This window comes from Gopherus evgoodei, chromosome 6 (genome assembly GCF_007399415.2).
Source record: "Gopherus evgoodei ecotype Sinaloan lineage chromosome 6, rGopEvg1_v1.p, whole genome shotgun sequence".
NCBI lineage: Eukaryota > Metazoa > Chordata > Testudines > Testudinidae > Gopherus > Gopherus evgoodei.
Window position 1 is genome coordinate 17,482,009 of NC_044327.1, and position 144,179 is coordinate 17,626,187.

General features: G+C 45.7%; 2 protein-coding genes across 5 annotated transcripts; one reads left to right on the top strand and one right to left on the bottom strand.

Moving 5' to 3' along the window:
* Positions 1 to 16,514: 16,514 nt before the first annotated feature.
* DDX58 (DExD/H-box helicase 58) lies at positions 16,515 to 55,698 on the top strand. 2 transcript variants are annotated; one of them, XM_030565763.1, is made up of 18 exons: positions 16,515 to 16,908; positions 19,911 to 20,045; positions 30,689 to 30,867; positions 33,584 to 33,734; positions 35,494 to 35,625; positions 36,626 to 36,733; positions 38,522 to 38,675; positions 39,470 to 39,728; positions 40,395 to 40,557; positions 42,678 to 42,779; positions 45,071 to 45,225; positions 46,475 to 46,610; positions 47,804 to 47,952; positions 48,114 to 48,204; positions 48,980 to 49,150; positions 51,061 to 51,212; positions 52,665 to 52,811; positions 54,798 to 55,698. In XM_030565763.1, exons 1-18 carry the CDS (start codon positions 16,803 to 16,805, stop codon positions 55,101 to 55,103), a joined length of 2,796 nt encoding a protein of 931 aa, XP_030421623.1. In that variant the 5' UTR covers positions 16,515 to 16,802; the 3' UTR covers positions 55,104 to 55,698. The 2 variants fall into 2 exon arrangements, with proteins under 2 accessions (XP_030421623.1, XP_030421624.1); XM_030565764.1 differs by lacking the exon at positions 54,798 to 55,698 and adding an exon at positions 53,771 to 54,791.
* ACO1 (aconitase 1) lies at positions 55,053 to 112,164 on the bottom strand. Of its 3 annotated transcripts, XM_030565767.1 has the most exons (22): positions 111,874 to 112,155; positions 110,479 to 110,615; positions 90,250 to 90,367; positions 89,494 to 89,662; positions 86,848 to 86,985; positions 84,422 to 84,491; positions 84,132 to 84,315; positions 82,134 to 82,273; positions 81,332 to 81,503; positions 80,572 to 80,672; positions 79,460 to 79,576; positions 78,040 to 78,199; positions 75,019 to 75,154; positions 74,267 to 74,351; positions 71,756 to 71,912; positions 71,089 to 71,213; positions 70,438 to 70,542; positions 69,846 to 69,988; positions 67,877 to 68,024; positions 66,537 to 66,659; positions 58,841 to 59,026; positions 57,010 to 57,784 (listed from the first exon to the last, which is right to left on the bottom strand). In XM_030565767.1, exons 3-22 carry the CDS (start codon positions 90,344 to 90,346, stop codon positions 57,671 to 57,673), a joined length of 2,670 nt encoding a protein of 889 aa, XP_030421627.1. In that variant the 5' UTR covers positions 90,347 to 90,367; positions 110,479 to 110,615; positions 111,874 to 112,155; the 3' UTR covers positions 57,010 to 57,670. The 3 variants fall into 3 exon arrangements, with proteins under 3 accessions (XP_030421628.1, XP_030421627.1, XP_030421625.1); XM_030565765.1 differs by lacking the exon at positions 110,479 to 110,615 and having other exon boundaries at positions 111,874 to 112,154; XM_030565768.1 differs by lacking the exons at positions 57,010 to 57,784; positions 58,841 to 59,026; positions 110,479 to 110,615 and adding an exon at positions 55,053 to 55,133 and having other exon boundaries at positions 66,527 to 66,659; positions 111,874 to 112,164.
* Between the last annotated feature and the right edge of the window lie 32,015 nt (positions 112,165 to 144,179).

Below are 144,179 nucleotides of genomic sequence, written 5' to 3' on the forward strand. Positions count from 1 at the left end.
CCATTATTCTGCCGTCACAAAAGAAAAAAACTGCTACACTAAGCTGTAGCCTGGAAAAAAAAAACAGTAAGGGAAGTAGACTTGTAAATTTACCTATCTCCCAACTGATGAGTTTCTAAATTCTATTATCCAGAAATTGCCTTTCAATGTTTGAAACAATCTGTGTATGAAAGTTCTTTGTAAATTCCTGTAGGTCAGACTTTTTTTGTGTTTCATGAAAAATGAACCAATTTCACTGTAGTGAAATTGCTCCATTCATGAGTTTTTTTTCAATTTTTAACCTGTTTTTCCTGATTATTGTATTTCTCCCTTGTTGCTTTGTGAAACACTCACATAAATGTGAGGGAATGACTGGCAGTACAGAAAGTGCCAGCAAATACACAAAGTAAACAGCTTTTTCTTTGAGTTATAGTAATTTAGGTGCTGCCTGTAACAAGAGGTACAGACATTTCAGATGTATATGTGATTAACACTTAAAAAAAAGTCAAACTATAATGCAATTTTACTATAAATTCATATTCTGATTACCCTCTTGCAGCATCTTTTTTTAAAAGTGACAGTAGTCTTAATGACTTAGATCTAAAGTGATAGAATAATTCTGATTTGTCAGAACCTCTGATTAAAAATGGTTTTAACTGCTTGTGATTGTAGCAGTGAAGGTTTTTAGCTAATAATTTGTCCTATCATGGCTCCTAGGTGCACTGTATATGCTAAAAAACTAATGAGTGCTGCTGACCTTCACCAGCTGTATTAAGCAAGTGAACTACTGCATTTTGCACTGACAGTGGTTCCAGTGATCTCATTAATCATTTAAAATACACACCTCTCATTGACATATAGAGAAGGTGCCCAGAGCTTAGGAGGGGAGTGCCTATATGTATTTTATACATCTGATTAAAAGATAGATTTATTTACTGCCATAAGTTACATAGGGCTTTAATAGGGAGTAAGATGCATTCCTCAGACAATGGAGTTTAGGATAGGAAAAAGCAAGACACAACAGTAGTAGTAAGGGAGGATTTTGAGAAGTCGGGGGGGGGGGGTTTGTTTGTTTAAATGGTGAAGTTTCCTAGAAGAAATGCTGACAGGAGGAGCCAAAGAAGTGTATGATAGAGAGCAAGAGCTAAACGTTTCTAAGGATAAGGGCAGTAAACTCAGCCAAAAGTAGGAGAGTAAGGGAAGGGGAGCAAGAAATAAGTATAGAGATGTAGGTGAGGATGTCAGGTTTTTGTGAGGATGAAGGGCTGGAGCTGGATGCAGTAGGAGAAGGAGGCTAATAAAGAGGGCAACAAGGAAGCGAGAAGGAATGAGATGTCTGCAGCAATGGCATTTCAGTAGAGGTTTGGAGTCAGAAGCAGACTGAAACATAGAGGCCTTGGCTACACTTGCATGTTATACCACAATAGAACCTCTCAGAGTTCTCTACTTTACTCCCTGTCCACACTGGTAAGGCCCGTAGAGTGCTCTGACTCCCTGGCTGGAGCGCTCCTGTTACTCCACGAGAGGATTAACAGCGGTTGTATTGGGTGGGACACTTCAGTGCCAGTGTAAACAAGAAGTAATGCTACAATGCTCTAATTGACCTCCGGAACCGTCCCGTAATCCCCTTAACTGAAGTGGCCTCTCTTGTCTTCGTTGTGAACTCAGGATGGAAGTTGTCGTGGTATAATTCCCCACTCTGAAACTTAGCGTCCAAAAGATGGGGTACCAGCATGAATTCCTCTAAACTCAGTTACAGCTTAGTACTTGTAGCGCTGCCACCAACCAGAAATTCCAGTGCCTGGTACACTCCAGTCCCCCCCCAAAACCTTGCCCAGGGATCCCCAAGACCCAGTCCCTCTGGATCTTAACACAAGGAAAGTAAACCCTTTCCCCCACCGTTGCCTCTCCCAGACTTCCCCTCCCTGGGTTACCCTGGAAGATCACTGTGATTCAAACTCCTTGAATCTTAAAACAGAGGAAAATCCACCTTCCCCCCTCCTTCTCTTTCCCCCTCCCAGACTCTCCCTGAGAGAGAAAGTAATCCTAACACAGAGAGAAAATTAACCTTTCTCTCCCCCTTCCCTCCTTTCTCCCCACCAATTCCCTGGTGGATCCAGACCCAGTCCCCTGGGATCTCACCGGAATTAAAAAAAAATCAGGTTCTTAAACAAGAAAAACTTTTAATTAAAGAAAGAAAACACAGTAAAAATTATCTTTGTAAATTTGAAAGTATCCTGTCCCCTGATTGGTCCTCTGGTCAGATGACAGCCAGGCTCACTGATCTTGTTAACCCTTTACAGGCAAAAGAGACATGAAGTACTTCTGTTCTATTAACCCTTAACTATCTGTTTATGACAGAAGTGCCCTTTCAATGCTCCCGTTTGGGAGTGCTGGCTGTTTATCTGGTCTGAGAAAAAAACAAACAGCTAATGTTTGCTTTGAGTGTATGAGAGAGGGCTCTGATTCTGAGTGCTGGCTGCTCGGAGGAAAAAAGCAGCTAATGTTTGCTTTGAGCGTGTGAGAGAGAGGCGGGGGGGAGGAGGGTCTGAACTTACAAGACAGCCTGCTGACACACTCAGCACCCCAAAACACACTCCATCCCCCACACTCCCTGTCACGCTCCACCCCCATTTGAAAAGCACGTTGCAGCCACTTGAACACTGGGATAGCTGTCTATAATGCGTCGCTCCTAATACAGGTGCAAGTGCTGCTAATGTGGCCACACCAATGCGCTTTCAGCTCTCACTGTGGACAGACTGCAGCGTTTTCCCTGGTGCGCTCTCCAAAGGTGGGTTTAACTTCAAGCGCTCTACAGCTGCAAGTGTAGCCAAGAGTAACTCGTTTGGTGCACAAGTGCTGAGATGCAGGGGGAATGCTTATTTTCTAAGAGGAAACTATTTAAACCCTGTCAATGCTATTAAGTTTTCAGTTTTATTAAGAGCTCTTATTGAGTGCTATCCATGTATGGAAAACAAATCAAGTGCATAAACTGGAACGTGAACCCTATTAATTTTTTTAATATTTGGTTGTGATGGGAAAATGAATTGAAAATATTTTTGCTTATGAACTTTCTAAATGAACATAATACAGATTTCAGATTTTTTTTTGAGTTAAGACTGAAATCTTGTATTTACAGCTCTGGAAATGCACACCCTCTTAGAAATGCACTTTTTGGGTTACCTGGTGGTATTATTACACAAGTGATCTTGTGGCTTACCTTGGTAATTATGTAAACAGAGACACAAAGCAGGTGAGGAAATCTCTCTTAGTGGACCAACTTCTGTTGGTGAGAGAGACGTGCTAGTCATTCTGAATTATCAGAACAAATTATCTATTTATAGGATGTCACAGAAGCCATGCTTCAAGATGAATAAAAGCAAGGATAAGACATCTTTTCTTTTAACACATGGTATTTAAAGTTAAGTTCCAAAATTCAGGTTGGGCATGTTTGAAGGAAAATGGCAAAACCGTAATAGAAACTTTTTAATAGTTTTTTCAAAGAAAAGCTCAGTGAGAACAGTTGATTGGATTTAAATACACCTCTACCTCGATATAACACTGTCCTTGGGAGCCAAAAAATCATATTGTGTTATAGGTGAAACTGTGTTATACTGAACTTGCTTTGATCCACCAGAGTGTGTGTGAACCCTCCCCCCCCCGAGATCACTGCTTTACGGCGTTATATTAAAAATTGTGTTATATCGGGTGGCATTATATCGAGGTAGCAGTGTATTTCAGTTGCCTGTTTAGGTTTCAGATATTCCACCATTTTGCCTGTGCATGAGAACTAGAAAATTAAAGGTGACAAGTCTAAGTGCATTTTCAGAGGCCCCTTGAAAATTCAACCTAGAGTGTAATTTACGAAATGTGTTTAATTTTTTTGCAGATTGACTCTTTACAGCTCAATACTACCTTTGGTGTAGGTCGTATTCCGAAAAAGAGACTGACTGCTCTTTACTGAACTTTGGCATTTGTATCTTCAGTATGCCTTCAATCTCCTTAATAGTTTCCAATAGGAGAGAGTTTAGGAAAATTATAATTGTATAAGTAGTTCTGGTGATTCTTTAGGTGGCACTCTACTCTGTGAATTGGTACTGAAACCAATGCACCATCGTGATTAGAGGCAATATGCTGCTGGAGAGAGCGCATCTCACATGAGACATCATCAAACTGATCACTAAAAACCTCATACCTCTTTTGGCAAGAGTGGGTATTATTCAGGGTTGAATTCTGGCACAGTATTTAATTTCTGCCTAAGGAGATGCTATCAAGACAAAAATAACAATTTCAGAGATATCTGTAGACCATCTCTCGTGCCCACTCCCATGTCTGAAGACATGACGACTCACAAAGCTGCATCGTTTGGAGCCACTAGTTCAAGTAGGGAATGTCATCCCGTCCTGTCTGTGGAACTTAAGTGATATCAAACACAAAGGAGTTCCACAGAACACAGTCGAGGTAATAATCTTGGTCTTCATTTTGGTGCCCTCCTTGAGACACCTAAGAGGGGCCTTATCTTCAGAGACCTCATCCCTTTCTGAAAATAAGGCTGCATGAAGGAATCTGCAGATGGGCACCTGAAGGTTTCAGCAACCAACAATTTTGGGTGCTGGAACGTTCATGTGAAAACTTAGGTCCCAATATTTGAAAGTGTGTGTGTGTATGTATGTATGTATGTATAATATATATAGATCCTTCCATTATAATATGATCTAAGACTATGTAAACTAGCAGATGAGGACTGACTGGCTTACTTATTTGGTGATGAGACTGGAAAGAGTCACTTGTAGGTTGATGGCTCACATTTTTGGCTAGGTCTGTAGTCTTTGGGTCTGGGGCCATCTCTCTTTTTGTGTTTGTATATCACTTAGCACATTGGTACAAATAATTCATAGTAGTTACAGGTTTAGAGTGACTGAAAGACTGTTGGCTGCTGTGAGCCTATATACAATTAGCTTGCTGGTCTGTTTTGTTCCATGAATATTTGTCCATGTCAGGACCACCACAGTTGGCCCCAAATAGAAGCCTTACTGCACATTCAGCAAAGATCAAGGACAGAATGGCCCGTAAAGACTGAAGTATCCTGTTGCCAGGCCACCATAGTAGGTGTGAATGATGGTGATGGAGTGCTGTGTGGGAGCCACTGTCTGTGTTTCACCCGTACTGTGGATAAATAGAGAATGGCAGTCTCCAGAGTTGTCAGTCTGTCAGAGTTCGGTGGGTAGATCTATATGACTGGATAAATGAAACCAGATGACTGATAAGTTTCCCTTTCTGTTTCCCAGACACAAGTACAATTGTTCAGTGGCGAGTTTCAAACACTGCGGCAGGATGTTTCACATACACCTTAAAATAAATACAATATTTTAAATCATGAAAATGTGCTCTTCAAATTTGGATGAGTAAAACCATGGTTCCCCACCTCAAGCTTAAAGTTTATACTTTAAAACTATGTAAACTACATATTTCAGAGTTCTGTAATCTTAATAAGAAAATACCGATGTACTACATTCATTGCTTGTGATTCCCATGCTGAAAGTAAATTAACCTAGGACACCAAGAGACTAATTGAATATAATGGTTATTACTTTGTCATTGGTCTTCATCACGCATGAGAGATTTACAGTACTTCTCCTTACTACAGTAGCTGGTGTAACGCTTAAGGAGTATGTCAGCACCAACCAGAGCTGCAGCTGCTGAGAGAACCAATCATTGTATCTTGTATTGGTTTCTGTCTGGTATGTATTGTACCGTATTCTGTTTTTTAGTTTTTAGAAATGTTTTTCTTCATTGTTGCAAAGTTCACTTTCAGTGCATTTTGAATTCCCCATCTATTCAGTAGCATATGATGAGTAAAAACAAATTAGACTTTAACATTTTGTGATAAATAAAAATCAGTGTTTGTAACTGTCATATCCCAAGTATAAGTTACATTGGCTAACCTGCTTTTTACAATGCATATGGATTGTGCAGTTAAGTGACAATTCTAAAGAACCGCAGATGGTGTCACTTTTTTATGATGTTGAACCATGAGCTTTAGTAGAATAAGGAAAGCAGTTTTATCCCTAAAGCTTCTGTCTCTCCTTCACTGTAAGGCTTCTCCGAACCTCTACCATCCCACTCCTGCCTGGCTTCCTACTAGCTTTAAAGAAACAGTGCAGGCCTCCTTATACTTGTGGTTTAGGTCATAGTGGTCTGCTATGTAACTGGAAGGGGATACAGCACTTCAAATGTATTTATTCAAGGCTTTTCTACACACAGTTTTCGTACTGCTTGAACAGCAGCAGAACCTCAGAGTTGCGAACTCCTCAGGAATGGAGGTTGTTCGTAACTCTGAACAAAATGTTGGGGTTTTTCTTTTGAAAGTTTACAGCTGAACAGTGACTTAATACAGCTTTGAAACTTTACTGTGGAGAAGAAAAAAGCTGCTTTCCCTTTATTTGTTAGTAGTTTACATGTAACACAGTACTGTACTGTATTTGCTCTGTTGCTGCCTCTTTGTATACGTCTTGTTCCAGATGAGGCATGTGGTTGACTGGTCAGTTCGTAATTGAGGTTCTGCTTTATTAGAAACTTTAACTCATTCCCCTTGTGCATTTGCACTATGATAGTCTTTAATTACATGACCACGTTATCTTTTTCCATAGAAGCCCTGCTTTATTATGGCACAGGATGGGTATACAAGAAAGCAGAATTAAAGTTGTGTGGGCAACCTGCCAAGTGCTTGATGATGCTTATGTGTATCCTTGTGTGCACCCTAGCCTCCAAAAGGCTTTTCTAGCAGGGCCTGACCACGTGCTTCTTGAAGAAGGATGGTACTGGAGTGTAGGACTGGAAGTTGGAACTCTTCGGTTCAATTCCCACCTTTGCAGGTTCCTAGTTTCAGGGCTGCCTGATTAAATACAAAGTTAGGAAAATATGCTCAGAACCTCTAATGCAGTGGTTCTCAAACTGTGGGTTAGAACCCCAAAATTATGCCCATCTTTTTTGTTTGAAAGTTTTTCCAGTTCACATTTGTTATTCTGATATACTGTGGTTAAGCAGCATGTTACAGTTCAGAGATGAGATTTGATGAGAGAAGAGTTGAACCACAGAAATATATAGCAAACACATAATGGCAACAATGTTTAAGGTCTAACCCTTTCATAATTTTGCTATAACTTTTTTGCATGGATATCCTTCATTTTGCAATTTAAACTTTGAGTAAATCAATAGAGTATTATCACATGAATTGTAATATGGGCAGTTGGAATTTCATTATGGAGTGAGTGTATTGCATAATACAAGGTCAAGCATTCTGCTGTGGGAAGGATTAGTAGAGAGGAGGGAATCCGCTACACGGTACAATTTCATCCAACTGTTTTAACCTCTGTAGTCACTGCATCCGCAGCTGGAATGAAATGAGATTTGGTTGAAACACAAAGGGAAGAATACATTTTCCACTGTATTAATGTCAATAAATTAAATGGAAATATCTTTTTATACCTCCTACTCTCACAAGTCTTACGCTACGTTCATATTTTTTTTATAAATGTCTCTAGGAAACTTCTCAAGCTTTGATATATGATGAGGACAGATGAATAAATAACAACCATGATCATAATAGAAACACTTCCTATGTAGAAGTCAGAGTGCTTTCGAGGTGGAGGGGAAGTATCATTTGATGATCAAAGTACTGGTGAGGTGGCTGAGGATTCCAGAAATATGTACGTTTTTGCATGGACTGCCAATTATGTAATGTATAACATCACCTGATATATGGGAGATTATGAAGAATCACAAACCTAAATAACACTAGTAACACAGAAAAATAAATCCATTTCCAGCACAGGACAGGAAGAGCCTAAAGCTGCTGCCATGGAAATCAGTTGCTATTTGGCCATTGACCCTGTAGAAGGATCAGGCTCTATATAAGCAGAGTTATAAAATATCTGCTATCTCTGTTCAGCTGTATAAATTACACTAACGTTAATTCATTTACTCCAGTTTTGTACTGTACCTTAGTTACTAAGCCTTCTAGTGAGTTTGTCAACCAGTAAAAAACATCTGGGTATTTCCATGCAAATGATCTCCCAGGCACAGGCTTTATTGCTTTTCTTTCAGGAAAGCATCCATCCTCTGAAAGTATTGTTTCACTCTCCGACTGGTGAGCTGCAGGTTCTCACTTTCTGGGTTGGTTAATTCCTTCTCCATCTGTGCTCTCAAACATGCCTCCAGCTGCTGAATTTGCTGCTAATGTCCACTTTGGAACTTGACTATGTAAATCCCATCCCAGGCACTTTGGGTGAGGTTTTTGCTAAAGATGTTGAAGATCTCTTGGAGGATCTCTTAGATTGCCACCTTGGCATTCTCCTTCTGGGACACTGGAAGTTAGACAACATCCTGGGTGAGCTTGAAAGAGCAGTACAAGGCAAACATGCAGCAAACACCTGGTGGCCATGATGCTGTCTATACAGTCCTTTTCTTTGTGTGAACCTTGATCCTAGTGTGCGTTGTTTTTCCATTATGTCTCTGAACAAGACGTACACCCAGGCTTTCCCAATCTTTCTGAATCAGTCTTTCATGTTTCAAAATTGTAAGTAATAGCCAGGCAAGGCGGATTAGTCTTATGTTTGTTTTCTTAACTTGTAAATGAGTCTTTTTCCTGGAAGGATTTTTACCTCTATTTGCTGTAACTTTGAATGTAAGGCGGTGGGGGGCGGTCCCTCTAGTCTATATGAATCTGAGTACCCTGTAAAGCATTTTCCATCCTGATTTTACAGAGATAATTTTTACCTTTTCTTTCTTTAATTAAAAGCTTTCTTTTTAAGAACCTGATTGATTTTTCCTTGTTTTAGAATCCAAGGAATTAAGTCTGAACTCACCAGGGATTGGTGGGGGGAAAGGAGGGGGAATGGTTAATTCCTCCATGTTTTAAGATCCAAGGAGTCTGGACTGGTGTGAAGCCTCTCAAGGCAACCCAGGGAGGGGAAAGTCTGGGGGGGGGGAAAGGAGGGGGATGGTTAATTTCTCCTTGTTTTAAGACCCAAGGGGTTTGGATTTGTGTTCCCCAGGGAAGGATTTTGGGGAACAGAAAGTGTGCCAGACACTATATTCTGGCTGATGGCAGCATTACCAGATCTAAGATAGGAATTAAGCTTAGAAGGGTTCATGCAGGTCCCCCACATTTGTACTCTAAAGTTCAAAGTGGGGGAAAAAACCTTGACAATACAGTCCTTTTCTTTGTGTGAACCTTGGTCCTAGTGTGTGTTATCTTTCCTTTATGTCTCTGAATTTAAGTATTTGGTTGGAGAATATTTCTTTGATCATTTTGAATTTACAAGGTTTTCATTCTTGGAGGTTTCAGAGATTTTCTGTCTGTTTTACCTGCTGTTTTCTAGTTCTTTTACCAAATTTCCCCCTCCCCATTTTTTTTTTGGGGGGGGGGTTTGAAAATGACCACCCATGATAATACAGAACCCTGTTAACTCATGTTGATTCCTCATAGATACTGGCTTTTTATCATACATTAATTTCTATAATTTAAGATCATCCACAATTCCAAAGCAGTATGGAAAAGACCTCCACTTTGTCAAACAACGCACTTCCCATTCATAACCTCCTTCATTGGAGAGACAGAAATATTTTAGGAATATTTCAAGTTTCGTAGGCATGGAGGAAGTAAATGTGGGAAGAAGGGGTTAGGCTTCCTAAAAATACTGGCAAATCTCAACTTTAACCATTTCCTCCAATTTAGAAGGCACATTTAAAATGTAGACAGCACAAACTATTGGTATTCTCTTTCTGTGAAACCGTGAGAGAGAGAGTGCTGTGAGAAAATGAAATCTTAACTTGTTCTTTATTTCCAGGTCTTTATATACATACTGTAACTGAGGAATAGATGCTGTTGGAAGGTGTGCATATGATATCCCGTTGATCACTCCAAGTAGCTGACCATAGTGGAAAAAAAAAAAAGACTAATTCATAAAACAGAATGAGCAATTAGTATAGTAACATGCTAGAGAGGTACCCACCTGGATGACTATGATTTACAATGTGGTCAGAAGGAGGTTGTGTAGAGAAATTACAGTATGTATTTTTTACCAAGTGTGTCCATGGGATGAAAGAATTCAAATAATTTTTTTAAAATCAAATTCAGTGTTCACCAGTTTTGCTGGTTCCTTCTCTTTTAACATTCGCCTTCCACTCGGTTTGGGCAGGGACATTCTTCTGGTTTGTTTAATTCTCTTCACTTCCTGTGGTGATGTTTCACTTTCTGGATCTCAAGCCCTAGCACACATTGTTGTGTTGGAGTTTCCATCATGGCAGGGAAATGTGTTTTAATTCAACAAGAAAACTATTTTCACTGAAATTAAAAAAGAAAAATCAGATGAAGAAACCATGAAAACATTTTTGTGCATGTTAATTTAGTTAGGGTCTCTGAAGTCTTCCTGCACTTTTAGAAGAAATTTGAGATTTTAGCTTCAAATTTTTGAAAGACGCTCTGCAAAGCAGAGAAAGCAGACTTACCAGAGTCCCCAGATTGTCATGGGCTATGCCCCCCATTTTCCCATGACTTTCCCGGGGTGTTGGGCATCTGTATTCCACACCAGAGTGAAATCCCAGGGGAAGATCTTGGTGAGGTATTGAAAGCAAATGAACAAAACTGCAGACCTAATATATGAACAAGACCATGTTTTGGTCACTTTTATTACTTGGAGCTTCCCACTCCCAGCACCTATTGTTTGAGCCTGGGGCAGCCCTGGCAGGGTGGCTATAATGGAACCACGCTGATAGGAACTGGAAGGAAGGTCTGACAATGTCCTAGAAGTGATGCAGACACTCAGGTGCTCTGTGGAAAGATTTTGTGTTCTGTGCAGAAGCCAGCAGGTCATCTATTTCTATGATGAAAGCTGGGGAAACTATTTCCTCCTGCCTGCTAGTGGAATGATAAAGGGGAGCTTAAGGGGGGATGTATTAGTGGTGTTTTCCTCCTGTTTTATCCACCTGTGGTTGGCTTTCCCTCAGGAAGACCTAAAGTCATAGATGATGGATAACATCAAATGGTTCTTAAGGACATTAAAAGAGTCTTCCATGTAGCACAGCTTAAAAATAATGTGGAATGGTTGTCAGGAGTTCTCTTCTCTATAGGGGTAAAGAAAAGTTAGACTTTTGAAGAAGAGTTTGTATGGCTCCCAGGTGCAATATGACCAAGTAAAGGCCCCTCTCCAGCCACTCCCCATAAGTGAGGTTCCATTTCAGCATGTAGCTGTGAATATTCTGGGTCCTTTCCCTAAGAAGACACCCAGAAGAAAGCTGTGCATACTGACTTGCTTAGCCACAAAGCCAATGCTGGCGCTGACTGTGGCCGCAAGTTTCATAGAGATATATTCAGCTCTTGAGGCTCTAATCCTCCCAGAAGAAATGTAACATTTTCATGGACTCTTATTGTGTATACTATTGGGTGAAAATATATCCCAACTCCATTGGTGAAATGCTGTTTAACTAATATGGAAGTATAATTAGTCCAAATAATAAAGGCTAAATTATGGTAATCTTTGCTTGTGGAGTACTTCACAGTAAGGCAAGGAGAGCTTGTATTTAACAAACTACTTTCATTTAAACATAGTGGAACTCAGTAACCAGGGCCTGCAGTTATGGTCTGCTGTTCAGCTCTCAAGATGCAGGATGACCTCTGTCTCTGCAGTTACACCCTCATCTTTATGTAATAATAGCAGTTCCACACAGCATGGGTATTTCTAGTGGTGAATGGAGTGAAAGGAACCTCTTCTCCATGGTTTCTGTAGAGGGAGAAGCCATAATATGTCTGCGTGCACTAACTGAGGCTTGGTCTACTCTAAAAATATAGGTCAACATAGCTATGGCACTGAGGTGTGAAAGAGCGATATCCCTGAGCACTGTAGCTATGTCAACTTAACCCCCCATGTAGCTGCTGCTAGGTCAATAGAAGAATGCTTCTGTCCACCTACCTACCATTGCTCAGAGATGGAGATCCTACAGCAATGGGTGTGTGGGGGGGAACCCTTCCATTGCTGTAGTCTGTCTGCACTACACCCTTACAGCAGCCTAGCTACAACACCATAACTATGCTGCTGTAGTGCCCATAGTGAGGAATGCACTGTTGGTATCCGTCAGCCCCACGAAGGGGTCATGTGTGGCCGGTAGGTGAAGAGTATGACCATAGACTTGGTGGCAGGTGCAGGGGGCTATGTAACCCTCCAGCCAAGTGTATGTAGGTCTGCACCAAAGAAAGCGTGTATTATTGTTGGTCTGTAGATGCCTCAATTGCCACTGTGAGAGGATGCTCCCAAGACTAGGAATGCCTTTAGCCTCCACCACTCAGGCAGTGCAGCTCCCCCACCCACTCATAGAGCCATAACTGAGTCCCACATGTATGTATTTGTTATAACATTGCATTAGCCAGGAAGCATCACTTTATATTGTACATGCTACATTGTGACTATAAAATCATATTTCCTTTAGTACAGATATAACCACCTTATGTAAAATTGAGCAAAATGCTTAAAACAGCTCAGGCACATTATGTGAGGAAAATATACACACTAAAAATGTGTTGCGGTTACAGAAGTATTTCTCAGGCCTATCTCCTTTAGTCCTGCATCTCAGGATACAAGATACACTAGACCTGCTATAAGCTGTACAAAGAGAGACTGTCTCTACCATATAAATAGGTGAAGTGGTCTAGAGGATGGATCCAGATTGTTCTCAGTGGTAGCAGATGACAGAACAAGGAGTAATGGTCTCAAGTTGCAGTGGGGGAGGTTTAGGTTGGATATTAGGAAAAACTTTTTCACTAGGAGGGTGATGACGCACTGGAATGGGTTACCTAGGGAGGTGGTGGAAACTCCTTCCTTAGAGGTTTTTAAGGTCAGGCTTGACAAAGCCCTGGCTGGGATGATGATGTTGTGGATTGGTCCTGCTTTGAGCAGGGGGTTGGACTAGATGACCTCCTGAGGTCCCTTCCAACCCTGATATTCTATGATTCTAAGACTTACTTGCTTTTCTTGGGCGAGACCTCATATGATCAGATGACATGTCCTTTGATTTTGCTCACTTTTGGTGTGTAAAAAAATGAAAGCCGGCACCTCCTAGAGTAGAAAACGTTCCGAACATATGAGAAACTAATCAGTCACTATATTAAGTCACACGTGTTGCCCTACCTTCTGTTTATATACAAGCAGAATAGTTGTACTGTGCTAAAGCAGGGTGTGTGCTGGGAAGTCTCTATGCCACTTGGACTCTGCTGTGCCTTTCTTTGCAACAGAATGGAGGGCTGCGGGTATAGCCACTAGACAGGTCTGTGCTGCAGTAGCTGACAACCAATGTATTAGGTGTATAGGAACCCCATTTGTCTCTACCACTAGAGCACCAGTGCAGCTATTCCATGCCAACCCAGAAGGCTAAGGGGCAAAATGTTCCACCCAAAGCCAGATTTTTGAGCTTTGATGAGAGGTGGCCCCATTTGGCCCCATGCGTTCTGTATTTCTTGCCTCGTTTTTTTGCTAAGGATAGTTGCACACCATAATCTTCCCTTTTCTGCAGCCTTGTAACTGGACCTGGAAGAAGCATGCCTGATTTTTGGATCTGTTGTCAATTCTTAACCATGGAGCAAATTCATATCCCAGCTGTCAAAAAACACAGAAACTGATATACATATTTTTCCTGTAGTGTTTTTTTTTTCCACAATTTTTAGTGTCTTTTTTCTTCATGTTCATCTCTGTATATTTATACAAGGCACTCAGTTTACTGTTCCGCCATCTCTGTTTTGGGGAGGATGTTTTCTCCATTCTACTAGACACCTATATTTTTTGTTCTTCCACCATCATAAAAACTGTTTCACAAAGCTAGAGGTTTTATAAAATGCCAAACACTGTTGGGCTGTCCAGTCCATAAATATCTTTTAGGAAACAACAGATCTTCCAACTAGGTCCAAATAATTATCTTCTATATTACCCTTACTCCTACTGCTTATCTAACAATTGTGGCACCATAACAAAATTCATGGCATATTTCCCACATCATTTCTCCTTTTCCTCTCTCAAGGTCTGTGTTAAGCTTGCCTGTACTTTTCCTTTTATGGACAGCTTCATCTCCTCATGAGACCAAAACTGTGCTAGATAACTAGTAAGGGCCATCAAATAAACCCCTTTAATCCTAATTTCCCTTCAAGGGCTTTCCAGCCTGGGCGAGCTTTTTGGCTAAAAGACAAGCTCATCTTGGCCTATATTCATCTGAACTTCTGACAATGTGCAACCCTTCAGCACAACGCCTTTCACAGAAGAACAATTTCATATCTAATGGCATGATTGTTTTCATTTACTTGACTGTGTATTCATGCTGGTGATGGTCAAATGTGCAGATAATTGCAGCATGTATGCAACTGACATTTGCAAAATAATAAAATGTTAAACTATATTCTATGTTGAAATGTTATGACTTTCAAAAACGTATACTAAATATACAAGTCAGAATGCATCAATTCTCCCCATGTATAAATCTATGTGATATAAATCTGCTCCTTGAACATCTGTCAGATACTTAGCATCATAGAATATCAGGGTGGGAGGGATCTCAGGAGGTCATCTAGTCCAACCCCCTGCTCAAAGCAGGACCAATCCCCAACTAAATCATCCCAGCCAGGGCTTTGTCAAGCCTGACCTTAAAAACCTCTAAGGAAGGAGATTCCACCACCTCCCTGGGTAACCCATTCCAGTGCTTCACCACTCTCCTAGTGAAAAAGTTTTTCCTAATATCCAACCTAGACCTCCTCCACTGCAACTTGAGACCTTGTTGGGAAGACTTACTCCTTGTTCTGTCATTTGTTACCTCTGAGAACAGTCTAGATCCATCCTCTTTGGAACCCCCTTTCAGGTAGTTGGAAGCAGCTATCAAATCCTCCCTCATTCTTCTCCTCTGCAGACTAAATAATCCCAGTTCCCTCAGCCTCTCCTCATAAGTCATGTGCTCCAGTCCCCTAATCATTTTTGTTGCCCTCTGCTGGACTCTTTTTCCAATTTTTCCACATCCTTTTTGTAGTGGGGGCCCAAGTCAGGGCACAGTACATAGCTTGGTGATTTGAGCATTAGCCTCTAAACCCGGGGTTGTGAGTTCAGCCCTTAAGGGGGCCACTTATGAATCTGGGGCAAAAATCAGTAGTTGGTCCTGCTAGTGAAAGCAGGGGGCTGGACTCAATGACCTTTTGGGGTCCCTTCCAGTTCTATGAGATAGATGAGGCCTGACCAATGCTGAACAGAGGGGAATGATCACGTCCTTCAATCTGCTGACAAGGCTCTTACTTATACAGCCCAGAGGGGGGCTGGCCCGCCAATGGCTGCAATTTTTCTGTAGCTCAATAATATTTCTGAAAATACCACTTGGCACTGAAAGGACGGGAGTAGGGAATCTAATGGGACCAGAGCTGAGATTGATGCTACAGATCAGAGTGTCTGTAGAGATCTTTGTGATTAGTGCAGAATCCACAGAATGTGCTGACTGTGGATTTGGAAGAACAGCCAGGTCCCTGAGAATGTCGATGGATTAACTTGCCTCTCCTTCCTCCTGCCGATGTGGGAGAATCTCAGAGGGAGATATGTATAAATTGTTCCTGTCTTTTAAGAAACTCAGCTGGGATTCCCCACAGGCATGTCTGGTCCTAGTACTTACCTATAAAGCTTTGAGAAGAAAGAGAGAGAAGCCTGAAAGTAAAATATTTTGTTTTGTCTGTAAAGTGTCCTGTGGGATAAATCCATCAATCTAACAAGTACTGTGTGTTACAATGGTCAGAGTTACCCAAAGGCACCATTACCACAGGACAGTAAGATCACTTAAGGCACAGTATGAGCTGGTTTATATAAACTCCCGTCTTAAAAATCTGTGTGTCATTGGGCGAGGGAGATGGGTGGTATGACACGCTTTGGTTCTAAGTTTTCTTGCTGGGTTGATTCTGCCTTTTGAATATGTAAATAGACTGTTTCCATTTAGTGGGAGGAACATGGAGGTGCTTAAAGGAGGTTGTGATCTTGTTGAATTTGAAGGATTTGCTGTGTCTTTAATGGATTTAGGAACATAAAAACACAGGAAGTGTCATACTAGACTGGACCCACTAGTCCAGTGTCCTGCTTTAGATGCACACATTGCAGTAGGCAGATGCGGATAATCTGCCCCCCACATGAGCTCTGATTCAAATCTCGAATAGTTTGAGATTGGTTTAAATCCCAAGGCATGAGATTTAATATCCCTCCCAAAACGTGTTCCCCTTACTTATAGGAGTGCTGGATAGTCTTGTCATACACGCCTGGCAGAGTGCGCGCGCCCCCTTTCGGAAGGGCAGGAACTGGTGGAAAGCAGCATCAGCCGCTATGCCTTGCTGCAGCTCCTGCTGCCATTCACCGCTGGTTATCCCCCTGGCAGCTGGATTGGCTGCCTCTCTGCACCTCCCCTCTGCCTGTGCTTGTGGGCTACGTTTCAGTTTCCCTTCTGCTTAGTTTCTTTTCTCCTCCCCCTACCCCGGTGGCTTGGGCGTTATCCTCTTCCCTCTGAGCCAGCCGCTGTTCAGTGAGTCTCCGTCAGTGGCGAGCTGCGAGCTTGCGCCGAGGCTGTTCCCCTCCTCTGTGAAAGGTCAGGGAGAACTTCCCTGCTGCAGTCCAGAGCTCGGGGCACCACCCCCCACCAGCTGCAGCTGCAGGGTGCTTTGCAGCGAAGGGATTTTCTCTCCTTTTCAAGCGTGAAGCCAGGGCACAGGGCAAAAAGAGAAGCTGGGAACTAGTTCTGCAGGGGTGCGCCAATAAACGGGAGCCCAGATGACTGCGGAGCAGAAGGAAAGCCTGCGGTGCTACAGGCAGTACATTGAGAAGACCCTGAATCCTGCCTATGTGCTGGGCAACATGAAGGAATGGCTCTCTGACGGTGAGATGCTGGCTGTGGGCTGGGCTTGCTCTGGGCAGGCTTTGGCCAGGGCACCCTTGGCCCGCCACCCCTACCCCTCTCATGAATGCTTCTCTCCTGGAGAGTAAGTGGTTGGTGACAATTTGCCACTTAGTGGGGTTTTCTGTTCTCTTCCCCCCTCTCACCACTTCTATCTGTTTGTTTTCCTCTCTTTGCTCATTCTCTTGTCTCCTCTTTAATTATATGCTGTCTAATGAAGATATTTCTATTGAGTGTTGGCTTCCTTTAAAAAAAAAATGTTTTTCAGCCAAGTACAGCTAGAGTTGACGGTGTCCCTTTAACCTGTAAAGACAATTTAACCTCAGTTGTACCCTGTGACTCCCTACACAGCTCCTAAACCTCTTGAATTACGAAATAGCTGTAGTTTTCCTCACTTAGTACCCACTACTGAAGTCAGGAGCTTTGCCACTGACCTGAATGGACACAGGGTCAAGTCTTTAATTCTTTCTGTGCCGTATTTGTCCATAGGTCTAGGGTTCCAATGGGAGAAAGGAAGCCAGAGATGGAGAGGATACCATTTCCCTTGTTAAACTGGTGGTAGCTTAATACATATGAGGACTGAAGGGAAGAGGCAGTTTCCGTTTTGAAATTTTGGGGCCTTGTATATGAAGTACTCTGTGTTGAGTCTTTATATTTAGTTGCTTGGGTGCTCTGTCTATATCTGGCACTGTATATCTGGGGAAATGAACATTCATTGCTGCCTGATGTATGAGTTCGAAGTGCCAGTTCCTGCTCTTAGGTGGGGACCACCTTGATGTTCTGTGTTTCTATAGCACCTTGCATAATGGGTCCATTACCGGTGCTCCAGCATGCTACTGAAATACAAACAAATAACGATGATGGAACATCCATGCATTAAGAAATGCTGCCGCATAGACTTTGGCAGATGACGGTGGCAAATGGGTTAATGTGGCACCCATCTCAACACCCAGCTTTGGGGTTAACAGAAAAGTATCAGTCTAATGCCCCAAAATATGGTAGTTGCCTTACAAAGCATATGAAATGTAAGGCTTGTGATTTTTCAAAGCGAGTTAGCAGATTTTAGCCACACAGCTCAGTGACAGAGAGACTGTTTGGCAAAGAGTCCCCTGTTCTTTGCAAACAACGCTCACCTCAGACCTGACAAACTCATTACACCAAAGGCATGTATTTATCTATAATGAGTAACAAGTAAGGTATCTACAGAAAGCTCTTAACTTGCAAAATAAATGGTCTTTATGTATATATGGGTCATATTTAAGAAATAATAATATATTTATATTGAATGTATGCTTTATGGACATGGAGTAGAAATTAGTCACCAGGGGATAGTGTGTGTCGGTGGTGGCCCATTCAGGCAAGAGAGGAAGTGTCACCCTGCACTGTTTAGCTAGTGAGGCAATGCAGGGCTCAGTTGTTTAGCCTTGTGCAATACTAAGGCCTGGTCTACACTAAAAAATTAGGTGGGCATAACTACGTCAGTCGGGAGTGTGAAAAGTCCACACCCCTGAGTGGCGTAGTTAAGTCGACCCAAATCTTTGTGTAGACAGCTTTAGGTCAATGGAACAATTCCACCAACTTAGCTCTGGCCTTTCAGGGAAATGGATTATCTTTGTTCATGGGAGAACCCCATCCCATTGGCATAGGTAGCGTCTACACTGAAGGGCTACAGCAGTGTACCTTCGGTGTTCGAAGTCTAGACAAGTCCGAAGATTTTGAATGGGAAACTGAGGCAAATGCAAACACTTGAAACCAGTTAAAGGGAATTTAACAACAAGACAGGTTCACTCTGTCTATGAAAAGAAAGATAAAGATGTTGTTATACTGATAACACGGAGGAGGGAGAAGCACTCTTTATCCACTCACTGAGGGAAAAACCTTTGTGGAGCACAGCAGTGCTTTCATGAACGTTTGGTTCCTGGTTTTTGAGAAACCAGCCAGTTTTGCAACAGACTGAACTTTGAAGAGTTGTGGAGAGGATACTTCCTTTATTAGATAGGAATGATACTCTTGATAGGTAGACTCAGGCTCGCATTTTATTATTTTGTTTTCTATCATAACCATAACTGAGAGTGACATGCATCTGAGGAAGTGGGTATTCACCCACGAAAGCTCATGCTCCAAAACGTCTGTTAGTCTATAAGGTGCCACAGGATTCTTTGCTGCTTTTACAGATCCAGACTAATACGGCTACCCTCTGATACATAACTGAGAGTGTTACCCTCACTCTCAGTTCTAGTGAAATCTTTACTCTTTCTTAAATAAACCCACTTTTGTTTTATTATAAGTGCTCACAAGTGCTATGTGGTTTGCAGGAGCAGCAGTTTGAGGTAAAACTGGTAAATTGGGGTATAGTGTACACTTGAGGGCAGAGGATCAGGGATATCTGGGAATAGCCAGCTGGATATCACATGGAAATGATTCAAAGGACCTCGGGGATTGGGTTGCAGCTATTGTTAACCTGCAAGCTGAAGTTAGGGTTGCATAACCTAGAGGAGAGGGCTTGGGTGGCTGAAAGGCTGATAGTACCAGGGAGCTGACACCCAGCTACCCCAGGACAGATTCCCTCTTGCTGGAGGCAAGGGGTAGGGTGACCAGATGTCTCAATTTTATAGTTCTGATTATTGGGTCTTTTTCTTATATAGGCTCCTATTACCCCCACCCCACCCCAGTCCCGATATTTCCACACTTGCTGTCTGGTCACCCTAGAAGGGCGTGTAACAGTGCCTCTCAGGCTTGGATTCCCTGAGAACTCTTAGACTATTTGGGTTTAATTTGTGCATCTCCAGAGATTGTTTCCCACTCATAAGGTGTATATGCTTCCTCTCCTTGCCTCTGGAAGTGCAGTATAAAGCAGATATCCATCATGTAAATATACAGTAAATATTTCAGCACCTGCAGCACTCTGCACCAGGTGCAGTCCCCACTGCTGCCCGCACACCAGATCTACAGTTTTGACTTATTCATATCTGATTTCACGCTAGATGCCAGAGACAGAATTCAGACTGAGGAACAGAAGAAGGGGCTGACTGCTGCGGCGGCTCTCTTTGTTGACTCTATACTGCAGCTCGAATCAGAAGGATGGTTTCGAGGATTTCTAGATGCACTGAATGAAGCAGGTTTGTTTTCGTTGGTAAAGTTGACAGTTGTCACTTTCCCTGCCTTTTCATGTTGTGTGTGAATTTATTGCTTGTAAAAGGTGCTGGACTGACCACCCTGGAAAGTGAACACCTTTTAGTTCCATAGGTCAAATCGTAGCAGTACGAGCTTCTCCACCAATTCATCTCGTAGCTCGATGGGCCAGGTAGAAGGTTGAGAGCAGAGGTTAATTGGGCTGGCTCATGGCAGCTTGAGGAGATAGGACATGTGCGTATGCATACACCTGCACCATTCTGTGTCCCAGAATCTCAGCTTTTGTTAACTCAGAAAAACCAGCCAACAAAAAATGAACTATTAAGTCTCTAGCCCTTAGGGTTGCAAAGAAAACCTGCAAAATGTGAACCATGTAACTGATACAGTGAGGTCTGCAGTCAGCCTGAAACAGTAACTCCGAGAGGTATGAACTGCACCAGTTCCTTGAAAGTCTAATTATGACAATATAAAACCAATATTGTTAATTTTCTATGCTGATCAAAGCAAGAAGTTATATTTTGAGGATATGGGCAACCTGCTTTTTTAGTGGCATCTTGTTTTAGTTAGCAGAAGCTGCCTTTTTTTTTTTAAATAAAATTTAAGAGAATACTCTAGAAAGAATGTGATTTTCATATCCCAGACTGTTTGCAAATATTGGCAGTAGGAAAAATTAAATCTTTTTACTTGAGAGTTGAGGAAATTTGATCCATGATTCAATGAGACTTAATAAATGGGGAACCCCAACATTATTAGGCATTTTTCAGAGTACAGACCACCCTCTAATGGTCAGGCACAAAAGAAATATACAGATGTTTCCCTTCTCCCTTTGATGGATTTACCTATAAAGAGTCATATTGTTTTAAAAAATCTAAAGTGACAATTTAAAGGTAAAACTCTTCTTTTAATTTATCAGGATTGTATTTTATTTCCATAGCTACCACTCTGAAACCTGTCTTAATATGATGTAACTCTTGATTAACTCATAAAAATACAATGTACTTTAGCTAGCTTGCATGGAACAGTCCTGTTTGATTTTGGAGATCAGTAACTCCACCTAGAATGTAATTGTTAAGCTGGCATGAAGCTAGTTTAATTATATCGGGGTAGGCAACCATGGCATGAGTGCCGACAGCGGCATGCGAGCTGATTTTCGGTGGCACTCACACTGCCCAGGTCCTGGCCACTGGTCCGCGGGGCTCTGCATTTTAATTTATTTTTAAATGAAGTTTCTTAAACATTTTAAAAATCTTATTTACTTTACATACAACAATAGTTTAGTTATATATTATAGACTTATAGAAAGAGACCTTCTAAAAACGTTAAAATGTATTACTGGCACACAGAACCTTAAATTAGAGTGAATAAATGAAGACTTGGCATACCCTTTCTGAAAGGTTGCCGACCCCTGAATTATATGCATAGGTATATATAATAATGCATATATAATTATGCCTTTTGTGACTTCTGTATGATGTGTACAGATAACCGCACACTGCACTTTCAGTTTTTGCAGGAGGACTCTTTTCATAGAAGTTAGAGATTGAAAAGGCCCTACTAGGTTTTCTTAAAGCAGGATTGTTGTATGTAAACATTCTGACGTAAGCAGTTCCAAGCATTGAGGCTTCTATCCTTTCCCTTGGGAGACTATTCCACAGCCCATCTGGGATTGAAAAATACTATTAAAAATCCTACATTGCCACTGGATAAGTCAATGGTATGTCTGTGTGTATAACGAAGTGTTCAGATCTTGTCTGATATTTTCAGAAATAGAAGGGGTTCAGAGACTGACAATGAAAGTGATTTGAGGACTGGGGAGACTTCCATAAGAGGAGAGAGTGGAAAGACTGGGGATATTTAGATTCAAGAGAAGATGAATGAGAGGATGTAATGAAGGTATGCAAAATAACGAAAGGCATAAAAAATTAAATTGGGCATTCCTAATTCTCATAAGGCCTGATTTAAAACCCATTCATATAAATGGGAGTCTTTCTGTTGACTTCAGTGGCATTCTGGTCAGACCCCTGTGCTGGGATTGTTGAAAGCACCTAAGGGAGTTAGGCACCCAAATCCTATTGAATTTTGATGGACGTTGTGTGCATGTGCCTCCTTTAAAAATCTCAGCCTTAATACAAGAATATGGGGACAGCCAGTGAAACTGGAAAGCTACAAGTGTATAATTGATTAAAGGAAACACTTTTTACAACATGTGTAATTAACCTGTGGAACCCACTGTCATGAGATAACTTCGAAGCCAAGGGCTTAATAGGATTCACAAAAGGATTAGTCATTTATGTGGATAGTGAGAATATCTATAGTTACTTAATATTAGGATAATATATGTATAAGGCATATGAAGCCTCATGCTTCAAAATGTAAGCCAGCTATTAATTGCCTAGGGACGGGAAGAAAGTTCTTCTTCGAGTGATTGCTCATATCCATTCCAGTTAGGTGTACGCGCCGCGCGTGCACATTCGTCGGAAAACTTTTACCCTAGCAACTCAGTGGGCCGGCAGGTCGCCCCCTAGAGTGGCGCCACCATGGCGCTCCATATATACTCCTGCCGGCCCACCCGCTCCTCAGTTCCTTCTTACCGCCCGTGTCGGTCGTTGGAACAGTGGAGCGCGGCTTAGCTGACCTCCACTTCCCTAGCTACTCGTTTTCTCGTATATAATTATGCAGTTATAACACTTTTATATATATATTTGTATGGTTAGTTTAGTTAGCGGGGTTCAGGAAGTAGCCCCTTCCATGAGCCCAGTGCCGGAGCCATGCATGGCTCACCGGGTTTTAAAAAGGGGCCCGGCTTGCCAGAAGCCGCGGCCGAAGAGAGATCTACATGACTCCTGTTGAAGTGCCTCAGGGAATCACACTTGACAGATAAGTGCCCCATTTGCAAGGCTTTTAAGCCGAGAACAAAAAGGTGCGGGACTTTCACTTGCCCCTCCACCTTGGGCGCGGAGCGATGTTCAAGCGGCGGGCAGAAGCGCCTCCTCGGCACCGGACCCCGCCGGTACCACCAAGGCCTTTCGGCACCGACCGTCGCCGGCACCGATGTCGACTCGGCACCGCTCCCTTCTTCCGAGGTCGAGAGAGTCTACGATTCCTGCTGGTGCCTGGCGGCTCCCCGGCACGCGCCGTGGTTGAGCCCCCTGCTCCCGCTACTTCCGTGCCACCTGCATCGCAGCCAGAGAGCTCGCCTAAGTTGCGTTATCCGGCACCGTCACCTGCAGAGGCACCGATGACTTCGGCTCCGTCGATTCCAGTCCCCCAGGACCAGGGAATCCGCTGCCTGGCAGCTCCCCGGCTCGCGCCGTGGTAGAGCTTACTGCTCCTGCTGCTTCTGTGCCAGCTGCACCACAGCTAGACAGCTCGTCTAAGATGGCTCGCCCGGCACCGACGACGTCGGCACCGTCGATCCCGGTCCCACGAGGGCCGTAGAATCCGGTGCCTGACGGATCCCCGGCACGCGCCGTGGTTGAGCGTATTGCTCCTGCTGCTTCCGTGCCAGCGGCACCGCAGCCAGAGAGCTCGTCTACTCGGATCGCCCGGCGCTGACACCTGCTACGACACCGATGACGTCGTCACCGTCGATCCCGGTCCCATAAGGGCCGTAGAATCCGGTGCCTGACGGCTCCCCGGCACGCGCCGTGGTTGAGCGTATTGCTCCTGCTGCTTCCGTGCCAGCGGCACCGCAGCCAGAGAGCTCGTCTAGTCGGATCGCCCGGCGCTGACACCTGCTACGGCACCGATGACGTCGTCACCGTCGATCCCGGTCCCACAAGGGCCGTAGAATCCGGTGCCTGACGGCTCCCCGGCACGCGCCGTGGTTGAGCGTATTGCTCCTGCTGCTTCCGTGCCAGCGGCACCGCAGCCAGAGGGCTCGTCTACGTCGGATCGCCCAGCACCGACACCTGCTGCGGCACCGATGGCGTCGGCACCGTCGATCCCGGTCCCACACGGGCCGTAGAATCCGGTGCCTGACGGCTCCCCGGCACGCGCCGTGGTTGAGCGTATTGCTCCTGCTGCTTCCGTGCCAGCGGCACCGCAGCCAGAGGGCTCGTCTACGTCGGATCGCCCGGCACCGACACCTGCTGCGGCACCGATGGCGTCGGCACCGTCGATCCCGGTCCCACACGGGCCGTAGAATCCGGTGCCTGACGGCTCCCCGGCACGCGCCGTGGTTGAGCGTATTGCTCCTGCTGCTTCCGTGCCAACGGCACCGCAGCCAGAGAGCTCGTCTACGTCGGATCGCCCGGCACCGACACCTGCTGCGGCACCGATGACGTCGGCACCGTCGATCCCGGTCCCGCAAGGGCCGTAGTATCCGGTGCCTGACGGCTCCCCGGCACGCGCCGTGGTCGAGCTAATGCTCCGGCTGCTTCCGTGCCAACGGCACCGCGGTCAGAGAGCTAGTCTAAGTCGGATCGCCCGGCACCGACACCTGCTGCGGCACCGATGACGTCGGCACCGTCGATCCCGGTCCCGCAAGGGCCGTAGAATCCGGTGCCTGACGGCTCCCAGGCACGCGCCGTGGTTGAGCTCCTGTTCCGGCTGCTTCTATCGGCACCGTCGATTCCAGTCCCACAAGGGCTATCGAATCCGGTGCCCGACGGCTCCCCGGCACGCGCCGTGGTTGAGCGTATTACTCCCGCTGCTTCAGTGCTGACGGCACCGCAGCCAGACAGCTTATCTAACTTGGTTCGCCCGGCACCGGCACCTACCGAAGCTCTAATGACCTCGGTACCGTGGATCCCGGCCCCACGAGGGCCGTCGAATCCGGTGCCTGACAGCTCCCCAGTACGCACTGTGGTTGAGCCTGCTGTTCCCTGCACGCCGGAGATGTTACCAACGGCGAGGGCTCTCAGTGCCATGACAGAGTCAGTGCTGCCTGACCCGGGCACCGCCGGTACGGGTAATACAGTCTCTTCAAGGGACTGTCCCCTGTCAGTACAGCAGAGCGGCACCGTCCATGATCACGGTCCCGCAGACACTCCAAGTCCTGTCGGCACGCCGGACACCACTGGCAGTCCCGGTACTGTTTTCCTCGGTACTGGTCACACTCGCTGCACCGGTCGGTATCCCGTTCGCCGACCCGCTATCGACACCGTTCCGACATCTGGCACCGGGGCAGGTACCTTGACTCCTGTAGCTCTTCTCCGAGCCTCGAGATCTCGGTCGACCTCCCGACACCGTTCTGGTTGCGGGTCTGGATCTCGTTCCAGGTACCGATACGCCTCCCGATGCCGGTCCCCGGTGCCGAGTTGGGCAAGGTCCGAGTGAGTCAGAGACTCGGCCCGTGCCTTCTTTTAGTACCTCCATGGCCATCCGGACACGCATCCGTGTCATCCCATATGCGCAGATTTTATGCTCAGGACCACGATCCTGATATCATGGCCAGCGGGCGCCAGCCCCGAAGCAGAAAGAGCCTTGGCGAATGCAAGGTGTACTCTGCAGGGGCCCTGCGCCTCTGGGTAGCAAAGCAACAAGCCTTGCTTAGCTGCGATAATTATAGCACCTGGGTGGAGGAGTTTCTCCCTCGAACCTCCCACCTAGAGTTCGCTGCCGTCTTGGAGGACGGGGGAAAGAATTTACCCTTTGTTGGTAAAGGCATCTTCGCGGCAGAGACAGCCCCAGACTGCGAAGCCTGCTGGACAATAGGGTCCTAATGCGTCTCAGCGTGTATACGCTTGCGACCAAACGCAGGCCTTTATGGCCCCAGCCGCCATACTCTGTGCCTAGCCAGAGGCAGAACTCTGGAAAACGGCAAGGCCAAGGTGGTCGCAGACAAACGTCAGGCCCCCTAAAAAGCCAGAGTCGAGGTCCCTCGCAATTACCACTGGGACCAAAGACGGACCTTCCAAGGTTCGTCGGAGGGCGGTGTACCAGTCGCAGGACGGGGTCCTGATCCCGCTTTCTCCTGGCATGGCCCCAGTTACTTTTAGATCGCTGGGTCCTGCGCACGATGGAGCATAGGTACCACCTTTAAATTGCTCCAGCCCTGTCCCCCTTCAGCGGACGAAAGGGGCTAGGGGTTTTACTCCCGTTATGCCCTAGTTCCCCACTCGAACACAGGTCTCAGACCTCCCTGGTCCTGCATGGACTCAACCGGTTTGGGATAAGGTTAAAGTTCTGCATGGTATCCCTGGGAACCATTATTCCATCCTTGCCTCCTGGGGGCTACTATGCCGCCCTGGATAGGAAGGACGCGTACTTTCGCAATGCCATCTTCCCTCCGCACGGGAGATGCCTCCGCTTTATAGCCAGCGGTGAATACTCCCGGTTTACGGCCATAGTCGCCGCCTACCGTAGCTATGTCGGATATGCGTTTTTCCGTATTGGGACGATCCGCTTATCCGAGGAGACTCTGACGCACAACCCACTCAGCCGTGGGCATCGTCACGGTCTTATTCACAGATCAAGGCCTGATGATTACTATAGAGCAATCCACTCTGGTTCCCACGCAGAGGTTGGGCTTCCTAGGGGCTATCTTGGTCTCCTACCTAGCCGGAGCCTGCTTATCGCAACTGCGGTTTTAGGCGATGGCATCAATCATCTGAGGTCTGAAGGCTTTCCCAACGACCTCAGCTCGTTCTTGTCTCAGTCTCCTGGGTCCATGGTTGCCCGCAAGTTTGTAACCAAGCACGCCAAGCTCCGCCTCCGTCCTCTCCAAGTCCGGCCCACCTCGGCGTACCGCTTGGACAGGGAGCCAATGGTCATGGTAGTCACCGTTCCCTCGAACGCCTTAGGCTCCCTAGAGTGGTGGCTAACCCCCTCCTTGGTGTGGACAGGATGCGGTTTCATCCGCCCCAGCCCTCACTGCCCCTGACGGCGGACGCATCATCTCTCTGCTCGAGTGCTCATGGTCACCTCCGAGCTTAAGGCCTTCGGTCTTCTAGGGAGCTGGCATTCCTCATTAATGCCCCAAAAATCAGAGTAGTCCGCCTGGCATGCCAGGGGTTCCAGCGGCAGCTGCGAGGCCGTTGTATCTCGGTGTTTACAGCCAACACAATGGCCAGGTGCTTCATAAGCATTCAGGGGGGACATAGTCCTCCCCCCTTTTTTGTCAGGAGGCCATCCATTTCCGGGTCTTTTGCATGGCCCGCTCGATGGAGCTGGCGACGTCCTTTCTCCCAGGCGTTCGGAACGTCTTATCTCTTTGACTCAGCAGGTCTTTCCTGTCTTACGAGTCATCACTCTGCCCCATGTGAGGCGTCCCGCTTTCCGGAGGTGGAAATGGTTCCTCACACAGACCTGTTCGCTCACCGCGAGTGCAGGAAATGCCAGGTGTTCTGCTCCTTCCAAGGTCTCTCCTCGGAATCGATCTTGGACGCATTCCTGATACCGTGGAACGGCCAACTGCATTATGCCTTCCCGCTGTTCCCACTGGTTCGTTACGTCCTGCTCAAATTCCGCAGGGGCGGAGCGTGCGTCATCATGATCACTCCAGAGTGGTCCAGGCAGCACTGACATACCACGTTGCTCGGCCTGTCAGCCCAGACCTCATCACTCAGGGCAATGACAGGCTTCGTCACTCGGACCTGCAGCCTCTTCGCCTCACGGTGGCTCCTGCGTACCTGAGTTGGGGTGACAGGCAGCCTTCCACCTGGTCAACGTACCGAGCCAGGTGGAAGCGTTTCCTTTACAGCTGCAGTACGCTCGATCTTGCTCCTGCTGAGGTCTCGATCCCCTCTATTTGGCCTGCCTCTGGCCTTCAGCGGCAGGATCTGGCGGTATCATCGCTGAGGATACTCTCAGCAGCCGTCCCTACCTTCCAGCAGGCTAAGATGGACGTTCAGTGTCCCACGCTCTATGGGTTCGAGGTCCCTCAAGGGCTTGGAGCGCTTGCACCCTCGGGTGCGCCGCCCAGCCCCGCCCTGGGGCCTCAACCTAGTCTTGGCCAGACGGGTCTCTGAGATCAGAGCTCTTACGAAGGTTCCACAAAGACAAGGTGCAGTTGTGACCGCACCCGGCTTTCCTCCCTAAGGTGTTTTGGCCTTTCATGTTACCCACAGCTCAACGCAATGGGCATAACCGTTGCACTCCTTGGACATCTGTGGAGTGCTCGCATTATGTTGTGCTGACAGAATCATTTCCTAAGGTGCCCCAGCTCTGCCCCGGTAGCGGGCCAAAGGGAGGGCTTGCTTGTTTTCCTCTCAGAGGATCTCATCTTGGGTGATGGCGGACATCCCCACTTGTTCTGATTTGGCTCATATTTCCCCAAGCCACATCACCGTGCATTCTACCAGGGCTCAGGCTTCATCTGCCGCCTTGCTGGCTCGTGTTTCTACCCACGAGACCTGTCACGAAGCTCCATTGGTCCTCGGTCCTTACCTTTGCTTCGCAGTATGCCCTGGTTCAGCAGTCAAGAGAGGCTGTAGCCTCTGGCTCGGCAGTTTTATTCTGCCACATTTCACTCCGACCCCACCGCCTTTGTAAGGCTTGGGATTCACCTAACTGGAATGGATATGAGCAATCACTCGAAGAAGAAAAGACGGTTACTCACCTTTGTAACTGTTGTTCTTCGAGATGTGTTGCTCATATCCATTCCGCACCCGCCCTCCTTCCCCACTGTCGGAGTAGCCGGCAAGAAGGAACTGAGGAGCGGGTGGGCCGGCAGGAGTATATATGGAGCGCCATGGTGGCGCCACTCTAGGGGGCGACCTGCCGGCCCACTGAGTTGCTAGGGTAAAAGTTTTCCGACGAATGTGCACGCGCGGCGCGTACACCTAACTGGAATGGATATGAGCAACACATCTCGAAGAACAACAGTTACAAAGGTGAGTAACCGTCTTTTCCCATATGGGCAGGTTATTAAATGATTGTCCATTATGGAGGTTTAGTGCAGCTTTCTCTGAAGCATCTGAGAGATTGCGATAATATAAGTATAGTACCTTCAGGGTGTGCCAGCTTTCTTCCACATTAATGGATTTTAACTCTTCCTCTCATTGGCACCCTTACTTACTAGGCTTCTTAACTTCTGAAAACTTACTTTCATGAAAGCTATTGTTGCATTCTTTGAGCTCATTTTTTATTATGCAATAGTGCAGTTCCTGGTCAATTGCTCCAAGCTTCCTTCTTACTCATACTTTTTATAAATTTCTTTTCAGTAAGTAGATCCAGTGTAGCTTCTCCTTGGGCTACAATCTCTAATTTCTGAATTATAAAGCTGTGTTCCATATAATTTAGGAACATTTTTGTCTATTTGGTTGTATCTGTTACCCAGCTAATATGAGAGTAGTTAACCCCCAGCCCCAATAAGCGCTTTCAGATAGTCTATATTGCAGGATAAACATTGGCCCAGGAGTTAATTCTCTCTGTTCCAGTGTTGGTCTGTAAAACATATTGATGGTCTCAAGTCTCAGACTAAAAATTTAGCATCTCCTCCCTGCTCAGTGGAGGGCTGAGCTAGATGACAGATTGGGTTAAAACATAATGTGATATCAACATTTCATTCCAGTCCTTCAGGAAAAATAGGGAGTTGCAGTGTAAACAGGAAAGCAGAACCCTATTTTCTCCTCCCACTTTTGTGTGCCTGCCTGAAGCAGATTTATTTGGGAAAGTTTCAGTTATTCTCAGAAACGGCTAAACTGTTTTGAGATTAGGAAACCATTCATTGTTTTGTCCTTATTTTTTTTTTATAACTTTTTAATTGAGAAGCTCTAGCTCCCCCATTCTTTGCAACAGGGACTTGATGTTTGGCAGGGACTTGACATCTGGTGTCAGCGATGAACCTTTTGCTGTTCCCAGGAAAAACCTTCCAGATTTGGACAAGTTTATAAACCTTTGAAAAATCTGTTTGCACGTGCCCAGTGGAGGCTTGTTGGAATTTGGCAGTCCAATTCTCTGAACATTCAGTCTGCACTGAGCATGTTCTATTCTCTCTCAGCTCCTGTGTGCCGACTAGAGTGTGCATGGTTCCTCCCCACAAAGCAACTGAGTATGCTTGTTCCCAGAGGTACAGGGATTGAAGACTTTCCCCATAACTGCTCATCCTTGCCACCAGGATCAGTTGTGGCACTGGGTACCAGAACTAAGAGCAGGGGTTCTCTCTCCTGTGCTCTGAGGGGAAAGAGGAAGCAGCTTGATGTGAATGCAGAGGAGTGAGGAATGTATGGGGAGAGAGAAGAGATGCAGGGAGGAAGGGCAGAAGATTGGAGGGAGTGGGAGGATAGAAACAGGGAGGAGAAAGGGGGCCGTAGCAGAAGCTGGATGGGAGGGGGCATGAGCCAGGGATGAGGAACGATAGGAGCTGTGGAGATGGCAGAGCATTCTGAGCGAAGTCCAGGTCCTGTGGGAAAAATAAGACTGCATCATAATGTATATATATGTACAAGGGGGTTGAGTTAAGGTTGCACAGGCAGTATTAATTTTGGTATTTCCTAATTTTTCTTGCTTGACTTTGCAGTCTTAAAACTTCTTTAACATAGGGTGCCTTTTCTGGGTTGTGTGGTGTGTGGGTTGTGTGTTTTTTTTTTTTAATGTAATGGAGCAGTAAAGGTAACCCAGCCCCCTTTTCAGAACATGTTTGTAGGTCACCCAGTAGCTCTTAGCCAGTAATGGGTCAAAATATCTGTTTTAATTAAAAGTGATGTTTGCTGGTGTAATTCGACCCACCCCTTTTGTTTTCAAGGTTACACTGGTCTGAGGGAAGCAATTGAAAACTCGGATTTCCAAAAACTTGAAAGCCTGGAGGTACATCGACAGCTGCTGAAACGTATAGAAGCTACAATGAGAGACATTGATGCAGAACAGATAATTCCTTACTTAAACACTTGTCTCATAGACCGAGAATGTGAAGAGATTCAGCAGGTATTATTTCAAAATCAAAATTGCAACTTGATTTGCAGAGTTTACAGTTCTATGATAATTGTGTAGCCCTGACTGTAGCTTCAGATATGTCGGTATAATATAGAAACTAGGAATGTCAAACAATTTAAAAAATTAAACACGAGATTATAAGACATGATTGATTGCAGTTTTAATTGCACTCTTGAACAATAATAGAATAAGTTTTATAATAAAATATTTTTGGATGTTTTCTACATTTTCAAATATATTGATTTCAATTACAACACAGAATGCAAAGTGTACAGTGCTCACTTTATATAATTTTTTATTATAAATGTTAGCACCATAAAGAAGTGGTGGCCAGCACATCCCTTGGCCCGCGCCGCTTCCTGCAGCTCCTATTGGCCTGGAGCAGCGAACTCCAGCCAGTGGGAGCCGCGATTGGCCGAATCTGTGGACGCGGCAAGTAAACTAACCGGCCCGGCCTGCCAGGGGGCTTATCCTGGTGGGCCGTGTGCCAAAGGTTGCCGATCCCTGGAGCAGAGAGTCACGAAGCTGATATAGACCTTTAGTGGGATACAAATTTGTGTTGTAGTAATTCTATTTAAGACAGAAAAATGAAGATCTTAAAGCAGATTAAATTAGATTATCACTTGCTAGACAATTCAAAATTACAGCTGCAATTGGGCCTGCTATGGTAATTATCGAAACTTGAAAAGCCTTTTGTTTTCCAGCAATGTTCATGCCTATTGTGACCGTGGTTGCTGAAGGAGCTATACTGAGAATGCTCAGTCGGCAAGCTGCAAAGAATAGGTCAGATGATACTCAAAACTGATGGTTTATTCTATAATTAGTTTTCACCAAGTCAGTAACAAAACAGCTTCTGTAATACCTTACTTTTTACCTAAAAGCAAAAATACAGCTACCTTTAAACAATCCAGCCTTTGGCTCCCACCCAGACAGCCAAGTCTAACATAGCTAGGGTTACTAAAAACCTTTTTCACCATATATAAATGTCTGCCAATCACATTACTCATCTATCAGGTCAATGAATATTTCAGATCTTACCAAATATGTGCTTACAACCAATCCTTATGGACTAAATTTATTAAAGAAAAGAAAGATAGTTATGAATAAAGTTCTTAGGTTAGTTTCATAGTAGAGATGGCGAGGTTGATGATTTCTAAAAATCCTTCTGAAATCAATTAAAAAGGGTATAGTCCAATTGGAAGTCCAGGTGCATAGTTTGTTGCAATTCTTCCATGAGAAATTGCAGGGATAATCCAGCGCAGACCTGGAGACCTCAGTCTTGCAATTTAGACTTTCCCTGACAAAGTTTAAGCACATCTGAGATATAACAGGATCGGGTCCAACTTCCTTTATAACTAAAGGTCGGTGGATAAGCCTCTTGTCAGCAAATGATCACAGCAGGCTTCCCTTGGATGAAGAATAGGTTAAGTACATTGTTGCTTTGAAGCTAATATGTTTCTTAGGCATACATGGGTATCTAGTTGCATTCATTAGCATAAATCAAGTAACCATTCAGACAGTTCACAGGAAGATTTACATTGTGGAGTCACAAATTTCAAAGAGAAATTAAGACGATAATGTCACTACACTACAAGTTCCATCTAAATTTTAATATCCCCTTTTGATCGCCAAATCAATAGCTTAACAATAATGAAACATAGACAGGAACAGAAATTTAGCATCTACAAACTACTTAGATCACATTATTAAACTCTAACAAGATATAGGTAAGCATAGATAAATACAGTTAGTATCTTCTACTTGGTTCTCTAACAATATAGACCTAAATTTTAAGGACTCTAGTTTATTTAACATGGCTTTGCTAACTATCTATAAGGAATGGCCCTGTTTGCCGTTTCAATACTCTTCTAATATGTCCTTAAAGGTTGTTTTCAAGTCACACAGCCTGCTGGTTGCTTAACTCTTGCTGGCTCAGCCTCACACCCATAAAGGCCCTTAAAAAGCAAAATGAAACTTCTAATCTGAAGCTTTTAAATCCACCAGTTAGATTCCCTCTTCTCAGTGAGAGAGTTAAAGTTATGTGCTGGATTTTACGTTTTTTGGCATGTTACAAACAATTAGTAAGAAGCAATGTTATTTATCTATTGTTAAAGCATCAGTATGCTTGACACATTACAAGGCAGCCAATAAGATGGTCTCCATCCCTGCTTTTACTGGCTTCCAGCCAACTGATAGGCCAAGAGGAACTTTCTAAGCTATTACAATATTTTTTTTCAGATTTAAAGCAGTGCATGATTTCTTTTGTATGTTTTGAAAAAATGCTTCACTTCAGCTAACTTAAAAATCTTTCATCTGGATTTATTAGAATACTTTGTACTTACAAGGGACTTTTCATCAAATGATCGCAAAGCACTTTACAAAGGTGGATAAGCATTAGTATCCCCTCTTTACAGATTGTGGAATTGAGGAACAGAAAGCTGTCATAGACCTCCATCCTGCAAACACTTAAACACATACAGTTGCAAGAAGTCCAGTGGAGTTCAGTGGGGCTGCTTGTGTGTGTAAAGCTATGCACGTGTTTAAGTGTTTACAGGATCAGAACAATTGTGGACTGTACAGTTATGTAGATACACAACAGAACTTTAAAGAGTTTTCCCCTGTAAAGGCTCGACAATGTTTTTCTTTTGAATGACACACTTTTTGATATTTTGGAAGCAGTCACAAACTTTGCTTGTGCATTATGCAGGTCAAAGAACTGAAAGGCAGAATGGCTGGTGCAGTAAAGCTCATTGAATGCCTTTCTAGGTCAGACAAGGAAAACTGGCCCAAAACCTTTCATCTGGCTCTAGAACGAGCAGGATATGACCCAGCAAGCAAACTGTGGAATATGAAAGAAGGTAATATGCAAATTATTTTTATCGTATTCTGTGCTTAAGGTTCTGCTGTTGTACCAGGCATGAATCATCTTCAGGAAGATGAGATTATCTTAAAGGGACACTGACAGTTTGATTCCTTTCTTTTTTTTAATTGACTCACTTTAAAAAAAAATGTGTTTTCTGGTAGTAAACAACCCTGAAATATAAAAATGTTCTAAAGCATTTTTTTGCTCCCCTATTGATGATTATAGGGTCTTTTTTAGCAAAGGAGAAATTAACTATACAAGATGAATGAGGAAACTGACTGCACAAAGTGAACAAACTGGAAAAATTTGTTCCACACCAACAACTGTATTCATTTACCATTATTTTATGTGATGTTTGTAATTGAAAGGCACAACATTTTCAGACAAAAATGTGATTTGTCAAGTTGTATGGTGTCTCTTATTGAAGTTGATAAGCCTTCCTTTGACTTGCCGTCTCTGTTGTAAAGTGATCAGTATGGGTTTCCACAATACCTAATGGACTGATCACCTTGTCCCTACACATCTGTGCACACAATAGAAGGGTAAAGACAGTGTTTTTCAGAGTTTGTTGAGTAGCATCTACTGGCACCCAGACTGAGCAACTTCTTCTGTTTTCTGCAAGTGCAGAATTTCCCATCAAGTCCACCCTCTGCCACTGAATTTACCATTTTTTTGTGTTTTTTGTTTCCCTACTTCTTTGAGATTATAAAAATACCCTCACAATTGAGCTTGCTTTTGAGTTATCAGGGAAATTCTTGAGTTGAAGATGGTAGGATTGGGCACTACATCCCTGAACCAAGTGATTGTTATGGATGAATCTAGATTCCATTTTTTTGTACTTGATTTGCTTTGACCTGGAACATAAGGAGTTTGTTTGAAATAGTTTTAATTAGCAAATGGGGGGAAAATATTTTTTGTAAATGTTTAGCTATTTTAAGTAACTTTTTTTTTTCATTTCTGTGGTTGGCTCTGATTTGGAGACAGCTTTATATTACAGTAACCCAGTCTGTGTCATTTTATGTATCTTTGGATCCCCCCCCCCATGCTCCCAAATCACCTGTATTTTATGGTCTTTTTTTTTTTAAATGCTTTTTGGGCCTCTTATGACATCTACCTTAATAAAACTAAAGTTTACCCAATTGGGGATGCTCTTGAATCATAATAGAAATTATCCATGTTGGAGATGTCACAACTCGAACAGTCAAAGAGAGCTGCTGACAGGAGTCATTGCTAACTAAAGCCTGCTCTTTGGAGCTTAATTTGTTGGCTAGCAGTGAAGAGAAGAAAGGTAGCTCTGATGTGCTTTTTGGTTTTGTATGTTTTTTATCACAGCTAAATTAATGATAGCTCTATGAGAAAATTGTTCCACAACACAAAATATAGGGAGAGCAAGGAATATTTAGCATATGCTCTCAGAACTAGTCAGAAATAAATCTTGGACTGGTACAAGGAACAAGAGGAGGTTGAATAGGCTGTGCTTTTATGAGCACGTGGCACTTCTAAAATCATAGGGGTCCACATAGTTGTTTGTCTACCTTAAGCCCAGCCTGGACAAGGCATTTTATTTTTACCTTCTAGATGTTAAGGCCAGAAGGGACCATCATGATCATCTAGTCTGACCTCCTCCACTGCCAGCAAACAACTTCTTTCCCAATAAGATTTGGCATTGTGGGAGAATCACTTTCCTGGCTTGTCAAACGTATGATATTTAAAGTGGAAAAGATGGCTAAGATGCTTACGTTGATGTTGTTTAGGTAACGATAAAGAGATGGATGTTGAAATGATGGAGGACCAGAATGGGAACAGTAGTGCCTTAGACATAAATGTACAGTATTCCGAAGAAGCCGAAGTTCACAATTTCAGTGAAAGTCCGTATTCTCCTTCAGGTAACATTCAGCAGCTTAACACTCTTGCAAACATTAGAACCGTGCACTCCTTTGCACTTTTAAAATGTGTGTGGTGTCCTTAAAATGGCTCAAAAGAAAATTGTAGAAAATAGAGTCTTCTGCATTTAATTTCCTACTTCCCGGTTCAATTTAACTTCACTGGTTGCTGCTAAAAATGCCCAATGCCTTGGGCATGACATGCATCATATGCTGCCCCTTGTTTCCCATACACTCACTCACTAGAAAGTTGGTGTTTCAGAGGAGCAGCCTCATGAAGGGGTTAAAATAGTGGAACTCAATCCATGGCTCTTCTCTGGTTTGAGTAAATCACCGCATGACTTAGTAACTGGTAATTTAGATAAACAACAGTATATTTGTCTGTGCCCTGGCTGAAACAAAGCTAAGGGAGCTCTAAAATACTGCTTGTTTTCTTAACTGTTTTGACAAATGTTAATTTGTGCTATCACTGTCTGTCAGTCACAAAACAATAACTAGTAACTCTGACAGAGCAGCTCTTTGGTTTTTAAAGGCTGGGCGCCCCTGGATTAAAGAAAACATTGAAAGGTGTAGGAGTCATTAGACCAGAAAGAGATTAAACTAAGACACATTCAAGCTGTACGTAGTGTTCATGCAGTCTGTTCTGGGGAGACACAGACAGACATTTTTCTCAGGTGCTATGCTTTCTCGCTTGAAAAGATTGGGTCAGGGTAAGGTCAGTGTTGACTCTGCCAGCAAAGAGTTTGAAAGGAGTTCATCTGAGGAAGAACAAACAGGTTTTACAAAATGCCAGCTCGTAACACACAAACAAACCACTTAAAGTTCCAGTCTGGTATATGGTCTGTTATAAAATCTTTTCCCTCAAGAGCTACTCATTAATTTTAGACCATAACTATATATGGGGGATAATGTATTCTAACTAAAGCATTACTGCATCCATTTTATATAATGGATCATGTTCTTCACCAGAGCATATGTTGAGCTTTGCTTATTTATGTTCTAGAAGTGTCTCAACAACCTACTTATGGACCAAAGAAGGCTAGAAGTTATCAGATTGAGCTTGCACGGCCTGCTGTCAGTGGGAAAAATACAATTATATGTGCCCCTACTGGTAAGAACATGTGTTTTCCCAGTGTTTACTTTTTTTTTTTTTGAGAAGTGCTCTTTATTTTGCTGTGTGGTATGAGAGGGGAGGGCTGGGCAAGGAAGGGGCTGGCAGGGGAAGGGGCTGGGGGAGAGGGAATGGACACCACAATTTTGTCTGTTTAGGACAAGGATTTGTCAAAGTCTCCCATCAACCTTTTATTTAAAAGCAAACTATCGATTAAGTTTAATCCAAATAATTGTAGAGGAGCCCCAAGGGGTCACTGGTTATGTCCTGCAGAGATAGTGGGTGAGGTTCTGTGGCCTGCAATGTGCAGGGAGTCAGACTACACTGACTACTTTCCTCTGATGCTGCCAGCCTGAATCACAGAGGCTTTGGGAAGAGGGGCTGTGGAGGGAGAAACTAAAGTGTGTGGGAAGGGTGAGCAGGACTGTGTGGGGGAAAACTTGCAGATGAAGGTACCGTGATAGCAGATAAGCACCAGTGACCTGATCCAAAGCTCATTAAAATCAATGGAAAGACTCACACTAACAAGCCACAGATCAACTTCTCCCTGTAGTGCGAGACTATCGGAGGTTCATAAGTCTGGCCGAGGGACTGAACCCCCCACCTCACATACACCCACAATCCTGAAGAATCATGATGTCCTTCCCCCATATCTCCACTCACTTAACTGTTTTAAAAAAAATGAATGCAATTGGGGAAGAAAGCTGTGGAAGGACAATGGAGGACCATGGAGAAATCCAGACTGTGCCCTGGGAGCAGTATAAGCGGGAGTGAGTGAGGGTCATATGGGGGAGGAGTGCAGCAGTATATGTCCCAAAGAGAAAAAGTGGGCTTTGGGGAGGATGGGGAATACACAATGCTGGGAATCTGTGTGGGGCACTTAACAGTTAATGCAGCATGGATAGGATAGCATAGAGGCCCTTGTGTCGAAGTATTTGTGTATACTTTGTGCACTAATTCCCATATATAGTTACACAGTTTATTTTACGAAACAAAAAATGTATGCAGCAATACACGAAGTAGTTACAAAAAGGTTGAAATTCTGGTTTAAGGGAAAAGTTGGAAAATGAGCAAAATTTAATGGACCTTAAACAGCTGTAATCTCATGAGGAACATCTCTGGATTCTACTTTTTTTTTTCTTTTCCCTTTTCTCTCTCTCTCTCTCTCTCTCTCTCTCTCTCTCTCTCTCTCTCTCTCCTTTTTTTATTTATTTAAATTTTTTTGTTTTGACACAAGTACTGCTCTAGAGAAACAAGCTTTTTATGCATTGGGGAGTTCCTGTGATTATGGGATATAACTGAAAACACCGTTGTGGGGGATAATTCTTAAGAAGATATCCGTAATGTTATTTAGAATGCTGCTGGTAAACAAGGAAGCAATCCTAGCAAAGCCATGAGAAATGGAAGTGAAATGAAATCAGGGTTTATGAAACAGAAGAGGACAAAACTGATAGGGAATTTGCATCCCTTTAAACAAATAAAGCCAGTACACTCTCAGTGAGAGCTCTCACTCCCCCCTTAATCCATTGCTTTATGTCAAAGGACTGTCATTCTATATGGTAGATAAGTCATCTTCTGTACTACTGAGTCTGTTTCAGTACCAAGATCACGAAATAGAGAGTGATGCTAAGTATCCTGGATCCCCCAACTCCATCCCTACAGTGAGCTTAATGTAAGAACATGGGTTTGCCCACAAGGAGTCTTAAATTGTTACAGCTGCACTTGCGGGGAGAGAATATTCCAGTTTTTCTTTACTAATTCTTTGTTTTCACGCTTGATGTTTAAAAGGATCTGGGAAAACCTTTGTGGCACTTCTGATTTGTGACAATCATCTTCAAAACATGCCCAAGGAACAGAAGGGGAAGATTGTCTTTCTAGCAACTAAAGTTCCAGTATATGAACAACAGAAAAAAGTCTTCACACAACACTTTGAAAGAACTAGGTAGGCACGAGTCCACACATATAGTCTTCAGGTTTCTTCACTTCCGAGTTCTAAACCATAGGATCTTTTACATCCTCATGATCCTACATTTTTTTGTTACCATTTCAGGACTGTCTTTCAATATAGTTCTGGTAAAAAGTGTGGCCCAAATTCAGAAGATGAAAATACATCCAATCAAAAAGTGACCAAACTGTCTTTGAGGTGTAATTGAAGGCTGTCTCTGAAAAGCAGCTACTTAGGTGCAGCAGTATAGAGCCCTTCTATGGACTTACAACTTTCATTTAGGTATAAAGGAGCTAATTGACATGCATCCGCATGTGAGCGTCTCAGTGCTAAGTTCTCTTTTCTTATAGCCCAGATCTTTGGCTTCCAGATACATAGGGGGTGGGACAGGTTTTCTGAATACAATCCATTTCATAAGCAAAGGATGACGGTTGAATGGATGATGCTGATAAAAAATCCACTGTTTTAAACCAAACATGTTTCATTTGGGGGAGTTGCAGGTGCTCAGTGCCTCTGAAAATGTGGTCACCTATTTAGAGGCCTGATCCAAAGCCCATAGGAATCAATAGACTCTCATTGACCTTAATGGGCTTTGTATCGGACCCTGGGGATCTAACTTAAGGCAGTCACAATTGAAGATTTTGGGCCTGGGTGCATCTATCTTATGAAATATCACTACCTTGCTTGATCCCCAGGAGATCTTGCCCTATTTTCTTGCTTTTCCTGCTCTGTGTGTGTACTAATGTGAACATACTCTGTATTAATGTCATGACACATCTTTTCTCTCCCAGGTACAAAGTTGCGGGGATTTCTGGGGAAACGGCTGGGGATGTCTCCTCAGCAAGTGTCATTGAAGGGAATGATATCATTGTCTTGACACCTCAGATCCTTGTGAATGGTCTCAAAGATGGAACCGTTCCTTCCCTTGCCATTTTCACGTTGATTATATTTGACGAGTGCCACAACACCACTGGGAATCACCCCTATAATGTGTTAATGACCAGCTACTTGAATCTTAAATTTGACTCAGCTGCGAAACAGCTGCCTCAGGTAAGGCACCACCTGGGGTGGGGGCATTTGAAAAACATGTTACAGTAGAACCAGGACCTCCTGCTGAGGTTTTGTTAGCTATGCCTTCCATCATTTTTTCCTGAAAACCCCACTTTGCTACCAATGCAACTTCAAATATTAACCCTTTGTTTCACTCGGAGGCTTCAGGCTCAGCCACTTTCTCAGCAGCAGTCTCCCTTTAGTCAGCAAGATGAGACCTAATCTTTTTAACTCAGACTGGATTCTGGTGAAGGGCTCGTGGGAGGAAAGCCTGGGTTACAAAATATAATCCTTGACTTGTTCCTTCCAGGACAGCAGCACAGGAGTTGGGGCCACAATATTTTATAGCCTCTAAAAGTTCATTAGGCTCTGTGTTGTCTTTAAGAAGCAAAATTGACCCTGAAGGAGCCAGAATCGAAGTCTCTCCTAGCACTGATGCAAGACTGGCGAGAACATCTGGATCTTGAAAAGAATCTTGGGGAGGGAGGAGAACAGAATGCAGTGGATCTTGTGAGCTTTTTATTCAGAATATCGATGCCAGTGTTCTTGATTTCTCCCCTCTCTTTACTAACGAGGAAGATCAGTCAGGGGACTGTCATGTTACTGGCTGCTTCTTTTTAATGACCTGAACGTAACTAATTATTTTGTACGTGAACATGTGCTCAGATTGTTGGCTTAACAGCCTCAGTTGGAGTGGGCAGTGCCAAGACCCTTGAGGAGACGGTAGAATACATCTGTACCCTCTGCGCCTGCCTCGACATACAAGTCATATCAACCATCAGAGAGAACACACAAGAACTGGAGGAGATTGTATACAGGCCCCAAAAATGTAAGTGTTTGAGTAGGAATGTATCACTGCTAAGGTCCTGGGTCAGTCTAGTGTCGGAGAACAGACTTAACTGCATCTCCATTCAGGACAGCACTTCAGTCAAATGCTCAAAATTAAGCAGCATATGCTTGATTCCTGTTAACGTCAATGACTTAAGCCCACACTTAAAAACAAAGGATGTTTTGAAGTGCTGTTCTGAAATAGGGATGTTTTCCTGAATCGGGGCTGAAGTTCTGGTAGGCCTGATGTTCCTCTCACATAAACTACTGTAAATTGGAAGTAGCCTCTTTTAGATTAGTGGAGTTGCACAAGTCCAAAACCTCTGTAAGGGCCTCATCCAGCAAAGCACTTGCCCACAGGCTTAATTTTAAGCACACTACTCACATGCTTGTGCTTTGCTGGATCAGGCCTGAAGTGAGAGTGAAACTAAACTTGATCTATCTTTTTGTTTCTTGTATATCTTCAGGGTTGGAAAACGTAGTGCCAAAACATAAATGTAATATGTAATCCTGTTTATGTCCCATTTTCTTGAGAAATTTTTCAGTCCGAGATCCACTCTCATCTGAGGTAACTTTGCAAAGATAAATGTTGGTGCGTGGTCATATTTGATATCTGAAGGGAGGGAAACAAATGTTAATCTGTCAGAAAATTCTAGTGCCTGTCTCAGAATTACTTAAAGATAAGCTCTAGCTGCAGAATTTAGATCCAAATCTTGAGCATTCCTGTTTGGATGCAGGTTTTGGTTTAGGGCTATTTCTATTAAATATGCATATGCTGTGTAAAAGATTAGAGTTTGGAGTATATGATTAAGTTGGACTATCTCCACGTCCCATTTAGTTTGTCTGCCTGTGAGGTGTATGGAGAAGGAATATGTACAGTGCTGCTTTTAGAATGTATGATTGTTTTAATAAAATAAATGGATTTCTGTGATCTTAGTGAAGAATTGAGTCAATTGTGAAATTTGAAAATAGGGGAGTTGGAACTTTTAACTGTGGAACCAGAGTTTTAAGTTCAGATTTTCTGTGTGTGTGTGTGTGTGTGTGTGTGTGTGTGTGTGTGTGTGTGTGTGTGTGTGTGTGTGTGTGTGTGTGTGAGAGAGAGAGAGAGAGAGAATTCATAGTGTTAACCAATATTGCCTGGGATAGCTCATTTGTACGGAAGCATGGCTGTTACATTCCAAGGTAAAATCCTGCCTGCCTCCTAGGTGGTCACTAAGAGTGGGCAGAAGGAGAGCACAAAAGGAGCCTTTCCCGGTGTACGTGGCCTGAGTAAGGGCTAGATAGAATGGCAGTCTGTGTGCTCCTCTAGTGCTGGGGCAGAGAAGTGTTACTCCCCAAGGGCACCCAAAGGCGGCTGGACTGTGGATCAGTGTCTGTCATAGACTTGAGCCATGGATCTGGCCAGCCAGATGCAAGGTAGTGATCTGTATTCCAGGGGTGCTCTGCGTCTGGATGCCCAAGCCTTTTAGGAAGTGTTGTGCTCTCCTGAGACAGAACGTCTCCCGATGCTCCCTGTAGGGCCGTGCGATTCCATTGTGCTCCCATCAAGCGCATCGTCAAGCCCCTAGGAAACGCTGCGCTGTGACTGTTGTGACCGAGCCTTTACTGAGAGTTGCATGAAAGGAAATAAAGGAAGAGGAATGGACTGAAACGCATTAGGTGGATGTTAGATGGGAATTTCCTAAAGCTGAAGGGCTCTGTTTCCCCTATCATTTCCTAGGTTTGCTTTTTGCAGGTGCATGTGCAGTATAGTATTGATCAAGTAACAGATAACATAATAGTACATCGTGAATAGTGAACCTGAAATGGTGAAAATCAATTCTTTCTGCACTGATCTTGCCCGTAGAATTTTGCCTGCGTAGAGCTCGGGATCCTCTCTTTCTGTGCATGTAACTCTGATGATAAAGGCATTTAGCTGGGCCAGACTTGGCCCTTCCAAGGACCAAAGACGCAGCCACAAAGGATGTTAGCAAAGAACAGCCAGGCCCAGTGTTCTTCGGTCCAGGCTCTATGTAACAGTTTGTCGTGTTGGTTGATAGAGGGCCTGGAAATGTTTTAGTTCATCAGCTTTGGTTTGTGATCTATTGCTGATCACTTTGTGGTTCCTTCTTGTGACTCTAGCTTTCAGACTAGTCGGGAAGCGCCCCAAAAACCACTTTATGGACATTATCTCAGTCCTGATGTCTGAAACTGAGGCCCTGGCAAGCAAGATTTACCCAATAGGTAAGATTACACTGAATGCAGACTGGGGGAGAGAACTGGGGATTCATTTTTAGACTATATCAGTAATGAACAACTCTTACTTTACTGCAGCAGCATTCATTCCTTCAGCTTCCTTTCCCCTTTTTATTTTACCTTTTCTTTTCCTTCCATTTTCTCTTTTCTAATATCTCAGATGAAATAGGTTGCACATGGAAAACAAGCTTTTTGCTTATCATTCAAGCTGTCTTAATTTGTAACATCACCAATAATTTGACATGCCATGAAACCATATTGCCTAGTCTGAGTGTATAGGTCGTGAAAGTGTCAAATAATTATAAGTAAAAATATTAGAGCTTTCTTTAGAATACATTTTTTTCTTTGTTGTTTTCCCTACAGAGAATGTTCTGGTGTGGTATTTCTGTAGATATTTCCTATAAAATGAGCCTACGCTAAAGGATCACATAATGAGGCCTTGGGCATATCTTACCTTGACTATGCAACAGCATCTTTTCCTGTCTCTGTGCTTCCCCCTTCTCCAGTCTATCTATCTAAAACTGCAGCTGAAACTTATCTTCCTCTCCTGCTACTCTGACACAGACATGGTCTCTTATGCTCCTCGTGTTCGGTCACTGGCTTCCTGTGTGAATTAAGTTTAGCCTCTTTATCCTTTGAGGTTCTATATGGCGCTGTCTTGCCTACATTTTACGTCATGTGTTGCGTCTCCCTACTGTTTCCTTGGACTCCTCTTCCCAATTACCTATTTTAGGTGTTTATATGCCCTTCCCTTACTGTCACATATGAGCACCTCATAATCTTCAGTGTATCATGATGACCCTTGTGAAGATAAATTTTACAGAGGGGGAACTATGACACAGAGAGACTGACAGAGAATGAGCCAGGGTTGTGTAGAAAAGGAGGCTGCTGTCTGTAGAACCTCCATCTCATTTGTTGCAGAATTTGGAAGGTGTGTGGTGAATAAGGCAGAGGATTGCAGGACTAGAGGGTGGATTCATGGCTGAGATAGTTGAATGCCACCCTAGAAATTGGATTCTATGCCTGTCTCTGCCAGAGTTCCTGGTTGGGCAAATAACTTAAATCAAACTTTTCATGCGGGGCCTTGAATTGTGTGATTGAGTCATTGGGGTTTGATTTATCATAGAATATCAGGGTTGGCAGGGACCTTAGGAGGTCATTTAGTCCAGCTCAAAGCAGGACCAATCCTCAGACAGTTTTTTATCCCAGTTCCTTAAACAAAGGATTCCCTCAAGGATTGAGCTCACAATGGTGGGTTTAGCAGGCCAATGCTCAAACCACTGAGCTATCCCTTCCCCCAGAAGTGCTGAGTGCTCACAGCAGCAAATGACATCGATGAGAGCTCTGTTTTGAATAACTAGTGCTACAAAATGCTAAGTATTCTGAAAAATCAGGTCCTAGGAGTCTTGGGCTATGTCTACACGCCACACCTGAAAAAGATGTGGCTGTGCCAGTGCTGCTGCAGTCATGCCATTGTAAGTTGTGCAGTGTAGTCGCTCTTTATCGTCGGGAGAGAGCTCTCCCAGAGACAAAATAAAGCCACCCGCAACGAAGGGCAGTAGGTTGGTCGGCAGGAGCATCACTCCTGCGCCAATGAAGCACAATCCACACCGGCGCGTTTCATCGTTAAAACTTTTGGCGTTGTTTTTTCATACTCCTGAGTGACACAAGTTTTAATGACGAAAGCACCAGTGTAGACATAGCCACTACTTCTGGTTACCCAATTCAAGGCTATTTGTGACTGTTATCTCTCTGTGACTCAGTTCCCCATATGTAAAATGGGGATAATACCTTCCCCCCCCACATCACAGCAAAGTTGTGAAGTTAAACCAAGTGTTTGCAAAGCACTTGGATACTATAGTGATGAGCTCAATTGAAAAACCCAGGAGGAAATCAAGGCTCAGTCTACATTAGCAACTTCTCTCGATATAACTGCGTTGCTCAGAGGTTTGGAAAATGCACCCTACGACATAGGCCACCCACTGAATAATGAGGATAGAATTAAATACTGACTAGCTGTTCCTTCAGTGAATGCTATCCATTGAATGAGGCAAGAGTCCTGTGGAGAAAATAGGATGTGATGATGTAATTAAAGCCAGTGACACAATGCATACACACAAATGTTACAAAGGGTTAATTCTGGCATTTCCTAACTTCTGAGCGCTTGTCTCTGCAACCTTTATGTTCTTTTAGTATTTCTGTACGGTGCTCTGTATCTTGTTCTGGCTGTTAGCTACTCAATAAGATGTAGTGATGCTTGCTGCCTCTTTCCGCACCAGATGCATTGTCCCACATTAAGAATAAATGTTTCGGAACGCAGTGCTATGAACAGTGGATTGTTGACACTCAGAAGAAGTGCAGCGTGTTGCAACTGCCGGATAAGGATGAAGAGAGGATTTGTAGAGCTCTCTTTATTTACACTGAACACTTACGGGTAAGTAAATGCCCTCTCCTATTGCATGTACAGAGGGATCAGTCATGTTCACAGCAGTGCAGATACCTCCAATTAGAAGCTGAATAGGACCCTACACAGTTCCCAGATTTCTGGGTGCTCTTATCTTTGTAGTAATTATGGGATGATGCAATGGGCCAGACTCTCAGCAGTACAGATGTCATAGTTCCACTGGCTTTAATGCAGAAGGAATGCAAAAGACCTTGAGCCAGATCCTCAGCAGTGTAAATTGTGGGTTTTAGCCCACGAAAGCTTATGCCCAAATAAATTGGTTAGTCTCTCAGGTGCCAGAAGGACTCCTCGTTGTTTTTATTAAAGCCAAGGAGCTATATCAATTTATACCTGCTATGGACTCGATTCAAGGTCTTGATTGAATTATTTGTGCTTCAGGGTAATGTGCAAAGGACTGGAGCGCACTGGGGAAACCTGTGGCTAATCGCCTGTGGCACTTGAGAACAGTGATTGTCGTCTTTCTTATAAAATGTTACACAAAATAAAAGTATTGTCTTTCATACAAAATAGTTTTCAGTGTTACTAAGCTCTATGGGTCAAATGGATGGAATGCATTCTAATAAAGGTAATGTGAAATGATCAAATAGTTTGTTTTCTTAAGGACTTTAGAATACTGCAGAAATAAAACACTGGGGGATAGAACTACAAACATTCTGAAAATAAACCTCCCGTAAGCCATAAAAATATAAATTACAGGGTGATTATAACAGTGGCATTATGTCAGTGCTGTGCTTTAAGCACCTCAGTGAGTGCATTGAACTCAACCTTGAAACGTGTGTAAATCCTGTAGGATCAGGGCCAGTACTTGTGGCTATATCAGGGCCCCGATTCCCATCTGGCTTACATTCAAACAGAGGTTTGAATAATCAGTTTGAGATTGGAATCAGGGTTCAGAAATTTACAGACTGAAAAATAAATTAGTGGATTTTTCTCAGTCTATTTTAGCGGAGAGTGCAAATGTATACTTGTTTGAAAGGAGCAAATGCAGTTTTAGCACCCCACATCTGAGCTGTGTCTTGGATGCTTACTAAAAACTATACTGTTCAGCGGATACTGCTTGCAATCACTGTTTTCTGTGCTACTGTAGAAGTAACAAGTATTTCAAATGCAGAAGCTTATCTTCGTAAAATTCACTGGGTTTCCCTCCCTCTCCCCATTACTGATAAGCATTTGGCTTGAGAAATGAGTGCTTAAAAAATATATTCATCTCTTTAAACAGAAATACAATGATGCCCTCATCATCAATGAAGATGCACGGACTCAGGATGCGTTGGCCTACTTGACTGAGTTTTTCAATGACATTAAAAGTGGAGGGTTTGATGAGATAGATCAACAGTTAACAGCGAACTTTGAAGGTACTTCCTGCAGCCCATCTGAGAGGTGCAAGCACTAGGCAGGGGGAGAGGAATTGTTTAAGGTGGTTCAACTTGCTTCTCTTATTTGTATCCATGTTTAGAGGCTGTAACAGTTGGGGTCCACACCTTCCAAGCCAGTTGTTTGCATGAAACCAGCTTTGAGTACCCATCTGTGTCCAGCCCAGGAAAAGACTTTAAAGTTAATGGAAAGTTAATGGAGACTTTCCCTGTCCTCCCAGTGGACAAATGTCCTGGCTTATCAGTGAGGGGGGCTGAACTTGGGACCTTCAGTGCTAAAACCATGAGCTTCTACCCCGTGAGCTAGAGAAGTAATAACCTGAGCTGTCAGCTGCTATAGACTCCTATTCTCTTATGTGGGTCAGTGGCTAGCGGATAAAGACTCTCACTTTCCTGCTGTGTTTTACGTGAGAACTGGGAGCCTGGCAGAGAGAGGAGGGAATGATGAGTGCTAGCAACTTCAGAGGGAAGAGCAGGGGTAGGACACACCTGGGGAAGGGGCACATGCTGCGCTCTGTGTTACTTGGGCTCATGCTATCCCCCGCACTTCTGCAAGTATTGCAGCAGTGCCTCAAGGGGCTGTGGTTTAATGCAACAGTGTAGCCCTGAATTTGAGAACAGCTGATTAAGAAATCAAGTACACTAAATTAGGCTCTGATCCTGCAACTGCCTGTACAGAGTAATTCCCATTGAGACCTGTGGGGATTCACATGGATGCAGGGTCTGCCTATACGGAGCCAATTGAAGGATCAAACTTCGGGGTTTGTCTGCATGGCAAGCTACTGCCTGGCAAGCTAGGGCACTGTAGACTCACAGCCTGGCTGGCCACACACTAAGCCCTCAGTCAGTCAAGAGCCAGTAGAATCAATATTTGTCTTTAAAATAGATGGGGGGGGGGGAGGGTTAAAGCAATGTTCTGGTTTAGATGCCTGCTCAGGGACTATGCTGCTGTGATTTCAGCTTTAAAATGCAAGTGATTCAGAAATAGCTCCCTAGGGACGTGGTTAGACACAAATTTTTTTTTTCTTTTTGGTTTTTAAGAGAACAGTTGAGAATTTTTAAAGAAGTGCAAGGGAAAGTCACTTCATCTTTGGCTGCTAGATGTGGGCCAGCTTGCTGTTTGCTGGAATGGATGATGCTAACTGCAAACTGAGGAGGTCAATGTTTTCTTCCAGCTAAACAACAGGAACTGAGAGAGGCCTCAGTAGATGAACTGAATGAGAATCCCAAACTGGAGGAGCTCACCTTCATCCTGAATGAAGAATACCGTCTAAAGCCAGAGACCCGCACCCTTCTCTTTGTTACCAGAAGAGCTCTAGTGTCTGTAAGACCTTCTCTCTCCAACACTACTAAAAAGGGGCAACTAGAAAATAAATATAGGGTAGCTTAGTAGCCTGCTTGGGCTGCACAGGCCAGGGGCTCCTTGCATCCCTTTCTGCGACCAAGAGTTTGGAAACGGTTACTAATGGGTATCTTGCTTTGTAGGCTTTGAAGAAATGGATTGATGAAAATCCTACACTCAGCTACCTAAAACCGGATGCGTTGATGGGGCGTAGCAAAAGAAACCAGCAGACAGGTATGGGAGTTTGCACTAAGGGAAGTAAGTTGTTATACCATGTGTTCCCAGACCACTTAAAGTATTGCATTATCTCTGTAGTCAATCTCCATGTTCCAGGACAGGAGGACAAGCAAATGCCCAAGCCAATCCTACAATTCCTTCATCAATATTAGGGAGGGATATGAAATGTACAGGAGATTTTACCACATCTAAACAGACTCCTGCTTTTCCTGCCAAAACCTCTGGTTAAAACTCTAGGTGCATTAGCAACAATGCTCTGCTATGCAATTCTGCTAGATAATTTTAAAAAAGTCCCTCATCCTCTTTACTCAGAGCGATGCAGTGGGTGTTCCCTGCCTCATTTGTGGCTTACTGAGTTTCCCTGTGGCAGGAGGTAAACACGTTTAAAAACTTGATTGCACCAAACAGAGGAAATCTGACTTATTTTGAGAATATCTTAGTGGTTTAAATTAGCCAGAGAACAGAATCTCATTAAAACAAACCAGTTTTTAAAAGGACAGCTTCAAACACACTGGAGGAAGTGTAAAATGTTGCTTGCCAAAGTGATTCACAGTGTGACATCTTAACAAGAGTCCCTCTTTGTTAGATATTGTGCAGCTTTCTAGTCCTCAAGGAGTCAGCTGTGTATCCTGATGTGAGGCATTTCTTTCACAGTCTCCAGAGCAAACAGACTGACTTTTGGTACTGACTGCAAGGATAATATGTGTAGTATCCGATTTAGGAATTTTTCAGCATCTCACCGTGCATTGTATTCTGACTTTTTGTACTGTAGGGATGACACTCTCAAATCAAAAGGGTGTACTGGACTCGTTCAAAACCAACGGCGACAGTAAGATACTAATAACTACAGCTGTTGCAGATGAAGGGATTGATATTGCTCAGTGCAACCTGGTTCTCCTCTATGAATACTCTGGCAATGTCACCAAAATGATCCAAGTCCGAGGTATGTGTCACTACAGCTTAAGGAACTACTATCATGTGAATATGGTATCGGTCTAGCAAATACCCCGTCAGCCCCTCTGACTGGCTGTCGTGTTTACTTTAGGCATTGTGTGTGTGTATCTTACTCTGATTTCTCTCTCACTCTGAGTGCCTTCAGCTGAATGAAGGGTCAGGGCAAGTCTTGATGTCACAGGAGGGAAGAGCCATTGATTAGATTAGAGAGAGTGTGTGTGTGTGTGTGGGTAAACTATACACATCACACGATGGTGCTACACATTCAAGGAACATCTCTTAAGCATGCATTTGTGCATGCAAGTAAATAGAAATATGCACAGAAGAACAATTTAACAGCAAGTACAATTGGAAATTCTGCAAAATATGCCCCCATGGAGAATTCAGGAGAAACTCCATTAAGGGAGTCTCACATAGTTGCTTGGCCCCTCTACGCAGTTCTTTGCATAGAGGCACAATCTGTCCTTAAACTTGTGTAACATAATGCCCTCAGGTGGGTTATTGGAAGTGTGGCTTGAACCTGGGACTCCTGGATTTAAAAACAAGTGTCTACTGTCTAAGCTAAAAGACACAATTAATGCAAAGAATGTGGTGCTCATAAACCACTATGAGAACAGGAGTACTTGTGGCACGTTAGAGACTAACAAATTTATTTAAGCATAAGCTTTTGGGGACTACAGCCCACTTCATCAGATGCATAGAATAGAAAAGATAACTAAGGAGATAGATACATACACATACAGAAAAGGTGGGAGTTGCCCTACCAATGCTGAGGCCATTATATAGTCCAGCCACTAGAGGGGGATAGAGGCTCCTATTCTAAATGTGGGTTTTCCTTTCAACTACAAAAGAGAAAAGTGGTCATAAAATTACCCAGCCCTTTTAAAAATTCTGCTGCAATGTTTAATTTTGTGATCTGAGCACATAGTCAGGCTATGAAATTCAATACTGTTGTGAAATGGTTATTTTACTCATTTTAAATTGACCTTTCATTGAGTGAGCTCCTGGCTTTTGGGGTTTATAGCAGACACTCAATGTCATAGTTTTATTGCTGCTTATTTTTGTATTAAATAATTACCCCAAAATTAGACACTTAAAGTGTTGAGGGAAAAAGCTGTCTTGCTACAAGTGCTGTTGTAAATACCTGAAAAAGAAGTTGGGCAGATTAACTCCTTCAAATTTTTGGAACTCAAACTACATGTGAGTAATGGTTAGTTCTAACAAACCCCCTTTTTAAAAGCATAGGACAACATGGGAATCCTATGAATTACTATTTATTAGTTTGTATCCCAGTAGAACCAGACCCCAGTTGAGATCAGGACCGCATTATGCTAGGCACTGAAAAAATACATAGTGAAGAGACAATCCTTCCCCTAATTGTATTTCCTACTGTCAACTATCAGTTGTAATTTTGGTGGGAATGCAACGGGACAGATAACTAATGGATGTTCATCTCAGTCTTGTTCCTCATCTAGCCTTACGGAGCTTTCTAAAAGAAACCAGTGGGACAATATACAGTGGTTGCTGGTCACAAGCTGTCTGAGCTAATCACCCCGAAGGCCTCATGCATCAATGTGTAACACAGTACAGACAGAGAGAACCCATACAAAAGAGGGTGGGGTCTTTGTAACTTCAAAACTTCATAGAATGTGTGTGGTTTTGGATGCTTGTTCAGATTAAGAGGGCCTGGGCCCAGTGAATTTTAACTGGGAGACTTTTCTAAGCATGTGTAGTTGCTTCAGTTTGGGAATGGGCAAGTGCAACATGAGGAACCATGCAGAAGCATAACATTTCCAATGGCTCTGCCTGCATTGAGACCCAGGCTTCAGGGCACCGCCTGTCGGCTCTTTTGCTCTGTTCGCTATAGGGCATTATAAAAGGGCTACCTGTCACCTCCAGGTCGCGGAAGGGCAAAAGACAGCAAGTGCATCCTTGTGACAAGCAAAAGCGAAGTGGCTGAGAATGAGAGAAACAATATCTATAAGGAGGAGATGATGAACAAGGCCATCAAGCAGCTGCAGGAGTGGGATGAGGAAAAGTTCACAAGGAAGGTGGGTCCACCCACTGCCATTCTGCATGGTCCAAATCAGAGACCGAACCTAAATTGGCCATTGTCACTGCACCACGTATTCACTCTGTGCACACACAAAGCTTGAGGCCTTGTGCTGAACCTGTGCAGCGGGGGCTGGGATACATTTCCCCCTCTATGTGCTAATCCATTGTGTAGTGTTGCTGTGTGCTGCTGTTTCACCCCAATAGTAGCTGTGAAGCACCGGTGGTCAAGGTGGATGTTCGCATAGCAATAGATGGACATGCTTATTATATTTTTAGCATCTCTGCATAGGGCTGTGGGTGGGCTTATTAGCACTGAAAAAATTTCTGAGTTGACAACAGAAACCAGTTTAAGCCCAAGTAGGTCATTGTGTCCACATTAGGTGTTCTGATTCAAGTTCTGAACCATTCCAGATTTGCTGGGTCTACACTAGCAATGTCCTGTTTCAGTTGCAGTAGCCTTTGGCTACTGATTTCACAGCTCCCTGAAGCAGTGGATTCTGGGAGATTTCAAAGCCCCACGGGTGAGCAGGTTGGGACTGCAGGGGGACGGCTCTCTGAATGGTTTGTGTGATAATGCCATTCCCTTCCATTCTCACAGGCACTGCAATGATGTTTTAGGTGTGCTGCAGGGCAGCCTAATCCAGACAATATTTGACATTCATATAAACCACGGGCTTTAGAAGTATGTTGGGAGTATCTCTCCTATCTTAAAACTGAAAAAGTCTCCAGGGTGGAGAAGGTCAGAGATGTGCTCTCCTTCATACAAATTGTCCCACTAGTGGTGTCTGAGCCAGACTCTTAGCTGGAGTCAATCAGCAAAGCTCTATCCCCTTCAATGCCAAAATTAACATTGACCACTGTTTAACTGCAACTACCGCCGAGATGAAAAGCAGCAGGTGTCGAACATTGTCTTTGGGGCCATGTGGCTTTACAGCATTGTAGTGAGCGCTGTGATGTCAGAGCTTCAGGGCTCTGACATCACAAAAACCTGTCCTGAGCGTGCTTGGAAGTAAACTCTTCCCCCCGCCCCCCCACGATGCTCTTCACTCATCAATGACCATCTCAGACAGGTGCTGGCTTCATATTCCTGCTAAAAAGAGACTTTGTTCAAGAACTGGATGTCAGGCTGCCCGTCATAGATGCATAAGAATTGCAAAATACATGGGGATAATTGGAATTTGCAATTCTGAAAAGAATAGAGGTGGGGTCTTTTGGGGAGAGTTATTAGATCTGAGAGACTGAGTCACATTTTCATAAGGAATAGCAAAAAGGAGCTTGAATTCCACAACCACCACCATTTTCAGGACCAGGTCTACAGCTGGTATAAATCAGCATAGCTCCATTGACTTGACTATTGCTACACAGATCAACCCTCAGCTGAGCCTCTGGCCCTCGGTGTTTCTTTGAAGATCATAATATCCCTTTGTTTCTAATGCTTTGGTTTATAGATACATGACCTGCAAAACAAGGAAAAGATGCTGCGAGATTCCAGAAAGAGAGAAATAAAACAAAAGCTCCTGGAGGGCAATAGACAATTGCTCTGTGGGAAGTGCAGAGCATATGCCTGTAATACAGAAGACATCAGGGTAATAGAGGTAAGCGTATAGTTTTAGGAATCTGTGAATGTTATGCTGTGCAAATAGTTCGTTACCAGTTGAGCCTTACCAGTCCAATTTTAGGGTTGCATTTGATGTGGAAATTAAAGTGACCAGGTTGATGCAGAATGGGACATAGGAGCTTTAGTGACACATCACACCTGTGATTCATCCTGTGGACAGTGCCAAATATTTCAGTGAAAAGTGAAAGAATCAGTGTAATGTACAATTATGGAACAACAGCACATAGGAGAAATTTCTTCCTAAGCCCAGGCTGTTAACATTTAACTTACATTCAGAAACAGTGGTTTAGATTTTTTATCCTACTTTATGTATGTTTATCCTCAAGCATGATCCACTGGTTGGTAAATGTAGACAAACAGGAAATAGGTATTTGATATCTAAACAAACCACCCACCTTTATAACCACATGTTCATATTGTACATCTACAATATACATGGTGCCTGAATACTTAATGTAACTGGATGTTCACTTTCCACCCAGAGGTTACTTTTAAAAAATCCTGCTAAGCTCTTTGCTACAGGTTAGCACTGAGCTGATGATTTCCAGTGGCTGGTTATTAATTGGGGGGGCGGGGGGGGGGGAATCCCTTAACTGCATTACTTTTCAGTTTCATTGGCTTCCCCCTTGTTCTTCTATCATGAAAGACACTTTATAGGAGTGCGTTATTTACGGTCTCTAAACTATTCAGTATTTTGTATAGCCCTATCGTAGTGCTTCCTCCTTCATCTCCTCGCTAAAATGAACAGTTGTGAGCTTCTCAATCACTCCTCCTATGGAAGTCTCTCTAGCCCTCAGATGACTTTCATCACCCATAGCAGAGCACAGCATTCCAGGAGAAGACGTGTATCATTGCTTTATGGAGTAGCACTATCCTTTTCAGGATTATTTTCCTTCTCATTCCTTAGGTGGTGTAATGTATGTTTTGCTTTTTTAGAACTGCTGCCGGGCATTATTCACATGTTTTCATGGGGCTGTCTATGGTGACTCAAGAGTCTCAGTCTTGCTCTGCTCCTACCCACTGAGGCTGGGAAAGTCAGCTGGGCAGTGCTGCAAGAGGAGAGCCTTTTTCCTTGACATCAGGAAAATCTGAGCAGTGATGTTGGGTTTCCTATGCCTGGGATATTTCATGTGCTGAAAATGGGTGGTTTTCAAGCTGTGCTCTGCCAGGGTCCCCACTACTTGGTGAGCTACTGCTCCTTGTTTAAAAAACTCCCAACTGACTCTCACCACCCAGCTTTACATGCTTTAGCACTAAGAAATCACGGATGGGCACTAGCTGTGTCTCGATTATGCGTGTTCCAGTAGCAGAGAGGTGTGGGGTAGGAAGCAGCAAGGAGAAGCAGGGTTCTGGCTCTGAACTTCCTGTCTCAATGGTTCTGTAGGGGACTAACACCTCCCCCCCCTTCCCCTCAGTACCATAAAGATGGAGTCTTGCAGCTGGAAACTGCCTGGAGTTTCCATCCAGCTCCCCACTGAGGCAGTAACCGACATTAGGGACTATGGAACACAGTCCTTTAAAAATCATCCTTCCCCTTGTAAGGACAGCTGTGCATTGTAGTCCCACACAAGGAAAGATTTAATTGGAGCTGAGGTTGTAATAGGAGATTTATAAAAGAGTCGACTCAAATACACTGTCACAGATTCTTAGCTGAGACGTCACCACTCCTTGCAAATTACATTTGGTTTTACAATTTTCCTCTCAGAAGGGGGGTGAGTGACATTTTCATCTCCATTACTTTTTTTTGTAAGGAAGTTTCCTTTTCCAGAAGTGCTACTGCAACTCAAGCTATTTTGTATAGAAGAATTGTTCTTGTAGTTTAAACCAAGTGACAGAGGCAGAACTCCCTTGGTAGTTGTGTAAAATCAGCATATGGAGGCCAACAAATGGAAACTTAAGAATTTAGAAATTATGATAAATTTCTGGTATTAAGCTGCATCTAATATTTTTACTGTCATTTTAGAAGTCTCACCACACAGTCTTAGATGCCCTGTTTCGGGAACGTTTTCTAACAAAGCCTCACAAGAAACCAAGCCGCTATGACCACTTTGAGAAGAAATGCAAAATGTACTGCCGGGACTCCAAGTGCCACCATGACTGGGGAATCACAGTGAGGTACAAGGCATTCGATGACCTCCCCGTGATCAAAATTGAAAGCTTTGTGGTGAAGGATGTTACAACTAGTAAACTCGCAGTTTTCCGGAAATGGAAAGAGGTAGATTTTGCAATGAGGGAATTTGACATTAATGAAATGTCCAGCACAGAGTAACTAACAACTGATTCACCACCACCCAACTAGGTGAGCTATTTCCAGGTACACAAATGCATGTTCTTAACTCAGGTGTCAAATAGATTATACGCAGAATGGGCAAATAGCAGCACTTGCTTAAAGGGGGCTCTGCAGTCTTTCATTGGCAATTCTATTATGAAGATAGAACCAAGTACAAAATAAGGTGCAAAGTGGACGACGACTAATAATGCTCTAGGAATTACTGTATTTCATGCCCTGGTTGATAGGACTTTTTGCCCGTTTTACCTAAACAGTCTGGCCTTGTTAAATAACAAAGAGGGAGTACACGTCACCTCCATTAGACTAGTTTGAGCACTCCCTAATTTGTATTCTGACTGCATGCTTAGTTAAGTCTTCACCTCTGCAAAAAAGTTTGTGGAGCATGTGAAGAAACACATTTGAATGTCTAATGCGACTTATTAGCTAAAACTTGTAGATATTTAGGTGGCGTTCTACCAGTGAACAGTTGAAGTTGCATGTGTTTTCACTGATTGGATTTATCTGTGTTTTGTTGCTGTTTGTTTATCCTTTTCCGTAGAGACTGTCCAGTTTGGCCTATGTTCATAGCAGAAGGGCATATGATGGCGTATATTACATTGGTGGATGTGCAGGTGAATGAACCAGTGATGGTGTGGCTGATCTGGTTAGGTCCTGTGATGGTGTTGCTGGTGTAGATATGTGGGCAGAGTTGGCATCGAGGTTTGTTGCATGGATTGGTTCCTGAGCTAGAGTTATTCTCACCAGTAACTGCACACCACACCATAATATGTAATATACGCCATCATATGCCAGCAATGCCCCTCTGCTATGTACATCGGCCAAACTGGACAGTCTCTACGGAAAAGGATAAATGGACACAAATCAGACATTAGGAATGGCAATATACAAAAACCTGTAGGAGAGCACTTCAACCTCCCTGGCCACACTATAGCAGACCTTAAGGTGGCCATCCTGCAGCAAAAAAACTCCAGGACCAGACTTCAAAGAGAAACTGCTGAGCTTCAGTTCATCTGCAAATTTGACACCATCAGCTCAGGATTGAACAAAGACTGTGAATGGCTTGCCAATTACAGAACCAGTTTCTCCTCTCTTGGTTCTCACACCTCAACTGCTAGAACAGGGCCTCATCCCCCCTGATTGAACTGACCTCGTTATCTCTAGCTTGCTTGCTAGCACACATATATATACCTGCCCCTGGATATTTCCATTACATGCATCTGAGGAAGTGGGTATTCACCCACGAAAGCTCATGCTCCAAAACGTCTGTTAGTCTATAAGGTGCCACAGGATTCTTTGCTGCTTAAACTAATGTTGTATGTAAAGTAAATAAGATTTTTAAAATGTTTAAGAAGCTTCATTTAAAATTAAATTAAAATGCAGAGGCCCCTGGACCGGTGGCCAGGACCCAGGTTAGGGCTGGGGGTCTCGGGAAGGAGTGGTCAGGGGACAAGGAGCAGGGGTTGGTAATGGGTTGCAGTTTCTGAGGGGGGCAGGACATGGATGGGAGGGGTACTCACTGGGCAGTTCCCTACCGGGTCTTCGGCAGCTGGTCCTTCACCTTCCGGAGCTGTGCCGCCAAAGACCCGGTAGGGAACCGGTTCCTAAGATTTTGGCAGCTCATCACTGTGTGTAGTATTAGATGCTTATTTAGAACTAAAATGTGGAGGCTTCAAAGAGCCACAAACAATATTCTCCTAGCAATATTAGCATTACAAAATGTCGCAATATTTCTGTAATAGCAGTAGTTACTTCTTACGTGTAGTTTTTTGTAGGCTGGATGTTTATCATTGAAGAGCCACATGATCAAACTGTACTTCTTGAATATACTAATCGCCCTCTTGCTGAAGATAAGTCAGTGTGCAAAGAAAGTCCAATGCTACGGTCAAACTTTTTTGAAAATAGATTTTAATCTCTTAGAAATTTGTCCCCCAAAAGGTCCACTGTCCCAACGAAACCTAGTGCTTAGAGAAGATGTTCTTAAAGGAAGATAATTCACGTTTTGTGATTAAGAGTCAGCTAAGCAATTTACTAATTTCAGCATTAGCCTCTCAAAGAGGGATTCTGATCAAATGCTATTTAAATAGGAAAGCGCCAACCTCTGACACTGAATCCAGATTGGGGGGAGGGGTAGGAAGGGGGTTAAAAATCCCAGTGTACCCTGTCAGTTTCTGGGAAACTGAAACGAGTACAGTACTGTATCGGACTGACAGATGTCATCAAACTAAATGCACCATGTACAAATCACCACTTGTTACAGAACAGGCTTTGGCAGTGTTTACAGATCCACTTTCTGCATCGCCCCACACTAGAATAGTCACTCTAGTCCCCAAACAAAAAATAATACAGGTATTTAATTGGGAAGAATAAATGAGTGTGTCAGGAAACTGAACACATTCTACCTTTGTAAACAAGCCCGTGGGTAATACAGTCCACAAGGAAACAACTGGTTTCATGGTTTAGACGTCTAAGTTCCGTGATTATTGGGCATTCGCATGTGGCCATCAAAGGCAGGTTTCTAACTGGACCGTTGCTTGCTGTTGCTTTAATTAGGATGCCATTTTACGGATCATGTAGTTCAGGATGCCACCATTGCGGAAATAAGTGAGCTCCACATCAGTGTCAAACCTCATGATGGCTTGGAAGGTTTTCCCAGTATCCAGCTGTGGGGATTGGAGAGAGAACATTAACTGAGTACATTGTGCTATCTGAATGACTAAGATCTGCAGATGTGCCAAGTGCAACAGGATCTTCTAGTGAAAGGGGGATTATTTCCCACATACAGTGGGAATCCATGCTTTAGCAACAACAAACGTTACGTGACCAGTAATGTGCAGAAGTGCCAGAGTCAGATCAGTGGTCTACCTAGTCCAGTATCTTACCTGACTCTGGTCAGAGCCCGACACAAAACCCAGTAACTCAGGTATGGAATAACTTACCTCCAGATAAAATTTCTACCTGAATCTAGTAAAAAAATGATTTATGTCTTGGAGCATGAAAGTTTGTATCCCTTAAAGTCTTCATGTTTTTATTTTCTTAATTCTTGGCTTCAGTAATGTGGCAAAAATATGAATTCCATTAGCTTTTTTGCAGCCTCAGTTTCTGTGGTGTTGGCACAGAGAGGATAGGGCACCAGGGAAAAAAAGGTTAATCACTGTTTCTGTACTAAAAACTGTCCAAGCTAAGCATTTCAAAGAGGTGCACACATTGTGGATTAAGATTATATAAAATGTTTCAAATGCATTAAGTGATGCACTCGGATTCATAATTCTTCCCTTGCAGTCTTTTTTCATTTAATTAAGCAGTCTCCTACCCATATCACTTAAACATAACTAGACTTATTGTTGAGTACTTTGAACTCTACACTATGGCAAAAGTGGTGGGGCCCTTTCCGAAATCTCATCTAAAAATGTGCTCACCATTGGTTTGGCCCTAGTGTATTAATTCTTACAGTTTAGCTACATGTTGCTATTACATGGCACTGACTGCATTGTGCAAAGTATACAATCTATATGGGTGGAGGAAGTCAAACAAGATTCAGTGGACTGCATCAGTATTGAGTAGTTGCATGAAGTACACTTTATGGACTTCATTCTTTGCCACACAGTCTCTCAGACACCATAGCAGGGGCTAGACCAAGAATGCTGGAAGGTGAGAGTGAGTCGGAGCTGCTAACTCCAGGGTGCTTTTGAAAATCCAACTCACAGGCTCCTGATTACCTTGATCTGGACTTTCATCCTTGGTGCAAGTTCTTCAGGAATGACAATTGTGTAACGTTCCCGTCCTGTGAGACCTAAACTCTCAGCATCCTCTCCGGGCAGATACTGCAGGGGAATCACTCCCATTCCTACCAGGTTACTGCGGTGGATGCGCTCATAGCTCTCGGCAAGAATGGCTTTAATTCCCTGGGAAATGCAAACAGAGTCAGCTGTGTTTACTGCAGGTTTAGAATAGCTTCTCTACATAATAGGTTGGGAAAATTCTCCTTATTACCATACAGTAGAGTTATAGGCAGAGATTTGCAAAAGTGACTAGTGATTGTGTTCCAACCCACCACAAAGGGGCCCCATTTTCAGAAAGTACTCCTTTAAAAGGTATTGTATATCGGGGCCTTGAAAACCTTGGCCATGTTGTCTTTGAGAAAGGGGGGAAATAAGGACTCCTAGCACACACACTGGCACCCTGAATAGGCTTGTGCTCTGGACCACATGACCTCTGTTCTGTGCATAGATTTTGGTTTATAGTGTGCGCTTGTCTCCACTACTAGGTGCCACACTGTTTTTTAAAAAAGGCAGCAGTCACACCCTTGATCATATGTAGCACAGCGATCTCTTAAATAACTCCCACTTTCAGTAGAAACTTTCCTTCCAACCCAGCCTCTTGGAAAAAGTGCAAGTGTGGGAAATGAACCGAAGTCCCATCCTACTCCATGGGGTAGTGAGATGAGGGCTCTTCTTTCCGAAATGTATTTGTATATTAACAGCACATAGAGAACCCCCCTCACCAACTGCATCCTGTCAGCAGTTGGTGCCGCGCAGCCACAGAACAAAGGGTTGTTGCCCTACAGAGCTTAAAGTCCAGGTAAATAAGTAACAGTTACAAGTTTGGCCCCTTTTTGGTTGGAGTGTCATGCACAAACCAATCCTACTCGCGCTTGGGGGAATAACTTGCAAGCCGCCTGCAGTATGCAATCTACTGCTTTTGGCTGGTGGTTAGTTGTAGAGTGGCGTTAATCATCTCAGTTATAAGCTATTGTTTCTGCAATAGAGAGTCCTGTTTAAGAGTGTGAAACGTCCCTGTTTACTGGGTAAGTATGAATTTCCTTAGCAGGGATAACTGGCATCTCTAGTATATAGCCTTGTTGTGGGCTACAACACTGCCAATATTGCAAAGGCTCTGCTGTGCATGGAAAAGACGGTTACTCACCTTTGTAACTGTTGTTCTTCGAGATGTGTTGCTCACATCCATTCCAGTTAGGTGTGCGCGCCGCGCGTGCACGTTCGTCGGAAACTTTTTACCCTAGCAACTCCAGTGGGCCGGCAGGTCGCCCCCTGGAGTGGCGCCGCCATGGCGCCCAATATATATCCCTGCCGGCCCGCCCGCTCCTCAGTTCCTTCTTGCCGGCTACTCCGACAGTGGGGAAGGAGGGCGGGTGTGGAATGGATGTGAGCAACACATCTCGAAGAACAACAGTTACAAAGGTGAGTAACCGTCTTTTCTTCTTCGAGTGATTGCTCACATCCATTCCAGTTAGGTGACTCCCAAGCCATACCTAGGCGGTGGGGTCGGAGTGAGAAGTCGCGGCACGGAGCACTGCAGTTCCGAAGGCCGCATCCTCTCTCGACTGCTGTACCAGGGCGTAGTGGGAAGCAAAGGTGTGGACCGATGACCAGGTCGCTGCCCGACAGATTTCCTGGATGGGCACACGGGCGAGGAAAGCTAGCGACGACGCCTGCGCCCTGGTAGAATGCGCAGTCACACGGCCCGTAGGGACATGGGCCAAGTCATAACAGGTCCTGATGCAGGACGTAACCCACGAGGATAACCTCTGGGAGGAGATAGGAAGCCCTTTCATACGGTCCGCTACCGCCACGAAAAGCTGGGGGGATTTGCGGAAGGGTTTGGTCCTCTCTATGTAGAACGCAAGAGCTCTACGGACATCCAGCGAGTGGAGCTGCTGCTCCCTGCCTGAGGAGTGAGGTTTTGGGAAAAAAACCGGGAGGAAAATCTCTTGGTTGACGTGGAAGGCTGAGACCACCTTGGGTAGAAAGGCAGGGTGTGGTCTAAGCTGTACCTTGTCTTTGTGGAAGACCGTATATGGGGGGTCTACCACAAGGGCTCGGAGTTCCGACACCCGTCTAGCTGAGGTGATGGCTACTAGAAAGGCAGCCTTCCAAGAGAGGTAAAGCAGGGAGCAAGTAGCTAACGGCTCAAAGGGGGGCCCCATGAGCCGGGACAACACCAGGTTAAGATCCCAGGTTGGAGCAGGGGGACGGACGTTAGGGAATAACCGTTCCAGCCCTTTAAGAAATCTCGACACCGTCGGGTGAGAAAAAACGGAGCGACCGTCCGCACCCGGGTGAAAGGTGGAGATAGCTGCCAGATGGACTCGCAACGACGATAAGGCCAGACCTTGCCCTTTGAGGGACCAAACATAGTCTAAGATTTCGGATACCGAAACTTCCATAGGGCGGAGATTTCTCTCTACGCACCAACAGGAGAAGCGTTTCCATTTTGCCGAATATGTGGCTCTTGTGGACGGTTTCCTGCTGCCCAAGAGCACCTCTCTCACAGGCGTGGAGCAGCGCAGCTCGGAACCAGTTAGCCACACAGGAGCCACGCCGCTAGGTGCAGCGACTGCAGGTCTGGGTGACAGAGAGACCCGTGGTCCTGGGTAATCAGGTCCGGATGAAGGGGCAGGGGAACTGGGTCGGCTACGGCCAAGTCTAGCAGCATGGTGTACCAGTGCTGTCTGGGCCATGCCGGGGCCACCATGATCACACGAGCCCTGTCTCTGCGCACCTTCAGGAGGACCTTGTGAACCAGAGGGAACGGAGGAAACGCATAGTACAGGTGGGTCGACCACTGGATGAGGAAGGCATCCGCTATCGACCCCGGCTCCCTGCCCTGAAAGGAGCAGAACGCTTGGCACTTCCTGTTCCCCTTGGACGCAAAGAGGTCCACCCGGGGATAACCCCACCTCCGGAAAATGGAGAGAGCGACGTCCGGGCGAAGGGACCACTCGTGTGACAGGAAGGATCTGCTCAATCAATCCGCCAGCGTGTTCCGTACTCCGGGAAGGAAGGAAGCCCTGAGGTGAATGGAGTGGGCTACGCAAAAGTCCCAGAGTCGTATCACCTCGAGGCACAGGGAGGAGGACCTGGTGCCGCCCTGCTTGTTGATATAATACATGGTCGTCGTGTTGTCCGTGAACACGGCTACACAACGACCCTGAAGCTGATGACAAAACGTTTGGCAAGCAAGGCGGACCGCTCTCAACTCCCTCATGTTGATGTGTAGCCCCACCTCCTCCTGGGACCATAGGCCCTGCGTCCGCAGGGTCTCTAGGTGGGCCCCCCAGCCTAGATCTGAGGCATCCGTTGTCAGGGATACCGAGGGCTGAGACGGGTGAAAGGGAAGACCCGCACACAATACGGACTGGTCCAACCACCAGCCGAGGGAATCTAAGACCTTCTGGGGGACTGTGATTAACATGTCTAGCGGTTGCCTTGGCCTGTAATGACTGATAAGCCACAGCTGGAGAGGCCTCATGCGGAGCCGAGCGTAGTCGGTCACAAAAGTGCACGCCGCCATGTGGCCTAACAGGGTTAGACATGTCCTCACTGACGTCAACGGGGCTGACCGCAAGCGTTGAACGATCGCCGCCATGGTCTGGAACCGCTGCCGAGGCAGCGAGGCCCTGCCCACAGTGGCGTCCAGGACGGCCCCGATAAATTCCACCTTCTGAGTGGGCCTCAGGGTGGACTTGTCTGTGTTTATCAAGAGGCCCAGACTCGCAAACATGCCGGTGATCACGCGGACATGGCTGTACACCTGCTGTTCCGACGTGCCCCGAATCAACCAGTCGTCCAGATAAGGGAACACGTGGACACGGTTGCGCCGAAGATGCGCCACGACAACTGCCATGCATTTTGTAAACACCCTCGGGGCCGTGGACAGGCCAAACGGGAGGACCGCAAATTGATAATGACGAGCCCCCACAACGAAGCGGAGGAAGCGTCTGTGGCGTGGCCAAATGGCAACGTGGAAATACGCGTCCTGCATGTCGAGGGCGGCGTACCAGTCTCCCGGATCCAGGGATGGAATGATGGTCCCCAGGGATACCATGCGGAACTTCAACTTCACGAGGTATTTGTTGAGCTCTCGCAGGTCGAGGATAGGCCTGAGGCCCCCCTTGGCCTTGGGGATCAGAAAATAGCGGGAATAAAACCCCTTGCCTTTCTCGTTTTCGGGAACCGCCTCTATAGCTCCTTTGCTGAGGAGCGTCCGCACCTCCTGCCGAAGGAATTGCTCGTGAGAGGGGTCCCTGAAGAGGGACGAGGAAGGAGGGCGGGAAGGAGGAAACGAAACAAACTGCAGGCGGTACCCCGTCTGCACCACGCTTAAGACCCAGCGGTCCGATGTTATTTGGGACCACGCCGGGAGGAAAAACGAAAGGCGGTTGGAAAACGGGGGGGGAAGGATCCATAGGGGAAACTGTTACTGCGCCCTCGAGCGCACCTTCAAAATGAAGGCTTAGGACCAGGCGGGGGTTTTGAGGAGCCTTGGTTCTGCCCCCCTTGGTTCCCCGACTGCCTGCGCCTCCCGTTCCTGCCGCGGCGCCTGTAAAGGTCCTGCCGCTGGCGGAACTGGGAAAACGGCCGACGGTGCTGCTGTTGTTGCGGCCTAAAGGGTCTACGCTGTGTCACGGGGGTGTGCATCCCGAGGGACCGCGCAATGACCCGGTTGTCCTTTAAACTCTTAAGTCTGGGGTCTGTCTTATCGGAAAACAGGCCCTGGCCTTCGAAAGGAAGGTCCTGTATCGTGTGCTGGAGCTCTGGCGGAAGGCCGGAAACCTGCAGCCAGGAGATGCGACGCATCGTAACTCCTGACGCGAGGGTACGGGCAGCCGAGTCCGCAGCGTCCAAGGAGGCTTGTAAGGCCGTACGCGCGACCTTCTTGCCTTCGTCCAGGATGGCCGTAAACTCTTGGCGAGCATCCTGTGGCAGCAGCTCCTTAAATTTGTCCACTGCCACCCAGGAGTTAAAGGCGTATCTGCTCAGCAGGGCCTGCTGGTTAGAGACCCTGAGCTGCAGCGCCCCAGCCGAATACACCTTACGGCCAAGGAGGTCCATCCGCCTGGCTTCTCTGGATTTGGGGGCCGGAGCCTCCTGGCCGTGACGCTCCCTATCGTTCACCGATTGCACTACCAGTGACCCGGGAGTCGGGTGAACATGTAAATATTCGTACCCCTTAGAAGGGGCCATGTACTTCCTCTCGACTCCTTTTGCTGTCGGAGGGATGGAGGCCGGGGACTGCCAGATAGTATTGGCATTGGCCTGGATGGTCCGTATGAACGGCAGGGCGACCCTGGTTGGAGCATCGGAAGAGAGGATGGTGACAATTGGGTCCTCTATCTCCGAGACCTCCTCTGCTTGCAGACTCAGGTTTTGAGCCAATCGCCTGAGGAGGTCCTGGTGCGCCCTGAGATCCAGCGGGGGGGGACTGTTGGAGGAGGTACCCGCCACCGCCTCATCCGGGGAGGAGGATGATGAGACCCCAGGCACAATAGTGTCCAACTGAGGGTCTTCCTCAGCCCTCGCCTCTGTCTCCGGAGCCACAGCGGAGTCCTGCTGTTTGGACCCTTCGTCCCCTTCCGGGGAGGGAGGGGGGCGAGACAAAGAGGCTTCAGGGGCCCTACGCTCCGCAGTCGCCGGCCTAGCAGGGAGCTGCTGGGGGCCCTGGGCCTGATGGTACGCCCAGGGTGTCCAGAATCCCCACTGTTGTGGGCCTTGGTCCTGCAGCGGCGGATCAGCAAACAGCGCCGCCTGCCGGTCGGTGCCCAGCGCATAGCCGCTGTCCGTCTGGGAGGATACGGACGGCTGTCTCGAGGGCCACGGCGGGGCCGACCCTGGATGGTACGGGTCTGCGCGGGCCGGTACGGAGGATCGTCTCGGTGCCGGGGACCGGTGCCGGGAGTCATATCGGTGCCGGGATCGGGACCGGGACCGGGATCTGTCACGGTGCCGGGCGCCGCTTCGGTACCGGGCGCCGCTTCGGTGCCGGGACCTACTACCAGCTCGGTGCCGGGAGATCGACCGGGACCGGGACCTGCCACCAGCTCGGTGCCGGGAGGTCGACCGGGACCTGCCACCAGCTCGGTGCCGGGAGGTCGAGCGAGACCGGGACCGGGACCGGGACCTGCCACCAGCTCGGTGCCGGGAGGTCGACCGGTGCGGTGAGTAGCGTCGGGACCTGCTCCTGGAGTCGCGGTGCCGGTGACGCCGACTGGAGCCTGACCGCGACCGTCTCGATGCCGACCGTTGCCGCGAGTGCGACCGGTATCGCTGAGGGGAGCGGTGCCGGGACTGCGAGCGGCGTCGGGATCTGGAGCGCCCAAGACGTCGGGACCTGGATGGCGAACGACTGTCTCTGGGCGGCGCCGACAGCATGGGCTTGCCTCTGGACACAACCCGCACCGGAGGTACCGGGGGTGGCAGCCGAGTGGGCTCAGTCAGGGCAATAAGGTCCCGAGCCGAGGCGAAGGTCTCCGGAGTGGATGGGACCACTATCTCAACCCCAGATCTCATGGGGGAGCTCGGCGGCACCGGACTCAACGGACCCGCCGGGCCCGGAGTCAACGGTGCTGACGGTGCCGGCGGTGCCGCGGCCGATGTTGAGGCCGGGCGCTCAAGCCGGGTCTGCCTGGCCGGAGTATTAGACTTCGACGGCCTAGGCTCTGATTCCGGTGCCGGAGAAGGTCGGTGCCGGGGAGTCTTCTCGGTGCCGGAGCGATCCGGTGCCGGTGCCGAAACCACGGTCTGCGAAGTCGACGGGTCAAGTGCCGCCTCCATTAGGAGAGTTCGGAGCCTCTGATCCCTCTCCTTTTTTGTCCTCGGCTTAAAAGCCTTACAGATGCGGCACTTGTCAGATCTGTGCGATTCCCCGAGGCACTTCAGGCACGCTTCGTGGGGATCGCTGGTAGGCATGGGCTTCTTGCAGGCCGCACACTGCTTGAAGCCTGGCGAAACAGGCATGAGCCTGGCGCCCGGTGCCGGGAAGGGCTAAGCCCCCGGCAAGGAACTACTTAACAGCTATTTACTAAACTATCTACTTAACAATACTAATTAACAACTATATAGAACTAGAGATAAGCGATAACAAGCGATAGAAACTAGGAGAGCTAGGGACGTGGAGGACAGCTATGCCGCGCTCCACAGTTCCAACGACCGACACGGCGGTAAGAAGGAACTGAGGAGCGGGCGGGCCGGCAGGGATATATATTGGGCGCCATGGCGGCGCCACTCCAGGGGGCGACCTGCCGGCCCATTGGAGTTGCTAGGGTAAAAAGTTTCCGACGAACGTGCACGCGCGGCGCGCACACCTAACTGGAATGGATGTGAGCAATCACTCGAAGAAGAACTGTGCTTTGTTCTCAAAGGCAAATCAGTTTTCCCATCAGCAGCCCCTTCTTAACCAGCATTAGCAATATTCTGTATTCTCCTTTAGGGACTGATAGGAACATTCTACTTGGAGCTAGAGACAGACACACACTCCTTGGAATATTTCTTTATTAATTTACACTTTTCACCTTTGATGGGGAGTTTGGACACAGGATGCTCACAACCATCTAGGAGAAGTGAACAATAAAGGGTGGTTCTAACTTCTCCACTTCCATTTATTACAGTCACTCACCAGCAGAAAAGGGCCCTTTGCTGCCCAGTCCCTGGAGCTTCCTGAGCCATACTCCTTGCCAGTCAGCACAATGAGGAGATGGCCTGCCTGCTTGTATCTCTCAGCTGCATCAAACACATCCAGCTGGAAGGAATACCAGATACATTAGATGTCTTGTCGAGACACAGCTGTGTGTGAAGTAAAGCACTCTGCTGCTTCCAAGTCTACCAGAAGGGTGCTCTAAGAAGAACTTTTCCTTCCATAATCACACATATGCAAAATATCACTATTAAGCATAGAGCTAGCCTACACCATGAAAGTGTGCTTTGTTCATAATGTGAGTGGATACAGATGTAGAACACCACCATCATGTGAAATAGCTCGAGCAGGTCAGTTAATCCATAGTGTCCAATCCCAGCACCGATCTCTCTTCATCTAGTATTGGCCATTTACAGCCCTGCCAGTATCACCTGCGCACCCCAGCCCAAATTATACTGTGTGTTCTCTCTTCACTGGTGCCCAGAAGAGCACAGGTGCTATAGGCAGAGCTGCAAATAGCCAATAATAGTGGCAGATGTATTTTTATGTTGGGATGAGAGCTGCTAATGACTGCATGTCTACACACCCATGCTGTTAGCTTTCTGTGTGTGTGTGTGTGTGTGTGTGTGTTCTGTCTCTCTATAGAGAGATCTCTAGAAATATACATCTAGCTATATAAATACAGAGACAGGTTATATATAGATATGTAGAGCCTCCGAGTTATGAACTGCCCCTGGAACCACACATCTCATTTGGAACCAGAAGTATGTAATCAGGCAGCAGCAGAGATTAAAAAAAATTAAATACAGCACTGTGTTAAACATAAAACAGTAAAGGGAAAATTTCAAAAAAGATTTGACAAGGTAACAACCGGTTGCGTGCCTGTTTCATTTAAAGTAGGATGGCTCAAAGCAGCATTTTTCTTCTGCACAGTACAGTTTCAAAGCGATTAAAGATTGTATTAAGTCAATCTTTTGTTTAGAATGATGGATGCCCATTCCTAAAGTGTTCGTAACTCTGAAGTTCTGCTGCATAGCTATTGCTACACACAGAATATATGGACTGATACAGAATTAGAAATCAATAAAGATGTATGCTCTAGAGAGACATCTCATATTTTAAAGGGACAGATTTTCAATAAGTCAACATAGTTCCACTGAAGTCACTGGCACTACATCAGCTGACACTAGATGAGGATCTGACCCAAAAAACTAGGAAATAGCCCCCAACCACCTTAAACCCAAAGTAACTACTGCAGGCAAACTAGGTAGGTAGGTGCCCTGAGGTTGGCAGCGCCAGTGTGGATCAAGCAGTGCACTCACTGTTTCTCCAGAAGGGAAGTGGATGGTCTGGGGTGCCTGCTTATTGATGAATTTGTTTGACAAGCGAATGTTTGCAAACGTTCCTCTGACCATGACAGCGTCGTTACCTCTGCGGGAGCCGTAAGAGTTGAACTCTCTGGGAGTCAAGCTATTAGAAAAAAGAGACACTGGTGTTTATTTTTAAACTGAAGTGGTTTCATGAAATAAGCTGTGAAGAGACATCACTGAAGCTAGATCCAGTCATCTTTGTAACTGACTCCGAAAGCGCTCTCCAAAACTCACACGGTCCCCAGCAGTGTAGTCAGGAACCAGCTCCCAGCTCATGAGTTCTATTTCAACATCTTTCTTACCAGCCCACAGTAGCGCAAGCATGTAACCAGGACCTAGCCAGAGAGGCTGCTAAAGCATTGTTACCGCAAGCAATACGAGTGGTGCTACAATAATAGGAACCAGGCTGCATTTAGCCACAAGAACCAATAGCAATCCCTTCTGATTAGCTGCTACTTACTCGCTACCACTGCTTACTTCTGTTGCTATAGGACCTGACCAGAGCCCATTATGCAAGGTATTGTTCAGATCAGCAGAACTTGAGCTCTTTGTGGCAGGCTAACTGATACGTAGGGGAAAAGGTAACAGTAAGGGTGGGTGTACAAGGGAATATTAATTTATACAGAGAGCATACGAGTTATACATGACCCCCAAAGAAACACACACAGGTCTCCTTCTATCTGAGCCACTAACAGAGATGCACAGTATAGAGCACGGCTGTTTGTACTGGGATCCATCCAAAGTGTTACTTTAACATACTATATTTGTTTTGCAACTTGTGTATGGGACTTTAGACTTTCAAGCCAATTGACATCAATGGGACTTGCACCCATGAGGAAAGAGTAATCTGCATTCAGTAACCTCTGGTACATTAGCACATTTCATTTAAAAACCCGTTGAAAGGCTTGTTACAACAGCAATGTTTTTTTAAAAAGTATACTTGTAGTTTTCAGAAACAAAAAACTCGTGCCGCTCAGAGAGATGGACTAGGGATTAGAGGCACAACAGAGCAGGGAGTCAGGCCTGAGAGAAGATTCCAGTCCAAGGCCTGGCAGACAAAACCCCAGACCTCCCATATAACAGTAAAGCAAGAGCGCCCTGTTCTCAAGCCTGTGCCAGTGGCAGCAGCTGCTCTGACCAAAGATGATCTCAGCTCAAGAGCTTCTGTAGCTCAGGATGTCCTGGTTTGACCAATGAAGGAGTCCTGTATTACAGAGGAAATGTGTTTAGAGTCAAAGCTTGGTCCAACTGAAATCTGAAAGTTTTGGTGTTGACTTCAATGGAACCAAGATTTGGCTGGATTATCTGGAAGGGAAATGGCTCCCTATTATCTCTGCACTGGCTGACCCAGCTTATACTGTAGCATGAAGCCAAAAATTCAAGGGAGGACGTGAGGTGAGAGTTGCTCACTTGCCATGTGATGCTAGCAAGGCAGCTGCTCGGGACGGTAGAAGGAGCAGCTCTTTCTGAAGAGCTCCCGACAGGTGCAAGGAGGTGAAAACAGCAGAGTGGGAAGGCGCATGAATTTCAACCCTCTAACACGCACAGTACAAATCGCTGAACCACAGCACGAGAGGGAGAAGGAGCAAAAAGAGCGTGTATGAGCAGAGGTGGCTCTAGACATTTTGCCGCCCCAACCAGGGGCAGCATGCCGCGGGGGGCGCTCTGCCAGTCGCTGGCTCCACTGAAGCCACGGGACCAGCGGACCCTCTGCAGGCATGCCTGCAGGAGGTCCACCGGAGCCGCGGGACCAGCGGACCCTCCGCAGGCAGGCCACCGAAGGCAGCCTGCCTGCTGCCCTCCCAGTGACCGGCAGAGCGCCCCCCGCGGCTTGCCGCCCCAAGCACACGCTTGGCGTGCTGGGGCCTGGAGCCGCCCCTGTGTATGAGAAGGAAAATATAAAACAATGAACTTCACTTACCTTCTGCTGGTTAAGTAACGAGCAGCAGGGCTGTTCCTTGCTATATTCCCAGCTGGAGATATGTGGTCAGTTGTTACAGAATCGCCCAAATTTAAGAGCACGTAGGCATCAACTATGGATTTAGGAGGCTCAAGCTCCAAAGTCTAGCAAACACAAAATGCACTAACAATATCATCATTCTTATTTATATATATATCTATATACATATAGAAGAATGAAAGTAACCCAGAATTTGTTGAGACGGGTGGGAGGTGCACTAAAAGGTAGTTAAACTAACCAGTCAAAAAAAAAAATCCACCCATTCTTCAAACAAATCCTCACCCTCTGAATATTCATTAGTTGTGTTGGAGGGTTTTGTTGTTGTTGTTTTTTTTCTTTTGGATCTAAGCTATTTTTGAATGGGAAAAGATCACACGAGGGACTATCATAATTTGGCCCAGTTATGCAGGTGGAAGTCTGGAACAGGTTATCACATCAGTGGATCTCCAAGTATACACCATTTTAACACGAGAATTTGGCCCTGAATGTAGTGTAACCGCCCTGGAAATGAACAGAAAATCCTTTGGAAAGGAGAAAAAAAAAATGTACTTACCAGGTTCTCAAAGAAAGGGGGTGATTTAATGTATGTAGATTTGGGATTCCAAGTATATAGTGTATCTGATGGAGCATCTAAGGCATTCCAGGATTCATTTACTGTCTGAAAAACAGAAACTCACATTAAATTTTTCAGAAGAATGTAAGTGACTTGGAAGCCTTATCTATCCCTGAGAGGAAATGCGGGTGTGCCCAAGGGAGGAGGTGGGGCCAGGGATTTGGGGAAGGCTGAAGGGATTTGGGGAAGGGGTTGGAATGGGACTAGGAAGGAGCGGAGTTGGGGTGGCAAAAAACTTTGAGCCAGCCCTGTTGAGAAGTTTTGCATCATCTGCAAATGTTGCCACCTCACTGTTTACCCCTTTTTCCAGATCATTTATGAATATGTTGAATAGGACTGGGCCCAGTACAGATCCCTGGGGGACACCCCTATTTACCTCTCTCGATTCTGAAAACTGACCATTTATTCCTACCCTTTGTTTCCTATCTTTTACCCAGTTACTGATCAATGAAAGGACATTCCCTCTTATCACATGACTGCTTACTTTGCTTCATTACTTCGTTATCAGGAAGACCTTACTAAACAGAGGCAGAAGCTCTTCTTGCTGAAGTACAAAAGTCAGTTAATGCATTACACTAGGCAACTGATCACCTCTATTTTCTGGTAGACTTCTTTAAACATCCCTGGAATGACGTACTGATGTTCAATGGCCTGGATCTCGTCTCTTGTTGGCCAGAGGTCTTTTAGGAAAATTTCCTTCCCTTCTGCATTTACTCCTATAAGGAACCACACACAGAGTTTGTGTACAAACATTCCACTTGAAAAAAGTGATCCAATTTCTATGTGCTGTCCACTCCCACTATTCTCTACTGTACTCCAACACTCAGAGACCATGCTGCCTTTGCTTTCCAGCCTGACTTTGACCCGGTGGACTGGGATTTCGTGGAAGTTGACGATGACATTGTCAGGGTGAACTCCCATTGGTATTTTCTGGTAGGGCTGCCAGGAGATGCTGTGCAAAACAGGCATCCTTCAGGTCTGCCTTGCTCCCCTCCCCCCGAGCCTGCAGAGGCACAACACCCAATATTCCCCTGAAGGAGCTTCCCTAGGTTCAGACTATTGGTGCTATTAACACACTTCTCCCCGACGTGTGCTTAGTGGTCACGACTGATCCAACACCTGCTTGTCCTGCATCTCACATGCACCTCATTGGGCTCCTCCCAAACCAATACATGAGATGCTCCCTCTGGACTCTTCACTTCAGTTGAATTTACCGAAAAATAGTGGGGGATGGGGAGAAATCCCAGCAGTTTCTTACCTAAAGGTTCTATCTCAAAGTCAATCCTTATGGTCCCCGCGATAGCATAGGCTATTACCAGTGGCGGGGAGGCAAGGTAGTTGGCCCGAGTATTGGGATGGATGCGACCCTCAAAATTCCTGTTTCCGGACAACACGCCCACCGCTATGAGGTCTCCCTGCAAGGCAGTGGTAGAGACAAGTGAACACAAGCAGCGGAAAGTCAAGGGCCTTTGGCTCAAATGTATTCGGAATGGCTATACGGTTAGGGTCAGAGGAAAGGACAATGGAAAGGAAAGCGTTCTGGGATTGTATATGACCCATTTAGTCATGGGTATTTTTAGTAAAAGTCACAGACAGGTCATGGGATTGGGGCACAGGGCAGCTAACAGCACGACACAGCTTGGAACAGCATGCGACAGAGCAGTTTACGTAATTAAACTGCAGGAGCATGGCTGAATGGTGGCACATGGTCTGTGTAGCCAGGGAGCACTCCTGCCAGAAGGATCAACACTGACCAGAAGGCATCAGGACCTACATTTTGTGGCTATCCCAAAAGGCAGTACTGCCACCAGTACAAGACCCCTAATACTCCGAGGAAATGGCTCACCGCCACTGCTGAATTACCAGCACCACATTTTCTCTGTCCTGTATTACCCTGAAGGTCAAACTAGAGGCAGTGTTTCTTCTGGGTTTGTACAGGACTTAGGAGTCCCAGTCCTGGACCACAATCCAAATCATCATCAAAATGGTCCTTTCTGGGACTGATATCTAGGATTGTTCCTGAAGCACTGAAGTGTTCCTTGGAGGTCTTCCATCCAAACCATGAATCAACCCAACACACTAATATTAGCCTGCAAGAGGTCTGGTTACAAACCACCTCAGTAGCCTCACAGATAGCCACTGAATGGATGTCCTAAGTCCTGTGGAGGACATCCTGGGATTGATATCTTCCTTAGGATGTCATAAGCCACTGGAATCATTACAGTATCGCTGAATGAGAGATTCAAAGGCTGGGACACATACAAAGCAATACCAGCTTACACTGCTCCACTGTCTTTTATTAAAGACCTACAAACATATTCATACAGGTGGCCTGTTGCTGTTTGTTACTTACAGCAGGGAATAAACGGGCTTATTTTGACAGGGAAAAAAATGTTTTACACACAGAAATCCTCCCATAAGCTTCTTAAACATGCAAGTCAAAGACATCACAACCACAAACAAACAAGCTCATCACCACAGAGTTGTGAAACTGGTTAACATTGAAGACTGCAAAACCTGGCTAAGAGATGACCTCTGAATCCCAGGGCAAAGCTACATTTTCAACAAGAAAACACAATAAAATAGAATCTTGCTACGTAGCCCTCAGCTATTCTGAAGGCTCTCCTTTCCCACAGGGTGAGCAGAAAACCCTCTCTGCCTCTCCAAAACACAGGTTTCACTTTGGTTTTCTCCCTGTTAATGTCCTTGGGTTACTAGAAAATGCATGTAGGAAACATCAGTTTTGACCCAGCCATCAAATTGTGAGCTCAGCTGAGAAGATGCCTTCTGGCACAGAAACATTCCTGTGAAGAGAAAATTTGAGAGACCCAGCCCCTTTTCACCTGTGACTATTCAAGATTTTAAGCTAGAGGCCAGATTTAGTCCTGGTATAGACTGAATGGAACAACCCTGAAGTTGATGGATTTGCACCCTCTTACAATGGAGTTATATTTGGTCCGAAGTCTCGAGTGGTCAAAGGGGACAGAAGTGTTTCCAGGCTCCCTTGAGATGACTGCAGACTCAGTTTTCAAAGGTGGGTAGTGATTTTGGGTGCTCTACTTGAAAGGGCCTGCTTTTCCGAGGACAGGTGCTCAGCACTCTCAGAAGTGAAACCAGGCCCCTTTTAAAAAGGTATCTCAAGTCTCAACTGAAGCACCCAAAACCACTAGTCACCTTTGAAAACATAGGCCTGCCTCTCCACAAATCCAGCCATACAGATCCATTTATAAACACAATCAGAGTCATTTGGGTGGGGGATATTATTCCAGGGGACAACATTTGTTCCGTATCCAGACACCCATTCACTCTTTAATTAGACAGAAAGCTACTCTGCATTAAAACAAGGACATCCCAACTAATAAGCATTTTCCCTTTTATAAAGCTGGCTTCTACAGCATCTTCAAGGAAGATGCTAGAACTTCATTAACACTCAGCAACTAGTTGCCTTGCAAGCAGATAGAACTCCACGTTCCCCACTGCTGACAGGAGAGCTTCTTGTTAGGATCACGGTCCTGAGGTTTTTTTAAGACTGCACCACAGGATGATTTAAGTAGGCTCTCCTGCTCTTGCTGCAGCTTGTTATTGTGTTTGCAGGGAGGGAGTTCTCATCTGGAGTTTAAGTATCACAGCCCTCTCCTGCATGGATCCCTTGGCAACAAACCTTCAAGATGTACCTCAATCTCTTGACTAAGTGAAATAAATACGTGATTTTGTCTTTGAAAGACCACGAGTATTCCATGCTGCAGAAGATTTAATAGCAGCCAAGTACCTGAGTGATGGCTTCTGCAACAGGCTCTGGTAGAGGTCCACTGTTCCCAATGCAGGTCATACACCCGTAACCCACCACATCAAACCTAGAGACAGTATTCAATATATCAGCGATCACAAGATAGGTATTAATTCCTTATTGATAAAGCAAACGATTGGGCAATTTCCACTTTGAGAAAATGTGTTACAACACAAGCTATTCAATATCATTTTTTGCTCAGAATACTGTCTGATGATCATTTACATTCTTTTCCTGCTTCTAAACAAAAAAAAAAAAGTGTAGATGGGTGCATAAATTTGTGCACCTAATCTGCACACACAATTGCAGTGAGTACAATGTTTTGCATGCAGACAGTTGCTAGTGCATGTGATTGCAACGATGCATACTGCAGCCCACATGTTCATCATCAGCCAGGGCATAGGACAAATTCCAGACCTAGACGTCTTAAGTGAGATACTAATTTAGAACAATTACATTTAAGAAATAATCCATTCCCTTGCCTAACAAGAAGAAGCCTTTAGAGAAATCAAAGGCTTCAATTGGCCAGCTGAGCAAATGGCGCAGCCTGGGTTACACAGTCGAGAATCTAGCCCAAAGGACTAAGCTATACCTTTCAAACTGTGGACACCCATCACGGTCTTATAGTCCGTCACTTGCTGCAAATGCTTTGCTTGTCCAGTCATTACATTTGCCAAGGATTATGGGAAATAGGCATCAATGAGCCTTGAGACTAAAATGAAAACCCCTCTTACCCTAGCTGAGCAAGGTAAGGCATAACTCCACTCTCCCGCAGATAGTAAGTGACAACCCCACTACCTGGGGACAAGCTGGTTTTAATGTATGGCTTCACAGTCAGACCGGCATCAACAGCTTTCTTAGCAAGCAATCCTGCAAAAACACAAAGGGCATCTGTGATTGTTCTTGGCAATGGTACAGTCCACCTACAAAACAATACCAATACCAATATCCCAAAATCATCTTGACGGCTCCCTTGAATAGCTTGAAACAGAAGAGATGCTATTTCTGCCATTCAATTGTTTTGAATCAGCAACCCGTCTGCTTACGTTCCATGACTCCAAGTGCTCTGACGAACTGTGGTACTGGTTTCTTTCATGTCCAGTGGAAAGCTGTGTGCAGCTACATTCAAAGACACACACACAGTTGGACAGAATACCAGTATAAGATCAGGTGCTTGATCAATGTAGGAGCTATTTTCTATGCATTAAACAAGGGAAGAGGAGCCATAAAACATTCCACGTTAGACAATCTGGTGAGCCAAGGCTGAACTAACTAATGGCATAAGTTCATCTGGCCCCTTGATGTAAGCAAATGGTCTCCCAATGTGTAGCCTGTTTAAACAGCATTATCTAATTACCTTCTGAGTGTGACCCTTTCAAAGCACCACTGTATCACAGTCCATTTCTTAGAGCTTGTTAAGAATATATTTATCCAGAGCCTGAACTCTTCTCCTGGACATTTTATTTCTTTTAAACTGTTTGTCTGTGGACAGGTGAATTCAGTGCTCGTAGTACAGAGTTGACAGCTTTGGAGACTGAAGCCTGCCATTTATTCACAGCCGCCCTGCAAGCTGGATCACAGTGTTGCTGGGGCAAGAGGACAGCTCAGTGCTCTAAAACCTGTGACCCCTACGATAAGGCTGCTAACAAAAGGTGACTAGTTTTTGCCAGCTGCTGTGGTCAGTTTGGATGATGCAAACAGCCCACCAAGTTATTTCAGGTAACTTCCAGAGCACTCGCAGCGTCCAGAGACATCAATGGGAGCTGCAGGTGCTGGGCTACCCTGAGGTGCTCAGATAAAACTAAGGCCCAGATTTTTTTAAAGCCATTTAGGCTTTGCAATGCTGAGCACAGCAATGCCTAATTTATTTAGGAACCTAACCCTTATTTGCAAAAGAGATTGAGGCATGAGTCTAAATTTACTCCCTAATGCTTAAATTCCTTGGAGGGGAGGGGCGGGAAATGAGATGTAGGCTCCTAAATCAGTTAGGCATTGCAACACTGCGCACAGCATCACCTAAATGCCTTAAAAAATCTGGGCCTAAGAGTCTAACATTAGACACCCAGTTTGAAAATGGCACCTATTTAAAAACACACATAACTGTTAAAAGAATATTATTAAGGTTGCAAGTCAAACAAACACTCAAAAGTCAGGCAGTGACAGAATTAAGGTTGCTTGTGCAAATCTTAACTCGGCTCCCGTGCGTGTCTGTTTTATGATAGAATCTTTATAACTGCATGATCACATACTATTTTTTCCATATGGCCCTTGCCTCATTCAGTGCACGGGATGGATGGTGCTCGCTGAATGAGCAGCTATTCAATATTTTGTTTTCTCCTTATTGTGCAATGTGTGACCCCAAGCCTTATTTACTGCACACTGAAGACAATTTTCATTTCCTCATGGGCTTCTCTACGCACTCATCGCTATAATGTCCAAGTGCTCATAAATATTAGTGAATTTACCTTCCCAACACCCCTGTTAGGTGCGAAGACTGCACCCACAACCAGGTGCTGGAGCAACTACACAAATTACGCCCACTCGCCTGCTCTCTTCCATCCTCACCCCCGCAAGCATCTGACCTTGAACGTCTTTCCACAGCTGCAATCACAGAGGAACTGCAGAGCCACCTCTGTGTGCCTTTGGAGGGGAGCCAGAACTGGGGCAAAATGAGGCCGTTCCTCCACCCAAGGTTTTCTGGCACATGCACAAACATGGCTGCCAGCCAGAATTTGGCACAAAGATGAGAAGAGAAGGAAACAAGAAACTGAAACCAGGAACATGAGTGAGAAGTTCTTCCCTTTCCCCACAGGGCATGAATGGGAGGGTGAGTGTCAGACAGAAGCATCCATTGATTACCATAGAGTTTCATCATCGCTACCAGAGTACTAGATCTAGAACAAGAAACCTCGGGGACTGAGCAATTCCAGCTGCAGAGAATGCTGTTCTTGAGACTGCGTACCATGAGCCCCAGCCTCCAGCTAAAATCCATTACAAAAATCACCATTGACATGAATGGCAGCAGACTGAAACAAATTATCTAGGTCAGTGGTTCTCAACCAGGGGTCCAGGGCCTCCTGAGGGGCCGCGAGCAGGTTGCAGGGGATCCGCCAAGCAGGACCAATGTTAGACTCGTCGGGCCCTATGGCAAAAAGCTGAAGTGCTGCTGTGCAGGGTTAAGGCCCAGGCCCAGCCTCAGCCCTGCCACCTGGGGCTGAAGCCGAAGCCCAAGCAACGTAGCTTTGTGGGGGTCCCTGTGGTGTGGGGCCCCAGGCAACTGCCCTGCTTGCTATGCTCTAACTGCGGCCCTGTCTTTTATATGCAGAAAAACAGTTGTTGGGGCACAGGTAGCCAGGGAGTTTTTATGGCATCTGGGGGGGAGCAGGGGGTTAAAGAAAAAGGTTCAGAACCCCCAATCTAAGCTACAGTACAGATAAAGCAATTTGACACCACCCTTGCTTAGCACTGCATCAAATGCCTCAAGGAGAGATCAGAGGCAGGTGATAATTTGTGCAAAATGAAACTTACCACACTTATAGACTGGACAGCGCAAGGAAAAAAACGTGATTAGCAGCCAGAGTTTCCAGGTATCAGCCTAAATATTGGTCCCTGGATGCCTCTTGCCAACTCCACGGGCTAAACTCAGCTCTGGCATAAGGGGATGTGATTCCTTCAAGGTCAATGGGGTTTGCTTATATGACCCAGACCTAACACCACAGAGGAATTGCTGCAGGCAAATGATCAGCCACACTTACCAGCTCCTAGCATAACCGAGGGGTTGCTGGTATTAGTACAGCTGGTAATGGCAGCAATCACCACCGAACCATGGGTCAGCTCGAAGTCGGAACCATTATGAACAAACTTCACACGGTCAGCGTGACGGTCCGGGGCGACACTGAATCCTTTGAAACCTTGCTATAAAGGGGGACAGTAAAAACAAAGGGAGACAATGGTGAATGTGTGAACTGGGAAAGGGAGACAGACTGGTACCAGAAAACAGCTGTACTTTAAAGGGGGAAGGAAAAGTGTTTGGGGACACACTGTGTTCTAGGCCCCCATTGTGCCCAAGTCACAGAAGATGAGTGTGTAACAGCCACAGCACAAGATGTAGCAGCTCTTGTTTTCAAGCTCAGGAGGTTCCTGCTTCAGTCCCCAGCACATCAGCCAACTGTCACATTTGCTTAATTGGGGCCAATCCTACCCCCTCATCCCTTGGCGATGAGGTGGCAGCTGCCTCTTGCAGTGGAACACAGAGTGGGACTTTGCACAGGAAGACACCAGAACTCTTTAGCATGCACGGAGGGTACTGTGTCTCTTGGATCCCAGATCAGATTGTACATCAGTGCACAACATCAGGATCTAGGAAGCCATCCCACTCCCTGAGCTAGGTCACTAAGGTCAGACCTGGGATTTTGGCCAGAATGCCCAAGATTTCATACAATTAGCACTGAATGGTCTGAAGTTTGTGTCGAGAGCTAGCTCAAAAGACAAAAGATTGAGTCTTTAAAAAAAAAAAAAAAAAAGGGGAGAGAACTAGCTTATCAATACTACGGACTGGGATAGAAAATCTGAATGGCACAGCAAACCTGGAGGGCTCACTTGGATTTGAAAACCAGAGCATTCTTCATAAGTATTGGCTTTTACAGGCAATGAGCCTGAGCTATAAAGTTTAGATTTGGATTCAGGTCTGAGATTCCCCAGAATTTAGGTGTGTTTAGACTTGGGTCCCAATCAAAATCCTAGACACAGTTCTATTAATTGCTGTTTTTAACTGGATGGACTGCAAAAGGCATTTAGGATTTTTTTTTTTTTTTTAAATTTTAGCTCGGCAAAAAGCACTTCTGGAAACCTGCAGTCTCAGACTGGTATGCCATTATCAGACTGAGTCACTGCTTCAATGCTGCGAACACTTCACTAATGGGTCAGGAGCAGATCCACGGACCTACCATGTTCCATGACCCATAACTTGAGAACCACCACTTTAGAATACTTATTCCTTAGCGTTATCCTCTAGGCTACAGTTGAAAATAACTAGGAAACAACATTCATGCAAGGTCATTTGTTCACAAAGTGTCCTGAACTGATTGACGCAGACCTGTCTCTCTAGTGACTAAGCACTACAGATAGCTTCTAGAAGACAAACATATTTCCATTTGCAATGCCACGTGCCCTTACCTTGGCTCCCAGGCAGGTCTCAAAGTCCTTCTTCATTTCTGACACAGCTACTTTGTCCTGAGGTCTTTTGGGCCCACTACAGCAAGGCACGACGGTGTGCAGATCCAGCTCCACAACCTGTTCAACAGGAGGAACAGTACTGCTCTAAGCTACTACCAAGGAATGGGCCAAATAATGCAATATACATTGCTCTGAAGGACACTGGTGTCCCAGTGCAGCAGTGCTCAACACAAGCTGTCCTGCTGACTAGTCATGCGCTTAAGCGCCTTACTGAATCGGTGCCTTCAACTCTCTCCCGACAGCATGAGGCCTAACACGTTTAAGGGCAAAATTTCTCAAAGCCATTTGAAGCGAGCGACAAGCTCAGATACTGTTAGCTTCCAAGGAAAAAAATTCACAGCCACTTCAAGTCTCCATTTCAAAAGTGACTTAGGCACATAGGAGCCTAAGTCTCATCGACTTTCAAAATAAAGCCAATACGATATGTGTTTAAGTCACTTTTGAAAACAAACAGATTTGAGGTGGTTTGAAAATTTTACCCCCACCCTCACAATCAAGACAAATCCTAGCATCCGGAAGCATTCTGGGAAATCCTAGCAAAGGGGCGGCACACAAGATCACACAAGTAGCCTCTTGCTCACCATTTTGATAGTTGGTTTATAGATAAAGTTGTGCAATTAGAGAAAATTTGCAAGATTTCAGAGAGGATCAAATCCCTTTAATCTTGCCTTGTTTGCTAATTATTAAGAGAGATTTAGGAGCAAGTTCTTTCCTCATTTAAATGCATGCCATCCTATTATAAATCAACTAGGATGAGATTGCTGGACACAGTGAGACCCTGCAGTTCCCTCAGGTTTTCTGTGTGGTCTAATGCCATTACATGAGGCTGCCTCAAAGTCACAGAATGGACCAGGGCGTGCTTTCAGACTGAGATTACAAAAATCAGGGTCCTGTTAATTTTTTCCTTGCATTGTGAAAATTCCTCTTTAGAAAAGAGGAAACCGAGAACAACAAAAATAAATAAAATGAAAGAGAGGAGAGCGAAGGGGTGTACGTGTAGGAGAGAAATAAAGGAAGGAAGGTACAAGATTTAATGATGATCAGGACTCTACCTGGGTAAAATCTGGATCCTGAGCGGAGTTATTGAAATCTCTGAACATCCCCACAGCCACAAGGTAATTCTTTATGTGCTTAATTTTTTCTTCATCACGACCTAAAATGAAATCCAGAAATAGCTAAATAAGAACCAGTCAAGACAAAGAAATTGGGGGCTTTTTATGTATGCAGAACAGGGCCTTGAATGGGATAGATTGTATTAGCATCAGCTTCTCGTTTAACTAGAAAAGCAGGAAGAGAAAAGTCACTGGATCTCTGATAATCCCAGTCCCAGTTAACTGGGACTGTTACTTGCATTCCAAGCTTGGAGTTGAACTCTTGACGTTTTCTAAGCAGAAAGTTTCATATGCTGGAGTTCATAAGGGCTCAACCCCGAGACACACAGTAGTAGGGTTACCAGATAGCAACTGTGAAAAAACGGGACGGGGGGGGGGGGGGGCGCCTATATAAGAAAAAAATCCCCCAAAACGGGACTGTCCCTTTAAAAAATGGGACATCTGGTCACAATACACAGTAGCTCATATACCTTACGTAAAATGGATCCTTTGCAGAGCACAAGGTTAAGGGTTAGGAAGGTGCTAGGACAAAATGCATGGCACTATGGGTCTGATTCTGATCTCTTGCAGACCAGGGAGATTCTGAAGTAACTCCATTCTGGTCAATGAAGTTACACCAGAGTCAGGCCCTGTACCACTAACTGTCAGAGCCCAGGTTTATAATCTGGATCTTCCAGTTCTGGTCTCTTTTTGCACTCACCCGTTTGGATCAGGTACCCGATGCTGACTTCATCGACTGGGAAGAAGGCTGCAGTTGCTCCATATTCGGGGCACATGTTGGCAATGGTGGCTCGATCAGCAATTGACAGCTGGGCTACACCAGGCCCAAAGAATTCCACAAACTTACCCACCACACCAACCTGGCGAAGATGCTGTAATACATGAACCAACAAAAGGTACTCAAACGTCATTTCTAATCTTTGGAATGCTGACTGCATAAGCCGTACGCACTAGAGCCAGTTCAGGCCTACGGGGTTCTGCTCCAGACAAGAAGCCAGGCTTCCTCAAAGTTCTGGGTTATTTGGGACCAGGGTTTTGTATGGTGTGTAACGGAGCTTCAAAACTCAATGCCAAACATGCCATACGTTTGCGATTCTGCTACTGCTTCAGGCAATGGCAAAACATTCCTGTTAGCATCAATGGGAGTAGGTTTGGGTCTCAAACCTGACCAGGACAACAACAAGGATTGTAAGAGCCCTTGCAGTGCCAGCTCTTCCTGTCCCATCCAATCAGATAGGTGGGGGAGGGAAGGGAGCAGGATTGGATGCTGATTCCACCCTATCTGAGGTGCGGCTGATCAGCAGGCAAGAGGGAAGGAACTGCAGAGCTCCTGCAGCCCAGGCCCAGCATGGTTGAGTCTCAGAGGATGATATTGAGATGACAGCCCCAGAGACAGGACTCCGAAGGCTGCTGTATACAGCCGCTCTAAGATCACACCATGCACACACATGCCACGCTGCGGCCCACTGTAAGAAATCCCTCATGGCACAGTGGGCGGTTACCTTGGTAACGGTGAGCACTATGTCTGTGGATGTTACCAGGGGATGAGGATTTCCCATCAGCTTGTAACCAACCACTTTAGGAAGCACCATGCTGATTGGCTGGCCCAGCATCACCGCTTCTGCTTCAATGCCACCAACACCTGAATCCAATTGGCAAGAAAGCAGATATTAGATGAGGCAATGCATGCTGAAAGTTAACTACCCAGTGAAATAATGTTACTGCAAAAAAGGGAAAAGAAGTCACCACACAGCAGGGCTTGGATTGAGCTGATCCTAGGGGACATTTCTTAGATGTTCTTATGCTGTTCTAAGCTTTTGTTTAAAAAAGAAAGTTTCCAGCCCTCGGGGGCTCACTTGCATTTGGAAATTGAATCATGTTTAAACACAGTCAAGTTAGCAGACATGAGGCTGGCTGGTCAGTGCAGACAAGCACACGTTGGGCTCAACACTGGGGTAGCTAGTCCTGAGTAAACGCTAGCTGCAGAAGAGTTGGTCCATGCCTGCTGAGCACAACTGAGCCTTCTCTACACTGACCAGTCAGCATTTTATTATTTTAATACCTTCCACCTAGAACCCGTCATGGGCCAGGACCAACTGTGCTAGGCACCGTACAAAACACAGAACAAAAAGATGGCCCATGCCTCAAAGAGCTTACAAATGCAAGCCAAGAGTCAACAGATGGATACAGGCAGAGGGGGGAGTACCAGGAAACAGCGAGACAATATTGGTGATAGGCACTAATCACAGCCCATCGGCAGCCTGACCACTCTCAAGTTGTCAACCAGTTGATTGCTCTTTCAACTCTATTTGTTACAGGTTCCTTGTGAAGACGAGACCATGGTATAAAGAATCTTCCCAACATAATTATTATTAATTATTTGTATTGAGCTAGTACTACAAACCCCAGTCACAGATCAGGACCCAAAAACGCGGAACAAAAAGGCGGTCCCCATGCCTCAAAGAACTTATAATCCAAATAACATGATCTGATGCAGTGCTGTGTTACCAAGGCTGCAGATACAGAAATTCCTTATACAGGTTTTAATCTATACCACTATGTAAAGTAGATACATATATTACGACTTACACTGTGTGCAACCGAAAACTTTATGAGCATCTTTGTAAGCAATCAGCATTATTGTAAGCGCTTTGAGACCAGGACACTTTGTTCTGCATTTGTACAGAGCCTAGCATGCTGGTTGATGGAATCCTGCTTAATAAAGGGACTCTTGGGTGCTTTCACAATACAGATCACGTATCACTGCAGTATTCCCCTGGAGTATTCTTTATACTAGGTATAGGGATGACTACAGAATACTTTGGTTAGACTATCTACTTAAACACATAACATTTCAAAGCTTCTATTGTCTACCATTGGCTAGGAACATATTTCTGTTTGCTATTCTGGCAAGCATTGTCTCATTATTGTCCAAGCAAAGAATATCTGGTACTAGAATACTGGCAATGACTGATCAAACCTTGTTTTGATGTACTTCATCCCCTCTCATCAGGGTTGGCTTTGAATAAGAGTCTTTGATCCAGCACTGCTTTTACAGTTACTGTCACTAGGTAAACATTTTCAAAAGCATTTAAGTGATTTTAGGTTCACAGGTCTCATTGAAAGCCAGTGAAACTTTCAATAGGACTTAGGTTCCCAAATCCTTTAGATGCTCTTGAAAACTTTACATCCGTCTCCCCCATCACTATCCATGGATGTTCTAAACCCTTAGTGAAGAATATTTAAAATATTTAAAAATAAAAGCACAAGCAAATCACCTACAACCTGACACGTGACTGAAATGTGATTTGTTGTCTATTACTCTTACAATCATTGAGTATGGAAGAGGAAATCAAGTTACAAAATCCTGATTTATAGGGTCATCTGAACTGGACACAAAAAAGAGAGTTTGTTGTACTTAGTCATTTTATTTTATATGTGATGATAGGAACACATGCCATAATCTAACCAACCAGTTCATAAAACTTTACTGCACTTACCCCAGCCCAGCACTCCCAGACCATCAATCATTGTAGTGTGTGAATCAGTGCCTACCAGGCTGTCTGGATAATAGTACCCATTCTGATCGAACACCACTCTTGCCAGGTATTCTAAATTCACTTGGTGGACAATTCCCGAGCCGGGAGGAATAATCTTCATATTGTGGAAAGCTTTGGAGCCCCACTGAAACACAATGAATAACAGCCCCAAATATTAAATACACAGGAACAGTGAAAGAGTTAATTCATTCTATCTTGATACATGTAAAGAGGAGAAATTCTTCCCATACCTTTAAGAACTCAAATCTTTCTTTGTTCCTTTCAAACTCCAGCTCCTGATTCTTCTGCAAACTGTCTGACCTGTAAGTGAATAAATGAACAACAGAGCTACAAGTCTCCAAGTGAATTTAGTGTGTGGTCTGATGTGTGCATATGGTGAAAGAGAAAACAGAAGAGCCCTCGTACCTCATAATGCTGATCGGTTTTATACGTTTCAAGCAATTGCAGCAGTGAGCTAAAGGCAAATGATGAAAAGGGCTTAACATATCTTAACAGTAATATCTACCATCTGGCTCAAATACTAATCCCATACCAAATGTAGGCATTATATTTGCAGTTTGATAAAGTCTAGTTTACATCTTAAAGCAATGGAAAGTTTTCAAAACCTAAATTATACGCAAGCTGTATAGCAGTAAAGGAAGCTGATGCCAATAACTGACTGAACATGTGCTAATACTGATCTGAAATGTACACTACAGTTCAAGCCTGTACTTCTAAAAAAATATACAAAGCAACTGCATATAAACAAAAAAATCCCTAAGAAGTGATTCTTTTTGGATCAGGGACACTTCTATAACTCTCTGAGCAATGTAGCACCTTGTGGTCACTGTGAAAGAACTAAACAGCAATTATAGCTGGTCAGCCATTTTATTTTATTTTGAGAAATTTGTCCATCTAAAATGGGATTTCATCAAAAATTACTTTCTGTGAAACACTATTTTTCCACTGAAAATATTGGGCTTTTGTAAAAACGAGAACCACGAATATTTTTATTTTTCAATTAAATTGACAAAAATGACATTTTTCACTGTCACAAAAAATTCTCACAGGAAAATATACTTTTCCCCCAGCCAGCTCTCATAATAAATACGAGATTCAAATTAAATGGAAGAAGACTATATTTAAACAGATCAATACCAACATGTACATATACTCCAGAGACTACCCTTCGGACATTTAATTCCAAACTGAAATCCATTCCTGAACTTTCCTCAGTGATATTTTAAGAGTGCAGTTTAAAAGTTAACGAGGAGCAGATCTCAGACAAATGATCCAAGTGAACATCTTGGGGGGAGAGAATTGGACAAACTGCTGAGCTTTTCAGTTAGCTGGGTCACTGGCAATGGAGGTTTGCATCCATATAGCTGTTGAGGTTTAAAAGAAACCTGCTTTTCTAAGGGTATGTTACACTACAGGATAAATTCGAATTAGCTTAAACCGATTTTATAAAACAGATATTATAAAGTCGATTGTGCGCGTCCATACTAGGCACATTAATTCAGTGGTGTGCGTCCGTGGTCCGAGGCTAGCGACGATTTCTGGAGCGGTGCACTATGGGTAGCTACTGTAAAAGAATGAGGCCTATAACGTCGATTTGCGTCCACACTAACCCTAAATCGATATAGTAATATCGATTTTAGCGTTACTCCTCTCGTTTTGTAGGAGTACAGAAATCGATTTAAAGAGCCCTTTAAATCAATATAAAGAGCAGTGTAGTGTGGACGGGTGCAGCGTTAAATCGATTTAACGCTGTTAAAATCGGTTTAACAGCGTAGTGTGGACCAGGCCTAAGAATCACATGAACGGAATATTTTAAAAATCTGTCAAGAGGCTTATTTCCACAAAATAGTATCAAAATCTTTTATTTAAAAACAAAACAAAAACCAGTCTGAGATGGGACACTAGATGGGGAAGGCTCTGAGTTACTTCAGAGAATTCTTTTCCAGGTACCTGCTGGGCCACATGTCCACAATCTAACTGACTTCCATATTTGTGGTCAGGAAGGAATTTCCCCCCAAGTCAGATTGGCAGAGACCTGAGGGGTGAGGGGAGGAAGAGGGAGGGGTTGCCTTCTCTGCAGCATGGCTCACTTGCAGGTTTAAACGTGTAAATGCTGGATTCTCTGTAACTTGAAGTCTTTAAAACCATGATTTGAAAACTTCAGTAACTCAGCCAGATGTTAGGGGTCTATTTCAGGAGCAGGTGGGTGAGGTTCTGTGGCTGGCAACGTGCAGGAGAGCAGACTAGATGATCACGATTGTCCCTTTTGACCTTCAAGTCTGAGTGCTCTTAGATTCTAAGATTCCCCCCCATTTTGTATTGTTTTCATTCAAGTGGGCAGTTCTATTATTTCCTACAGAGAGTAATACATATGGAATAAGTTACTAGGTAAGACAACTGGAGTATGATGAATTTCAGGAGTTTGGAAAACAGAAGAGAACTAGGGGATGACATGAGAAAGCAGGACGATATCACACAGCTCAGTTAGGAAATGCAGGACAGTAGGCAGGTTTCTGAGATTCAGATGCTGCAATGAGCTCTAAGTTTGCATTACGCAGTGTAGCTCTACTGACTTCGGTGAACCTCTGCTAATTAATATCCGCTGGCCGGGGCTTCCTAGCAAGCATGGAAAATAAAATCTGCTTTATTTCCTTACCTCCTGTTAAAATCCACCTGGATGGAATGATCAATTACTAGATCAGCAGGACAGATAGGATTAATTTTTTCAGGGTCTCCGCCCAGTTTCTTCACAGCATCACGCATTGCAGCAAAGTCAACCACTGCAGGTACGCCCCTAAAATGAGAGAATTAAGCAAATTGAGGGGACAGAGCCCAGATCCTTGGGCATAGCTAGCCGATGCCACACTGCCAGCAGATTCTGACTCTAAACCCAACACTGGAATCACCACTTCACTGCAGCGGGACACAGAACCGGGGTGGAAGAAAGAACAAAGCCACATTTGGATTCATCAGTGCAGAACACTTGGGTGGAAACTCATAAGGTGACAAAGGGAGGTGGTTGTGCACCTTAGGCACTGGACTGGGAGACATGAGACCTGGATACAAACTGTGACCTTGGGCAAGTGACTCTTCCTTGCTCTGTAAATCTGCTTCCTATCTGTAATACTGGGATAATACTACCGCTTTTCTCCTCCTACTAGCTGTATGTACAGTGCCTCGCCCAATGGAGATCTGATCATGGTTAGGCCTTCTAGGAACTAAAGGATTATAGATCATGTTAGTATGAGTTGGTAGTATGAGTTGGTAGAATCATCATCAGCTTTTGACTTGCAAGCCAAAGGTGACCCAGAATCCACGAGAGTGGGAGTGAACAGGCTGGCTTTCTAGAGTAGAACTGCACTGACTGAGGGAAGAATAACAAAGCCCCCACCCAGCTGTGCCAACAAGTTCTTAAACTTGACTTAAAGGCCCCCAAAGTGACCACCACATGCTTCACACTCCATAAGTATTTCTGGTAGGCTGTTGGCCAGAAGTCACATTTTCACCTCTGGTAACAAGATTTTGTAACAGTCCTATAAACATGGTTGCTCCAAGAACTGACATGGCAACAAACAAAAGACCTTCCTCTCGGTTTACACAGTAGTGTCTCATCAGAGCATCTGGAACCACTGATCAGTTAAACCTTCCCGTGCTGAAGAAGTGAAATAGGTAAACCTTTCTTAATCTCTCAGGTGGACAGACTGAGGCACAATGGGTTAAGTGGTTTAATCCAAGGCCACACCGCTAGTCAGGATTAGAAACCAGGAATTCTGGCAGTCAGTGTCATGTTCTAACCATGAGACCATAACTTTCCATGTTTGCTTGCCCATCACAGATGGTACAATTTGCCATTTCCAAGGTTACCCTAACTACTGCTGCCCATCAGAGGCATTTTATGTAGCACTCAGCACTTCACTTTTAGACTGTTATTTTCGGGAAACATCCTCGCATAACAAAACATTTAATTCTGCAGGGTGCCGAGTGCACTTAGTGTCCAGTGATGTGGTCATGGTCATTCAGGACCATTTAGGATTAGACTCCGAGTGTTCTTCCTGAAATACCTGCCAGGAGAGGCTGTTTTAGAGCTCCAAGTGCAACAAGCAAAGATGTTCTTCGATGCAATGGACTAAAAATAATGAGCCCATAATGTTACAGAAGACTTGTGTGTAAGAAAAATAGTGCAGCTTACTAAATACAACAGGTTCAACACTGCGAATGGGGTAAGGGACTTTGCTTTTCTTTTTTGCAATCCTAAATGTTTAGACAGACAGACAATACTCCAACCAACACAGCTCACGTTTATATTATGGCAGTTCCTGTGATCTAAGAAAATATGCATCTGAACATAGTGGGTGCATACCAATTTCCCCAGGCTACATGTACAGCAAAGAAAGCAACTGATATTATGAGCTAACTGGCCGACAGAGAAGAGGAGAAACAGGGCAGTTATTTGCAACATTATGGGGGACTGAGGGAATGACACCAGAATACATGCATTTATGTACCCAGAGTACTCAAGGTGATGTGGGCCACTGAATTACAGAATGCACAGGGCTGAAAATGAGGAACCCTCAAAATTTGAAACTCGAACTAGCAATTTACTCACTATAAGGCCTTGTGCCAAGAGCCAGATTTTCAGTACAGTTCACTCCCATTTAGGCTCTGATACAAGGGCTAATCTTTTCAAGAAAGCTCAGCACTCAGCAGCTCCCACTGTGACACTTATGGGCAGATTTTAGAAGAGATCAGCAGCGACCCTGGACATTTATTTAGGTGTCTAAATGGGAACTGAGCTCTTTAGAAAGTATAGGTCAACCTCTCTGTGCTTCAGTGTCTCCATCTGTAAAGCGGTCACCATACCTCACACCTCCCAGGATGTGTGCTACTTAGGACCCCAATGCTGTTCCCAGCAGAGGCAATGACAGTTTTGCCACTGACTTCAAAAGGTGAGCATGATTGAGTCCTCGGTGCCCATGGTGCATTTTGGAGAATGCCAGGCAATGTATTATTTGCTAGGGTGAGAAACAGAATGAATCTGTAGTCCAGTAACGTGGAGAACACCAAGGCTGTGCTGCATTCCTTCTTATCACCTGGGTCCGAGGTCCAAAGTACAGTGGACTTCTGAGGAAGTGCTTTTAAAATGACCACTGTTTGCTTAAAGGAGCTCTGCCAACTAGACATGCAGTATGTTTAGAATAACGTGGCACCGCATGCAACCTCTATTTCCCTCTGCTTTGCCCACTGCGAATGGTTGTGGTTTTTACAAACCTATTTTCCTAGTCTTAGGAAACATTCGACTCACGTTAAATCCTGCAGAATAACTCGTGCAGGATTAAATGGCACTTCGACATTCTTGTTCTGCATCACATTCCAGCTGAGGATATTCTCAACATCTTCCTTCTTCACTAGGAACTCGTCACAGTTACGGACGGCTGCCTCCAGGAGGACCTTGATAGAAAACGGCAAACGTCCTGTGGGGGAAGAGACAGAAAGCAGATTGATTTTCCCCTTTTAGATGAATTTTCCAGATATCTGGGCATGGCTGTGTCCTTTCACCTTTTGGGTAGCAAAGTTCTGGCTCCACTGAAGTCAATGGGAGTCTTGACATTGACTATAATGGGGCCGGGATTTCACACATCTTTATTGGTGGTATACATCTTGCAATCACACACTCCTGTCAAATCCATCACATCATCAAGGCAGCATGGGCAAAACCTGTCCTTCCACTGATCTGGCTAGACCTTCATGCCTAGCCTGGGGGACACACCTCACCGGTAGGAAGCACTCCGCTACCACATAAACAACCAATGTGCAGTCCAGTTTAGAAAAAAGAACCTCGTCATAATAGGAAATTAAATAAGCCTAGATGCTAGTACCGAAAAAACAGGATTACAAATTGATCTTCAGGGAACGGCTTTTGAATTTGTACCCATGTTTCTGTGCCCACAAAATCAAGTATCATCTAGAGCTGCAGTGCCTTCCCATAGTTATTTCCAATGCCCATTGCAGCCTGAGTACGCACGTACCAGGCAGTTCCTTCTGAATGCTGCCAACATACCATATCTCGCATCTCCCAATTTGTTCAGATTGAAGAACTTCTTCGCAGGCTGGTTGGAGTCCAGTGGCTCTGCAAGCCATGCAAAAGGGTTGCTCATGATTAAAGCCCCTGTGTGTCACTGAAAGCACAAAAGAAAAATCTTATCAGCTGGAGCATATACTTCACAACATACATTAAACACACACACACACAATTCTCTTGTGACTCCTCTGCAGTCATTACTGTATGAGCGTTGTGAAGATTATAAACAAGCTCAGCTGATTTCCACAGGGCTCAAACACCTACATTTACAGCACTGTGGGTGTTGCAATGTTTTTACATGGTGACTATCTCCGGACAGACCTTGTGCCTTTCCGCTGTGCTAATCACACAGAGATTGCAGAGCCGCTTCTTCAACGGAAACTGCAAAGTCTGAACTGACAGGTGCCCCTACCTGCCCACAGACAAAAACATCTACACTGAGTCAGATGGAACCTATTAAAACAGCGGCAGGCAAACTTTTTGGGCCAAGGGCAGCATCAGGTTTCTGAAACTGTATGGAGGGCAAACAGCTCCACCATCTATCCGACCACTCCTGCTCCTCGCTCCCTGATGGCCCCTGTCATAACTATAAAGGGAAGGGAACAGCCCTCCTGTGTACAATACTATAAAATCCCTCATGGCCAGAGACACCTAAATCCTTTTACCTGTAAAGGGTTAAGAAGCTCAGAAAACCTGGCTGACACCTGACCCAGAGGATCAATAAGGGGACAAGATACTTTCAAATCTTGGTGGCGGTAAGGTTTTTTTTTGTGCTCTTTGTCTTGGGGGTTGTTCGCTTTTGGGACTAAGAGGGACCAGACATCAATCCATGTTCTCCAAATCTTTCTGAATCAGTCTCTCATGTTTCAAACTTGTAAGTAACAGCCAGGCAAGGCGTGTTAGTTTTATTTTTGTTTTCTCAACTTGTAAATGTTCCTTTTTGCTGAGAGGATTTTACCTCTCTTTGCTGTAACTTTGAACCTAAGGCTAGAGGGGATTCCTCTGGGCTCTATGAATCTGATTACCCTGTAAAGTTATTTTCCATCCTGATTTTACAGAGATGATTTTTACCTTTCTTTCTTTAATTAAAAGCTTTCTGTTTAAGAACCTGATTGATTTTACCTTGTTTTAAGATCCAAGAGGACTGGATCTGGACTCACCAGGAACTGGTGGGGGAAAGGAGGAGGGATGGTTAAATTCTCCTTGTGTTAAGATCCAAGGGGTTGGATCGGTGTTCACCAGGGAATTGGTGAAGAAGTCTCTCAAGACTATCCAGAAAAGGGAGCTCGTATTTGAGAGTTTTCCAGATAACTCAGAAATCTGGCTGGTGGCAGCGAGACCAGAGCTAAGCTGGTAGTTAAGCTTAGAAGTGTTCATGCAGGTCCCCACATCTGTACCCTAAAGTTCAGAGTGGGGAAGGAACCTTGACAGCCCCCCAAGGACTCCTACCCCATCCAACCCCCCCGTTCCCTGTTTCCCCAACAGCCCCCAGAATCCCCACCCCTGACTGCCCCTCGCCACCCCATCCAACCCTCCTCTCATTCCTGACTGCCCCCCCCGGGACAACTGCCCCATCCAACCACCCCTTCTCCCTGTCCCCTGACTGCCCCAAGAACCCCTACCCCTGACTGCCCCCCACTGGCCCATACAACCCCTGTCCTTCCTGACTGCCCCCGGGAACCCCTGCCCCCATTCAACACCCCTGTTCCCTGCCCTTTGACCGCCCTGACCCCTATCCACACCCCCGCCCCTTGACCACCACCCAAACTCCCCTGCCCTCTATCCAACTCTCCCCCACACTCCCTGCCCCCTTACCGCTCTGCCTGGAGCACCAGTGGCTGGCAGCGCTACAGCCATAATGCCCAGAGCACCAGGACAGGCAGCCACACCACCCAGCTGGAGCCAGCCACACACTGCACAGCACAGAGCACCGGGTCAGGCCCCAGCTCTGCAGCGGTGCTGCCCCAGGAGCTCGCAGCCCTGCCGCCCAGAGCACTGTGCTGGCGGTGGGGCAAGCTGAGGCTATGGGTGTGGGGGAACAGCAGGAGAGGGGCCAGGGACTAGCCTCCTGGGGCAGGAGGGTCCCACAGGCTGTAGTCTGCCCACCTCTGTATTAAAATGACTAATCCCCTGAAAAGATTTTCAGAGGTGCTACAAACCCACCCCTCTTCTTGACTTGATTGGGAGCTATGGGTACTTTCCACCTCTGGAGGGTGGAGAATCAAAAATCTGGCCTCAGTGTAAAGAGTTTTTCAGTTTAACACCCACCAGAATTGGGGGGGTTTGTCCATTATATAGTGGCCTAATAGAGCACTTGACTGGGACTCTGGAGGGTGGATTCTATTTCCCAGCCCTGCCACTGGCCTGCTGGGTGACCTTAAGCAAGTTACTTTACTATCGCATGCCTCAGTTTCCCTATCTATAAAATAAGGATAATGATACGTGCTTTACAGAAAAAGTGGAAGAGCTAGGTACTATTAATTATTATATTAATGTATAATAGTAATAGTAATAATACAGGGCCATGTTGTGCACATCCCAATCACAGTAGTGAGATTACTATCCAAATAGTCCAGTTGATTTCACTGGGTCTACCTGACTCAGTAACAGGTTCACAATCTGTCCCACAAGTGTATTCAGACATCAGTCACACCTCACTCAGTTTTAATTCTTATAATTCAAACTAAGCGTGTGGGTAGAGAGGAGAGGTGCAGAGGGATTTTAGTTTGGTTAGTGAAGTGGAAAAGGCTTGTAGAAGTCTATGATTTATGTTCATACAGAACTGCAAATAAGACACAAGGCACGACACAGGCGCACGAGCAGGAAAAGGTGCCAAGATGAGGGAACACACTGTTTACCTAAGGTAACAATGCATTTTGCATTTATTACTTTAAGCAGAAAAGAGAAAAACAAAAACCAAACCATCTCTCACTCCATGCCACACTTTCACCTCTGGGAACGCACACAAGAGACTGTCTTATTTAGGAGAATGAATGAAGTATTGACACTTCACTTTGCGCACACACAAATATCAAATATAAAAATATCAAGTCCATATTATTTTTAATTGCTGCATAAATTGAGTTGTTATCCCGACATCTTCATAACATCAGAGCAGGGACCACTTCAATTCTTGTCTGCAAAGAAATCTCTAAATTCCCTGAAGACATTAATTGAGGTTTTGAACTTGAATTCTTCAAATGGATGGGTTCATTACACACACACACACACACACCCATCTCATTTGGATCTTCTACATGTTACTTTACAAAGTGACACTTCTTCCCAGTCTTGTAGCTATGAACCACTCACATAGCAATTTATTGACCGCAGAATTCCCAGAGGTTTTGTTCTTTGAACTTCTTTTTCTCTCCCTCTTCCTCTCTCCATTTCTTAGAGCCTCCCAGATACTGCATGACCACAAGCAAACTCGTCTGCTTCCTTCTTGCTATCCTAGCCAGTCATTCTCCAGGATAAATTTTATACCATCTTTGAAACTCAGCCCTTCATTTCATGCGTGCTTAGTTTTCACAAGATTATTTAGTATTGCAGAAGATACAAAACACTAGCATGTTTCCTGACGAAGCAAGCGACCATTGCTTTGCAGTGGCCATAAAACCTGTTTTCACTGTATGCATTTGCCACAGTCTCATCTAGCTTTACAGTTTCAGCCATAACAGCCAGTCATATGTCAGTGTCAATCATGCTGGTCATTATTAACGAATTGTGGGCTATAAACCAAGTGATGCTGGCACAAAGTTCAAGCCAGCTACCTATCTAGAAGCAGCAGGGAGAGTAAGACTTGCCAAAAGCCATGATTCTGCACGGATTTGTAAGTAATCACATGCTTTGGATTCAGCTTAACTTTCTATGACAGTCCAGTGTATATTATTATTTCGCCTGCCTTGAAATGGGAACATACAACAGTCGGCATGCCACGGAGCTAGTATCGATGGCCTTCCAGGATTTGTACAGTATGGAAGGTCACAAGCATTTCGTTGCTGGGTCATGTCCACAGTCAGCAGTGCTTCTGACATTGTCAATGAACAGAAAGACTCATCGCTGATCACACACTACATAAATCATTTGTGCTTTCATCCAACAATCTCAAAGTGGTCTGCAAAATTAAAATGAGATTATACCCCAGATAGTGGGTTTTAAAAAAATAAAATAAAAGACATGGGATTCTATGCTGATCAGCTGCCAGGAACTCCAGATCAAGTCGCTCAGTTTACATATAAAGATGTTTTCTAGATGCCAATCCTGTAAACAGAGTTAAGCTGACGTCTTTCAGGCTTACGCATCACCACCGCCACCAAGATTCTGTAGGTTAAAGTCTGCACTGAGCTACCCCTGGACCAGTCTTGTTCAGCTAAACTATAGAAGTCCATACTTTGGCGCTGAAACTCCCAGGTTATAGTCCCTGTGGATAAAACCATTTCACACAGGTGTAACTGACCAAAACCTGGTTAACAATTCTGTGGGGGATGCACAGGAAGGAGTAGAATCCAGCTCGCTCACTCTGCAGAGATAACAGCAGTAAACATTTATTTTTACCTATAATGTCAACGGATAGCACTCAAAATGCAAATAGAGAGAAGATCTGATGATTAAGAAAGTGCAGGAGGTTCACATTTTATAGGGGTTATACCAAAACTGGATCCAGGCCATCTGATCAAAAATAGAGGGGGAAAAAAGAACACTGAAAAGGACCCAAGTTATTCTTGCTCCATCTCATCCAGCAGTCTCCCCCTGCCCCGCAAAAAAAACAAAACAAAAACAAAACACACACCACACTCCATTTCAGTGTCTGGACAACCAACTGTTTGCCAGACTCCTGATCTCTGAAGTTCTTCTTCGAGTGATTGCTCACATCCATTCCAGTTAGGTGTGCGCGCCGCGCGTGCACGTTCGTCGGAAACTTTTTACCCTAGCAACTCCAGTGGGCCGGCAGGTCGCCCCCTGGAGTGGCGCCGCCATGGCGCCCAATATATATCCCTGCCGGCCCGCCCGCTCCTCAGTTCCTTCTTACCGCCGTGTCGGTTGTTGGAACTGTGGAGCGCGGCATAGCTGTTCTCCACGTCCCTAGCTCTCCTAGTTCTCTATCGTTTATCTATCGTTCATCTCTAGTTCCATTATAGTTGTTAATTAGTTTGTTAAGTAGATAGTTAAGTTAAATAGTTGTTAAGTAGTTCTTCGCCGGGGGCTTAGCCCTTCCCGGCACCCGGCGCCAGGCTCATGCCTGTTTCGCTGGGCTTCAAGCAGTGTGCGGCCTGCAAGAAGCCCATGCCTACCAGCGATCCCCACGAAGCGTGCCTGAAGTGCCTCGGGGAATCGCACAGATCCGACAAGTGCCGCATCTGTAAGGCTTTTAAGCCGAGGACAAAGAAGGAGAGGGATCAAAGGCTCCGAACTCTCCTAATGGAGGCGGCACTTGACCCGACGGCTTCGCAGGCCGTGGTATCGGCACCGGCACCGGATCGCTCCGGCACCGAGAAGACTCCTCGGCACCGACCCTCTCCGGCACTGGAGTCAGAGCCAAGGCTGAAGTCTGATACTCCGGCCAGGCAGACCCGGCTAGAGCGCCCGGCCTCGACATCGGCCGTGGCGCCGCCGGCACCGTCAGCACCGTTGACTCCGGGCCCGGCGGGTCCGTTGAGTCCGGTACAGCCGAGCTCCCACATGAGATCTGGGGTTGAGATAGTGGTCCCATCCACACCGGAGACCTTCGCCTCGGCTCGGGACCTTATTGCCCTGACTGAGCCCACTCGGCTGCCACCCCCGGTACCTCCGGTGCGGGTCGTGTCCAGAGGCAAGCCCATGATATCGGCACCGCCCAGAGACAGTCGTTCACGATCCAGGTCCCGACGTCTTGGGCGCTCCAGATCCCGACGCCGCTCGCAGTCCCGGCACCGCTCCCCTCAGCGGTACCGGTCGCACTCGCGGCACCGGTCGGCATCGAGACGGTCGCGGTCAGGCTCCAGTCGTCGACACCGGCACCGCGATTCCAGGAGCAGGTCCCGACGCTACTCGCCGCACCGGTCGACCTCCCGGCACCGAGCTGGTGGCAGGTCCCAGTCTCGGTCGACCTCCCGGCACCGAGCTGGTGGCAGGTCCCGGTCGACCTCCCGGCACCGAGCTGGTGGCAGGTCCCGGCACCGAAGCGGCGCCCGGTACCGATCAGGATCCCGGCACCGTGACAGATCCCGGTCCCGATCCCGGCACCGATATGACTCCCGGCACCGGTCCCCGGCACCGAGACGATCCTCCGTGCCGGCCCGCGCAGACCCTTACCATCCAGGGTCGGCCCCACCATGGCCCTCGAGACAGCCGTCCGTATCTTCCCAGACGGACAGCGGGTATGCGCCGGGCACCGACAGGCAGGCGGCGCTGTTCGGTGATCCGCCGCTGCAGGACCAAGGCCCACAACAGTGGGGATTCTGGACACCCTGGGCATACCATCAGGCCCAGGGCCCCCAGCAGCTCCCTGCTAGACCGGCGACTGCGGAGCGTAGGGCCCCTGAAGCCTCGTTGTCTCGCCCCCCTCCCTCCCCGGAAGGGGAGGAAGGGTGCAAGCAGCAGGACTCCGCTGCGGCTCCGGAGGCAGAGGCGAGGGCTGAGGAAGACCCTCAGTTAGACACTCTCGTGCCTGGGGTCTCATCTTCCTCCTCCCCGGATGAGGCGGTGGCGGGTACCTCCTCCAACAGTCCCCCCCCCGCTGGATCTCAGGGCGCACCAAGACCTCCTCAGGCGATTGGCTCAAAATCTGAGTCTGCAGGCAGAGGAGGTCTCGGAGATAGAGGATCCAATTGTAACCATCCTCTCTTCTGATGCTCCCACCAGGGTCGCCCTGCCCTTCATACGGACCATCCAGGCCAACGCCAATACCATCTGGCAGTCCCCGGCCTCCATCCCTCCGACAGCGAAAGGAGTCGAGAGGAAGTACATGGCCCCTTCTAGGGGATACGAATATCTCCATGTACACCCGACTCCGGGTTCACTGGTGGTGCAATCAGTGAACGATAGGGAGCGTCACGGCCAGGAGGCTCCAGCCCCCAAATCCAGAGAAGCCAGGCGGATGGACCTCCTTGGCCGTAAGGTGTATTCGGCTGGGGCGCTGCAGCTCAGGGTCTCCAACCAGCAGGCCCTGCTGAGCAGATATGCCTTTAATTCCTGGGTGGCAGTGGACAAATTTAAGGAGCTGCTGCCACAGGATGCTCGCCAAGAGTTTACGGCCATCTTGGACGAAGGCAAGAAGGTCGCACGCACGGCCTTACAAGCCTCCTTGGACGCTGCGGACTCGGCTGCCCGTACCCTCGCGTCAGGAGTTACGATGCGTCGCATCTCCTGGCTGCAGGTTTCCGGCCTTCCGCCGGAGCTCCAGCATACCATACAGGACCTTCCTTTCGAAGGCCAGGGCCTGTTTTCTGATAAGACAGACCCCAGACTCAAGAGTCTAAAAGACAACCGGGTTATTATGCGGTCCCTCGGGATGCACACCCCCGTGACGCAGCGTAGACCCTTTAGGTCGCAACAACAGCAGCAACGTAGGCAGTTTTCCCAGTTCCGCCAGCGGCAGGACCTTTACAGGCGCCGCGGCAGGAACGGAAGGCGCAGGCAGTCGGGGAACCAAGGGGGGCAGAACCAAGGCTCCTCAAAACCCCCGCCTGGTCCTAAGCCTTCATTTTGAAGGTGCGCCCGAGGGCGCGGTAACAGTTTCCCCTATGGATCCTTCCCCTCCGTTTTCCAACCGCCTTTCGTTTTTCCTCCCGGCGTGGTCCCAAATAACATCGGACCGCTGGGTCTTAAGCATGGTGGAGACGGGATACCGCCTGCAGTTTGTTTCATTTCCTCCTTCCCGCCCTCCTTCCTCGTCCCTCTTCAGGGACCCCTCTCACGAGCAATTCCTTCGGCAGGAGGTGCAGACGCTCCTCAGCAAAGGAGCTATAGAGGCGGTTCCGGAAAACGAGAAAGGCAAGGGATTTTATTCCCGCTACTTTCTGATCCCCAAGGCCAAGGGGGGCCTCAGGCCTATCCTCGACCTGCGAGAACTCAACAAATACCTCGTGAAGTTGAAGTTCCGCATGGTATCCCTGGGGACCATTATTCCATCCCTGGATCCGGGAGACTGGTACGCCGCCCTCGACATGCAGGACGCGTATTTCCACATTGCCATTTGGCCACGCCACAGACGCTTTCTCCGCTTTGTTGTGGGGGCTCTTCATTATCAATTTGCAGTCCTCCCATTCGGCCTGTCCACGGCCCCGAGGGTGTTTACAAAATGCATGGCAGTTGTCGTGGCGCATCTTCGGCGCAACCGTGTCCACGTGTTCCCTTATCTGGACGACTGGTTGATTCGGGGCACGTCGGAACAGCAAGTCAACAGCCATGTCCGCGTGATCACCGGAATGTTTGCAAGTCTGGGCCTCTTGATAAACACAGACAAGTCCACCCTGAGGCCCACGCAGAAGGTGGAATTTATCGGGGCCGTCCTGGACGCCACTGTGGGCAGGGCCTCGCTGCCTCTGCAACGGTTTCAGACCATGGCGGCGATCGTTCAACGTTTGCGGTCAGCCCCACTGACGTCAGTGAGGACATGTCTAACCCTGTTAGGCCACATGGCGGCGTGCACCTTTGTGACCGACTACGCTCGGCTCCACATGAGGCCTCTCCAGCTGTGGCTTATCAGTCATTACAGGCCGGCAAGGCAACCGTTAGACATGTTAGTCACAATCCCCCAGAAGGTCTTAGATTCTCTCGGCTGGTGGTTAGACCAGTCCGTATTATGTGCGGGTCTTCCCTTCCACCCCTCTCAGCCCTCGGTATCCCTGACAACGGATGCCTCAGATCTAGGCTGGGGGGCCCACCTAAGGACCCTGCGGACACAGGGCCTGTGGTCCCAGGAGGAGGTGGGGCTACACATCAACATGCGGGAGTTGAGAGCGGTCCGCCTTGCTTGTCAAACGTTCTGTCATCAGCTTCAGGGTCGTTGTGTCGCCGTGTTCACGGACAACACGACGACCATGTACTATATCAACAAGCAGGGCGGCACCAGGTCCTCCTCCCTGTGCCACGAGGCGATACGACTCTGGGACTTTTGCGTAGCCCACTCAATTCACCTCAGGGCTTCCTTCCTCCCTGGAGTACGGAACACGCTGGCGGATCGATTGAGCAGATCCTTCCTGTCACACGAGTGGTCCCTTCGCCCGGACGTCGCTCTCTCCATTTTCCGGAGGTGGGGTTATCCCCGGGTGGACCTCTTCGCGTCCAAGGGGAACAGGAAGTGCCAAGCGTTCTGCTCCTTTCAGGGCAGGGAGCCGGGGTCGATAGCGGATGCCTTCCTCATCCAGTGGTCGACCCACCTGTACTATGCGTTTCCCCCATTCCCTCTGGTCCACAAGGTCCTCCTGAAGGTGCGCAGAGACAGGGCTCTCGTGATCATGGTGGCCCCGGCATGGCCCAGGCAGCACTGGTACACCATGCTGCTGGACTTGGCCATAGCCGACCCAGTTCCCCTGCCCCTTCATCCGGACCTGTTTACCCAGGACCACGGGACCCTCTGTCACCCAGACCTGCAGTCGCTGCACCTAGCGGCGTGGCTCCTGCGTGGCTGACTGGTTCCGAGCTGCGCTGCTCCACGCCTGTGAGAGAGGTGCTCTTGAGCAGCAGGAAACCGTCCACAAGAGCCACATATTCGGCGAAATGGAAGCGCTTCTCCTGTTGGTGCGTAGAGAGAAATCTCCGCCCTATGGAAGTTTCGATAACCGAAATCTTAGACTACGTTTGGTCCCTCAAAGGGCAAGGTCTGGCCTTATCGTCGTTGCGAGTCCACCTAGCAGCTATCTCCACCTTTCACCCGGGTGCGGACGGTCGCTCCGTTTTTTCTCACCCGACGGTGTCGAGATTCCTGAAAGGGCTGGAACGTTTATTCCCTAACGTCCGTCCCCCTGCTCCAACCTGGGATCTTAACCTGGTGTTGTCCCGGCTCATGGGGCCCCCCTTTGAGCCGTTAGCTACTTGCTCCCTGCTCTACCTCTCTTGGAAAACTGCCTTTCTAGTGGCTATCACCTCAGCTAGACGGGTGTCGGAGCTCCGAGCTCTTGTGGTAGACCCCCCATATACGGTCTTCCACAAGGACAAGGTGCAGCTGAGACCACACCCTGCTTTTCTGCCCAAGGTGGTCTCAGCCTTCCACGTCAACCAAGAGATTTTCCTTCCGGTTTTTTTCCCAAAACCTCACTCCTCAGGCAGGGAGCAGCAGCTCCACTCGCTGGACTAAGCCCTTCCGAAAATCCCCCCAGCTTTTCGTGGCGGTAGCAGATCGTATGAAAGGGCTTCCTATCTCCTCCCAGAGGGTATCCTCTTGGGTTACGTCCTGTATCAGGACCTGTTATGACTTGGCCCATGTCCCTACGGGCCGTGTGACTGCGCATTCTACCAGGGCGCAGGCGTCGTCGCTGGCTTTCCTCGCCCGCGTGCCCATCCAGGAAATCTGTCGGGCAGCGACCTGGTCATCGGTCCACACCTTTGCTTCCCACTACGCCCTGGTCCAGCAGTCGAGGGAGGATGCGGCCTTCGGAACTGCAGTGCTCCGTGCCGCGACTTCTCACTCCGACCCCACCGCCTAGGTATGGCTTGGGAGTCACCTAACTGGAATGGATGTGAGCAATCACTCGAAGAAGAAAAGACGGTTACTCACCTTTGTAACTGTTGTTCTTCGAGATGTGTTGCTCACATCCATTCCACACCCGCCCTCCTTCCCCACTGTCGGAGTAGCTGGCAAGAAGGAACTGAGGAGCGGGCGGGCCGGCAGGGATATATATTGGGCGCCATGGCGGCGCCACTCCAGGGGGCGACCTGCCGGCCCACTGGAGTTGCTAGGGTAAAAAGTTTCCGACGAACGTGCACGCGCGGCGCGCACACCTAACTGGAATGGATGTGAGCAACACATCTCGAAGAACAACAGTTACAAAGGTGAGTAACCGTCTTTTCACAAGCATAAGGAATCAGATCAAGATTTCTGTAAATTTCACCTGCTAGCCAGCACATGAAATGAGTGGGAGAGCAAGTCAGAAACACCACCCCATCAGCATAGTGGGACTGAGAAAAGTAGGGCCCAAACTGAATGAAAGATGAATGCAAGGAAAGGTGGAAGGGGCGAGGGGGAACAGCACAAGAGACCACAAAGAACATACTACTAAACATGTGGTTAAAAAAGAAGAAAAAAAATCTATTGGTCAGATTCCTAGAGTTTCCCCATCCCATGAAGTTCTCCCTGTTTAGCTGCATTTCACCAGATCAGTGTTCTGCTCGCCCCTTCCTTGCATGATTTCTTCAGAATCCCACCCTCTGCTAAGAAACCCTTGTTCATTAACTGAAACCCTTGCTTAAAGGCTACTCACACTACATGAAGATACTGCATGTTTTGTACAGAGCATCCATGAACAAATTGGCAGATGAAATTCCATGTTGGTAAGTGCACAGTAATGCACACTGGGAAACATAATCCTAATTATACATATAAAGTGATAGGGTCTAAATTAGCTGTTACCACTCAAGAAAGAGATCTCGGAGTCATTGTGAATAGCTCTCTGAAAACATCCACTCAAAGTGCAGCAGCAGTCAAAAAAGCTAACAGAATGTTAGGAATCATTAGGCAAGGGATAGATAATAAGACAGAAAATCTTAATGCCACTACAGAAAGCCACATTTTGAATACTGTGTGCAATTTGGTTGCCTCATCTCAAAAAAGATGTATTAGAATTGGAAAAGGTGCAGAGAACGGCAACAAAAATTATTGGGGTATGGAACAGCTTCCATATGAGGAGATCTAAGATGAACAATCCCAGTCTTTTTAAAGAGACAATTAAAGGGGGATGTGGATATGACAGAGGTCTATAAAATCAGGAATGGTGTGGAGAAAATGATTAGGGAAGTGCTATTTACCCCTCAACATAACATAAGAACCGGAGGTCACATGATAAAGTGAACAGGCAGTAGGTTTAAAACAAACAAAAGGAAGTACTACTTCACACAACACACAATCAACCTGTGGAACTAATTGCTGGGGGATGTTGTGAAGGTCAAAAGTATAACTGGGTTCAAAAAGAATTAGATAAGTTCATGAAGGATAGGTACATCAGTGGCTACTAGCCAAGATGGTCAGGGATGCAACCTCATGCTCTGGGTGTCCTAAGAATACATCTACACTGCAATAAAAAACCCATAGCGCTGATTCTCAGAGCTAAGTCTGAATGTCTACACTGCAGTTATTAGCCCCGTAGACTGTGTTAGCTGACCCGGGCCAGCTGTGGCCATGGTGTAGGTCTCCTATTGCACCCCAGACATACCCTAAACTTCCAACGGCCAGAAGTTGGATCTGGATGACAGAGGATGGATCACTTGATAATTGCTCTGTTTTGTTCTTTCCCTCTGAGGCATCCGGCACTGGCCACTGTCAGAGACAGGATAGCAAGCTACATGGATCATTTGTGATCCAGTATGGTCATTCTCATGAAGTGCACTGCACAAGGCAAAGCTATTTAAAAACCCAGTCAAACAGGAATATGAATACGTATTAATCCCTACCTTCATAGATACAAGTGCATTGTGTTCCACACACATAACATTTGGACTTTAGAGTAAAGACAGAATCCTTATGAATGTTTAGAGTGTAGTTGTAGCCATGTTGGTCTCAGGATATTAAAGAGAAAAGGTAGACCATCTCCTGTTTGTGAGAGAGACAAGCTTTCAAGCTTACACAGAATTCCTCTTTAGGTCCTTAGGAACGCAGTTCTATCTGTACTCTATTCCTCCTACACCATGTAGCTTATCTGTGCATGCAAGCAGGCTAGCGCTATATCTTTTCTTATGAGTTTAATCATTTGTTATATTATAGGTTTGTCATTACAATAGGTTTATCAATTTGTATCAGAGTATTTTAGCTGTAATGCAAGGAACCTACAGGCAACATCCTGTATGTTAAGCTAAGGCAAGTTATCATACATCTGTTTGAGACCTTTACCCTAGATAGGTGGTGTTGAGCGAATGCATACAGTATATATGTTTGTGACCTTTCGCACAGATAAGTGGGCAAGTTAAAGCAAGTTGGTAGATAAAACCACCCAAGTTCATGGCCTTTTTCAGACTTAACAGGTACACCATGAAAGAAAAATGGAACATGGAAATACCCGGTTAGGACAGAAATAACAGAGGTGAGGATGAGCTAATGGTCTCTAATAGTTACAAACATGTCATTAATATGAACAAACATGCCAGCCTGAGTGTACCCTAACATTTTTGTGGGTGAGGAAGTTAAATTTGGACATGGAAGGAGGGCACTTTGGCTCTAAGCTCAGGGGTAACCCACCCTGCTGAGGAGGTTCTGCTGGTTTTTTGTTAGTTTGTCATTGTTAGTTCTTAATTGTTAGGTTCTAAGTAAACTCTAAGTAGGCTTCTATAGCGTTGAGCTCTAGCTGCTTCTAAGCTGTGCACCTCTCACTCAAGACGTGAGGAACCTGGACCACTGAACTCTCTTGGCATGCCAGAGGCAAGGCTTATCACCAGGTTCTCAAGGAAGGGTGCAAGTACATTAATTGAGAAACCTTTCTAGTAGATAATACAACATATCCTGCTAGAACAATATCGCTGCTTTTGTAATTGGTTGATTATTTGATTAATATTCCATTACTGTTCCATTTATCTCAAGAAAAGGCTTAAAGCTGCCTTTTGTTCTCAGTTTGAGTTTCCTTGTCAGCCATCCCAATGGTCCCTGCAAATTCTGTGTAGCCCAATTCTGGGATCTTATTATCAATTGATCAGATTCACTGGTGAACCTATAACCCGTATTATCTAAACAATATTATTAATCTCCCATAAAATCAGGCAACCAACAGGTGGGAAGAGTGCGATTTTCTCCAGCAACAAAGGGGTTATATTCACCTCTCATATGAAGTTACTACTAATGGCTTACTTGCATGCTTTGAGATAACATCCCGAAGTGACTAACGAGTCATCACAACTATTCACTTTTATTATTGTTATTATTGTTAAAGCAAGGGAGGAAAAAAAATCAGCAGTATTCCCAGATCTTATCGCATCAAGAAACACATTATGTTCAATAAAGCTATGCTCTCACACACTCTGACCATCTTGGCTAGTAGCCACTGACGGACCTATCCTCCATGAACTTATCTAATTCTTTTTTAACCCAGTTATACTTTTGACAAACTGGAGAATTGGTCTGAATGCAACAAGATGAAATTCAATAAAGACAAGGGTAAAGTACTTCACTTAGGAAGGAAAAATCAACTGCACAACTACAAAAGGAGGAATAACTGTCTAGGTGGCAATACTGCTGAACGGGATCTGGGGATTATAGTGGCCCACAAACTGAATACAAGTCATCAATGTGATGCAGCTGCAAGAAAGGCTAATCTGATTCTGGGGTGTATTAACCGGAGTGGTGTATGTAAGATCCAGTAGAGTCCTAGTCTACTCAGCATTGGTGAGGTCCCAGCTGGAGCACTGTGTCTGGTTCTGAGCACCACAATTTAGGGAAGAGTCCAGAGAAGAGTAACAAAAATGATAAAAGATCCAGAAAAACCTGACCTCTGAGGGAAGTTTAAAAATAGTTGGGCATATTTAGTCTTGAGAAAGGAAAACTGGTGGGGGTGAAGGGACACACCTGATAACAGTTTTGTAATATGTTAAGGGCTATTATAAAGTGGACAGTGATTAACTCTTCTCCATGTCCACTGAAGATAGGACAAGTAGTAATGGGCTTAATCTGCAGCAAAGGAGACCGAGGGTTTGGCTACACTTGCAGCTGTACAGTGCTGGGAGTTAAAGCTGTCTTCCTAAAACTGTGTAGGAGAAACGCTGCAGTGTGGCCACACTGACAGCTACCAGCACTGCAGTGTGGCCACATTTGCAGCATCTGCAGCTGTGTTGGGAGTGGTGCATTATGGGCAGCTATCCCAGCATTCAAGTGGCTGCAACAGTGCTTTTCAAAAGAGGGGGGTGGGATGGAGTGTGACAGGGAGCGTGGGGGAGAGAGAGAGAGAGAGAGAGAGAGAGAGAGAGTGTGGATTTTTGGAGCTGACACTGTGTCAGCTCCCTGCCTTGCAAGTTCCGACCACTTCCCCCACCCCTCTCTCATTCACTCAAATGCAAATAGCCTTCAGACCAGATAAGCAGCTGCTCCAACAGACTCCCTTTGCCCCCCTGCCATGCTGTTTCTCTCCTCAAGCAAACACTAGCTGTGGACATTCCCTGCCTGCCTCCCCTCGAGCAAACAGTAGCTGTGTTTGTTTTTCAGGGCTTGGCTACACTGGCACTTTACAGCGCTGCAATTTTCGTGCTCAAGGGTGTGAAAAAACACCCCCCTGAGCGCTGCAAGATAGAGCGCTGTAAAGCCTCAGTGTAAATAGCACAGCAGCTGGGAGCGCGGCTCCCAGTGCTGCAAGCTACACCCGTAAGGGATGTGGTTTACGTGCAGCACTGGAAGAGCTCTCTCCCAGCGCTGGCGCTCTGACCACACTCACACTTCAAAGCGCTGCCGTGGCAGCGCTTTGAAATTTCAAGTGTAGCCATACCCTCAGATAAGCAGCTCCAGGAGCCCCCAGTTCACAACAAAACAGAGTTCTTTAGTTAAAAGCATTATGGGAAAATTCTAGAGCTCAGTTACAGCCTAGTAAGATTAATCACTGTTTACACTGGCACTGCAGCACCAGCACTGTTCTCTTTATTCCTCTTGTCCATGTGGAGTACAACCAGCACTGTAGCCAGGCAGATTTAGGGTTTGGCTACACTTACAGCTGTACAGCGCTAGTAGTTACAGCTGTCTTGGTACAGCTGTGTAGGGAAAGTGCTGCAGTGTGGCCTCACTGACAGCTACCAGCACTGCAGTGTGGCCACATTTGCAGCACTTGCAGTGCTGTTGGGAGTGGTGCATTGTGGGCAGCTATCCCAGCGTTCAAGTGGCTGCAACGTGCTTTTCAAAACAGGGGGGTGGGGTGGAGTGTGACAGGGAGCGTGGGGGAGACAGAGAGAATGGATTTTTGGAGCTGACACTGTTCTCAGCTCCCTGCCTTGCAAGTTCTAAGGACTGGAAGATACACAACACCTACCTTCAATCATTTTAAAAGTTTTGACCCCTTCCACCACCCCTCTCTTATTCACTAAATGCAAATTATGCACTCCTGAACAGCCTTCAGCTGCTCAGCAGGGACTCCCCTCTCTCCTCAAGCAAACAGCTGTGAACATTCCAAAGCAATTCCCCTCCCTCTGCTCGCTGGCTGGAGCAAAGAGCAGCGGTGTTTGTTTTTTAGATAAGTAATTCTAGGGAGCTCGGAGTTCAGCCATTCTTCTGGTTTGTTGTGGACAGGAATTCTGGGATACCTCCTAATACCCTGGAGGCCAACAGCAGCAGTTTTGGTGGCCACACTTGATGAGCAGCGCTGCATCACCAGCGCTGCAATCGTTACACCCCAAGCAGACCAGGTGTACAGCCAGTGCTGCAACCAGGGAGTTGCAGTGCTGGATGTGCCTTGCAGGTGTGGACAGTTACTAAGTTGCTGCGCTGTAAACCCACCACCAGTGCTGCAACTCTCCAGCATAGCCAAACCCACAGATCTGTATGTGCCTTGCCAGTGTGGACGGGCAGTGAGTTGCAGTGCTGCAACTCTTCAGTGTAGCCAAGGCCTTAGGTTAGCTAGGTAGGAAAAACTTTGTAACTAAGGGTAGTCAAGCTCTGTAATAGGCTTCCAAGTGAGTTCCTGGAGTCCCCACCAGTAGCTTTCAAAAATAAGTTGCAGGGTGGGTCTAGGTTTACTTGGTCCTGCCTCAGTACAGAGAGCTGGACTTGATTTCCCGGCATCCCTTCCAGCCCTATATTTCTAGCATTCTCTCTGCTGAGGTGTCTTATATTTTGTTGTGTTTTAAATGACTTCAAGGTTACCTCAAACATTTGGATGGGGGCCATTTTTTAAGCATCTCTCCACACACCTAAATAACTGGCAGCTTGTCTCACATGAGCCACCAGAACAGGCTTCAGAGAGTAAAAAAACCTCTCTGTCACTTACGCTCCATGATGGATTCAAACTATCCCTTCAAGGCAGGAGGTTTTGAATCATGTTACCAATTCCCCAAGCTGCCTATTACCCCTCATTTTAACTATTAAAATTGTCAAAAAACATTACAGCACACATACTCACACACGCAAAAGCTTTACTCATCTGTGTCGCGGGCTGCCAAAAGGCACTGGAGCAGAATGCCAGACTCCTAAATTAAAGCTCTCTCAGGACAATATTGGGCACAAATCCCATTGATATAAATAACCAGCGTGTACAACTCAAGGGCACGACCTGACCCTTAATTTTTCTAATGCATACAGCTCCCCTTCCAAAGGGAAGGTAGAAGGGATGGGGGAATAGGTTAGACTAAAATCTACAGAAAAGCCCTAAAAGTGATCTCTTTTTCATGCTCTCACATTCTGATTAGATATAGGCCTGAGTGGACATATGCAAAGCTGGTTCCAATCTTCACCAAAGTTCAAAGCGATACAAGCGCAGGTGGTCTGGCATAGGCACCATCTCTAGCCCTGCTAACCCTGGAAATCAAAAGATATTGGAGCGAGGGATTTCCTGTCCAGCTGGAATTTTAGCATGTTTTGAGCATCTAACTCCTCCCTTTGTTCCCTTGAGAATACCTCTTGTCTTAATGTGCCGTCCATGGATTTGTCCAAACTATGGATTAGCCAAAGGAAGACAGAAGCAGTCTCTAGCCAATCATGAAATATATCAACATATAAATATTTTACTTAGTCAAGAGTCCATATGTGGCATGGAATCACTGACATGAAAAACAGCTCTATTATTTTGAAAAAAGGACAATGCACAGTGGACAAATATTTTAGATTTATGTGTAACTACTTTAATCATCCAAGGCAAAACAGGACAGTTACAGCCCCTGCAATATACGCTACATGGAATCAAAGCTAATGATATCTGGGTAAAGTTCAATGCCTGTGATATCACTGAGCTCCAGGACAAGCCTTGTTTTACAATATATTTTCTACATTTGCATTCCCATATACCTAGAGGAGTGTATATGCAAAGGCACTATTGTAGTAAAGACACCGATTCTGTTCAGAGAAAGAAAAGCTCTTTCTAGTTACCATTTGCTCTATTGAGGTCACATAAACCCACTACATCAGAAACAGACAGTATTGTCGTATTGCTGTCAATGAGTGCATTTAGTACAGCAGTTTCAGTGCAATGCATTACAGAAGCCTGGAAGAACAGAGCAGTTTTAAGGATGTACATAATGGAGAAGGAGACAAAGAAGAGGCCACTGACAATTTGGCAACTGAACAAACATTTTGCTGGCATAAAGCAATGGCACAGCTGGGACCACCTGCCCTTGCAATCAAATGCAGTAAAGTGTAAAGGGACTTGATAGCACTACATGTGTGAAAACTTAAGGGATCCACTTTCAATATTAGCACTTTAAATGAACAGTGCACTGCAACAAGAAGAATTGGGCCTCAGGCGCCCGATCAGAATGTATATAGACCATTTGCTCCAGAAAGAATTTGTCTTTTTTAATTGATAACGTGTCTGACCTAAAACCGTGGATGGCCCCTTTAAGATCAATGTAATGATAGAAATATAATACAGAGCAACTCTGGACTACATTTTCAGTGCACTGTGCAAGCAACTAGGTGGCTATTTCTTATTGTTTTAGTTTGTACATCTCATCCTATCACTTAAAATATGCAGGGGGGGGTTATTTTATCTCATATCCCATTGCAGTTCACATCTGTGGGTTTCTTGTGCAAATTCTGCAGTTGAAAGTGTGAGCAATCAACTCCAAGTAGTCTCAAAAAATTCCAGCCACAGGAGCCTAGATGAGCTGTCAGACAATGGTATTAATTTTCTGCTAAAGGAAGCTCAAGGCAGGTGAATCCAGTCTTTGATGAAGACAGGTGTGTGCCTCCCACTTGACAGCGGTTGTCAAGTGTTACGTGTTATTATGAAGTTCACTCAACTTGTTATCCAACATGATCAGAGCTAGCAAAGTGACACTGAAAGTCCCGTGGTGGACCAATCTCTGGGAATCTGAACATCTGCTTTCCACTCCATCAAGTCACTCCTCTCCGAGGCGCACACTTCCCCACACTAATTCACTCACCATCCTTCCTTGCACTGCACACACAAACTGATACTATATAAGTGATGGCCCAAGAGGCTTCTGTGGCTTGGCTTTTGTTTTGATTGATAATTCAGAGATGCAAGACACACATACCATCTGTGGTCTTTTCAAAGAAAGCCCTTAGAACAGAATCTGGTTTTACAGGAACTAATGAAATCAAAAAACTAAATGTGATCAAGGCATAAAAGTTAAAGAAACACTGTAACTTTGCTTATGCAGCAAGTGTTCTTGTTAAAAATAAAGACATTCTGTAACTACCTCTTTTGTTACAGGGAAAGAAGTCTCAAGCAAGTAACATTAAACATCTCTGCATTTCTGGGGTAAATATTCTTAGGCTTTGGCTACACTTGTGCGTTATAGCGCAATAAGGCCACCAGAAGTGCTCTACCTCACTTCCTGTCCATACTGGCAAGGCACATAGAGCGCTCTGACTCCGTGGCTGGAGTGCTCCTGGTACTCCACCTCCCCAAGAGGAATAATATTTGTTGCAGCTGCACCAGTGCCAAGGATTATACAGCTTTACCACCATTTCATGAAACCTGCTAGAAGTAGTTACTCTAAACATGGGCACTAATGTTCCTAGTGTAAAAACAGCACGATCCAGTCACTGGATAAGGCACTGGGCTGGGACTCAGGAGACAAGGCCAAGAATAGAGCCTGTGCCACTGACAGCTGGGTTGCTTCTCTATGCCTCAGTTTCCCTCTCACCCTTTGTCTTGGCTATTTAGACTGTAAGCTTTTCATCAGACAGACATATTCGTGCTATGTGAACATACAGCACCTAACACAATAAAACCTTGATCTCATTTGGAACCTCTCACATTATCTTATTACAAGCACAGAGTGATAAGAGACAAGGCTGAATCGCTTATAATGAACAATAAAGGATTAAAAGTCGTATTTAAAGCAGTACTTGGCACACTTTCCTTCCCCTGATTTTATTAAGCATTAATCATCTCTTTCCCCATCCCCTGCATGGAACCTTGAACTCACCATAGGGGTTTTGTTTGCTTGCATGTCACCATCAGGGATAGCAGCAGAGCTCTTTCTGCTACTGCAGACAGACACGGTCTTTGGCCATGATTCTGCAAGCTGATCCATGTGAACAGGCCCCTGCATAGCCTCACTGACTTCAGTGGGGCCACATATAAGCAGAAGGGTTAGGGTGACCAGATAGCAAGTGTGAAAAATCAGGTTGGGGGTGGAGTGTAATAAGTGCCTATATAAGAAAAAGCCCCCCAAATCAGGACTGTCCCTATAAAATCAGGACATCTGGTCACCCTAAGAAGGGTCCATCTGTGTGGAGCTGTGCTAAGAACACAGAGACTCCATATGGAGGCAGAGCTCTGCCTGCTCGGATCAGTGTGCAAGATTAGGTCTTTGTGTAGATATATTGTATGGGTAAGATATAATTTGCCTTAAATTAAAATAGAGAGATTTTCAAATCTATGTCTAGCAGTTTTTAATATTTAATAATATATTAAACATCTAGAACCCAGAGTTAAATTCTCAATATTCTTAAAGTTACAATATCTTATATTTGAGTTGTACACTGAAGAGGTGGCAGGATCACACATTAATAACTAGAAGTCCTGCTACTCTGGAGATCTGTTTCACTTGGAACAGGAGGAAAGAACTATGCAGTCATCACTGAAACACTGAAGAAGTCAATAGAGTTACTTTGGATTTACACCAGCATGACAGAGGAGAATTGGGGCCTGTGTGATTACAGCCAGTTAAATTAAAATCCCAGCCATTCCTATTTTATGGATTTAAAGTATCATCTGGAGTTTCCTGGGGGAAGGAGAGGACAAGGAAGAGAAGGCCAGGGACCTTCGCCTCTATTTCTGGGAGACACCCCTTTAGGGCACCAAAGGGGCTTAAAAACATGGATCACGGCCCGAGCTGGGAACAGAGCTCACGTGACCAGCCTTCCCCTCCCTTCTCAAGGGGACATGACAAGAAAATTCAGGAGACTGAAACTGACACAAGGGGGGGCGGTGAGGAATACGGAAGAGCTCGGCAAGCCCAGGCTGCATGCCCCCGGCTATAAAAGCCAAGGAAAGGCTGCTCGGGCTGGCAAACAGGGTAGTGTTGGGGGGGACCCAGTAAGGGAGGAGGAAGGATACAAGTTTGCAATGAGTGTCCAGCCAGCGACACCCCCTGCATCGCCGGGAGAGGCGAGGCCTGTTCATTTTCACCAGCCCTTCTCCCATCCCCGGCCCTGCGGCGCAAGCACGAGGCAACCCCCCGTGCCCCAGGCTGCAGCTCCGACCCCGTCTCCCCGCAGAGCTGCAGATTAAAGGGAGCGGGGAGCCAGGCCCTGCCGGAGAGGGGCAGAGCCCGCGCGGGTCAGCTGGAGGGAGACCCCCGACGAGCGGCTCCTACCTGCCCCGCGGCGAGCCCCGGCCGGGCGGGCGCGTCCGGACTCCCCCGCGCAGCGGGCAGCACAGACAGGGCGGAGAGGCGCCGCCGCTGCCTCCTTCGCTCGCTGCGGGATAGGCTGCTCCGCCCGCCTGGGGCGGCCGGGCTCCTCCCCTGCTGCTCCGGCGGGGGTGTGGGAACCAGAGTCAGCTGCGTCCCATTGCCAGCCCCCGGCCCCCGCCCGTGGCGAGCTCTTTAGCAGGAGCGGGGGGAAGGGGCCGCCCCCCCAACGTGCCCGCCCAGCGTACGAGGGCAGAGGCCGACGATTGCAAGGCCCGATCATCCGTGCAGCCTGTGTCGGGCCCCCCGCCCTCCAAAGTGCACCACTAGCCCCTCCCTTCCTGACATGGACTCTGCAAAGATAAACGCGGTCGCGTGACAACCAGCAGCCAGATGATGGTTGGTTAGTGCGTGTGGAGAGGCTGAGAGAGTTAAGACGGGGAAGGTCATAGGGTGACCAGATGTCCCGATTTTATAGGGACAGTCCTGATTTGTGGGGCTTTTTCTTATATAGGCTCCTATTACCACCCCAGCCCCATCTCAATTTTTTTTATGTTTGCTGTCTGGTCACGCTAGCTAAGGACCTGGGGATTGCAGCAGAGACATCTTGCTTTACTATAATACAAAATTTTAGTGCCTCATAACCTCTCCCCCCATCACACCCAGCAGTTAAGAAACACTTCACTGGTCTCCCTGGTGACCTGTGTAACACAGGCCATACAACTGCCCTGAGGATTCCTCAGTGGAGACAAGCCCAGAAATGCAGGCAACTAAACCAAAGCAATTCACTCTGCACGTCTGCACTAAACAAATGGGGAGTTCCACACCCAGACTCAGTTTACAAAGGAAAATGACTTCACTTCAGAGGTGAAAGTAAGCTGGTCCAGTAGGAGCAAGAGCCAGTACGCTGTGCTGGACCACACCAGTGATATAAATAGGGAGCCCTTTAAATCTCACCCACAGCTTGGGACCAGGCTTCTGCAGCTGTGGGGAGCCCAGAGCCCTTTAAATCCCCCTGCAGTTCCTGCAGCTGGGCTGGGGCCAGGATTTAAAGGGCTCCGAGCTCCCCACTGCTGCAGGAGCCTGGGGCCCTTTAAATCCCAGCCCCAGCCTGGTAAGGCTTGGGGCTCCCTGCAGCGGCAGGAGCACCTGGCCCTTTAAATCCACACCCAAGCCCAGCTGCCAGACGCGGGCGGGGATTCAAAAGGCCCGGAGCTCCTGCAGCAGCTGGAGCCCCAACCCCTTTAATTTGCTGTTGAGCCCAGGGGGCTCCCAGCCACCTCGGCAGCTAGAAGCCCTGGATTGATTAAAAGGCCCTGAGGCTCCTAACCACAGCCAGTGCCCCAGATCCTTTAGATCTTGAGAGGCCCCACCTCTTCTGGTTGAAGCCCTGTCCCCTCAGGACTCCAGCAGTACCAATAAGTCCTGTAAGTTACTTTCACCCCTACTTAACTGCTACCTACCAGCTCAGCCAATAGGATTTGAAGGCACTAGTGCTTGGACAGCAGGTATTGCTGATTTGAAGAGGGGTCTTGCACATGGGTCACGGAAGGCCTAATTTGGCCTCAGAGCCTTTCTTTTGAGTGACCACACATGAGAAAGATAGGTAGCCCCTCTCCCCCCAGGTTAACTCAGAGCCCAGGGTGAGTTTGCAAGGCTGGCTCTTGGAAAACACATCTTGTTACCTACAGGCTGGTCAAATTTAATGTCAGGATGCCATTACCATAGAGTCTCTTTCTAGAGTACAGCCACCTGATCACACACAATGTGCTATGAGTGAGACTAACTTAAGGTTGCTCTGGGAACCGTAATCTTGAGTTTTCTGACTTTATAAGTGGGTTGTTTGCCATTTGGCCCCTATGCTGCTCGTGTCCTGTCCTGTGGATGCATTGGGGTTCTAGCACATAATCAGCTAAAGGATCAGGTCCTTATTCTCCATTTTTATAAATAACTCACCTCTGCATTAACTTTCCTTTCTGTCTTAAACTTGTGGATCAAATTCTGTAGTCGTTACTCACACAAATCTCCCACTGACTTCCATGGAAGCTTTGCCTGAGGAGGTACAGCCAGTTCCTATGTTTACTAAAATCACTTCTTTATTTGAACAGTGTTATGATACCACTGGTGTTTTACCCCCTTCAGACTGTGTAATGTAGGTTGGGGCCTGATTTTTCAGACTCTCACACTTGTGAGTGACATTACGTATGAGCGGAGTCCCACTGAACTTGATAAAACTACACACAAGAATAGATTTGCTCACGTATGGAAGTGTTGGCAGAATCAGGCTGACAGGATAATATCCTTGTGTTCTGTGTGTGGTTAGTTCATGAGGAATTTTACACACAGCAAGGGTATATTTTGTTTTTATAGATAAATAGATTGCAATCTATTTGAGACCCAGTTGTGGTTCTATTTTTACAAATTTATGCAACATACAGACAAGCTTTAAGCCAGGCCTGCACAACATGCGGCCCGCGGAGCCTCACTGTGCGGCCCGCAGGGGGGATTCTAAATCCCCAGCACACAGTGCTCTGCAGGCAGCCCAGAGCCCTTTAAATCCCAGCCGCGGCTGGGAGTCAAAGGGCTCTGGGCTACCAGCAGCCGGGGGGAGCCCAGAGCTCTTTAAATCTAACCACAGCTGGGAATCAAAGGGCTTTGGGCTGCTGGCAGCGAAGGGGAGCCCTGAGCTCTTTAAATCCCAGCTGCGGCTGGGAGTCAGAGGGCTCTGGGCTGCCCGCAGAGATTCCCAGCTGTGGCTGGGATTTAAAGGGTTCAGGGCTGCCCGTGGCTTTGGGCACCCCAGAGCCCTTTGAATCCCGGCCGCAGGCGCTGATTGCTCCCTTCCCGGACCTCTGCCCCAACTGCATCCCAGGACCCCCACCCCGTATCTAAGCACCGCTGGTGCTTGTCCCCTTATACCCATCTCCCGGGACCCCTGCCCCTAACTGCCCCCCAGGACCCCACCTCCTATCTAAATGCTGCTGCTCCTTGTCCCTCGATTGCCCCCTCCCAAGACCCCTGCCCCTAACTGCCCCTTGGGACCCCAGCCCCTATCTAAGCCTCCCTTCTCCTTGTTCCCAACTGCCCCCTCCTGAGACTTTCCCCAACTTCCCCCCAGGTCCCCACCCCCTACCTGTCCCCTGATAAACCCCTGGGACTGCCATGCCGATCCAACTGCTGCCTGTCCCCTGGCTGCCCCCCCGAACCTCCGCCCCATCCAACCCCCCCTGCTCCCTGTCCCTTGACTGCCCCCTGGAACCTCCTACCCCTTCTCCAACCCCAGCCCCCTTACCATGCCACCCAGACCAGCATGTCTGGCTCCGTGCAGCTCCAGACACGTTGCTGCCATGCTCCCCTGCGGAGCTCACAGCCACCCCCACCCTCTCCCAGCACCTGCCTTCCAGATTTGAACCCCTCAAAATTCAGGAGTGCTCAAGCTAAAATGGGCAGCTGTTACTTCATTTCTCCCAAATCAAATACACTGATCCACTGTAACTTGCTGTAGAAAAAGTAGGATAAAATTGAGCAAGAAATGCTTATTAGGACTGGAATTGCTATTTTCTACAGCCATTGCCTTTTGTTTGTTTGTTTGTTTGTTTGTTTGTTTGTTTGTTTGTTTGTTTGTTTGTTTAAAAGGAAGACCGTGATATTGCATTGGCAAATTCCCCATCGGAAGAAAGAGTAGAACAAAAGAATAATAAAGGCACCTCAACTTTTCCTCATTTATGGAGGACAGTCTTATAATATGCATCCAGATATCCTCCAATCACACAAGCTGAAAATTGTTCCACTTTACTGCAGCTCTGTAACCATATGGGAACCAATCCTGTCTGTGTTTTGTGCACATCCAAAATTCCTGCCCTGGGAGTGAGTTACCAGTGACCCAGGGGCGGCAGGAGGTGTGGGGGGGAGCACAGGGCTGGGGCAGCAGTGGGGTGGGGGGGAGGAATTGGTGGGGAAGAAAGGGGGAAGGCCAGCGCTGGGGCAGCAGGGGGTGCGTGTGGGTGGGTGCGGGGAGAGCCCAGAACTGGGGCAGCAGGGAGGTACAGGGGGGAGCCCAGGGCTGGGATAGGGGGACAGCCAAATTTTTTTTTGCTTGGGGCAGCAAAAAACCTAGAGCCGGCCCTGCCGGGTTCCCCCAGCCACCGGAGCCCTGGGCCCTTTAATTTGACCCTGAGGGCTCCCAGCCACCTCTTCAGCTGGGAGCCCCTGGTTGATTTAAAATAAAGTATCACCTCCCCACCCTCAACCTTCCTTTTTGGCCCACAGCTGTTTTGGTGGGGCGGCGCTGGGGAAGGAGGGTTTGTTTCCACAGGGCTGGGCGGCCCTGGGGTGGAGTGTTTCTGCGGGGCCAGGAGGTTTTGGCCCTCAGCTGTTTTCTTTGGAGTAATGTGGCCCTCGCTGCTTTACAAGTTGTGCAGGCCTGCTTTAAGCACATGACTGCAGCCTGTTTCCAGTTAGCACAGAGTTACAATTTATGGGTCTGGTTTAGCAAACCCTCATGCAAAGAAACAGACCTGTTGATTTCATTCATGGGAATAAGCACCATTCACATGATTAAGCTTTTCCGGATCTAGCCCTGTTTCTGTTCTGTAGATGAGGGGTAAGAGGTAATGCTTTAATAAACACTGTAAAATGGCTCCAGTGCTGGTGATAGAAGAAGCCGGAAAATTCCCCAGACACTTTAGAACGTTTCTCAAAATCCCAGGTGCTTCATAAATCATCAAGAGCATTTTAATTATTCATGTATTTTGTTGATTTTTCCAGTAATAAAACGTCCATAACCTCATAGTAAGATAATCATTCCAAAATGTGCATCACACAGTGATTATTTAGTTAACATTAAGATCAACAGTGCTGTGAAATAAATAACTTTGGAACACCCCTTTTTCTAGAAAACATGGTGTCCCCCACTCCTTCAGTCCTGCCAGAATACAAATCCCATATAAATCAATAAGCCTATACAATTCTAGACCCAATAAATATTAATCCTTAACTCATACATAAGGCTTCCTCTGTAGGTCTCAAAGCACTTTTCAAAAGAAGGTAAGCACTGTTAGGATTAAAGAGGAGACAGAAGCAGAGAGAGGTGAAGTGATTTTCCTGAGGTCAAACAGAAGTCAGTGGCAGCCCCTCACCCCTCATTCACAGTAGCAGGGTCAAGTTTGTACTAAGGTAGCTCCCTCCCTGTTGTGCAGGTAGGTACAAGCTGTGATTTGGCAATGCTGCTAATCCCTCACCGACCGTTCATCAGCACAAGAATCACCCAGTGTTTGGAAGTAAGGGTTGCATTGAATTTAGGATTAGGTTACGGGGACCACCAGCCATTCACCTGGGAAGTGCTGAAGCAAGTCACATGTTGTGCTGAGTCAGGGCCATAGGCCATAGTCCTGCTAGCCAGAACAGATACAGAAAGCATAGAGTGCCTCTCTCCTTGCCATTATGGGAGCCCCAGAGCCTGTAATTTCCTGTTTTCTGATGTTTTTATTTTTAAATAACACTTCACAGAAGATAAAATCCAACTGAGAAACCTCATGTCAAGCCTTCCTGCTCTCCTCAGTGTTTGGAAATTCACTAGCAAGTGCTATTGACAAAGCCCCTGCTCTGCATTCAAGTGCACTAGAGAATGCCCAGTCAGGCCACTCATCATCTGATGTCCTGAAAGCCTATTGGATTGTGTCACCTGTGTCTACCCACTCCCTATCCTCCCCATATCCAGTGATTTGTGATTTTGCACAGTAATTTCTGTGATTAAAGGTTCAATCCTGCAAGCACTTAGTCATGTGACTTGTCCTTACCCAACCAAGTAGTTGTATGCAAGATCATGCCCTAAATCACTGTCCTCGATATGAGAGACCTTTTGGATCAGAAGTTTAATTGGCAGTTCACAAGTGAACACATGTTTAAACCTTAGTGTTACTCATCTGCATCCTGCCATGTGTTGCATGCTGTTTGGAAACGTTGCCATGCAACTGCTACACAAGTCTTAAAGCAAAGAGCATCGGACAGAAAGTTAGTCAGAAATATAAAAGTGGGCAAAAGATATGATAATATTTGATGTGTGCTGCTTTTCTGACTGAAAGATCTTTTATTAAACTGGTCGTACATCCCTTAAAAGAAAACATTAGGGGTGGCAGAGTTTAGGGAAAGAGCCTGTCATTTCTCTCTGATTTAAGCATTCGCTTTTGTTTTTCTTCTTTTGTGCAATCATGGGCCTCACTTAATCTGTTTAAATGACTTGCTTTTAAAAATAAACAAAAGCAAAGTCAGGAATCATTTACATCATGATGGGTATATTTATAGACAGCCATGATATGGAAAAAAACAATTGAGTTCTGCCCTCTAGTGGTCAAATTGGTATAGTGCAACAGGCGGGGAAGGCTCAGTGCAGGAGAAAGGGCATTTTACTATTTATTTGTCTTGTGGTGGCACCTAAGAGCCTCAGTCATGGATCAGGGCCCCATTCTGCTTTTTAAGATAACATTTTGTATGTCTATAGCACTGTGCATCCATAGATGTCAAAGCCCTTTAGAAACATGAATAGCTTTTAGTCTTACAAACTCCTGTGAAATAGGAATGAGAGTTCTTGATTTACAAACTGGGAACTGTGGCACAGGGAGGTAAAGCAAGGGGCACAAGACAAAGTAATGAGTCTGTGGCAGAGCCAGGAAGAGATACCAGGCATCCTGGCTGTCAGGCCTGTGCTTTAACTGCAAGACCATCCTGTCTTGCACTTAACTGCTCTGACAGAATTGTCTAAGTAAGGAAGGAGATGGTCCTTACCTCCAATCTCCGAGTGGCTTATAACCTCCATGTTTCAGGAAGCAGGACAGATCTAAAATCTGTAAAGGGAAGGCTGCCTGTTCCTACTGAGATCAATGGGACAACTCGTGTAATGACGGAAATTCCCATCTGCCCTTTGAAGTCAGTTTCAGTCTCCTTTGCATTGCTGGGGTGGTGCAAAAGGGACTTAATTTGGATTAAAATACGGTGGATGGTATTTATCAAAAGAGACACATTAGAAAAGCACTAGCTGTTTGAACTGTTGGTGTGTAAACAACATGTAATACACACTAACCTGTACATGTGCACAACTGCCTTCTGCTGGATCAGTACTGTTAGTATACAGTGCCGATAGGCTCCCCAGCTGAGCTAAACACCCCATTTGCTAGGTGCTGTGCACGTTGGACAGGCCCTGGCCCAGACAGCTTATAGTATAAATAGACAAGACAGACAAAGGCCAGGAGCAAGGAAGTCATTTTACCCCCATTTTACAGATGGGGAACTGAGACTTCATTAAATAATTTGCATAAGGTCACACAAGATGTCTGCATTAGAGACAGATTTTGAACCCAAATCTTGTGAGTCTCAGTTCTGTGTTCTAAGCACAAGGCCATCCTGCGTCTCAATTTGCTGAACGGAGTTAAATCTGCTTAAGTGTTTGCAGCTGTGTTGCCCTGCAGACTTTGGTTTACATACCCTACTATTTAAAAAGAAAAAAAAAATCTAACTGAGCTTCTCTTCAGCTGTAAAGCCATGAATTTGGAAGCAGAAAGTCATGAGTTTTATCCCTCAGACCAGGGGTGGCCACAACCTGCGGCTCTTCAGAAGTTAATATGCAGCTCCTTGTATAGGCACCGACTCTGGGGCTGGAGCTACAGGCGCCAACATTCCAATGTGCCACGGTGGAGGTGCTCACTGCTCCACCCCTAACTTCACCCCTTCCCCAAGGTCCCCGCTTCTTCCTGCCCCGTTCCCTGAGCCTACCATGCCCTCGCTGCTCCCCCTCCCCCCAGAGCCTCCTGCATCCTGCAGGAGGCATGGGGAAGGATGGGGAAGCGCTGATCAGCAGAGCTGCTGGCAGGCGAGGGAGGCAGGAACTGATGGGGGGCTGCTGCTGTATTACTGTGGCTTTTGGCAATGTACAGTACATAGGTAAATTCTGGCTCCTTCTCAGGTGCACGTTGGCCACCCCTGCCCCAGGCGCTCTGGGTGTAGCTCAAGTCGTGTCTATGCAACCACAGGATCATTCCAAAGACACAGTTAGGACTAAGCTACTTCATCCTCATATGCTTCGAAAACCTACATCTTGAAGCTCTGATGAGAACTAGAAAGATCCCAATAGTAGTTTGTTCAAGGTCGCTATTTAATCAGTTAATCCCTTTTCTGAAGATACTGCTTTTAACAAATATCACATTTTTATACACTTGAGCTTTACTTTTTCTAACTTTGCAGTTTTATAATAATAATTGAGTCCTGATCCTGGTAGGAGCTCCAAATAGGCCTCCCTGAGCAGAGATCAGTGCAGCACCAGGAGCTAAGGCTCTCATCCTGCAAAGTGTAAGGTTCCAGTCCCACAAACAAATATGCGTGTGCTTAACTTTATTCACAGAAGTAAAGTTAAGCATGTGCTTAAGTGTTTATAGGCTTGGTGCTTTACTCGCATGCTTAACTTTACGTGCTGAATGGTCCTTTAACTAAAGGTAAGCACATGAGCAAGTCTTTGCAGGATCAGGACCTACCTCTGCAAACTTTTGACTTTGAAATGTTGTGTATTGAGTCAGACTGATTTATGCAATATTAATTTTATCCTTTTTCCATCAAAAAGAATGGATAAATTATATACCCCATGTTTGGGAGAGTGGAGTTTGTAAGACTTTGAAACAAGACTCTTGCAATACCTGTGCCTTTGGAAAACTGTTGCAATATAATTTCCACAATAGCATTTCAAAACAAAAAAGAATTATATTCTGTCCAAATGAGTTACTAACTTGAGTGGATGGAAAGCAGCTGACTTTACAGAGGAATAAGTAGGCTCAGGTTTTCTGGAGTCCTCCCACTTGCAATCAGTTTTACAAGCATAAAAGCCTATACACATCAGTCAATACTATTAAGTCGGACTAGATAGATCTGTATCTGGTGAATCTCAAACCTCATATTTCATTTGAATGCAGTGGTTAAGATCCTACTCTAACATATAATAAAGGTTACTGAAACAGCAAAAGAAAATGATTCACTTGGAGGGCTACCAGCTAAAGGTAGCTTTAACCCATCTGTCTGTGTGAATTTATGTGCCTATTTAAGCCTTGATGGCAAATTACCCATTTTTCACACAACTCCAAAATTTACAAAAGGACAGGGTAGGAATTGGCAAATGCAAAGGCACTTCAAGAGCCAGGAGTTCTCAATCTCACTCTCTCTTTTTCCCTCCTACTCTCATCATATTTATATGAGCAACTTTTTTATCTAGAAGTAAATCCCACTAATCTCCCCGAAGTGTGAGAGTGACAGAACAATACGTTCCCAGATGGAAATCAGTCATTTTACACCTACCCCAAAACCAAACAAGTATTTTTAATTGGCAGCTTTACAGAACAGCTGGCATATTATGGAAAACAATGAAAATCATTCCACATGGAAAGAATTCTGCATTTTATATGCCTATACACAAAGAACATTAAAGTTGCAAAGCGAAGTACTGACAATACCACCACCAGCACAACCTTAACTCTGCTCCTTGCAAGTGTGCACTATGATACAGTCTTTAATTACCTCGAATGTTAGGTCAAAATTTTTCCATCAAATTTGTATATCAGTGGAAAACTAGATTTTCAACTAAATTCATTTTTTCACAGAGTCTGCTTTTTGCAGAAAATTTTGACATTTCCAAAAAACCCCACACATACTTCCCCTCCACCCCCAAACAAAACAAAACAAAGCAAAACCCTAGACATGGGAAAACGGAAACATTTCATGCAGAAACGTAAATATCTTGATCCAAAATGGCATTACAATGTCCCACAGCAGATGTAGTTCAGGAACCTTATGCCTCCATTCTCCTATGTAGGATGGGCTGTCTGGCTGAACTACATCACCCATGATGCACTGTGGTCAGGGTCTCCTATGACATACCCTCTCCCCTCACCACAGGGGAGAAAATGGTGCATTGTGGGGGCGATGTTGCTCTAACGATCACACAGTACAGTATCCACAAGACCTCACCTCACTGGCCACACAGACTGGAAGGTGCACAGAGAATGAGGTGGCAGTTCATTTTTTTTTTAAATCCTTACAGTCTCTTTCACAGCTTCCAACACAAGAACTGATTCTATCACCCTTACCCATGCAGAATAGTCCCATACCCTATGGTTAGTCCCAGTAACATTGCTCTCCATGGGTCAAGGTGGTAATTCCATTATAAACGCCGGCTTTGGTCTCCTAACAACCATCCCTCATTCACCTTCAAACCTGCACACTGAATGAGGAAGTGTCTTTCGGAAAAATTCTGTCTGATCATGTGATTAATGCGCTGTGATAGATATATACCAGGGGGCTGAGCGAGCAACCCAAACGTTGACATTTCCAGATACCAAAGAACTCAAAATCTGGAAATGTCACAGTTCCAGTTGCCAGTTCTGCCCCCTTGTATATAGGAAAAACACAAAAGCAAATACATCCCCCCAGGCAGATCTAACTGCTAGACTGCAACAGAACACTTGGACACGTACAACATGCAGACTCAGTGAAATCAGAACTCCCTAACAGCCATGCCTCATTGCACGCCAATTTTTATATACTGCCTGGAAAAAGGCAGGGCTCAACCTGAGCATTTTAGGGATGTGAATTTCAAAAGTGCTCAGCTTTGGCCTAATGTTGCCCCCTTTCACTTTAATGAGAGTTTTACCACTGACTTTCATGGAAGCAGAGCAAAGCTTATGGTGAGCCCTTTAGAAAATCCCACCCTAGGAATCTAAACTCACAACCCAAATGTAATATTAACCCATTGAAGATGATTAAGTTTTTTCATCATTGAATTACGAATAAGCTGCCAAGCCTTAAAAACTGAGCAGTCGTTCTTTGATCTTTAGAAAACTTGTTAAAGAACAGTCTCAGTGGTGCATTCAAATATTTGCTGGTAATCTGAACTTCTCAAACCTTCAGTGATTTGTGTTTGAAAGGGCTTCGAATAAACAGGCGAGAGAGCAGAAGTGTGTTAGGGGAGAGTCCACAGAACTTTTTATAACCTAAAAGAAAGTTATTTTGTTTTGTTTTAGTGAATAGACAGAGTCATTTTAAAAAGTATCCTATAGAACAAGAGCTGGACCATGCAGAAGAGGTTAAACTGAAAACTAGAGGACCCTTAAAAACAGAAGTTTTGCACTTTAATAAGAATATTTTTTCCTAATAGCTAATCCCAGATACTTATGCTGTCCTGTAGTTGGGTTGATGTAAAGAAATACATAGAGCTAGATTCTGCCATGCGTACAGTGAGTAGTACCTTACTCTTTGATTAGTCCTAATGGCATTACTTCAGGAGTAAGGCATTACTAAGCTTGAATAAGGGCATCAGAATTCAGCCCATAGAGAACATTTAAGTTAATCGGCTCAATCATCAGCTGTGCCAAAGTCACAGGCATGCAGCCAAGAAAGGGGAAGATGTAAAGGTGACTGGCTCCAAGTCAGTTTCCTGCATCTGGTGATCCTGGGGCCTGGCACAGATTAGATCCTATGCCAGCTGGAGTGCTCTCCTTAGGTGCCATTCCACTGGCCCAAGGTCAGTCCAGCACAGTGTGTTTCAGCCACTCTCCCTTCCATCCCTTCCCCCAATGCCAGAACATCCCTACATGGGAGCGTGAGAGAGGAATGGGTAGCATGAAGTTGGCTATATAACACCAAGTGATTCCCTTATGACAGGAGACTCCTTAGCTTCCCCTTTAAGGCAGATTCGAAACCCTTTAGCATTGTGATACAACCTGACCTGGGGGTCTGCCCCAATGGGACTGTCTAGGATGTTAGAAATAAGCATGTTTATAAGGTACATTTTGATGGCCAGGATCACTGTGCTGTCTGCAAAGTGAGGGCAGAAAACTGTCCAACGGCTTTGATTCTTGCGATGCTGGCAAATAGCCTTTGAATGACTGCTTTAAAGAATTCATTACAGGCGTGCTCGAGGGGGCTTAGAGAACTGCTTTTGAGCCAAGCCATGGCAATATTTTATTGTCTAGTATAAAGTGGATATTCCATGTTGTCATAACCTAGTCCCAGATTTGGACCTTAGCGTCCAAAATATGGGGGTTAGCATGAAAACCTCCAAGCTTAGTTACCAGCTTGGACCTGGTAAAGCTGCCACCACCCAAAAAATTAGAGTGTTTTGGGGCACTCTGGTCCCCCTAAAAACCTTCCCTGGGGACCCCAAGACCCAAATCCCTTGAGTCTCACAACAAAGGGAAATAAACCATTTCCCTTCCCCCCTCCAGGTGTTCCTGGAGAGATACACAGAAGCGAGCTCCGTGAATCTAAACAGAGGGATTCCACCCTCTCTATTTCCAGTCCTGGAAACAGAAGTACTTCCCTCTTCACCCAGAGGGTATGCAAAGTCAGGCTAGTAAATCTAACACACACAGATTTCCCCCTGATTTCTTCCTCCCACCAATTCCCTGGTGAGCACAGACTCGATTCCCTGGAGTTCCCCACTAAAGAAAAACTCCAACAGGTCTTAAAAAGAAAGCTTTATATAAAAAGAAAGAAAAAATACATAAAAATGGTCTCTCTGTATTAAGGTGACAAATACAGGGTCAATTGCTTAAAAGAAATATGAATAAACAGCCTTATTCAAAAAGAATACAATTCAAAACATTCCAGCAACTACAAACATGTAACTACAAAAAAACAAACCTATCTTTTTGTACTTACAACTGGGAAACAGAAGATTAGAAAGCAGGAAATAGAAAAATCCTTCCCATAGCCAAGTGGGACAGATACAAGACCAGAACAAAGGACTCACACACAAACTTCCCTCCACCCAGATTTGAAAAAGTCTTGTTTCCTGATTGGTCCTCTGGTCAGGTGTTTCAGGTTACTTCTTTTCAGGTGAAAGAGACATTAACCCTTAGCTATCTGTTTATGACACGCCCCCCAAATTGCAGACAGTGGGGAAGCTCACTGGCGGTGATTTCCCCCTAGAACTTTAAACTAAACAGATTAATACAACACATGCATCTTTACATATACCACTAAGTATATAACTAACAGACTTCTACATTTTAAGAACACTTTTTAACTACTGGATTCTGGGAAACTCTCACGGGAGAGTGCATCCGCTACTTTGTTAGAAGCTCCTGAGATGTGCTGAATTTCAAAATCAAAATCTTGGAGAGCTAAACTCCAACGAAGAAGTTTCTTGTTGTTTCCCTTGGCAGTATGAAGCCACTTTAGTGCAGCATGGTCAGTTTGTAGCTGGAACCGCCGTCCCCAAACATATGGGCGTAGCTTTTCCAAGGCGTACACAATGGCATAGCATTCCTTTTCACTGACTGACCAGTGACTTTCCCTCTCAGACAGTTTCTTGCTGAGAAACACGACAGGATGGAAGTTGTGATCCGGTCCTTCCTGCATGAGAACTGCTCCTATACCACACTCAGATGCATCCGTGGTTACTAGGAATGGCTTGTCAAAGTCCGGGGCCCTGAGCACAGGGTCAGACATGAGCATTTCCTTAAGTTGGGTAAAGGCCTTTTGACACTCATCAGTCCACTTAACTGCATTTGGCTGGGTCTTTTTGGTCAGGTCGGTCAGTGGAGCAGCAATTTGGCTGTAGTGTGGTACAAATCGCCTGTAGTAACCGGCCAAGCCTAAGAAGGATTGGACCTGTTTCTTTGACCTTGGGACAGGCCACTTTTGGATAGCATCCACCTTGGCCTGTAGGGGGTTTATGGTTCCTCGACCCACCTGGTGCCCCAGGTAAGTCACTCTGTTTTGGCCTATTTGACACTTTTTGACCTTAACAATTAGTCCGGCCTGCCTGATGCGCTCAAAGACCTTTTCCAGGTGTAGTAGGTGTTCGGGCCAGGAGTCTGAAAAAATGGCCACATCATCGAGGTAGGCAACGGCATAATCTCCCAGTCCTGCTAGTAGACCATCTACCAGCCTCTGGAAGGTGGCGGGTGCATTTCGAAGGCCGAAAGGAAGCACATTAAATTCATACACCCCCGCATGGGTGACGAATGCTGACCTCTCCTTGGCAGGTTCATCTAGCGGTACTTGTTAGTACCCCTTGGTTAAGTCTATTGTAGAGATGAACTGGGCACGTCCCAACTTCTGCAATAGCTCATCGGTGTGTGGCATTGGATAGTTGTCCGGACGAGTTACCGCATTTAGCTTAATATTCCATTTGCCAGGAGTGAGGTAGCCCAAGTCACCTGTGCCGCCTTTTCTTTGCAGTCGTTTGCTCTGTGTCCCTGTGGCAGCCTTTATGTCTATTGATCTATACTGATGGCTTTATGCTGCAGCTCTAGCGTGTCGCGGTTATATTCCTAGGCTTATTGCCTGGTGCCTTGTGTGCTTATTTACATCTCAGCAACACGGATGTGAAATGGGACTGCTCTGATATGGCAGCATCCGCCCTGCATTCACTTTGCGTGACCTGTGTGACTCTGCGACCTGTGTGAATTGAGCTGATGATCTCAGTTTATCCCTAGCAGATGGACATTCACAAAACAGACAAACCTTTCCTGAATAGCATTAATTTGGAATTAACAGGAGTCTCAGGCTGAAGACCAAATGGCTGTAGAGAATGAACTATCCCCTTCTCCGGAGCAGGACTGTAGCACATTCGCCTGTGCAGTGGGAGGAAACTTGCAGTGTCACACATGTAAATGCAAACAGAACTGTAATGAAATAAAAACAGCAGCGCCCAGAAGACATCGGTTCATGTTCCAGTGCAACTGTATCACTCCCCTCAACACAGATTTGTAAATTACTTTTTGAAATAACGCACGAGCCTTCTATGATGGTAAGCTGTAGAATGTACCAGCAGTAAGTATCGCATATGCTGAAACAAGGCAGGTGCTTTCAGCCTATGGAAAATGGCAAGCTAAAGATTTGCATGCTACAGGACAGCCATTACTGTATGTATCCATTCTACTTCCAGGGTCATGCCCTGCTCTTAGTCTGCACAGGACTCTAGCTTTGCTGGAGAACAGAGAATGAGAGTAAGAGTCCCCACCCTAGGCACACAGCAAAGCCCTCATCTGGCTCTGAACCCCTGCCAATTTCCAGGGACCAAGTAAGGCTAGATTAAATACTATCGTCCTTTGCCTAAGGCCACTTACAGCTCCTGAACTAATGGGATCGACTTTAGAATCTCGGTTTTAAAACAAAGGATGTTTGCAGCCCTTATGCTTACAGAGGGAACCTTGGAAGAGTAAGATGAATGTAATCATTTCAGTGATGGTGGTCAGCAGCTGGGACATGGTCAGTCTGACCTATGGGGTAGAACCAGAGTTTGGCCCAGTAGTTAGAGCCAAGGCCAGGAGTTGAAGCCGAGGGTCAGAGCTGGAGTTAGAAGCTGGGTGAGGGAGCAGGGGTGGAGCGAGGCTGGGTACAAGGTTGGCACAGGAGCAGTTGCAGCTGCAGAGCAGCCAGCAACTTCTTGGTGTTTCTGTTGGGCTTAACTCCCCGCCTGCTGGTTCTCTTCAGCCATCATGGGGTTCTGCTGTAACTCATCTCTGTTCATGAGTCTGCCTGCAGACCGAGCAAGCTAGTCTCAGGCTGAGCTGCAGGCCCTCATTCTTGACAATGTCTGCCTGAGTCTGTGGCCATCCTGAAACAATTTCTCTGAGAGGTGTGAACTGCCTCATTCATTCCAATAAAGTGTTAACTCTGGAGCCCACTGATCACAATGAGGAGACCCTCTCTGCTGCTACCTATCATGGCTCTGCTGTCTGGTAGTGGAAGGGCTCCCTCCCCTCAGAGTCCTCTGCTCATGTATGTGGGGGTAAAATCCTCCTTTGTAAGTGCTGAACACCTGCTGTCTGAAAAAAAAGGCCCCTTGGGCATCCAAAATCACTGGACACTTTAAAAGAAAATTAGACCTTGATGCTTATTCAAGATATTATGAAAAGCAGCATCGATCTAGGTTCCATAGCTTTTAAAATCCAATTTGAATAATTTGGTTATTCCAAAACGTTTGTTTTTCAAAATACCTGGATTCCATGGACTTGGTCAGTGTTTCTGTCCAGTTTCCTTCACTCACAATTACCTTTGTTTCAGACTAAATTGGATCCCCAATTCTAGGTTACCTCAAGAGACCCTAGGAATTATTTTGGGGAAGATCTATGGCTTGTGTTACACAGGAGGTCAAACTAGATGATCACAATGATTCCTTCTGGCTTTGGAATCAACAAATCTAAGATTTCTCAATGGACTTGTAACCAGAGGACTCACTGGATTTTGGAGGTGGAACAAAAGCCGTAATAGGTAACTGAAGGAAACAGAAGCAAAGACTGCAAATGTGCAGCACTTTACAGATTTTATACCTAGTCAGCCATACCCACACTTATTCAAAATTCTATGTGTGCTATAGGGAACCTCGGGATATTCTCATCCCTCGGGCTAGCCTTGGGCCATGCAATCCATGTTTAGGACCAAAGCCACAGTTCTTATTTCAAATAAGCTTTTCTATCCAGCTTAGTGGTTTTGGGTATATCTACATACTGCAATGTGGACACTTCCTGCTGTGATGGGTGGGATTATTCCAGTGCTGCAGTAAATCCATGTCTCTAAAAGACAGTAGCTGGGTCAGTGGAAGAATTATTCTGTCAGGATAGTGGTGTCTACACTGGGGTTTAGGTCATCTTAATTACATTAGCACAGGGCGTGACATTTTTCACAGCCTTGGGAGATGTAGTTTGGCCAACCTAACTTTGTAGTATAGACCAGCCCTTATATGACAAGTTTTGCCCAAAGCAGATTAAGCTGCTTGAGACCTTGAAACCTGACCCTGTCCAAATAATTCATGTTTTATTATTGAAATCCTGACAGACCTTCACTTACAGCAGCGGTAGCTATGTGTGCCTGCAGAATACTCAAGTGGGAATCAGAAGTAAAGAGCCCATCCATCTGATATTTCATGGATTTATTCTTCCTTTCTTTAGGTCTGTGTTGGCTTCTGTTGGCATAAATCTTAAGATATTTCCTGTATAGGTGGCTAGTTTAATTATGGAAAGTAAATCTATCCAAAACAGCTCAATAAACATTAACAAGAAACCTGTACTTCTGAAGTGGGCTCTGGGAGCTTTTCTGCAGAGAAGTGCAACATTAAATTAGACCACTAGGTGGAGGTATTGTTTCACTCATGATAAAAGAAGGTGCCCTTGCCAGTAGGGAAAACATGGCAAAATACAGCTCCACCGTAAACCTGGAAATAGATTTACCTGATAGTAATATGAAGCATGGAAACTAAGTAACTTAGAGGCTTTAACAAAGAAAATGAGCTGAGAATAGGAGCATAATTTAGTTCCATCCTTCCTTCTGATTCCTCTCTTCTAACACAGATGGGCAGGTATATTTTGTATATAAGCTGTAGGCAAATGGAACATGTTTGTCATTGTCATAACATTTCTTCCCAGATTTGGACCTTAGCATCCAAAATATGGGTGTTAGCATGAAAACCTCCAAGCTTAGTTACCAGCTTGGACCTGGTAATTGCTGCCACCAGCCAGGAATTATACAGTGCCTAGCTCACTGTGGTCTCCCCAAAACCTTCCCTAGGGGACCCCAAGACTCAGATTCCTTGGGTCTCACAACAAAGGGGAATAAACCATTTCCCTTCCCCTTCCTCCCCTCCAGTTGTTCTCCCTGGGTTCCTGGAGAGATACACAGAAGCAAGCTCCGTGAATCTAAACAGAGGGATTCTACCCTCCCTGTTTCAAGTCCTGGAAACACAAGTACCGAGAGAGCTAATCTCTCTTCCCCCTCACCCAGAGGGTATGCAAAGTCAGGCTTAGTAAATCTAACGCAAAGAGATTTTTCCCCTGACTTCTTCCTCCCACCAATTCCCTGGTGAGCTGCAGACTCAATTCCCTGGAGTCCTCACTAAAGAAAAACTCCAACAGGTCTTAAAAAGAAAGCTTTATATAAAAAGAATGAAAAAGGACATAAAATATAGTCTCTGTATTAAGGTGACAATATACAGGGTCAATTGCTTAAAGGAAAAAAAATGAATAAACAGCCTTATCCAAAAAGAATACAATTTAACACATTCCAGCAACTACACACATGTAAATATAAAAGAAAACAATATAAACCTATTGTCTTACTATCCTTGTACTTACAACTTGGAAACAGAAGATTAGAAAGCCTGGAGATAGAAAAATCACTCTCAGAGCTGAGAGGGTCACTGAACCAAGACAAAAAACAAAGAATTCAAGCCCAAAACTTCCCTCCACCCAGATTTGAAAAAGTCTTGTTTCCTGATTGGTCCTCTGGTCAGGTGTTTGGTTCCCTGTGTTAACCCTTCACAGGTAAAAGAACATTAACCCTTAGCTATCTGTTTATGACACGCCCCCCAAATTTCAGACAGTGGGGAACCTCACTGGCGGCGATTTCCTCCTAGAACTTTAAAATAAACAGATTAATACAACACATGCACCTTTACATATACCACTAAGTATATAACTACAAGACTTTTACATATGAAGGACAATATTTTAACCGGTGTATTTTGGGAAATTCTGACAAGAGAGTGCATCAGCTACGTTGTTAGAAGCTCCTGAGATGTGCTGAATTTGAAAATCAAAATCTTGGAGAGCTAAACTGCAATGAAGAAGTTTCTTATTGTTCCCCTTGGCAGTATGAAGCCACTTTAGTGCAGCATGGTCAGTTTGTAGCTGGAACCGCCGTCCCCAAACATATGGGCGTAGCTTTTCCAGGGCGAACACAATGGCATAGCATTCCTTTTCACTGACTGACCAGTGACTTTCCCTCTCAGACAGTTTCTTGCTGAGAAACACGACAGGATGGAAGTTGTGATCTGTTGCTTCCTGCATAAGAACTGCTCCTATACCACGCTCAGATGCATCCGTGGTTACTAGGAATGGCTTGTCAAAGTCCGGGGCCCTGAGCACAGGGTCAGACATGAGCATTTCCTTAAGTTGGGTAAAGGCCTTTTGACACTCATCAGTCCAGTTAACTGCATTTGGCTGGGTCTTTTTGGTCAGGTCGGTCAGTGGGGCAGCGATTTGGCTATAGTGTGGTACAAATCGCCTGTAATACCTGGCCAAGCCTAAAAAGGATTGGACCTGTTTCTTTGACTTCGGGATAGGCCACTTTTGGATAGCATCCACCTTGGCCTGTAGGGGGTTTATGGTTCCTCGACCCACCTGGTGCCCCATGTAAGTCACTCTGTTTTGGCCTATTTGACACTTTTTGGCCTTAACAGTTAGTCCGGCCTGCCTGATGCGCTCAAAGACCTTTTCCAGGTGTAGTAGGTGTTCGGGCCAGGAGTCTGAAAAAATGGCCACATCATCGAGGTAGGCAACTGCATATTCCCCCAGTCCTGCTAGTAGACCATCTACCAGCCTCTGGAAGGTGGCGGGTGCATTTCGAAGCCCGAAAGGAAGGACATTAAATTCATACACCCCCGCATGGGTGACGAATGCTGACCTTTCCTTGGCAGGTTCATCTAGCGGTACTTGCCAGTACCCTTTCGTTAAGTCTATTGTAGAGATGAACTGGGCACGTCCCAAGTTCTCCAATAGCTCATCGGTGCGTGGCATTGGATAGTTGTCTGGACAAGTTACCGCATTTAGCTTACGGTAGTCTACGCAAAAGTGTATTTCCCCATCTGGTTTGGGTACCAGAACCACTGGAGATGCCCATGCACTGGTAGATGAGCGGATTATACCCATCTGTAGCATGTTCTGGATCTCCCGTTCTATAGCAGATTGGGCATGAGGAGACACCCGGTAGGGTGGGATTCTAATTGGGTGAGCACTGCCTGTGTCAATGGAGTGGTATACCCGTTCAGTCTGTCTTGGGGTGGCTGAGAATAATGGGGCGAAGCTAGTGCACAGCTCCTTGATTTGTCACTGCTGCAGACGTTCCAGGGTGGTTAAGAGGTTCACCTGTTCCACACCACTGTCTTTTTTCCCTTCGTAGTAGACACCTTCAGGCCACTCAGCATCATCTCCCTGGCCTGTAAACTGACAAACCTGTAAGTCTCTGGAATAGAAAGGCTTGAGAGAATTAATATGGTACACTCTGGGCTTTAGTGAGGGATTGGGAAATGCTATGAGGTAGTTCACAGTTCCCAGGCGCTCTTGGACTATGAACGGCCCTTCCCATAATGCTTCCATCTTATGGGCCTGTTGCACCTTCAAGACCATAACCTGGTCTCTTACCTTGAAGGAACGCTCTCTGGTATATTTGTCATACCAGGCCTTTTGCTCTTCCTGAGCATTCTTTAGGTTTTCTTTAGCAAGGGCTAAAGAGTGTTGGAGGGTGCTTTGTAGGTTGCTTACAAAGTCCAGAATGTTAGTTTCTGGAGAAGACGTAAACCCCTCCCACTGCTGCTTCACCAACTGCAATGGCCCCTTAACCTCGTGGCCATACACAAGTTCAAATGGTGAAAACCTTAAACTGGGATGTGGTACAGCCCTGTAGGCAAACAGCAACTGCTGCAACACTAGGTCCCAATTATTGGAGTGTTCGTTGACGAATTTAGGTATCATGGCCCCCAAAGTTCCATTAAACCTTTCAACCAGGCCATTGGTTTGATGGTGGTACGGAGTGGCAACAAGAGTTAATGTTCTTTTACCTGTAAAGGGTTAACACAGGGAACCAAACACCTGACCAGAGGACCAATCAGGAAACAAGACTTTTTCAAATCTGGGTGAAGGGAAGTTTTGGGTGTGAGTTCTTTGTCTTGGTTCGGTGACCCTCTCAGCTCTGAGAGTGATTTTTCTATCTCCAGGCTTTCTAATCTTCTGTTTCCAAGTTGTAAGTACAAGGATAGTAAGACAATAGGTTTATATTGTTTTCTTTTATATTTACATGTGTGTAGTTGCTGGAATGTGTTAAATTGTATTCTTTTTGGATAAGGCTGTTTATTCATTTTTTTTCCTTTAAGCAATTGACCCTGTATATTGTCACCTTAATACAGAGACTATATTTTATGTCCTTTTTCATTCTTTTTATATAAAGCTTTCTTTTTAAGACCTGTTGGAGTTTTTCTTTAGTGGAGACTCCAGGGAACTGAGTCTGCAGCTCACCAGGGAATTGGTGGGAGGAAGAAGTCAGGGGAAAAATCTCTTTGTGTTAGATTTACTAAGCCTGACTTTGCATACCCTCTGGGTGAGGGGGAAGAGAGATTAGATCTCTCGGTATTTGTGTTTCCAGGACTGGAAGCAGAGAATCTCCTAGGGTCATCCAGGGAGGGGAACCTGGGAGGAAGTAACAAGGAAACAAGGGGAGGGGGTTATTTCCCTTTGTTGTGAGACTCAAGGCATCTGAGTCTTGGGGTCCCCCAGGGAAGGTTTTGGGGAGACCACAGTGAGCTAGGCACTGTATAATTCCTAGCTGGTGGCAGCGATACCAGGTCCAAGCTGGTAAAAAAGCTTGGAGGTTTTCATCCTAACACCCATATTTTGGACGCTAAGGTCCAGATCTGGGATGAAATGTTATGACAGTCATAAAGCAGAAACTTCTAACATCCCAATTTGTTGACATAAGAAATATATTTTATTAATAGGATTACTTTGCTAGCACATATTTAGGGTCAATCTGATTTTGATAATGTCTGGGTGTTTTTCAGGACAGAGTTGAAAGGTTGCTACCACTCCCTGAACAGTTCTCTAAAGTAAGTTATTAGCATGGATTTGAAAGCAGGAATCAGCTTCTTTTCACAGGTATTCCTTCCTGAGAGCTTCCAGGCATTATGATGCTTCTGCACTGCAAATGTATTGAGTCCTTGAAAAATTATTTATTTTCAGTGACTTCCACTATATGAAGATTCTTTTCACTCCATTCAGTTTTAGGAAATTTATGTTAAGAGGATTTTACAGTCCACTTCTCTTGCAGCTGGTGTTGTGTTTGCATAGAAACCCTCCCTCACCCCCACTGCTACCTACTCCACAATCTCTCCAGTTACTCCCTAGCCTCTGATAGTCCTTTTCTCTTTTAGCCTGTACACTCAGCATTAAACAGGATATTGGTATCCTGACATATTTTGCATGTTCCCATCCTCATGCAGAAAATCATGCAAATGAGTGTCAAGCAATATGCGAAAGTCCAGCATGCATCAGAGTCACACCACAATCATTTACTCTGAAGTCAGAGAGTGGGCTCTGAGCATAGACATCAAAGCTATTCTGAGCCGGGTTGTTCAAATGTTATCCTCTGTGTGATGTCCACATCACTGACAGGTAGAAAAAAAGCAGCCCAGCTGGACTGTCAGAAGAGAAGCCAGCGTCTGAGATTATGTTTGAAAGGAAACCCAGAAGGTAGCCATAGACTTGTAATCAATGGTTTGTCCATTAATCTCCTGCTAACCCTCCCACCACTGACAGACAATAAGGCAATATGTTCAGACCAATATAGCCAGCCTCACAGCTGTCTTCAGTCCACCGGATTTTATTGCCAACTGCTGGGAGCTATTTTGTAAGGTGTTTTTTCCTTCTCTCCCCCACGTCTTCCTTACACCCGAAAAGAAAAATAGGAGCAGGAGGGGGACACACAAGACAGTTCTAAAGATAGCAGCTTGCTATTGGCAGTTGGCCAAATTCACCCCCACATTAATTCCATTAAGCCTAATGGGGCAGATTTTCAGTTGGCATAAATCAGCAGAGCTCTCGTGTCTCCGCTGCCGTTATATGCTTGTGGAAAAGTTACACCACGGAAGAGTCTGTGCTTCTATTTTTTCTTTGGTCTTCTAAGTCATAGCTGTTTATTTTTCTGACTGCTTCTACCCCCACTTTTCCCTGTTCTCCCCACTTTCCCTGCAGTTAGCACTACAAAGCCAATATAGCTAAGGAAAAATGAAGTGAATTCTGCCTCATGCATCATCAGCAAAATTGCCTGTTAAATTCTAACTTCAGAATCTTTATTGTTGCTAATGATGTTCAAAGTGGAAGGAACGGAGCTTAATTTTCAATAGGAGGGTGAGATACATTGCTGGCAGTCAGGAATATCTTCTCTTTTGTCAGTAAACTAAGCAGATATGACTCCAGATGATACCTTCAGGATATATTGTAATCTTTCTCCACAAATTACTTGTATTTGCATTTACAGACTGTAATTTGCTATGATGTGAAGTGCTTTGCAAGACATGCGTATGAAAGATTTCTACAAAGCAAGCAAACAAATGTATAGCTGAGTTATAAAACTGAACAAATGTGATCTGGAACTCATTGGGGGAGAATAAATGTGGAATATTCAGATGTCGCTTTCTCAGTACTTTTTCTAGTCCTAGCTGCACAAATTTTATGAAATAAAAATATACGGATGAGGTACAGGCTGAAGAAGGGAGAGAGGCAGATTTAATCAAATCCTCAGCTAGTGCAAATTCATAATATAGCTTCATGGAAGAAAACAGCATAATGTGGCTTTACACCAGTGTGATGTCCCCTAGTGTTATCTGGACCAGTGACCTGCTAGGCCACTCCAATCCTTGACTCTGGGAGCCAGCCTTACTCTGCTCTGCTGTGAGAACCCCCACTCCTGGGCTGTTCACGCCCAGCCTCTAGCATATAAGCTGCTCCTTGGATTGTGCAACTAAATGACACTAGCCAATATCTCCGGTCCCGGACACAACCCTAGGAACCTCCGTCTTGCAGTGTCCAGTTATGCCCGTTGGATGCTGCAAGCTTATATGAGTTTGTCAGTTTAACAAAGAAATTTATATTGACCAGGCTTTTTCTCCCAAAGGGAGTCTCTGATACACTTCATATCAAACACACTGCTTCGGGTAGAATAAACAAACACATTTATTAACTACAAAGATAGATTTTAAGTGATTACAAGTCAAATCACAACAAGTCGGAGTTGGTCAAATGAAATAAAACCAAAACACATTCTAAGCTGATCTTAACGCTTTCAATGCCCTTAGAAACTGAGATGCTTCTCACCACAGACTGGCTGGTTGCTCTTCAGCCAGGCCCTCCCCTTTGATCAGTGTTTCAGTTGCTTGGTGGTGGTTTCTGTAGATGGAGATGGAAGAAAGAGGAAGAACATGGGAAATGTCTCTCTCCTTTAGCATGTCCTGTCTTCCCCGTTGGCTTTGCCCCCCAGGGTCAGGTTGACATTGCTTCATCACAGTCCCAAACTGACCAAAGGAAGGGGAGTAACTCACTCGAGAGTCCACCAGATTCTTTGTTGCTTCCTAGGCCAACATCTTTGTTCCTATGAGGCTGGGCTGTGTTTGTCCTATACATGCCCTGACGAGATGTGAACTGCCCCTCTGCTCCTGGAGAGTTTTGCCTGGGCTTGTTTTAAGCCATGAGGACACATTTTCAGCCTCATAACTATACATATGAAATTACAACCTATAACATCACTGTACCAACAATTACTATAACTTTACTATAACAACAATGCTCAATGCATCATGAGTCTTCTGAGACACCCGACATGACAAACTTTGCATTGGATACCACACAATCATTTTATAAGGATGAACATGGGGGTGTAGGATGTTCCCATGAGGTACAGAACATCACAACCAGCTAAATACCTGGGCCACTATCTTTATTCCTCCTCATGTCACTTGAGTAAACAGAGTGGGAATTAATGAGCTACAATTAATCTGTTCCTCTCAAGACTAGTTAGCACTAGTTAGTGGCAATTTAAACAGTGTGTAGGATTAGCATCCCTCCTCTACTTTAATGGAAGTGCCTTACTTTTGTTCTTAGTGTCCTCCAGCACTTCGGTATTGGGCATAGCTTGTTCTATCTGTCAGCACTGTTCATGCAAAGGATACAGATGCTCCCATACAAGTGTATGTTTTTTGTACACTCTCTGATTTTGTATCAAAACATAAAACTGGCCATACTAGGTCAGATCAATAGTTCACCTAGCTCATAAGAGCCGACTCCATGGGTGCTCTGGGGCTGGAGCACCCACAGAGAAAAATTGGTGGGTGCTCTGCACCCCACCAGCAGCTCCCTGCCCCAGCTCACCTCTGCCTCTGCCTCCTCCTCCCCCTCCCCTGAGAGTGCTGCATCCTTGTTTCTCCTCCCAGCGCTTGCTGCCACGAAACAGCTGTTTTGCAGCATAACAAGCTGTGGGAGGGAGTGGGAGGAGCAGGAACACGGCACACTCAGTGGAGGAGGCGGGGCCGGGGCAGGGATTTGGGGAAGGGGTCCAATAGTGGCAGGGAGGGGACAGAGTTGGGGCGGGGACTTTGAGGAAGGGATTGGAATGGCGGTAGGGCAGGGGCAGGAGTGGGTGGGGCAAGGGTGGAGTTAGGGCAGACCGGGGGGTGGGGGGTCGAGCACCCACCAATGCCAGGAGAAGTTGGTGCCTATGATCTAGCCTAGCATCCTGTCTGATGGGGTCAGTGCCAGATGCATCAGAGGGAATGAACAGAATAGGTCAATAACTGAGGGCATGTCTACAATACAAACTTAAGTTGACCTATGTTAGGTCAACTTAAACCCCCCACAGTAATTACTGCAATGGCTGATGTCCACACTACCCTCCTTTATCAGTGGTGCACATCATCACCAGAAGCCTTTCCACCAAGTCATAGACTCATAGACTTTAAGGTCAGAAGGGACCGGAAGAGGGGAAGTGTGGGGACTGAGAGCCAGGGCTCTCAGCTCTGTGCAGCTCCACCCTCCCAGAAGCCCAGTGGGTCTCCTGGCTTCTCACCTTCCCGCCCCCAGCTGGGAACAGGGGCTGGGCCACCGCAGCTGGGTTCTAGCTGCCTAGCTGGCTTGTTAATTTCAGGGCTCCAGCCAAGACAGACAACAGCTGATGTAAGTAACAGTGTCTACACAGACACTTTGTCACCCTAACTACACCAACATAAACCCTACACCTCTTGTGGAGGTGGAGTTATGATGTCAATGTAGTAGAGCACTTACATCAGTGGGACAAGACTGTAGTGTTCAGACTGACATAATTTAGGTTGGTGGAAGCTGTCTTATATTGACCTAGCTGTGTGGCATAGACCAGACCCTGAGTGATCCATCCCCTGCCACGAAGTCCCAGCTTCTGGCAGAGCATAGGGCATACCTACATTGCAATCATGCAGCGGGACCGCTTCTCACGCAGACATACCCTAGCTAGCTTTAATCAAGTTCACTCAGTTACTGGTAGCAGTGACGCTGTGCTTAGTCACCCAAGTAATTGCCCAGGGTTCTGGGCTGGTTTGTACCGCCTCTGCTGAAGCCAGGTGCTGCTGTGGTTCTACTGTACCTGAGCTAGCTAGATCAAAGTCAGCTTGTGCATGTCTGTGCTAGCTGTCAATCACACCCTGGCACTGCAGCGCATACGTACCCATAACAGAATGATGGGGAACTCTTCCTTAAAAATGAGATTCTGTCCAGTGCTTTCCATATGGGTGTCCTTATTTCCCTGAAATGCAGGTGTGTAAACTAACAAACCCCCACTCTTTACATTTCCCCTTTAGGAAGGCCTCCAAACTGACCTTGGCTGGCAGAGTGCCTAGCTGTCTAGGAGGCAGGCAGAGTTTCTCTCTTTCCCTCGGTCAGAGATGAAGCTGCTTAATGAGGCTTTTATGTCAGAGCCTTGCCTCAGAGTTACCAAATAGAAGACAAAGTCTCTATGGTCAAAGTCAGATCTACCCCCACACTCCCAACAGCCATCATGTCTTCTGGACCCTTCTTTCTTGCCCAGCCTCCTTTTTCTGTTTATATATAGCACCAGTCACAATGCATCCAAAGTAGTTTGGCCATAAACTCCAGCGTGTCCCTCAGAAAGGTGTTCCACCCTGCCACAAGGTGGTAGCCTTAAGTGAGCTTGTTCTACATGAGAAATAAAGAGAGCACAAGAATGGGGGGGGCAGGAGGGACGATCATGAAAGCCATGGCTGGAAGCTGAAGCCAGACGGCTTCAACTTACAATAAGGAAGTTAAAAAACAAAAGAAAACCCAAACCAATGAGGGTGATTTACCATTGGAACAAACTACTAAGGGGAGTGATGAGTTGAAGAATATGAGACTGGATGGCTTTCTGTAGACATGCTTTAGCCAGAGATACGTTATTGGGCTCAATGCAGGGGTAAGTGGGTGAAATGTTCTGGCCTGTGTTATACAGGAGGTCAGACAAGATGTTCTAATAGTCGCTTTTGGCCTTAAAATTTGTGGCTCAAGATAAGAACAAAGGGAGGAGTAAAAGGAGGATTGTTAAAGATGAAGTAACCGAGAGGAAGGGAACACAGAGGATAAACTGAAGAGAAACATAGAAAAGGAGAAAGAAAAGCAAACGCTAAGGCGGGGGGAGAACTATTAAAGAAGAGGAAAATGAATAAGAAAATTAGAGCAACTCAAAGCCCACTGAAGTCAGTTGAAAGATTTCCACTGATTTCAAAGGGCTTTGGATCTGGCCTTAAACAATCAGAATTGAGACCTTTTTGAGATGTTAGCATTTTTTAAAGCATTTAGAAAGGTAATTGCCAAAATTTTTAAACTGGAGTTCCGACAATTAATGGCAGTTGTGGGTGTGCAGCACCTCTGGAAATCCAGCCACTGAGTTATGTGAAAATTCTGATCCCTGTCTAGGCATTTGAGGTCTACCAAAAAATTAAATCAAGGAGCAGCTGTAACACGGACAGACCCCGGTCACTGGTGGGCAGGATTGAATCTGGGATCTTCAGGAGCTAAATACATGAGCCTCTACCACATGAGCTAAAAGCCACATGCCTCTTAGTTAAGGCTGTAGCAGACTTATTAATCTCTAAGTGGTCTCGGAGCCACGAGAGGGGACAGAAGAGCACTCCTAGGAGGTGTGTGGGTTATCCAGCTGCTTAGAATGATGCAGTGTGCCCCTCTCTATACTAGAGCTGAACCAGATCACAGGCTCTGGAACAGGCAAAGCACTGACTGTAATGCGGAGACAACATGTTTCCTCAGTATGGGTGCTAGCACTATTACACTCATTCCACATCTGTCGACCCAGAAGAGTAGCATCATTTGGGTTGACTCAAGAGAGAGTATCTTGTCTGACCTGCCAGATGAGGGTGAGGTGACACCTCAGAGAACAGCAAAGCTGGAGACAACTTTGACAGAGCTTGATTTTATTGGCAGCCTTAGAATTAGGAGGAAAAAAAGGGCATTATTTTTAGTGTAATCATTCTTCATACAGCATGTGTAGAGTTCTGGGCTAGGAAGAATGTCCGTCATCTATATCAATATCATGAGCTGGCTCACTGGAGCAGCTGCTGTGGTCTTGAAGATGTGGGTTACAAACTGCCTGCGTATATTAACCACCTGGGGATAACTGGAAATGCCCACCATTATCTGCCGTAAGCAGGGATTTGTTAGCAGCACAGTGCCTTGCGGTGGATCAGCTCTGAAATGGAAGGTGTCCTGTAACCATGTTTTACTGCATCTCCTTTGACCCGTCATCAAGTTAGAGAGCGGAGATCTAATTTGGAAAGGTGCTGCAGGGATAGAAGCGAGGAAATGGTGCTGTGCCTGTGAACTGGTGTGCACTGCAACTCAGATGTTCACTCCAATTGTGTTCTTCAGTTCTGGGAAATGTCTGGGTCGAGCACGAGTTCAGTATCCTCCATGCAGCCATATTAGAAGCATCCTGGGTAGGAGGCCTGCTCAGCACACAGCACTGAGATCCACTGGCAGTAGTACAATAAGCATTTTCATTGCAAAGATAGTAGGCGGGGTACGTAGCTATTACAAGTATCTTTTTGTACTTTGCCCTTCCAAAAGAGCCTGGACAGTTCCCCCTCTCTTTCTTCAGTGGTGCCTTGCTCCCTGGCAGCTTGGGTCCCAACTCCCTCTGTCCTTACCTCACCCCTGTGTCCTCAAATGAGTTTCCCCAGCACAGAGGGGGATGTGGAAAACTTAAATGCAGCGATTTAACTGTTCACTGCCTTTTCTGCGACATTAAGGGCAACTGACGCATGTCCGGGTCCCCCTTCCCTGCTCCCCTCTGCAGCTATGGATACCTGACCCCGTGGAGACATAATACCACAGAGATATGGCTATCCATACCTACTCAAGACAGGGGGTAAATGTTTGTAGGGGACCATCTGTGCAGATAATCCTGGCGGAATGAGCCCTATTTTATAATTACCCATTATAAACACACACTTGTAGATTATAAGCTCCTTCAGGCAGGAATTTTGATTTTTGTGGACACATTCTATTAATTGTCAAGGCACGCTGCATGCCTAGAGCACTGCACACCTGCCTAACACATTCATATCCATCTACGATCAGATTCCTTGCCTTAAGGAGCTTGCAGTCTAAAGGCATAAATACAATATGGAGAGCTACCGGTGGGATATGATATGATCATTGCATCTGGCATGCTTTACAAAACAGGTGGGGTTTTATGAAAGAGGAAGTGAAAGCGCTTGGCATAGCGAATTGAGAGGTTGTTCCATATGTAGTGGGAGGCATGTACAAAAGCACCTAAGACAAAGGGATCAATCATGGAAGAAGCATGAGCGAACAGGAACAGCAGTTGCCATTATTTCAGGGAAGAAGGGCAGAGCCTGGGTCTGCTCTTGCTGCCACTGACGTCAATGGGAGTCTTTTGATCAACATCAGTGGAAAGGACATCAGGTCAGGTGTGAGGATGTCCATTGTTTTCTGTAGCCAGAAGTCGGAGAGCATGGTGCCAGGGAAGGTTCTAGACAGACATTAATACTCTCGCTCTCTGCTTCACAGCAGAACATTATTAGACTAAGGAAAACAAAGCTTTTTGTTCAGTGTTAAAAGCAAGGAACTGATTTTTTTTTAAACTGTGACCACAGGACACAGTGTCTGAAGTGAAGTCATTATGAACTCGCATGAATAGGACAAAAAGAAAATGCTGATGTTCAACCTTCCGCAAGCTTTTCAGTGTGGTAAGGGTGAATGACCTGACTGGAAGACCTCACTGGATTGCAAGCCTCATTCAAGCTTAAACGCAGAGCACAGGAGTGAGGGTCAGCTTATTCAGTCATGCAGTGGAGGAATGAAGCTGAACATATTCATGAATTCCTTTGCTGAGGAATGAGAGAAAAATAAATATGACAGTGCATTACATTCCACTTTGGCACAAAATACTCAAGTATTTAAAGAACAAACAGACACTGTGTCACCAAATGGTGACAAAGTCCAGAGAAAACATGGAACCTCTGATGAGCCAGCAGAGAGCCCTGTGACTTAAGCATCAAACAAGAACTCAGAAGAAATCATCTAGATGGTGGGATTTTAATGAAGAACTTTCAGAAAAAAATTATGGTTTCTGAGCTACTGCTGGAACAGGTGGCACAACTAGGATGGCAGTGTGAGCTAGTGAAAATGTACTTCACTCAGCAGGAAGGTGGATATGTGTGGTACAAAGAAACCCTCCAACTACTATGGTGAAGAGAGAGAGAGAGAGAGATTCCTTTGAAGAGTTCCCTGGCAACAATGTATACAGAATGCTAGGGGAATGGGGGTGCGGGGGCTGGGGATGACAAGGGAGGTACAATATAGATGAGACCTACCCAGCCATTGGGACCATGTGCAGAAAATGTACGAAAAGAGGACATGAGGAGCATGCATTTCAAAGTGTAGGAATGGAGGAGATAACCCAAGTCAGGGTGATTGATGCCTATTTCTGGGATCTGTGTCTAGGGACAACATTTGACAGTGCTTCGGCTGTCAATCTCAAGATTTGCAAATACAGCTCTTAAATTTAAAACCAGTTCTCTGAAAGTAGTGACTGTGACTTGTAAAGAGACTTGGAAGATAAGCTTCAGCCCTAAGTTAGAACAGCTCAGGGCAGCGCTCAATTGTACAGAGGCACAGATCAGTCAGCTGGGCCAATTTGAAGCCTGTAGTAGCTGTAAAACATATGGGATAAAGTATGTGGTATTTAATATGCTGATGTTTGGAAGGTGAATTACATTCTGCTCAGTGAAATCTGAACAAAGAAAAATGTTGAGAACCAAAACATTAAGGGCAGGTAAAGACAGTAACCAATGTAAAAAAAAAAAGCAAAAAAAAAAAGCAACCCTCACACAACCAAAGAAAGGGAAGATTCACAGGGATTCTAGGGACAAGCAATACATCTCCTGGGAGTTTTGTTTCCCCCGCCTCTGAGCACGGGCAGGGCTGGAGTGCTGTGGGAATCACTGGGTGGGAACAGGTAGGAATGAGTAACTTGGATGCTAGCCTGTCTTTCAGGAGACCTGCCTTCCATTCCTTGCTCTGCCATGGGCTTCCTGTGTGACTTTGGGCAAGTCACTTAGTTTGTCTGTGTCTCAGATCCCCATCTGTAAAATAGGGATAAAGCACCATCCTGCCTCACAGGGGCAAAATCCATTAAAGATTGAAAGGTGGTCAAATGCTATAGTAGTGGAAGGGGTGAACCAAGTAAGTAGCCAAGACAGATATTTAAGGTATATCTTCACTACAAATAAAGGTATGTTCCTAACCTGGATTAAGTCACTCAGTTTAAAGTAGCAGTGAAGACATGGCAACTCAGGTCAGCAGCTCAAATTCAACTCCAGGCTTCCTCGTAGGTAAGCAGCTTGAGTTACAGCCTGAGTCAAAAGCTGAATTGCCTCTATTTTAACCCAAGTTAGTTAATGCAGGTTAGCTAACCCAAGTTACGAATGCAACTTTTTTGGCAGTGAAAACATACCCTTGGATAGGATATAGACCAGTTACTGCTGCCACTGTCTTGTATTGTGACATTGTGCTGAGGAGCTGGTACTTGCTTCACATCTGCAAAGGTCAGTGGAAAGACAAACTGACTGATTAGCTCCTTCTTTTTTCCTGAGGAGCTCCTGTAGCCTAATTTCCTTCCCATTGCAGACATACTCCGTCATCATTTCTCTGCCCTCCTCACTCAATTCCTCTTGGCATTTAAAAAATAAATTGGCTTAGGTTTACCTTCCTCACTCTTCTGTTTCTTGAACTCCAAGTCCTACGATTCATCATTGTCTCTTTTGGTGTCCCCTTGGAGGTTAGGAAAGTGTTCATCTCTCATTCTCTGCCTCATGGCGTGGGGAATGGCTAAAGGTTCTGTCCCTGTTGCTGGATGCCTGGATACTCTCCTGGTCTGTATAAGGCTAACATTTTGGCAGAGGTGGCTTGCAGGAACATTAACACACTGGACAGCCTTGGAATACCAAGGTAGGAGATTAGAGTAACATTCCCAGTTCTCTTTCAAATTCCAAAGCCTTTGTAACAGAGCACTCTGTTGTGGGATTCAGGGTTGGTAAAAGACATATGCCAAAGATAGCCCTAATATTTAATTTCCTTTTGTTCTCTGGATGGTATTTTGAGTTGTGGGAGTGCTAGAGTAGA

Bases quoted from the DNA above. Each gene is read 5' to 3' on its own strand.
- DDX58 (XM_030565763.1), top strand. From the start codon at position 16,803: ATGACTGCGGAGCAGAAGGAAAGCCTGCGGTGCTACAGGCAGTACATT. The intron at 36,734-38,521 runs GTAAGAACATGT...GATGTTTAAAAG, and splicing joins AATTATATGTGCCCCTACTG to GATCTGGGAAAACCTTTGTG. The intron at 42,780-45,070 runs GTAAGATTACAC...TTTCCGCACCAG, and splicing joins AAGCAAGATTTACCCAATAG to ATGCATTGTCCCACATTAAG.
- ACO1 (XM_030565767.1), bottom strand. From the start codon at position 90,346: ATGAGCAACCCTTTTGCATGGCTTGCAGAGCCACTGGACTCCAACCAG. The intron at 84,316-84,421 runs GTATGGGAAGAA...ATTGTGTTTCAG, and splicing joins AAAGATTTGAGTTCTTAAAG to TGGGGCTCCAAAGCTTTCCA. The intron at 71,214-71,755 runs GTAAGAAACTGC...GGTTCCTTATAG, and splicing joins CTTTGAGATAGAACCTTTAG to GAGTAAATGCAGAAGGGAAG.